The sequence below is a fragment of the Mesoplodon mirus genome, assembly GCF_964341445.2.
Source record: "Mesoplodon mirus genome assembly, chromosome: 2".
NCBI lineage: Eukaryota > Metazoa > Chordata > Mammalia > Artiodactyla > Ziphiidae > Mesoplodon > Mesoplodon mirus.
In genome coordinates this window covers 112,544,854-112,665,943 of record NC_138977.1, presented here as the reverse complement: position 1 = coordinate 112,665,943, position 121,090 = coordinate 112,544,854, and the positions used below count along the sequence as shown (strand labels likewise).

The 121,090-nt window shown below is 41.5% G+C and overlaps 2 protein-coding genes across 5 annotated transcripts; both read left to right on the top strand.

The window, feature by feature from the left end:
* The first annotated feature begins 2,020 nt into the window (after nucleotides 1-2,020).
* On the top strand, nucleotides 2,021-15,082 carry LOC309814649 (zinc finger protein 33B-like). The gene is made up of 7 exons (XM_082640665.1): nucleotides 2,021-2,053; nucleotides 4,845-4,976; nucleotides 5,838-5,896; nucleotides 6,318-6,358; nucleotides 11,171-11,297; nucleotides 11,546-11,638; nucleotides 12,767-15,082. Exons 5-7 carry the CDS (start codon nucleotides 11,192-11,194, stop codon nucleotides 13,165-13,167), a joined length of 600 nt encoding a protein of 199 aa, XP_082496791.1. The 5' UTR covers nucleotides 2,021-2,053; nucleotides 4,845-4,976; nucleotides 5,838-5,896; nucleotides 6,318-6,358; nucleotides 11,171-11,191; the 3' UTR covers nucleotides 13,168-15,082.
* A 7,430-nt stretch (nucleotides 15,083-22,512) lies between these two features.
* BMS1 (BMS1 ribosome biogenesis factor) lies at nucleotides 22,513-67,637 on the top strand. Of its 4 annotated transcripts, none has more exons than XM_082640497.1 (23): nucleotides 22,513-22,594; nucleotides 24,470-24,684; nucleotides 25,395-25,585; nucleotides 26,589-26,668; nucleotides 29,941-30,129; nucleotides 30,766-30,908; nucleotides 31,645-31,766; nucleotides 32,312-32,505; nucleotides 33,557-33,696; nucleotides 35,495-36,255; nucleotides 36,471-36,572; nucleotides 37,481-37,638; nucleotides 42,663-42,744; nucleotides 57,459-57,532; nucleotides 58,131-58,307; nucleotides 61,226-61,414; nucleotides 61,503-61,683; nucleotides 61,881-61,939; nucleotides 62,736-62,858; nucleotides 63,624-63,771; nucleotides 64,101-64,276; nucleotides 66,395-66,556; nucleotides 67,088-67,637. In XM_082640497.1, the coding sequence occupies exons 2-23, from the start codon at nucleotides 24,509-24,511 to the stop codon at nucleotides 67,316-67,318; spliced, it is 3,858 nt and encodes a 1,285-aa protein (XP_082496623.1). In that variant the 5' UTR covers nucleotides 22,513-22,594; nucleotides 24,470-24,508; the 3' UTR covers nucleotides 67,319-67,637. The 4 variants fall into 4 exon arrangements, with proteins under 4 accessions (XP_082496623.1, XP_082496625.1, XP_082496624.1 ...); XM_082640499.1 differs by having other exon boundaries at nucleotides 22,545-22,594; nucleotides 24,475-24,684; XM_082640498.1 differs by lacking the exon at nucleotides 22,513-22,594 and adding an exon at nucleotides 24,280-24,364.
* Nucleotides 67,638-121,090: the final 53,453 nt, after the last annotated feature.

Here is a 121,090-nt window from a genome sequence, read left to right as displayed (position 1 = left end):
AAGTCATTCCACATTATTTCCCCACTCTCAGGCTTTGGGAATGACACTAGACACACCTAGGCACCTAGGACATGAAAGACAAACCCATAATCAGAAAACATTTGAATCACAAATAGGACAATTCACTGCCTTTTCAGGATGGAAAGTGAAATCAACCTGCCAAAGGAATCTAGTTAATCTCAGAAAAAAAAAAAAAAGGTACTATACTGAGTGCTCTGCATTGATCTCTACTTCTGAAAGATCAGATATTTAGCAGTAGTTTGCTCAGCCTTGGTGAGAGAGAACCCATGCTGTCAGGAACATGAATAATCTCCATCCCAACCACAATGGCTGCTCCATTCTTAGGCTTGTGAGGCCAAGGCTGATATACACTGAATGAATGGTTCTGTCCACCTGAATGCCCCTTGCCTCTCCTGTGGTAGCTGCTCTTTGATGGACCCTGACAGAAGACTCAAAGATCTGTACAATTTGTGCCTGCTACCATGTGCTTCTTTCCCAGACTTCCTCAGCACCAGTCATCCAATCTTGCTCCAACCAGCCAAACTATTTGCCAGTCTTCGAGAGTATGGGTATATCCTTACCTCAGATTGCTTTTCCTGCCACAAAGATGATGAACAGGTGTACAATTTAAAGCCCTACTCACTTGGAGGATTTCTCCCTCACCACTGTCTTTCAGAGTGGAGTTGAGTTGTAGTGGCCACGGAGGACACTGGGTGAGAGATTGTGATTATTTTTCCATTACACCAGCTGAAATCAGCTCATTCATTTTTGATCTATTTTTGATTATGTAAGCTAAGTGCTTGGGGAAGTCAACTGTGAGTTGTCTTTTCACATTCTTGATATTGTCATTTGATGTACAAAAGATTTTAAGTTTGATAAAGTCCAATTTAAATATTTTTTTCCTTTGTCTGGTGGGGCTTTCAGTGTCATATCTAAGAATGCATTGCCATATCCAAAGTCATGAAGATTCACCCCTATGTTTTCTTCTAAAAGTTTTATGGTTTTATCTCATGCTTAGGCCATATATCCACTTTGAGTTAATTTTTGTAAATGTTGTGATGGAGTGGACTGGCATGGGTTTATTTTTGGACTCTCATTTCTATTCCACTGATCTATATGGTCTATCCTTATGGTAGTACCACACTGTTTTTGATTACTGCAACTTTGCAATAAGTTTTGAAATCAAGGAAATGTGAATCTCCAAACTTGTTCCTCTGTTTCAAGATTGCAATTCCATATTAATTTGAGGATTGGCTTCTCCTTTTCTGGAAAAAAAAAGCCATTGGAATTTTGACAGAAATTGCATTAAATCTGCAGATTGCTTTGGGGAAGTACTGATATCTTAACAATATTAAATCTTCCAGTCCATGAACACAGGCTGTCTTTACATTTATTTAAGTCTTCTTAAATTTCTTTCAGCAAAGTTTTCTAGTTTTCATTGTACAAGGCTTTCACTTCCTTGGTTAAATTTATTCTTAGATATTTTATTCTTAAAAGATGAGAGGGAATTCCCTGGCGGTCCAGTGGTTAAGGACTCGGTGCTTTCACTGCTGAGGGCCTGGGTTCAATCCCTGGTTGGGAAACTTAGATTCCACAAGCCACGCGGTGCAGCCAAAAAAAAAAAAAAAGAAAATGAGAAGAGGGGAAGGTAGAAATTCCTTCAACTGAGACTGAGGTGATGGATGAGAAACTGACTTGTAGCAGTCTCGTACAAGACAGGCATGAAAAACTCTCTCATGGCAACTCCTTGCCAGGCTTATCTCCTTTTAATTTAAAGGAACTGCATCCAACCAAGACTCAGGAGATGTACCAGCCCACCACTGTGTCATGGCAGAGGTATTTTCTTACAACTCTACCCCCAATCTTTTACATAAACAGTTAATTTTTTGAAGCATAGGCTATTCCATCATATACCCTAATTAATTGTACCCATCCTTTCTATTGTCTTAGACAACATTAGATGAGCATGATCACAACTATGAGCACCAGCAGGATAGTCAATCCCACTTGGAGGGAAGACTGCAACCAGGCTCCCCATCCAGAGCCACTCCAGGTAAATATGTTGCAGGTATCGTTGAGATTAAAGAGCCATTCTCTCTAAGGTGAGAGATTGACTTGTTCACTTTCCATGGTTCAGTAGTCCAACTGAAGAAAGAGGTTTTGGCAATTACATGTACTCTGCCTTATACAGCTGGCAGGAAATTCTGGGTGATGTGATTGTCCATTACCACTCATGCTATAAAGTTTATTCTTGGTTGTAGCAGTCTCTGCAGTACCTTTTGCTGTCTTGGGATCAGGATCCAATTCTTACAAGTCTAAAAGTTGGGATTATAATGTGAGGGATCTTAAGTGCCAGAAAGGACCTGTAGGAGGAACACTACCTGCTGAGTGTACAAGGAACAGCTTTTAAATTTTTATCAGCACAGACAGGATGACCAATCCAGCAATCAATTTCAGAGCTGTATCTATGGTCTAGGAAGAATGTATAAGGGAGTTTTTTTTTTCCTCAGGCAATACAGGATGGCAGGGTCATTCAATGCCTGGCAGCAAGATCTAGTCCTAGCCCTTGTGGGGTTGAACATTATAAAGCAGATTGTGCAGGATTCCTTGTCCCTGTTGTCACCCACGTGGACTCCCATAGGAAAGGACCCTTCAACAGTGAACATCAGTGGACCAACAGATGTTAGTTCAGGTTGATCAGCCTTGAGACACCCAGATAAGGAACACAGACATCTGGATATTGCATCACACAGTATGTCCATCTATATTCCAGGACTGAGAGCAAAATCTAAGCTTAGTGATTTAGCCCGTGAGGCCAGGGAAGCCTGACAAATGTGCCTAGATTGCCAGCTACACAGTTGAATGGTGTTATTAGTTTCCTAGGGCTGTCATAATAAAGCACCACAAGCTGGGTGGCTTAAAACAACAGGAGTCAGAAATATATTCTCTCACAGTCCTGGAGACTAGAGGTCTGAAATTAGGTGTCAGCATGGTTGGTTCCTGCAATAGCAGGTTCTAAGGGAGAATCTATTTCATGCTTCTCTCCTAGCTCATGGTGGCTTCTGGCAATCTTTGACATCCCTTGGCTTTAGACACATCACCATAATCTCCATATTGTGTCTGTCTCCTCTTATAAGGACACCAGTTTTCGGATTAGGGCCCACTCTAATCCAGTATGACATCATTTTAACCTAATTACATCTACCAAGACTCTTCAAGTATGGTCACCTTCTGATGTTGCGGACAGACATGAATTTGGAGGTGAGGGGGCTCTGTACTACTCAACACAAAGCACAAAATCAACCTGCTTATAACTGTGTAGTTCACATTTCCCCAATGGTCCCTAAAATTCCTTTATAGGTTATTCTTTTTTTTTTTTTTTTTTTTTTTTGCGGTACGCAGGCCTCTCACTGTTGTGGCCTCTCCCGTTGTGGAGCACAGGCTCCGGACGCGCAGGCTCAGCGGCCATGGCTCACGGGCCCAACCGCTCCGCGGCATGCGGGATCCTCCCGGACCGGGGCACGAACCCGCGTCCCCTGCATCAGCAGGCGGACTCTCAACCACTGCGCCACCAGGGAAGCCCTATAGGTTATTCTTTTAAACAGATTCATTCAACGACCCCGCATCCCACTGCGGTGTTTTGCAGTCTCTTGCAGACCTGTAGGACCAGCCTCAGGGAGCTCCAGAGCCAAGCCACGCCGGGTAGAGAAGCCTCCTCTTTCATGCATAACCCTTTAAACCCTCCGGGAGGGTGTAACACCAGGGCTTATGGGAAATGTAGTCCTAAGCCCCTCTGCTGCGGCTTGTCCTGCGCACGTGCAGTTCAGTAGCCCCGCTGTCTCGCTTTTCCGTGTCTTGCGGAGAAAATCTGGAGCGTCCAGCTCTGCGCGCGCTCAGGGAGTGGGTGCTGCCTGAGTCAGAGCTGCGGGTGAGCCCGAGTTGGGTGAGGGCTGAGGGGTGCCGGTGCGGCTTGAGGACTGGTGGGAGGTGGCAGTGGGGAGGAACCCCGCTGTGTGACCCCCGGTGAGAGAGCCTGCGAGGAAGGATGGGGGCGGCCTCGGCTGCGAGGAGGGGTGGCGGGGTCGGGGCGCCTCTGTCAGGGGAAGGGGCGGCCTCGGTCGTGGGGATGCGGACATACGGAGCCCCGAGAGGCTGCTGAGTCCACGCGACTGCGGGAGGGGGGGCGTGAGTTTTGTATCCAGGCGGAGCCAGGTGTAAATTAATTACTGCTGGCAAGATAATTGATCTACCTGAGACGAGGTTTTCTCATCTGTAAAACGAGAGTATTGATATGTACCACACGGGGTTGTTCTGAGGATTAAGTTTTTACATACGTTTTGAAAATACGGACGTAAAGTTTTTACATATAGCACAGAACTTATAGTTGATATTAGCTGATAAGGTGTTTGGAAGATACTTTGCTGTTTTCATTAGCTGTTTTGTTTAATCTTCACAACAGCCTTTATGTAACTGTTTTCTACTTTGACAAAAAAGGAAAGCTGAGGCTCAGAGGGTTCAACTGAAATACACCAGGTCACACAGCTACGTGGATAAAACACAGGTTTTATCCAGCCTAAAACCAGCATTGTATTCCTCACAGCAGCTCCCGCGGGGCACAGGGAAACAGTCCCAAAGTGTGTGGAGTGGATCTCACCTTGTGGTCAGGTATTCTGGGATTTCTTGGCATCTCAGAACCCTTGGGGCAGACTACATAATGTGTTGCTTGGACTGCTACACTGTCCAATCTTCAGCATCCTCAGTGGCCTTGGAGTTTAAACAAGTAAGTTCTGTGACATTTGGAGCCCTGAATGAAACTTCTAAATAATATGATTTTGTCCTTTAAGCCTAGGTTCCTGTTCCTTTGCAAGTAGCAATCTTTATCCTGCTCAGAATGAGCAATGCTTTGCTAATATCACTACATCCAGAAGACCTCACCATGATGGTGAAAGGTCTGGACCAAGTTTCAGGAAAGATAGGTGAGTGGGGCCCTGAGAGTGGTGGGCAAGGAAGTGTTCATTCTTTGGAGGGTTCACGTGGGCATGGTCTGCAGAGAGAGATCACTAGGCCCAGCTTTTAATAAGCATACCATGCCTTCAGCCTCCACTCACTTTCTCCAAATTCTAAGCTGCTCTCCTATGACGGCCGTCATGATGTGTGCCCTCTAGAGGGATGCTGGCTGCTCCATCTACCCTGACTTCATAGAATAGGGTCATCTGTGTCTGCTTCATTTCAAAGCTGAGAAACCCTGACTGTGAGTGTACAAGTAACCTGCCCATAGACACCCAGTTTGTTAGTGGTGGAGCCAGGAGTAGAAAAAGGCTGTCCGTGTTATAACGGGTAAGTCACCCACCAAGTTTTATTATAACTCAGTTAGAAACAAACAAATTTTTAAATAGACCTTTTCCTGAAGGAACTCCCCCATCCCTTTCTGCAGGGTGATTTCTCTGACTCGAAGGGTAGGCAACTCAGTAGGATATAAGCAAACATACCTTGAGTACTTTTCCTACAACATTGATGATGAAAATAATGGTTTGTCTTCTGATGTAATATTATTTGTTCAATTAGTCCTGAGTTGGTTCTAAAAGAAAAATGAAATTAATAAATCATTAGGAAGTAAATCCAGGGTTAAATTGCTTAGCCAAGCTCTATAACTTGGCTGTCAGAGTTGCACATGTGAATTCTTCCTCCACATAGTTCTTGCTGACTCCTCAGAGGCCAGAGAAACATTTTCCCACAGAGGGGCATTTAACCAGCTGGTAGGCAGAAGTTCTTAGGAAGCTCAAAGATTCCTAGCAGCCAGATCTCACATGACCGACTCCTGTTTTCTTTTCCCATAGCTGTACATACAGCCTTCTCTGTACTTTCCCAAAAGGAACAGAAAAAGAACAAGTCCCCGGTGAGTTGTTTGTTTATTCATTTCTCACATTGTCTTCCGTTGCAAAAATGATTAAAGATTAAAATGATAAAAATTATTAAGGAATATATAAATCTAAATCTAAAACAAGGAAAAGTCAACATTTAATTATATGGAGATAATCATAGTTGCTTTGTTAGTATGTATATTACACATATTGTATAACTCATTTTTACAATAATAATTATGTGCGGATTTATCTCTGATACTTTGTACAAAAGGAAAATGCTTTGCTTTGACTCTAAGAATAAACAAAAGTAACTCTTCATGGAACATAAAGAGTTCCTGGCCTGAAGTCTGAAAAAAATTTCTTTGTCTTAATGGAAGTGTGGTAGTTGACAACCTCACTTAACAAGCCTGAAGTGAATGCTACCTCTGTTTTTCTTCTCTGATTGTTTTTTAGTGGGCACAGGAGGCAGAGAGCCAAAGCATGACTCAGTTGATGTAAGTTGATGATTTCTTCTGTCTGCTTCTTGGTATGGTCTTCTTCCTGTTGCCTTTTAGCAAAGCTTATCCCCACGCATTCCTCGGTCCATTATAATTCATACCTTACTGTTATTCTTGACTAATTTCATACCATGTAGATTTTTAACTATATCCGAGGATGAGACAGCCACTCCAAATCTGAAATTCAAAAGCTGAATTTTGTGCCTCATTAAGTAAGTAAGACCTATCACTGGCCAGACGTATTTTCAAAGCAAACTGTTGATTTCCTATAGGGTTTTTGCAAAGAGTTAGTATATTAGTTTCCTATGGCTGCTGTAACAAGTTACTGCAAATTTGGCGGCGTAGAACAAACTGCCTCGCAGTTCTGGAGGCCAGAAGTCTGAAATCAAGCTGTTGTCAGGGCTACACTCCTGCCTAAGGTTCTAGAGAAGACTCTGTTCCCCATCCCTTTTGGCTTCTGGTGGCTGTTGGGAGAGAGGGAGAAGATGGAATGGAAAGAAATCCAAGATGAAGAAAAATATTCCTTAAACCCTGTATCAGTCAGGGTTTTCCAGAGAAACAGAACCAATAGTGTGTGTGTGTGTGTGTGTACGCATATATGCATATAACACACATGTACACACACCCATATATATTCATACATGTATATATTCATCCATTTTAAGGAATTGGCTCACGTGATTGTGGAGGCTGGCAAGTCTAAAATTTGTAGGGCAAATTGGTTGGCTGGAAATTGTCAGTTATAAATATATATGGAAGTTGATATATATGGAAGTTGAAAAATAATACAGCTAATAGTTAGTACCGAGTTCCTCTTCCCTGAGTTCCTCTGGCTGCAGGTCTAGAATGTCTCCAGTGGCAGCAATGTCAGCAGTGCCACAGCTATTTCTTCTAAAACACCATTTATATTCAATTTGAATTTCATTTCTAAAAAACCCCTTTTCATTTCTTTATTGCTCTTTCATCTTTGTTGGCCAGTTCCCCGTTGCAGTTAACTGTTTTTGCAAATGTCTTATTGCTGAGAGACAAGGAGGCAACACAACTACATGCTTTGCTGTGTGTGGTGAATGCACAGCAACCAGTCACTGGCAGACTTTGGAAAAAACGACATGATTGATCATTGTTCATGATGTGTGTCTGTTATTTTGTAGTGATTTGTGGACTGAAAAACAAGCAATGAAGTTTCTACTTTGTGCAATTACAGTTATCCTAGTAACTAAAAATCTGACCTGTGTTGTCGGGCTGGTGTTATTTAACCAAATTGTGGTGACTGAAATTCGAACCATACAAAGTTGGACTATCTGTATAGACATAAACATTCATACATACCTATCTATTAACACAGATTTGTAGATGCTTAAAAGTTTTTCCTGGCAGTGTAGGTTATCAGAGACTTAGGAGAACTCTTGTGTAAAGGAATAATCCCAAGATTACACATCATCTATTCCCTGAACAGACCAGGGCATTTTTAAAATTTATTTATTTTTTGGCCATGCCATGCGGCATGCAGGATCTTACTTCCCCAACCAGGGATCGAACCCATGCCCACTGAAGTGGAAGCGTGGTGTCTTAACCACTGGACTGCCAGGGAAGTCCCTAGACCAGGGCATTTTATATCACTGAAGCCCCAAACTCAATTCTCTCCTGATTTTATGCTATTTGTTAATCCAGTTTGCATCCATACCAGTTTCTAAGCTTTCTGAGGGTAGAAACAGTGTTTTATGTACTTTATATATCCACAGAAACTAGGACACTTTCATACACATAATGTATTTTATGCTTGTGTGGACATCTATGTATGTATATACACTGTAAGGGAGGAAAATTTGCCACACCAAAATGTGTCTCTTTGGCCTGAGGATTAATTCAGGCTGATTATTATTATTAGTTTTTTACATCTTTATTGGAGTATAATTGCTTTACAGTGTTGTGTTAGTTTCTGCTGTATAACAAAGTGAATCGACTTTGTATACATATATCCTCATATCTCCTCCCTCTTGAGTCTCCCTCCCACCCTCCCTATGCCACCCCTCTAGGTGGTCACAAAGCACCGAACTGATCTCCCCGTGCTATGCGGCTGCTTCCCACTAGCTATCTATTTTACATTTGGTAGTGTGTATATGTCCATGCCTCTCTCTCACTTCTTCCCAGCTTACCCTTCCCACTCCCCGTGTCCTCAAGTCCATTCTGTACATCTGCATCTTCATTCTTGCCCTGCCACGGGGTTCATCAGTACCGTTTTTTTTTTTTTTATTTTAGATTCCATATATATGTGTTAGTGTACGGTATTTATTTTTCTCTTTCTAACTTACTTCACTCTGTATGACAGACTCTAGGTCCATTCACCTCATGACCAACAACTCAATTTCATTCCATTCTATGGCTGAGTAATATTCCACTGTATATACGTTAGGCTGATTATTTTTAAGAAACAGAAGACTCAGGAAGTCTTTCTTTCTACGTAAAGAATTTAGATATAGGGCCTGTTCCTGGAGTAGAGCTGTCACCAGAGAAGCTGCAAAGAATGAAGGCTACGTGTGGTGGGAGAAACTCTACAGCAGCGGTCCCCAGCCTTTTTGGCACCAGGGACCAGTTTTGTGGAAGACAGTTTTTCCATGGGATGGGGGCGGTGTTCGGGGATGGTTCAGGCGGTAATGTGAGCGATGGGGAGCGGCAGATAAAGCTTCGCTTCCTTGCCCACCGCTCACCTCCTGCTGTGCCGGTCCAAGGCCCGGGGTTTGGGGACCTCTGCTCTACAGGGCCTAGAGATCAGAGTCTATTCTGTGTCCCAGTGTCTCTGCAGGCCCAGTAAACCTTTGTTCACCAAACTTTTGCTTTTCCATTTCCATGTAAATTGCCTTCCTCCCCTTTGAAGTCCCAAATCACTACCACTAACATCCTTTTTTATCTTTTGCTTAAGATGGTATTTAAAGTGAGGGTTTCAGCCATTTCGGCAAGTTACTTAGCTTTCCTGGGTCTCTCTGCTGTATACATTTTATTAAACTTTTGTTAATCTCTGTCATGTCAGTTTTTTTTTATGGAAGTATAGTTAATTTACAGTATTATATTAGTTTCAGTTATATAGCATAGTGATTCAGTATTTTTGCAGGTTATACTCCATTATAGATTATTACAAGATAATGGCTATAATTTCCTGTGCTATACAGTATATCCTTGTTACTTATCTATTTTATACATAGTAATTTGTATATGTTAATCCCATACCCCTCCTCCTTTCCCTCTCCCCTTGGTAGAAATGTAAATTGGTGCAGCCACTATGGAAAACAGTATAGAAGTTCTTCAAAAACCTTAAAATAGAATTGCCATACTATCCAAGGAATTCCACACCTGGGTGTATACCCAGAAAAAAATGAAAACACTAATTTAAAAAGGTACATGCAGGGCTTCCCTGGTGGTCCAGTGGTTAAGATTTCGCCTTCCAATGGGTTTGATCCCTGGTCGGGGAGTTGTCCCGCATGCCTCGTGGGGAAAAAACCAAAGCATGAAAAACACAAGCAATGTTGTAACAAATTCAATAAGGACTTTAAAAATGGTCCACATCATAAAAATCATTAAAAAAAAGGTACATGCACCCCAATGTTTATAGCAACTTTATATATAATAGCCAAGACATGGAGGCAACCCATGAGCCCACCAACAGATGATTGGATTAAGAAGCTGTGTGTTACTCAGCCATAAAAAAGAATGAAGTTCTGCCATTTGCAGCAATGTGGATGGACCTAGAGAATATTTGCTTAGTGAAATAAGTCAGGCAAAGAAAGACAAGTACTGTAGGATGTTGCTTATATGCAGAATCTAAAAAATAATACAAATGAATGTGTATGCAAAACTGAAACAGACTCACAGATACAGAAAACAAGCTTGACCTAGAGAATATCATCCTTCCTTTTATCCATGTGGTATATCACATTGATTGATTTGCAAATGTGGAACTATTCTTGTGACCCTGGAATAAATCCAACTTGGTCATGTTGTATGATCCTTTTTACATATTGTTGGATTCAGTTTGCTAATATTTTGTTGAGGATTTTTGCATCTGTATTCATCAAAGATATTGGCCTGTAATTTCCTTTTTTTGTAGTGTCTTTGTCTTGTTTTGGTATCAAGGTAATGGTGGCCTCATAGAATAAATTTGGCAGTGTTCCGTCCTCTTCAGTTTTTTGGAATAGTTTGAGATAGGTATCTGGTAGAATTCCCCTGTGATCCCCTGACCAGGGATCAAACCCATGCACCCTACAGTGGAAGCACTGAGTCCTAACCACTGGTCTGCCAGGGAATTTCTGAAGGGCGTTTTTAAATTACAGGTTCAATTTCACTTCTAGTGATTGTTCTGTTCAAATTGTCTGTTTCCTCTTGACTCAGTCTTGGCAGGCTCTGTGTTTCTAGAAATTTGTCCATTTCTTCTAGGTTGTCCAATTCATTGGCATATAACTGTGTCATAGTCCTCTCTTAACGATTTTTTTTGTATCTCTGTGGTATCCAAATTGGAACTGAAGAGGTAAAACTCTCATGTCAATTTAATTCTTAGAGCAGCCAGTAGAACCCAGAAGGCTGGAGGAAAATTTCTTCCTCTCTGACAACATTACACATGAATTAATAGATTAATTGAGTATTTTCACTATGTTTCTCTTTGTCCCACCACATATACACAAAACAAGGAATATGGTAAACATATAAACTTTTTCTAATAAACTTAACAGTGAACATGGTGAAGAATTAGTTCCTAAATATCTTTTCTCTGTCATACAGTGTGAATATTTCAAATTGATCAGATATATGCTCTTACAGGGATCAATTTCATTTGAGGATATGACTGTGAACTTCACCCAGGAGGAGTGGGGTCAGCTGGACCCTGATCAGAGGACCTTGTGCAAGGATGTGACGCTGGAGAACTACAGAATCCTCATCTCACTGGGTAAGCAGAGCTTCTCTAAGTAACAACATCAGACCTATCCTTTGTTACCAAAGCATATGGATCTTTTGTAGAGTTTAATGATATTTAGGTTTGGACACCAGGAGTATTGTTTGTGTTTTCACGTCCCCTTTGAAAGATTCCAGTGGGCCCCTTCATTGTGCAGTTCCTGAAGCTGGTCCTTGGTTTTTCTTCTGAGTTCCTGAAGCCAGGCTGTGTTCTCTATATCCTGTATCACTTTCCACTATCAGGGCATTGCATTACCAAACCAGAGGAGATCTTCAAGTTAGAGCAAGAAGCACCATGGATATTAGAGGAAGAATTTGCAAGCCATTGTTACCCAGGTGAGTAATCCAGGGGAAATTAGATCCCAGGTGGTTGTTTTAGATATAAGCATCTTTGGAGCATTTTGAACAAGTCTATTTAAGAGGCTCCATCTGTTTGGAATTGACTAAGGATATTTAACCTACATGCCTCAGATACCTAAATTCACCACCAGATAGAGTCTCACACATAAATGTTTTCTTTTTCACTTGGCTTTTTAAGAGTTTAATCCCTACTACCTGTACCTTGAATTTCATTCCTATCTCATAATAAATATTTTATCTTAGTTAGTCCCCTTTCCTCTAAGCATTCTCAGTTGCCCACATTCCCTTCTATCAAGGACTCCTTTTGTTTTCAGGAGTTAATTAACTTAACCAGTACTGCTTGAGCACTTGGTCCATGCCAATCATACTCTAAATGAAAGAGATACAGCAGTGGGTGAAATAAGTCCCTTGCTCTCAGGGAATTTACTTATTAGCAGGAAACAGACACAGGAACCTGACTGCCCTGTGAGAAAATGATGTGGAGGGGTGGCAAGAGTAGAAGCAAGGAGACCAGTCAGGAAAAGAGATAATGCCATTGACTAGGTTTAGGGGGACAGAGTGTATAAAGTGATGAAGTTCTGGGTGTATGTTGACAGTGGGGTTAACAAAATTGGCACATAGACTCTAATCTACCTCCTCTAAATACTTCATTCCTCTGGTAATTTCGTAGAACAACATCTTTGTCTACTTGTGCTCCCTGTCACATTTACTGCATAATTCTCTGATTGGGCATATTTTACTGTGAATTCCACTCTTTGTAATTCATCCATTCTTATTGAACCTTTAATTCTCTATTCTTGATGTTTCTTTCACCCCTTCTATCCATTTTGGAAGGTATATTCGTGAAGGGCCACATAAATATATGTACATTCATTGCCAACTTCACTCTCCCCTTTTCTACCCCAGTAGCTTTGATTAGTTTGTTCACTGTCACCCCGTCCCCTCAGCTCCTCGGAAAAGTGGAGGAAATGGAAAAATTTATTTGGAAGTTTTATCTCAAAAGAATGATTCTGAAACCAGAGTCAGATAAATAGTATTTGTGTATTAGCCCAATTTTATAAGTAGTTTAATTCATAATGTATGTTTAATTTTTCTTATTTTTAGATGAATTGAAAGTTGATGGCATGGTAAAGAGCAAAGAAAACCAAGACAGACATTTATGGCAGGCTGCATTTATCAATAACAAAAAAGTAGTTACTGTGAAAGAGAATGTATTAAGAAAACCATTTAATTTTTGCATAGACTCTATTCCTTCCAGAAAAATGCCCAGTAAATATAACCTAGATGGAATCAGTTTAGAAAATATATCAGAGTTAACCAATAATAATAGAAACTATTCAGGAAAGAAATCTGATGATACCAGTGGGTGTGAGAAATTGATTCCTGAAATTAATCACGAGAAAACTCGTATTGGAGAGAAACTTAATGATTTTAATAAAAATGAGAGCACTTGCTATCATAATGAGGACTTTATTCAGCAACAGGAGAGTCACAGTGTGGAGTAACTATTTGAATATAATGAACACATTAAAGCATTCCACAGTAATGCCCTCTTCATTACTCAAGAAGGAACTCACACGAGAGAAACTCTGTGATTATGGTGAATGTGAGAAAACCGTCAAGGATGAGTCAAACCTCATGTTACATCAGGTAATTTACTCAAGGAAGAATCACTATAAACTTAATGAATGTGGGGAAACCTGTGATAACCCAATCCTCTGGAAGAAATGTCATAGACTTCACATGGGTGAGAAATACCATGAGCATAACGTATGTGGAAAAGCCTTCTTCCAGAAGTCAAACCTCACAATACACCAGAAAACACACACAGGAGAAAAACCCTATCAATGTAATGAATGTGGGAAATATTTTTACCATGAGCCAGCCCTCATTGTATATCAAAGAATTCATACAGGAGAGAGACCCTATGAATGTACTAAGTGTGAGAAAACCTTCTATCAGAAGTCAGCTCTCTGTCATCAACATCAAAGAACACACACAGGGGAGACCTTATAAATGTAGTGAGTGTGGAAAATCTTTCTCCCAAAAGTCAGACTGGACTGTGCATCAGAGGTCTCACACAGGAGAAGAACCTTATAAATGTTATGAGTTTGAGAAATCCTTCAGTATAAAGTCAAAACTTACTATACGCTCAGGTGAGAGCACTACGAATGTAGTGAATGTGGGAAGATGTATTATATGAAGTCAACCCTCAATAAACATCAAAGACTTCACACAGGGGAGAAAATACATGAATGCAGTGAATGTAGGAAGACCTTCTGTGGGAAGTCAGTTCTCCTTAAACACCAGAGAACTCATACAGGGGAGAAACCGTAGGAATGTGTTGAATGTAGGAAAACCTTTTCTGAGAAGTCAACCCTCAGTAAACATCAGAGGATTCGTACCTGGGGAGAAACCCTTTGAATGTAACAAATGCAGGAAAGCTTTCTGCCAAAAGTCACAACTCATTCAACATCAGAGAATTCATCCAGGGGAGAGACCCTATGAATGTAACGAACGTGGGAGAACGTTTTGCCAGAAGGCCTCCTTCAACGTACATCAGAGAACACACACAGGAGAGAAGCCCTATGATTGTAACGAATGTGGAAAATCTTTCTGTAATAGTTCAGCCCTTGTTAAACATAAGAGAATTCACTCAGGGGAGAAACCCTATAATTGTAATGAGTGTGGGAAGACCTTCAGCCACAAACCCACTCTTGCCACACATCAGGGAATACACACAGAAGAGAAACAATGTAAAGACATTTGTACAAAACACTCCTCCCATAATTCAGAGCCTTTGGTATGACAGAAACTATATCTGGGGAAGAAACTCTATGCATGTAATGAATGTGAGAAGTCCTTCTGCCAGAAGTCAGCCAGAGAACTCACATGGAAGAAACCCTGGCAGTGTTTTTATCAATATACATTTCCTTTTGCTACTGAGCACATTGCTAGTCTGTATTTCTGAGTTTCTCTTGCAACCACGTGGGACAATGTGAATGAGAACTGGCCAATGGGATGTGAGTGTAATGATGTCATTCACTTCTAGGTCTGAGACATAATGGGCTCCGTGGCAGTCCTTTGTGTTCTCTGTTCTCTGTGGGGTAGGAATGTAGTTGCCTTCCATTGAGAGGTCTGTATGCACTGTATGTTGGTGAACTCACACAAGAGTGGAGACTCCTGTCAAAATCCTGAATGTTTAAGAAGCCTCATCCATAAATCAAACTCACTGTAATGGGAAAAATCAGAGTCAAGAAATCTATTGGTTACAACAAATGTAGAAAGGTTTTACTAAAAGGTGATTGATATTTCACTGAACCTCAGGTAAATCAGAGTACAGTAAAACTTTATAAATGTTTGGCTTTCTGAAAGTTTTCAGTAAAACATACTTTATTATATTTCAGAGAATTTTTACTGAGGGAAACAATTTAGAAAACATGTTTTTTTAGGAAAATGTTTTGGTAACAAAACGTTTGCTAAATATAATAAAATATTTTCTATGTATGTAGCTGCTGTAGTACATGTGTTTTTGTAAAACATCACAAATATTTTGAATGAATCATGTATACAGCGTTATGTATGTGTGAAAAGTCCTTGAGCTGTGGGAGACTTTTATATGTGAGTGTATTGTATAATATTTTCCATGTTTAACATTTTCACTGGAACCCAATAGAATCAAACTAAAACATCAAGATCCTTAATTTAATGACCATTATGACATAATTATCATTGTAAATGTCACTGCAGTCTTTTATATTTTAACACAATATATATATATATTTTAATTAGTTTATTTTTGGCTGCGTTGGGTCTTCGTTGCTGCGTGTGGGCTTTTCTCTAGGTGTGGAGAGCAGGGACTACTCTTTGTTGCGGTGCGCGCACAGGCTTCTCATTGTGGTGGCCTCTCTTGTTATGGAGCATGGGCTCTAAGCACGTAGGCTTCAGTAGTTGTGGCACATGGGCTCAGAAGTTGTGGCTCGCAGGCTCTAGAGCGCAGGCTCAGTAGTTGTGGAGCATGGGCTTAGTTGCTACACGGCATGTGGGATCTTCCCAGACCAGGGCTTGAACCCGTGTCCTCTGCGTTGGAAGATGGATTCTTAACCACTGCGCCTCCAGGGAAGTCCCTGTTAACCCATTTTTGATGAATCTTCTGAAAAATGGTCTGAGAGCTCTAGCCCATGCTGTTCTTTCCCTTACCTGAGATCTGATAGCTTTGCTATTTGTGATAGTCAATTTTATGTGTCAATTTGAGTAGGTCACAGTACCCATATAATTCATCAAACACCAGTTCTGATGTTGCTCTGCAGGGTTTTTTTTTTGTTTGTTTGTTTGTTTGAGATGAGATGAACATTTAAATAAGTAGACTTTGTTAACCAGATTACGTTCCATAATGTGGGTGGGCCTCATCCAATCAGTTGAAGGCCTTAAGAGAGGGAATTCTGTCTCTAGAGACTCAGGCTGCAACATTAATTCTTCCCTAGGTCTCAGACTGGTGGCTTACCCTGCACATTTCAGACTTGCCATTCCCACAATCATGTGTGCCAGTACCTGAAAATAGATCTCTCTCTCTCTCTCTCTCTCTACATACACACACACACCTATTTGTTCTGTTTCTCTGGAGAACTCTAACCTGTCACTTACTGTATATCCATTTTTGAGATAACCTATTAAAAGCATCTGGAAGTGCCTGTCAAATTGTAGGTACTTATAAGCATTCATGTTTTTTCTCTGCCTTCTGCTTTCTATCTGTATTGTTTAACAGGTTCATGTTTTGTTTTCCTGTATTACTTGTTTATTGCTGTGTAACAATGTACCCCAAAACTTAGTGGCTTACAGCAACACTTTTATCTCACAGTTTCTGTGGGTCAGGATCTGGGCACAGCTTAGATGGGTGCCTCTGGCCTAGGGTCTCTGACAGACCACAGTCTTGGCTGTTATCATCTCAAAGGTCGACTGGGGAAAGATAAGCTTCAAGGCTCACTCACCATGGTTGTTGGCAGGATTCAGGTCTGTGCAGGCTCTTAGCCTGAGGGCCTCAGTCCCTTACTGAGAGGAACACTTGGAGGCTATCCTCAGCTTGCTTCATGAAAGTGTGCAATCTGCGATGGCAGGAGAGAGTATACCCACAGGAAGGAAGTCACAGTCATTTATAACTTAACCACGGAAGTGACATCCCATCACTTTTGTTAGATTCCATCCATTAGAAGCGAGTCAGTAGGTCCGGCTTCAAACTCCAGGGTGAATTTAAAGGTGTGAATACCAGCGGGTGAGGGTCATTGGGATCATGTCAGAAGATGCCTACCACATTTTCATTTAAATCCATTCATTATTCAACAAACAGGTATTATATATGCCAGGCACTGTTCTAGCCACTTGTACCAGTGAATAAAACATACAAAATTCCCTGCCTTTAGCAGAGAGAGAGAATTACATGTTTGTATGTTTCAAGGTGATAAATGCTATAAAAATTAGGTAAGGATAAGAGTACTGGGGGTGTGGGTGGGAAGTCAGAAAAGGCTTCAGAGAGGGGACAGTTGAGCAAAAGCTTAAAGGAGGTGAAGGAACTGGCTACATGAATATCTGGAGGAAGAGAAACCAGTGCAGAGACTCAAAGGCAGGAACATGCCTGCATGTTCAAGGAAGAGCAAGGAGGCCAGTGGCACTGAAGTCCAGTGAGCAAAGGAGAGTGTAATAGGAAATGAGGTCTGAGAAGATGGGACTGAAGTCTGCAGAGCTGGGAGGTTATTGTAAGGATTTTGACTTTTTCCTGAAGTGAAATGGATGCCATTGAAGGGCTTTGAGCGATGAATGACATGATCTTACTTGTTTTTGTTTTATAAACTTGAAAATTAAATATAATATACACTCAGAAAGCACACAAAGCACAAGTGTACAGCCCAATAAATATTTACAAAGTAAACATACCCATCAGTTAGCACCAGATGAGGAAAGAGAACATCACTGGCGTTCAAGAAGTTGTCCCCAGGGCCCAACCTAGTCATACATCCCCTCCTCTACAAAAGTAAATTATCTTGACTTCTGTTGCCTAGTTTCAAATTTTATATAAATGGAGTCACACAACATATTCTCTTGTGTCTCGCTTCTTTTGCTAAATATCATCTATGTTGTTGCTCAAGGCAGCTTATTTTCATCGTTACGTATTATTCCATTGTATGAATATACTATAGTTTATTCATGCTTCTATTGATGGACTTTTGGGGTTTTCCTAGTTTGGATAATGCTATGAACATTCTTGTAAATGTCTTTCAGTATATATTTCTGTCGCTGGCTTGTAGAGTAGGTGTATGCTCAGTAATAATAGATATGCCAAACCATCTTCCAAGGTGTTTATACCAATTTAAATTGCGATAGATGCCTTGTTGGTTTTTTTTGTTGTTGTTTTTGTTTTTGTGGTACGCGGGCCTCTCACTGTTGTGGCCTCTCCCGTTGCAGAGCACAGGCTCCGGACGTGCAGGCTCAGCGGCCATGGCTCACGGGCCCAGCTGCTCCGTGGCATGTGGGATCTTCCCGGACCTGGGCACGAACCCATGTCCCCTGCATCGGCAAGCGGACTCTCAACCACTGCGCCACCAGGGAAGCCCGATGCCTTACATTTTTACAGGATCACTCTGGCTGCTGCATTGTGAAGTGACTGTGCAAGGGTAAGGGTGGTTGGAGGACGACTAAGAGGTCATGCAGTAACCCATGTGTGGTAAGATGGGGCTCAGCCCAGAGCAGGAGTATTGGAGATGGTGATACATGGTTGGATACTGGTTATATTTTAAAGGTAGGATCAACAGGAATTTCCTGACAGGTTGGATATGGAGGATAGAAAAAGAGAGGAGGCCAGGATGTGTCCACGGTGTTTGGCCTAATCATCTTTATGGACAGAACTGTCATCAACTGAGATAAAAGCTGGGCAACCAGTTAGAGAGAAGATCATTAGTTCCATTAGGGCCTGTTACGTTTGAGATGTCTATTTGACATCCAGCTGGATTGTCAGGGAGGTGGCTGGAGTTCAGGAGAGAGGTCTGAGTCATTGATACAAATTTGGGAGTTGTTGGCAAATTATATTATATTGATCAGGGTCCAATCGGGAAAAAGAAACCACACGGTAATTTGAACAGGCAAAGTTTATGTTAAGAATTATTACAGGATGGTATTTTACAACAACTTAACAGTTACAGGCTAGGACTTCTGTGGAAGTATCTCTTTCCCATTTCCCTTCTTCCTCAACCCTCTCCTTTCCTTTCCTCTTTGAAATTTAACCTGGTGGATGTGGACTTATTGCTGCTGAGAGCCATCTTGATACCAAATGAAGCCTAAATACAGAATCCATGATAAAGGAAAACATAACCACAAATGGAGAGATGTGCCATTATGTGTGCCCTTGAATCAAGCTTTTCTTGAAGTAATTTATACTCTTGGGCCTGTCAGCTCCATTAACCAATACATTCTCCATTTGCCCAATCCAGTTTGGATTCTATTTTCTAATACTACAGGAAGAGTTATAATACAGATGCTTAGTTTTCAGTGTGTTTGCAGTATTTTCTTGAGAAATATTAGTTTCTCATTTCTCCTGTATTAGCCTTGGTGTCAAACTACCTGGTTTAAGTCTTGATCCTGACACTGTTAAGAAATCACCAGCTACTAAAGCTCTCTTTGCCTCATTTTCCTTAGTAATAAATTGACAATAAAAATATACCTTACTGATAGTGGTTTTGTGAGGAATAAATGAGATGAAATGTAAAGTGCTTACTAAGGTGTCTTTCACATGCTAAATAAATGTTAGCTATTTTTTACTGTTTAACAATTAAATAGTGTTTGTTATTATTTTCCATTGCTGAGAGATATTTGATTTATTCTGCAGTGTGTTTTACTACAAACTGCGTATTTTTAGCCTTTAATTTCCCAATTACTGAATTTTAAGGCTTGTAGTGTGTTCCAGAATAAATCATCCATATCACTATTGCTGAAGTGTGTGTAAACATAATCTCTTCCTATAACTTATTTTGTACATGTCATTGGTGACATAGCCTATGAAATTCTCTTATTTAAGAAACTTATAACAAATGATAAAAGGAGAATATAAAATTACTGAATTAACTGTGCAAAAAAAAACCCCAAGAATTATTAACTACAACAGGGAATTGGAGCAATGAGGTATGGACTTAGTAAGAAGTAAAGAGAACTCTAAAGTGTATAAGAACAGCAGATGTGAGGAGCAGCCGCTACCCTAGGGTGGAGGTGGAGGGCCCAGGAAGAGGTCCCTCCCCCAGCCCCATACTTGCCCCCCAACAGCTGAGATCCAGACCTCATTGGAGGGGTGTGGCCACGGCCTACCAGTGTCAGGGGAGTCCCTGTGGTGCTGCACCACTGGAACTTGTTGGAAATCCCTCTTTAGGTGCTGGGGAAAGGGGCAGTGTCTTGGGAGAGTCATGCCATGACAAAACTGCTGGGAGGTTGGGATGGGGGAATGGGGGCCTGCTGGCCACCACATACCGGAGAAGCTGGCCCTGGAGAAGTTCCCACCTTCAGAAGCCCAGCAGGATGCACAGCAGAACCAGGAATAAAGACTGCTTCCTCCTGCAAGGTCTCTCCGTCACCCTCTACTGACAAAACCTAACATCATACCAGTGTCAAAGTAAATATAAAGGGCCTAACTCCATTTCTGCAGAATAGGTAATGAAGGATGAATTTGTAGCACAGTTACAGTCAATCAGTGACTGATACGATGGCATATAAAACTAAAAGACAGAATGAAATCACCAAGGGAATAAGTATAGACACAGAAGAAGACCAAAGGCTGAGTCCTGTGGGCTATCACTTTACTAGGTCAGGCAGGAGTGGGAGAACCAGCAAAGGCCACCGTGGAGGAGCGGCCAGGGTGGTAGGTGGTATTCTGGGAGCAAAGTGAATCAAAGAATAGGAGGAGAGGAACCAGAAAACATATTGACAGTTCTTTTGTGAAATTTTTCCTCAAAGGGGAGCAGGGGAAAGGTGCAGTAACAGGGGAAATGGGGTCAAGAGGAGTTCGTTTGTTTTGAAGATGAGAGAAATAACTACATGCTGCGTGATGGGAATAGTCCAATAAAGACTGATGATGCTGGGGAGAGAATAGATGGGCTGGAGTGACGCCCTGGAGTAGTAAGGGATGATGGGATCCAGCACTCAAGTACAGAATTCCTTTTAGGTGGACACAGTGGTAGTTCATCTACAGTAACAGGCAGGCAGCAGAGAGGGACACAGCTGGATGTGGTAGAAGTCTGTGGTGGCGGGAGTCTCCACTTCCATTTTCTCAGTGAAGTAGAAAGCAAGGAAGGGGGAGGTGGTGAGAAGGAGTGAAGAGGGAAGAGGAGGTGTGAAATACACACGTAGAAGAATGGCATAGACCAGGCAAAGTTAGAATTATTAAAGTAAGGGTAGTCAGCATGGTTCTAGGTTTTCCTCCAGCCATGCACTGCTGTAGTATGGAGTAGATGGGCAACTGGCTTTATCCAGGGCTCTCAATTTACCAAGCAGGTGTGATGAGGCGACAGGGAGGTGAGGGAGTTGAGGATGCAAGACACTGATGATAATGATTGACCATGGAGTTTAAGCTAGGTTACTAGGGAGGGAGAAGTCATAAGGGAATAAGGTAGTACAATGTGGGTTGGAGGTGTGTGTAGGGTTACGAAGTCTTGATTTCAGGGCATTAGAGGGAGTAACCTGTAAAGAAAGCAGGTGGTGGGTATAGTGGGATGCTTCCAGGGTTCCATTCCTTGAACGGGACAAAGTCTAGGGTGTGATCACAGGGAGAGTGAGAGTCCGAGGTAAGAAAGAGGATAACAGTGGGATTCATGGAGCCAAGAGGTTGTTAGGATTACGTACCTGTACGCTGAAATCTCCAAGAAGTGAGGGGAAGTGTTGCAGGGTGTCACAAAATTATAAGCTCTTCACAGATGAGAGAAGTGTGTGCCCTATACAGTAGCCTCCCAAGCACAGCACAGAATGTGTAGTGTAGGCAGAGTGAATACCTGTGGGATGCTGAGGGAGAGAACAGGTCCGCTGTGAAAAGGCATGAAGCATAGATGAGCCTAGTTTTGTGAGGTAGAAGACCTGAGACTCGGGTGCTTTGGTGGGATCATATTGAAAAGAAAGCCTCCAAGACAAGAGGGAGATTCAAACTCTGAAAATGTACCTAGCTTTGTAGGCACTAGGGCATTCCAGCTCACCCGAGAGGTGGGAATGGGCAGAGCCCTGGGAAGGCAAAGCTGTGCTTCAAGAAAACGGCAAGAAGTGCATCCCCAGGGAAAGCTCTTTTTCCTGCAACAGAGAACGGCCAAAGCATTTCGTGCTGGGCCAGAGTCTGTCGGTCCTAGCAAGAGAGGGTCCTAGCACTAAAGACGTCCGAGAAATCTCCAGGTCTGTCATCTTTAAGGATGAGCAAGCGGACCAACCACTGCGACTCCCAGCCGAGTGCTATTCCATTGGGCCAGTCGGAGGACGCAGTGCCTGGGGCTTTAGGAGTGGGCCGGCGCAGTGACTACGGGGTGACCAGGATAAATGTGTTATTTCTGGCTTTTGTCCAGAACCAGGGAGCGGGTACCATGCCGCACCGTCAGCACGGCCTCCGGGTGAACTCGGGCGTGCGCTGCACCCGTGGCTCGGAGACCCAGGGTATCACCACCAGCGAAGCTCGGCTGCTGCGCGGCGCGGCAGCGGAGCAGGGCGGGGCTCCAGGTGGAGAGCACCGCGCAGACTTTGCTTGCGTCCGCCCTCAGCCAATCACGAGCCTTCCTTCGGCTTTCCCCTGAAAGTCGTCCCTCAGCAGTTCTCTTTCTTTGGCTTCCTTGTTTCCCGCCGGCGTGTAGAGTCCTCGGGTACGTTGCATTTCCGTTTCCGGCGCTGTCCTTGCGGGCGTGAGGAGGAGCAGCAGTTGTGATCCCGGTACGGTCGCGGGCTGGGGGAGGGGGCGGCGGTGGGGTCTTCGGGGCTGGGGCTCCGGGAGGGTCGCGAGTCGCGCGTGTGGCAAGGTCCTCGCTCGGTTCTCCCGGGCAGTCTGCTCCCGGGCAGCGCCTCGTGGCCCGGGCAGACATATTTGGTACCTGCCGGAGAAGTGCTGAATGAATTCACGCAGAGAGCCGGGACCGGGAGGGGAGGTGACAGGGAGAGGTGAGAGGTCGTTTCCTACCGGGCTAATCCTAGCAGGTGACTTAAACCGGAGCCAGATCTGTGGACTCCAAATTGTGCTTTTCCCACCCCTATACCCCGAAAAAAGGAGGAAGGCATTAGTACAAGTTCGGAACCCAAATGTAGTGAAGAAAAATAATGTCTCTGGAATTCTACAGCAGTTTAGTGAAAGCGTTCCTAGAACCCAGCTCTCCTGACTCCCGGCTAGGGTTTTTTGACATTATGCTGGTATATGTGGACTTTCTGTTTCCTCTGGTGTGTGTCCGTGGGAAACCTCAGGCTGGCCTCCAGCGGTTGTGCAGACTTCTGATGCGGCCCTTATAGCATGGTACAGAAGACATGGGTTTGTATTTCTTCCACTAGTTCAGATCGCAGCTGAAGCCGTCTCCATGCACAATGCCTAGTGCATTATAGGCCGATGCAAATATATATCGAACTGAAGTGAATTCAGTACCTTAATTGAATGAAGTGACCCCCCCACCCCTTTTTTTTTTCAAGCAAGCGCAGCAGATTGTATGCGACTCAGTTTCCTAAAGAACTCTCTAATCCAGTGGTTTCCAGCTTATGGGCCATAAATTCCTGGGCCTCTCAGAAATCATTGTAAGGGTTTCTACAAATCCATATGGTGTCCAGGCATCATCCAGAGTCAGTCAGATCTCACGCACGGAGATACTGCTGTTTTTTAAAGGTATATAGATGAGTATTAGAACTTGAAAATTTTACATATTCAACAGTTTTAAAAATAATACTGCCATTATGTTGGAGGTTGTTAAAATGATTTAGTTTTTCAGAATAAAATATCTTAAAAATAGTGTAAGTTTGGAGGCCATTTCATTAGTCCAGTTGATATTTAGGGCTGAGTTAGTATGGTAACCACTAGTCACATATGGCTATTTAAATTTAGAGTTGAATTAATTAAAATTAAATAAATGTAAAGTTCAGTTTCTCAGTTTCACTAGGTACATTTTAAGTTCTCAGTAGCTACATGTGGCTCGTGGCTACTGTGCTGAAAAATATAGAATATTTTCATCATTGCAGAAATGGACAGTGCTGATGTAGACATTTAAGACAAATAAAAAGTAACTTAAGCAGAGGTAACTAATTTATAGCATAATAGAGATACGTGAGATTGGGGATAATTAATTAATTTATTTATCTTTGGCTGCGTTGGGTCTTCGTCGCTGCGCCTGGGCTTTCTCTAGTTGCAGTGAGCGAGGTCTGCTCTTCGTTGCAGTGCACGGGCTTCTCGTTGCGGTGGCTTCTCTTGTTGCGGAGCAGGGCTCTAGGCATGCCGGCTTCAGTAGTTGCGGCACGAGGGCTCAGTAGTGGCTCGCGAGCTCTAGAGCTCAGGCTCAGTAGTTGTGGCGCACGGGCTTAGCTGCTCCGCGGCGCGTGGGATCTTCCCAGATCAGGGTTCGAACCCGTGTTCCCTGCATTGGCAGGCGGATTCTTAACCGGATTCTTAACCACTGTGCCACCAGGGAAGTGCCAAAAGTCGGGATAATAAGCAGTTTCCACGCCTGTTGGGTAAACAAATATATTTCTCTTTGTAAAGACGTAAATGAAATTTACTGTTTTTCTCTGGGTGTTTTCTGGATTGTAAAATGCTTCCCCTGCCCCCACCCCACTCAGTGTAGGTTTGAGTTAGTTGTGGATTGGTAAAAAGCTACTATGGAGACTAAGGACCAGAAGAAACATAGAAAGAAAAACAGTGGGCCCAAAGCTGAAAAGAAGAAGAAACGTCATCTGCAGGATCTCCAACTTGGAGATGAGGAAGATGCCCGGAAGCGAAACCCCAAAGCATTTGCAGTCCAGTCTGCTGTGCGGATGGCGAGATCCTTTCACAGGTATGTTTAGCTGGAGTCTAGTGGTTCTTCCAGTTATTCTTTTTAAATAGTAGGAGCCTCTCCAGAGGTTTGGATTCACGAGTCTGTTCCAACTCTGAAGGACATGGAGATGCAAGTCATATTTCTTTTACTGAAATGTGAGAAGTCTTTGCTGTGGACGTCACTTTGCCTCCAGCATCTGCACACTGATTGGCTTCTTTTGTCCAAGAGAAAAAGAGTTTTTCTTTATAGAATTTGTTTTGTTTGTAAACTTTAAACAATCTCTATGGTCACAGGTGTGCTTGTCTTATTTTCTGGGTATGTTTCATATAATTGGAGTATGTAGTATTAAACAGCTTTATTTAATGGGTCCTTATTATATGTACTTTAAACATTATTGAATTAACTTCTCCTAGTAGAAGAGCCAAATTTAACCCAATAGCCTCTGCTTTTATTATGGTACACTGCCTCCATGTTTGCCTCTTGTTTTCTTTTTAAACTATTAAAGTCAACTAATAAGGCAATCAGATTTAAGGTGTGTATAGTTTTCAGCTCTGCTGTTGTGTTGTATATATTTACTGAAGTGGTTATTTGGATTGGCACCAGAAGTTAACAAGTTAATTGTATTCACATATTGTCTGTTCTGCTCTCTTTAAAGTTTGTGCTTCTAGGGATGATGGCTTTTATATTTTGAAAGTGAATTTACTTTTTTTTTTCTTTTAAACAAATAGGACTCAGGATTTGAAGACAAAAAAGCATCACATTCCAGTGGTTGATCGAACTCCACTAGAACCCCCACCAATAGTGGTAGTGGTGATGGGGCCTCCAAAAGTTGGAAAGAGCACTTTGATCCAGTGCCTCATTCGGAACTTTACCAGGCAGAAGCTGACAGAGATCAGAGGCCCTGTAACAATCGTGTCAGGTAGGAGGTGCTGTCACAGACTGACATGGCAGGTGTTGTCATCTGTGGGACATGCATGTCTTTGTTTAACATTTTTTTCAGTGGTAAATGGTAAAGTAATATTGTCACTCCGTGTTACTGCTCTTGTGCTTTTATTAAGGTGGCTGTAGCTTCAGACAAGGATAGATTCCCAGAGATAATAATGATGTAGATGTATACCTTATTGTAACTGTTGTATGGATTTACCAGCTGTGCTCCTCTGAAAGGCTTGGCAGGCCTGGGCAGGCTGGCTTGGTTATGGTGAGCACCTTCATTTAACAGATAGTGAGTACCTGCTATGTACCAGGTGCACCTGTTTGCCCTCCTGAAGCCACGTTCTTGTAGAAGTGAGGGAGTTTTTCCTTTCTTTTTCCTGTGAGAACTTGTCTGCTCTGGGAAATGGTGATGTTTCTAAAGTCTGAGGGAGGATGAAACAAATTCCCAGATGGCAGTGGTAGAATCTGAAATCTCTTCTCATAGTAATAATATAGTTGGATTGAGGCTTTTCTTTTTCTTTAAGGCATTCCCATCGTTTTGACTGATTTCTTTTAGCTTAATTTAGAAATAATGATTGCTCCATAAACATTCTGTTGCATTAGGTTTGAGGGTTTTTTCGCTGTAGTGAGAACAGGGGAAGCTTTGATAGAGATAGAAGCTTTGGCCCACTGCTGAACAGCAGGATCACAGCCATCATGAAGCCTACCTGTCTGCCCATTCCAGTTGGAATTTTACCTATTTGAGCACTTGATTCCTATGGGTAGGCTTTTGATATTATTTTAAAATTAGAAAACATAACAAGAAAACTAATTTACTTTATTTGATATTTACTTTATTTGATCAGTTTTCTCCTATAAAAATGAACTTCTGGCATACTCTTGTGAATGTACAAGGTGCTTTACTAGATGCAATTAAAAATAATAATTAGAGTTAACAGATTTTTTTCCAAGGCTTTTTAAAAGTAAAATTTTCATCTTTTCACTTATAGGTAAAAAGCGCAGACTCACCATTATTGAATGTGGATGTGACATTAACATGATGATTGATCTGGCTAAAGTAGCGGATTTGGTAAGTCATTGGGGGCAGCATGGGTTTCTGATGGGGATTTACAGCAATGTGATAGGTTATTTATCCCATGTTGAAGGGAAGAAAGATTTAAGATTATTTAAAAAATGATGAGTATCATCAGGGATACAAAAGATGTGTTTGAATTGATGATGATAATAATTGTTATAGTAAAAATAGATTGTGCATAATGAAATGTATTCTGAACTCTAAAAGTAGACCATAGGTCAGAGAAAACCTTTAATGAATGTAGCTAATAAAAGCTCATTAAGATATGCATACATACATACAAGTTTATAATAGTACCATTTCCTGGACCCTTACTAGGCACTGTGCTAACAGCTTTCTACAAATTTAGCTCATCTAATCCCACCAGTATGCCTTAGAGGTAAGTAGGTATTATCTCTAGTTTATGTATGATGAAATCGAGGCTCCCAGAAGTTAAGCAATTTTTCTGAGGATGAGAATTCTGCTCTTGATGGTGCCAGAAAGTCTGTTCTTAATGATTATGATAAAATATGGATCTTTTTACCATATTGGGTAAAAAATCTCATGGATTACCCTTGAGAAGTTGTCAGAATTTATAATAGAAAATCTATACTGGACTCAGCATCTGGAAATTGTGCAGCCTTGATTGCATTTACAGAAATGTTAATGTCTGTTAATTACCTTTAAAACTAGCAAAAATAGGGCTTCCCTGGTGGCGCAGTGGTTGAGAGTCCGCCTGCCAGTGCAGGGGACACGGGTTCGTGCCCCAGTCTGGGAAGATCCCACATGCCGCGGAGCGGCTAGGCCCGTGAGCCATGGCCTCTGAGCCTGAGCGTCCAGAGCCTGTGCTCTGCAACAGGAGAGGCCCCAACAGTGAGAGGACCGCGTACCGCAAAAAAAAAAAAAAAAAAAAAAAAAAACCTAGCAAAAATAAGCCAAAAAGGAAAAAATAATTTAACCGTATTGATTAGGAAGTGTGGGGTAACAGATACCTCGTTGGTTTTTTTTTTTTAATATTTAACACCTTCTGAAGAGCTGTTTGGGACAAAGAGCTACAGATTTTACCCTTTGGCTCAGGAAGTCTCCTAAAACATAAAATAAAAAGTAATTTAATATAGATGTTACAGTTGTGCCATCTTAATATCAGAAAATAAGTACCATTCAAATTTTGAATATGTAATGCTGCCATTTAATAAAAATAAGTATGTTATTGTCAACACAAAACAGTATAAACTTATTAAATCTTGTGTACTTGAAATGATTGAAATAGTTCAGCATGTCATTAGTTTCTGTTTTATGTAACATATATTGTATACTAATCTTAAAAGCATACACATATTAAGAAAGATGCCTCTCATATACGTCTTTTTAAGATTTAAAAAGGAACACATGCATTTGGTAAGATATTCAAACTGTGCTACATGGTGTGCACGATGCATGATTTTGCTTTCCTTGCTCTGACCCCTAGTCTCTCAGTCCCCCTCAGCAGTATTTTCCAGATACATGTATAAATACACATACAACCCTTTTAAAGTACACACTGTTTATCATACACAGTGTTTTGTGCTTTGCTTTTTTTCACTTAGTACGTCTTGGAGGTGTAAAATAAGCACTAAGTTCAACCTCATTATTTTTAAGTATTCTGTTGTATGTACCATTATTTATTTAGCCTAGCTTAATGTTTGTTTTTGTTTTTATTTTTGTTTTATTTATTTTTGGCTGCATGGGTCTTTGTTGCTGTGTGCGGGCTTTCTCTAGTTGTGGTGAGCGGGTGCTGCTCTTGGTTGCGGTGAGTGGGCCTCTCATTGCGGTGGCTTCTCCTGTTGCGGAGCATGGGCTCCAGGTGCGTGGGCTCTAGGCGCATGGGCTCTAGAGTGCAGGCTCAGTAGTTGTGGCGCACAGGCCCAGTTGCTCCACGGCATGTGGGGTCTTCCCGGACCAGGGCTCGAACCTGTGTCCCCTGCGTTGGCAGGCAGATTCTTAACCACTGCACCGCCAGGGAAGCCCAGCCTAGCTTAATGTTGATTGCTCTGTTCTGGGTCATAAAGCTTCCTAAGTAACAGGGAAGGCACACAGTACATGGATTCGCGCCTGTGTGTGTGTGCGTGTGCACATGTATGAACATTGGAGGAGTAATAGAGGCTTTACTTATCTTTAGTTGACAGAGATTGTCAGCTCACGGACTGTTTGCCACCCACCTGTTCTTCTGACTCTACGACTGATTGCTTGCAACTTGTCACGCCATGGTATCAAATGGGGTGTAGGAATACTCCACAGCCAGCCCACACAGCTGTGCTTCCTCACAATGCTCAGTGGTCCACCATCATGTATTTTGTGGTTTAGGATTATGAATGTTCCCTAGTTTAATCAAAGATTAAGTTTTTCTGTTTTTTTTTTTAAATTATTTTTAGTTAGCTACAGAAAGATGAGGACAGAGATGTCTTAAGTCTCTAGGAATCAACTATGAAATTGTTTGTTTTGCATGTTTGAAGAGTGTAAATTTTAAAAATTGGTCTTATGTACTTATATTTTCTTACAGATTACCATCCATGACTATCCTTTGACTCAGTTCTGAACTGGTAGACTTTTTTGGTTTCTGAGCAATTGCATGTTACCAATTAACTTCTAAGGTAGAGCTTTCTTACTACATACTTCCCAGTGGAAAACTTTTTCCTCCCTGAGGAGATTGAAACAAAAATGTTCGGCTTTCTTCATGTTTTTGATGTTTTTCATTGATTACCACGTCCTCCCATTTTTTTGGATATCAGAGATCTGTTATTTGGTTTCCTTGTTAGAGATCTGTTATTTGGCTTAAGAACACCTTACAAAAAACTTTATTTCTTGAAGTGAGGACTTTTCAGGTAAGGGCCAAATTAGATCCAGCCCTTTCTGAGTTATTTCTCATATATGCGCATTCTTGAAATGTGGTTGAGACTGTGTCAAGGTTGCCTTTTAGAGCAAGTCAAAGGATAGTGTTTTCTCTGTCATGGTGATTCCCTAAATAATCATTTGCTTTAGTCTAGAGCAGGAGTTGGTGAACTTTTTCTATAAAGGGCCAGATAGTAGATATTTTAGGCTTTGTAGGTCCTAGTTTCTATTGCGATCACTGAACTGCAGTTGTAGCACAAATGTAGGTGTAGACAACATGTAAACAAGTCACCGTGGCTGCGTTCCAATAGAACTTTAGTTATAAAACAAGTGATGGGCCAGATTTGGCTCATGAGCCATAGTTTGGTGATGGTCTATTTTGGGTAGCCTCCTTGAGAAATTGTGTCTTCTGTTTTTAGGTTCTGATGCTTATAGATGCCAGTTTTGGGTTTGAAATGGAAACATTTGAGTTCCTAAACATCTGTCAAGTACATGGCTTTCCTAAAATTATGGGCGTTCTCACTCACCTAGATTCCTTTAAGTATAATAAGCAACTGAAGAAGACAAAGAAGCGACTAAAACACAGGTTCTGGACAGAAGTCTACCCGGTAGGAAGAGAATTAATTATTGAATACTAACACTCTAATCCTTTAAAAATAGAATGAGTGGGAGAGATTAACAAACATCTTTACAGGATCACCTCCTTCGTTTCCTTAATATATCTGTTCATAGTCCCTAGAATATTTTCTTGAGATAGTCTTTATTCCGGACCTCTTGGTGTGTCTCATTTGTCTCTGCATCCCCCAGCACCAGGCAGTGTCTGGCTCTAAGTATTTTGGATTTGTGATTTAATAGAATTTGTCCAAAGCTTTTCCTTGTTACAGGACCAGGAACTACAGCGCACACATACTGCCACTCCTTCCTCTCCCCCATACTACTGTGTTGTGTCCCATCGGTCATAAAATTTTTTCTGTGCCCAGGAGCCTCACTGTTCCTTATGTATCCATACTCCAGATAGAGTCCACTGCTTGACTTGAAACTAAATATATTTGCAGTTCTGTCCGTACAAAGCCCTAAAAAGATGAGTCCTGAAAGAAGCCAGAGAAGTTCTGGAAGCATTGGCACAGTGGGTCACTAGAAGTCTCCCTTTCTTAGGATTGCTTCTTATTTAAAGGCCTTTATTTTGGTGCAGTGTTGACAAGAATTTCATTGAAATTTAATTTTTTGTTTTTCTTAATATTTAGGGTGCCAAGCTATTTTACCTTTCTGGAATGGTACACGGAGAATATCAAAACCAAGAAATTCACAATCTGGGCCGTTTTATTACAGTTATGAAGTTTAGGCCTCTTACATGGCAGACTTCTCACCCTTATATCCTGGCAGACAGGTAAAAAGTGAATGCAAACTTTTTCTTCCTGACCCATATGTTTCAAAGCTAAAAAGTTAGGAAAAGAACAATAATAGAGCTTATTTTGTCTTATTATTGAATAGTGGTAAGAGAAATGTACTTGATGGAAAATATCTACTTTTTTTGTATCATTACTTAAAGATGCTGTGGCTTCAGGAGTAAAGTATGAAACGTTTAAAAAAATGTGAGGATTCTGAAGCATTTAAGGCTACAGGATGTGGGCCCCATCCTGCTTTTTTATCCTTAATTTTCAGTGATGCTGCCTTTGGACCGTGGTGCTCCAGTCACTCAGATGTGCCCTGTGCTTTCCTTCCTTTATGCTTTTTTCATATATTTTGTCAGCCTGGAATACCCTTTCTCCACCTGCCAAAATCCAAGCCACACTAAAAAAGGTCACAGCTTAATCTTCTTCCATAAATGGTTTTTCTGGGTATGTTCTCTACTTTTCCTCAACTCCAGGGCCATGTCGTTTCCCATTTTTGGTGTCTTGCTTGTGGAATGTGTATCCTGTAGAGCCTGAGAGAGATGCAGTCATGTGTTTGCCCCTTTGCCCGTGGTAGATGGTGAAGCCTGCTCCCTTATTTCTGTATTTTCTATACTTTTCTAAACAATATGTGCAGTGGATTACTGAATGTGATGAATCACTGAAATGTGAAGAGAGGTACAAGAACTCTGACATTTATTTCTGCCATATAATTGGGTTTTATTTTTCTAGGATGGAAGATTTGACAAACCCAGAAGATATTCGAACAAATATCAAGTGTGACCGAAAGGTGTCTCTTTATGGTTATCTAAGAGGAGGACACTTGAAAAATAAAAGCCAAATTCACATACCAGGTATCCTTTTGTTGTAAAATATGCTATATTTGTAAAACTCTTGGGATGACTTCATTTCTCAGGAAAACTGAAAAATGGCCAGACAAGATAGAGCCATCTTCCTGGAGGTTTTTTTTTTTTCTTTCTTTCTTTTTTTTTTGCGGTACGCGGGCCTCTCACTGTTGTGGCCTCTCCCCGTGTTGCGGAGCACAGGCTCCAGACGCGCAGGCTCAGCGGCCATGGCTCACGGGCCCAGCCGCTCTGTGGCATGTGGGATCTTCCCGGACTGGGGCACGAACCCATGTCCCCTGCATCGGCAGGCGGACTCTCAACCACTGCGCCACCAGGGAAGCCCTTCCTGGAGGTTTTAAGAGTTAACTCAGCTCTGCATTGGCCACCCAAGGTGGAGTTGACCACATTTCCTCTGCTCTGATGGTGTTTAGCTAAAGAGATACAGTGCTAGTGTCAAACCATGCCCTTGTTGTGGTTGAAGCCTTCGGACTGTGGGCCATTTCTGCTGCCAGTCACTTGTCAGCTGAAGCCATCTTCCTGTGTCTGTCTTCCAGGTGTAGGAGATTTTGCTGTGAGTGACGTCAGTTTCCTCCCAGACCCTTGTGCGCTTCCTGAGCAACAAAAGAAGCGCTGTTTAAATGAGAAGGAGAAGTTGGTGTATGCACCTTTCTCTGGAGTTGGTGGTGTGCTGTATGACAAAGATGCGGTCTATGTCGACCTTGGGGGCAGCCATGGCTTCCAGGAATCGGTGAGAGGGAAGTCACGGGAAGTTATGTAGTCACCTTTTATTTACTGAAGCTTTTAATCTTTAGTCAATATTTATGATAAAGGCCACAGTGCATATTGTAAATGTTCAAAATACTTAAATTGCACCCAGCAGAGAGTAAAAGTCACATCCTCCATACCTCCCTGCTGACACACAGGGGATCCCGTGTCCCCAGTGTGAGCTTTGGAAGCAGTTTGGTGCCTGTACTTCCCATTTCTCATCATATAAAATCGATACGTTTTCTAGCTCTCTTTGATCATTCTCTTTTTTTTCTGTTTTTCTCTAAACATATACATATTTATTTAGATTATATATCTAAATTATTATATATTATTTGCAGATACCATATATATGGTATTTGTGTGTGTGTTAGAGAGCAATAGTATTTGTTATATGGGGTCCAACTGTAAATGCTTTTGCAACTTTTTGAGGGCACCTAAGAATATGTGAATCTGTTTTTCCCCTGTTAGTATTCATAGAACTGCTTCAGTTTTTTCATAGCTGTGTAGTATTTCATCGTATAGATAAACTTCGTTTACTGAACCAATCCTTGGAGGGCTATGGGGCTCAGTCCCCGTTTCCCCTGGTTTGAGCAGTACTATAGTGAGTGCCTTCGCACATGCAGCTTTGCCCACTGGGAGGGGTCTTTTTATGCAGTAAATTCCTTGAAGTGCAATTTTTGTATCAAAGGTGACAGATTTTAAAAAAATAGACTCCAGATTTTTATTTCTTTGACTGATCTGAAATGGGATTTTTCTGTAAATGCTTTCTGTAGCATTAGCAACACAGTATTTAGGTTATCAGACTGTATACTCCATGCACTTTGGAAAAGTTTAATGAGGACAGATAAATTTTAGGCCTTGTTGTAAGAATTCTTCTTTTTCTTCCTCTTCTTTTTTTTTTTTTTGAGGCAGTAAGAAAGGTTCTCAGAAACTGTGTTTAAGGTAATTTTGAGAAACTGATTGAAACCAGTGTGTTTTTCTTCAGAATCCTTGTGCATTCCTCACTTTCCCTTTCTTGGTCGCCTTGACAGGAGGAGGTGAGGCCCACCCATGAACTGGTCCAGAGTCTCATTTCCACCCATTCCACTATTGATGCCAAGATGGCTTCAAGTAGAGTGACACTGTTTTCTGATTCCAAACCACTGGTGTCAGAGGATATAGATAATCAAGGGTAAGTGTGCTGTTTTTGTGTTCTTAAAAAAAAATTATATTACATAAGTTTATATCATACATCATCCTGCCATCATACAACGTTTTGGTGGGATTCATTCCAGGTTGTTTGGTTTTGCTTTTTGCTTTGTACATGCTTGTGTTTCTGAGGGCTCTTTACTTATGTGACATTACATGGAAGTATTTTCTTGAAATCATATGAAGGATTCAGTTTTTCAACAGACTCAGAATATTCCTTAAATTTCACAAAACCTTTTCCATAGGTTGCTTTTGTTTCTTAGGAGTCCTGAAGCCACTTGGCTTTATTTTAATGGCCAAAATTACAAGCAGAGTCAGGGAGCTTTTTCAGGCTGCTGTCCAGAAGCCACATACCTTGTCTCTAAAATTTTTACTTAGATTGTGTTGTAATATCTCCTGTGGCTTAATTTCCACTAATATAGGGCTTATGTGAATTATTGTCAGTCTGGGTTGGGAATTTGTATATTTATACATAGTGGGTATTTTGGTTTTATTGTAGTGATTTATGACTGCCAATAAAAATTAGTCTGAAAATGACTGAGATCATCTAATTTATCATTTATTATAAGTATATACAAAAGCAGGAAAAATTTTTTGGAAAAAATCATCTGCTGCCCTCTAACTAGCAGATGGTATAGCATGGTAATTAAGTGCAGTGGGCCTACTAGTTTGAGGAAATCAATTAATTTCCTAATATCTCACAGGAGTTGTGATGATTAAACACAATAGTGCACATAAACTACTTATCATGGTGCCTGACAGATAAGAAGTATCACTAAAAGATCCCTGTTATTACAATCATTATTATTAGCTCTTTTCATTTTTGAGCATTCCTGTAATTATCCTTGTGTACATGGATACTCTAATATAATTACCATTATAATACAGGTAAAATTTTTATATTTATATTGTGAACATTTCCATTTTCTATATAGTTTCTTATATATAGTCATCATTTTGTTATTATTGATGTATTCAAACTTATCCATTCTCGTTTAGTACAATTTTTAGTATTTTTCTAATTGTTTTTTTTTTACACTTTTATATAATACTGTTACATTAAATAGCTTGATAGTTTTTTATTTCATCCCATATTTTTGGCATCTTGATGATTCTTCTTTATCAAGCATTGCATTGGTGATTTCAAAATGGGAATATTCTTAAGTTATTCCTTCTCTATTCGTTAGCTGGCATTCTTTAACAAAGAGCTTTCACCCCTTTATTTTAGTATCACTGTTGACTAATGGAGTTTTAAAAAAATATTTGTTATTATCCCATTACTATCATTAGACTTTGTGATGCTTATATTGTCCCTTCAGTCTGTCTTCTGTGTCCTTTTGGCGTGTCCCTGTTAGTGCTTGAGCACTTTTTGCTTTCTGACAGCAGGATGTTCCAGCTTATTTTGTACTTTCCCTGCCTTGGACCTGCAGTCAGCCATTTCTCTAAGGATCATCTGTTTCAAGCTTGGAACTAATGGGTCTTCTAAAAGATCTATTAAGCACTCACTTCCCTTTTGAGCAGTTTCTTTCTAAAATTAGATGTTTTTTTATAAAGGTTATCTCTTTATTTTCTCTATAAGTTCTTTTGTAGAGTGGTATTATGGAAATATGCATGAGTTTGCTTATTAACTATTCCAGTATTTATCACATCATTCCTTTATATGCTACGTCATTTAAAACCATTCCTTGACATTATTTTCTATTTCTTTGCATATTTATTGACTTGCAGATTAACTGGTTATTGTACAAACAGAATTATTTTGCATTTTCTCTTTAATATAGGCTGTGGATGCCAAAAGAGGAAAAGCAGGTGGATTTAAAAACTGGTCGAGTGCGTCGGAAAGCCATTTTTGGAGATGAAGAAGATGAATCTGGAGATAGTGATGATGAAGATGATAAAGAAATGTCTGAAGGTGACAGGTTGGAAAATAGCTCTAGTGATGATGAAACAGAAGAGGAGGAAGATGCTGAAATGACTGGTAAACAGTATATGTCTGGTAAAGGTATCAAACGGCAAAAACTTGAGATGGAAGAAGACGTTGAGGTGGATTTGCCAGCGTTTGCTGACAGCGATGATGACCTTGAGAGAAGCTCAGTAGAGGAAGCAACAGAGGAAGCTGATGAAAGCATTGAAGAAGAGGATTCCACTGCAGAGGAAGAGAGGGATATTTTAGAATCTAAAGCTGTTAGAGAAGGTGGTAAGCCAGGACTGTTACAAACTAATGATCTGAGTGATAGTTTGAATCTGGAGAAGTCTTTGACAATGAAAAAACCAACCTTCACCACTTCAGATTCAGGTCATTGCACAGCTGAAGAGGCATTTGCATCTGAAGATGAATCTGAAGAAAACTCTCTCAGTACAGAGGAGGAGGATTCAGAAAATGAAGAGGTTATTAGGAAAAAGTTTCCAAAGCCTTCTCAAGTGGTCAGTAGTCAGAAACTGGGGTCAGAGAAGTTAATTGATGAGACCAGTGATATAGAAGACTTACTCAGAGAGGAAGAAGATTATAAGGAAGAAAATAACTATTCCACAGAAACTTCAGGTATGCTTAAATTTAATTTAACTGCCGTTACAAACTTGGCACTGAAAATGTTCTACAAATAGAATCTCTACCATTTGGGGTCTACTGTTTTGGAGACTTTGTTAACTGTTTAAGTATTACACCTCATTAAAGGATTTCAGGATGGATGAGTGATGAGCTTGAAGCAGAGAGGACAGACAAACAGACTTAACTGATGTCTGTGTTCGTCCTTTTAGGTGCCCTCAAGTGGAAGGAAGACCTTTCCAGGAAGGCAGCTGAGGCCTTTCTGAGGCAGCAACAAACAACTCCAAACCTTCGAAAGCTCATTTATGGGACAGGTAAAGGAGCTCTGGTTCAGATCTAGAAACATTTTAGTTTCTTAGACTATTTTCTGAAAAGGAGATGAAGAAATTGGTTAGAGGATTTGGGAGGTACTTTAGATATCCATAAGATATTCCTGGCTGTCATAGTTTATATTTGGCAGATGTTTTTAATCATCAGCTCATGAGGACCGTAAATCAGTCGTACGAAGTAGATTTATGGGTTTGCCATAAAACTTTTGATAAGAATAGTCTTCATTATGTCATTTTGTACCCCCTGTAGAAAATCCGTCATGAATTTTTTTGTAGAATTTCGTACCAGAAAAATAATTCTGCCTGAAAAGGTGTTTTCTCCTCTCTGAGAATGGGTGCTCTGTATTACTCATTCTGTTTTTTCCTTTTGCCTTTCTCCTCTGATTTTATATTTTATTAAATTTGTCTATATGTTCTTTTTGGAAAGAGCTTGACTCAGTAATGCAAAAAATAAAGTGGTGAACCTGATATTGTGGTCCCTATTTACTGTATGGTTAGAACAAGGCCAAGGAGTATATGTGAGGTAGGAGCATGGAACCGGGGGTTGGTATTTACTGACTTCCATTCAGGTTTTGTCTAAGTACTCTTAGGGATTAGAGACTCAGCACTCTTTAAGAGAAACTCTTTATGATAATTGAAAGCTCTGTCTTTAAATGTCCCCTCCCTACCCCATCCCCCAGTATTTTCCCTCCTCAATGGACACTTTGCTGTTGCCTTGCAGGAGGGCAGATGTCCTCCAGACCTGCTCAGCAGTAGTATTCCATGACCTTTCTGTGTCTGTGGCTGATGCGCTCAGGGACACACACCATACCTACTGCAAACAGAGACCCTCAGTCCCTAGTCCTCTAGCAGGTGGATTTATTCTCACTTTTCTATCATGGTGGTCTCTTTAGTGACAGAGGATAATGAAGAAGAAGATGGTGATACCAAGGAAGAGCTCGGAGGGTTGTTTCGTGTCAGCCAGTCTGCCAGCGAGTGTAAGCACAAGGCTGACTCTTTGGACTGCTCCAGATTTCATGTGGAGGTGCCCCATGATTGGGATTTAGAGGAGGTGAGGCTGAATGTAAATAGTGTGTTTGACTTATGAGAAAATTAGGGAATTTTTTAAAAAGATTATGTGATTTCAGTATTGCCTACCTGTTATTTGCTTTTTTTTTTTTAACATCTTCATTGGAGTATAATTGCTTTAAAGTGGTGTGTTAGTTTTCAACTCTTAGTGTGAATAGTATTGTTAATCTTTATTTTGAAGCATTTCAGTAGGTTTTCATACATTTGAGATACTTTGTGTTTTATAACTAGGAGATACGTAGTGTCCCTGAGTTAACATTTATAATTTCTACTATTTGTAAGCAAACAGGAATCCATGACACTGGTAAATTTTCTTCCCCCACTCATCACTCTCTAGTCCCACTAGAGAATTCATTCAGTTCTTAAACTTGCCAGGTTTAATCCCATCTTAGACCTCTTGTTTTCTTTTCTGGAATGTTCTTCTGATCTTCCCAAGGCTGACTTCTTTTGATCATTCGGTTTAGCTGAAATGTCACTCCTCAGGGAGGCCCAATGACTATCATATTATGTATTTTAATTCACTGGGTAGCACTTGTGCACTTTACGAGATTTTTATGTAAGCATTTTTTTGGGTAAAATTTAATACAGATTATAGAAAACCACATAAAAGTAATTGTTTAGCTTAATGGATTACTGCATGAGCACCTCTGTAACCACCATGTGTCCATCCTAGTCATAGTCCTCTCCTCCCTGCAGAAGGAATCACGACTCTTACGGTAATCATTTCCTTCTTTTCTTTATAATTTCATCCTTCACGTATGTATCAGTAAACACCAAAGTTTAGTTTTACCAGGTTATTTTTGTTTATTTTTCTCTATGCCTTTTAAATCTCTCAATCTACAATATTCCCCTCCACCCATCTCTTTTTTCCTTACCTTTTCAGTTGTTTAAGAAACCAAGTATTTGATATGTAGAGTTTCTCATATTCTGGATTTCCTGGACGCATTGCATCCCTATGTACAGTCTGTCAGACTTGACTCTTCTCTGTATTTCCTATAAATTGGTACAGAGCGATACCAATAGAATTGTTTATGGTGATGGGTAAATAATTGTCTTATGTGGCTACTTGTGGCTATTGAGCACTTTAAATGTGGCTAGTGAGACAGAAGAACTAAAATTTTAATTTTATTTAAGTTTTGTTTAATTTTAATTAGAACTTAAATAACCACATGTTGTAGCTACCCTCTGGACAGTGCATCTAGAAGTTTGATTAGATTTAGGTTTGAGGTTTTCGTTTTTTGTTTTCAGATTTTTTGGCAAGACTGCTTCCTAGGTGGTGGTGTTTTTTCATTAGGAGGCACATAAAATCATCTTGTGATGTTAGCTATTGATGCTCAATGCCTAGATCCATTAATTTGTTAAGGATGTAAAATGGTGATATTTTGTTCAAATTTCTCTTGTTAGCTGGAATACTTCTGTAAAGAGAAACTTCTCATCTATTATTTGGTTACCCAGTTCCATATAAGCAGTATAAATGCTTGATTATTTTTATCAGTTTTCAGAACGATTCTCCAAAGGTGACTCTTTTTTTTTTTAAGTTTTTTTTAAACTCATGAATTTAAATATAGTTGACGTGTTTCCTTCCACTGCACTTGTTATCCTTACTGATGATCATATTTATCGCATCTGTGACCAGTGAGAGTCTCTTCAAATTGGCTCCTGAGTCCTTTTGACATGATCCTAGTAGTCCTTAGATTGCTTCATTGCTGTCTGATATGATAAGGTGTTCCAGTATCATCTTGTACATTTCTGATGCCAGACTTGGAAACAGCCATAAGAAGTCCTGATTTTTCTTAGTACAAAATGGTATTTCAACATCACAGTCTAGGTCTATGTATACTCATTGCTATGGGTCGGTCATTGTTTCTAGGCCTTTTCAGTGACCAGAGCTAGGAAAATTCATACCTACATTTTCAGTTCAGATTCAGGACTACAGGGTTCTTACTTAATCTCTTTTATCTTATGTTTATATCTCTTGTTTTTCCACTGTAGAATTAGTCCCTGTTTGAACTTGAAGATGATTAAATTAGAAAATTGTGTAATTATTTGCTTTATCCCAATTGTACATAGAAGTGTCAGAATAACATTACACATGTTTCTATTAATATGGTTACTAAAAACAGTTAAAGTTTTTTCCTTTATTTTAAAAAAATATATTTATTTATTTATTTGGCTGTGCGGGGTCTTAGTTGCGGCATGCGGGATCTTCATTGCTGTGTGCGGTATCTTTTAGTTGCAGCATGCGGGATCTAGTTCCCTGACCAGGGATCAAACCCGGGCCCCCTGCATTGGGAGCACGGAGTCTTAACTGCTGGACCACCAGGGAAGTCCCCTGAAGTTTTTTTCTTATATGTTCTCCCTTTTGTTTTTTCAAAAGTGGCTATACCATTTTGCATTCCCACCAGCAGTATATATAGCTTTTGGGTCCTCCACATTGGAATAACATCACCAACACTTGTTATTACCTGTTGTTGTTTTTCTTGTTTTTTATTGTTATAACCATTCTAGGAGGTGTGATGTAATATCTCATTGCAGTTTTGATTTGCCTTTCCTGATGGCTAATGATGTTAGACATCTTTTCATGTGCTTGTTTTCCATTTGTATATATTATTTGAAGAAATATCTATTCATACTATTTTCCCATTTAAAAAATTGGGTTATTTGTCTTTTTATCATTGAGTATGTATTCAGGATCCAAGTCCCTTATCAGATATATGATTTGCAAATATTTTCTTCTATTCTGTAGGTTATCTTTTCTGTGCTCTTTGAAGCACGAAGTTTTAAATTTTGATGAAGTCCAATTTCTCTGTATTTTTGTTATTGTTGGTATCATATCTAAGAAACCATTGCCAAATCCAAAATCATGAAGATTTACTCCTATGGTTTGTGTAAGGGTTTTATAGTTTAGCTCTTACATTTAGGTCTTTGATACACTTTGAGTTAATTTTTGTATTTGGTGTGAGATGAGTCCAACTTCATTCTTTCGCATGTGGATATCTAGTTGTCCTAGCACCTGTTGAAAAGTCTGTTCTTTCCCCTATTGCCTTGTCTTGGCACCCTGGGTGAAAATCACTTGACCGTAGTTACATGGGTTTATTTATGGACTCTTAATTATATTCCATTGATCTATACATCCGTCCTTATGTTGTACCATACTTTTTTTTTTTTTTTTTTGCGGTACGCGGGCCTCTCACCGCCGTGGCCTCTCCCGCCATGGGGCACAGGCTCCAGACGCGCAGGCCCAGCGGCCATGGCCCACGGGCCCAGCCGCTCCGTGGCATGCGGTATCCTCCCGGACCGGGGCACGAACCCGTGTCCCCCACATCGGCAGGCGGACCACCAACCACTGCGCCACCAGGGAAGCCCAGTACCATACTATTTTGATTACTATTGTTTTGTAGTAAGTTTTGAAATCACGAAGTGTGAATCCCCCAACTTTGTTCTTTTTCAAGATTGTTTTGTCTTTTCTGGATCCCTTGGGTTTTCTATATTTTAGAATCAAAGAATTCTTTGCAGAATCTTCTTCTGCAAAGAAACCAACTGGGATTCTGATAGGGATTGCACTGACTTGGGTAGTATTGAGACCTTAACAATACCAAGTCTTCTAATCTGTTAACATGGGATGCCTTTCCATTTATTTAGATCTTTCAAGAATGTTTTGTAGTTATCAGAGTATAAGCTTTGCAAGTCTTTTGTTGGATTTATTCCTAGTATTCTTTTTGATGTGATTGTAAAAGGAACTGTTTTCTGAATTTCATTTTTGGATATTCATTCCTAGTGTATAGAAATAAAGTTTACTGTTGTATATTGATCTAGTATCTTGCAATCTTGCTGAAGTCATTTATTCTGATAGTTTTTCAGTAGATTCCTTAGGGTTTTCTATACACAAGATCATACCACCTGTGAATAGAGATAGTTTTTCTTTCTAAACTGGATGCCTTTTATTTTAATTTCTTGCCTAATGGCCCTGACCTAGAACGCCTAGTACAATGTTGAATACAAGTGATGAGAGGAGACATCCTTGTCTTACTCCTGATCTTAAGGGGAAAGCTCTCAGTCTTTCACCATTAAGTGTGATGTTAACTGTGGGTTTTTTATGGATGCCTTTTATCAGATTTAAGAAGTTCCCTTCTAAGTTTGTTGAGGGTTTTTATCATGGAGGGTCTATTTTTTTAAATTTATTTGGTCCCTTGTTCCCCTAAGTCAATTGTTAAGCTTCATGAAAGCAAGGATCTTTTGGAACAGTTTGCCATTCAGTGCCTGCAGAGCTTCTTGGCACAGAGTAGATGTTCAGTAAATTATTTACTGAGTGATTGTAGGCATGAAGGAATGAATAAATGAGCAGATTTGCTTTTGCATCCATTGTAATCATGCTAGCTTCAAGGCTACTCTTTGAGAGTGAGGTTGTATCTGAAAAATGTGAATCATGATTAAAATGTGATTGAAAGCCAGGACCTATGTGAAGATTTCTTTATATGTGCTTTTGAGCCCTTGGCAGTGAGTGACATGTACTGTCTTAAGTCAGGTTCCCCAGGAAGCAGTCTGAAACAGAGAGTTGTGTACAAGTTTTAGCCTGTATTTGAGAGGTGCACCCAGCATCCACTACATGTGTGTACTGGATGATCTGGCAGATCTGAGACGGGGAGCCTCATCAATACTCTTTGTACTGTTGGGCTCATACAAGACACTTTGTCTTTGGCAGAGGAATTACGTTTTCAAACAGCCATGATAAGTCTGGATTAACGAATTAGTAAATATCTGTTTGTTTACTTATGAAGTCACTGGGCTGACGTTTTCCGTATCCACTGGTTAATGCTATAATATTTATGTTTTTATATCTGTTGTTATACTGTCTACATCAGTTATTTCATAGGCCCACTTGGAATGAAAATATCCATAGAAGTGTCTTGAAAAGTATTTAAAGGCAAATTGTCACCTACTGTTTCTCAAAGCAGTTATTTATTGAATGATTGGAGCCTGTCAACTAAGCTGACTTTTCTGTATAAGGTTATGAACAGTATCAGAGATTGCTTCGTGACTGGGAAGTGGGAAGAGGATAAAGATGCAGCCAAGATCTTAGCAGAAGATGGTAAGTAAACGGCTGTATTCTTCAGAGAAGACTGCCTTCTCTCTATATTATTTTCTTCCATATCTTTAATAGTCAAGTTGAAAATATTAGTCAATTGTGAAATGGCTTGGGGAACTCTGACAAGAGTTCTGACAGGAGTAACATTCTAGTTCCTCCTTTCATGATGGTCTTATTTTTTCCCTCTGGTTAGTTGACTTATTAGATATGGACATTGAAGAAGAGTGGGAAGCTTTCCATAAATTTTATCATGCATTGTTAAAAATAGTCATTCTTGTTTATGTGCTGTGATTAGATTCAGTTTAAGCATTTTTGGCAGGCATGCATAGGTATGTAAAGGCTTCCTAAGAAACATTTTCAGTTTCTTCTATGATCATTGGTCAAATTTGGTTTTCTTGTAGTGGTGGTTGTGGTTTTTGTGTTTATATTTTGACATTTTCATGAGATATTCTTCATAATATTTTCTGACAAGACTTTCAGTGAAGTTTTGAATTTATAATAGAATAAAGTGCTCATCTGTTACTTGCACTTTCTCATTTCTAACATTGTTCCTGTTTTTCTTTTTCTTTTTTGTTTTTTAGTTAGATTTGCACGTTCTTTATTTTGTTAGATCCATAACTTTTGGATTTATTTTTCTCATGATTAAAAAATTAACAAGGTTTGATTTTTTTCTTTTTCTTGTATTTGTTAGTTGTGGGATTAGAAAAGGAATTTTTTGGTTTTGTTTTTAAGGAAAGCACTTTTAAAAATTAAGGTATAGCTTAATGTTCAACCTAATATATTTTGACAATTATATACACTTATATCCATCACCCAAAACGAGAATAAGAACATTTCTGTCACACCCTAAATGTTTGTCTGTGTCCTTTGCAGTCAGCACTCACCCCCTACCCCAGGCAGCCACTTTTGGATTTCTGTCACCATAGATTTGTTTTGCCTGATCTTGGACTTCATACAGATGTAGTCAGACAGTATGTATTTTTTAGTGTCTGGGTTCTTTCCCTCAACACAATGTTTTACTTTTTGATAAATCAACCTTGTTGAGATGTGTTTTACATACAATTAAGTATACCTGTTTTAAGAATATTCTTGTTTGGCTAGTTTGGACAATTGTATATGTTCATGTACTACCATTACAATCAAGAAATAAAGTATTTCCATCACCACAGAAAGAACCCTCATGCCCCTTTGCAGTCAGTCCCTACTCCCACCATCACAGCAGTCCCAAGGCAACCAATGATCTGCTTTCTCTCACTATAAATTAGTTTTGCCTTTTCTAGAATTACATAATAAAAATACTCTCTTTTGTCTGTAGATTCTTTTACTTAGTGTACTGTTTTTGAGGTTCATTCATATTATAATTTGTTTCTTCTTATTGCTGAATAAGTATTCTGTTGCATGGATATGCCAATTGTTTATCCATTTTTCTCTTGGTGGCCATTTAGGTTGTTTGCAGTAGTTGACTATTACAATTAAGGCTGCTCTGAACATTCACATATAGGTCTTTTTTTGTGGAAATTGGTTTTCATTTCTCCTTGGTAATACCTAGGAGTAGAATGGCAGAGCTATGGGGTGGGTAGATGGACACCCAACTTGATAAGAAACTAATAGAGTGTGACTCCATTTTTAATGTTAGACTGATGACAGCTCTTAAGCCCCACCTGTTCTGTCCCCCTTTCTGGCCTACATCTGAGCAAGCTGATAAAAAAGGCAAGGTGCTTCTCTTTTGGCATCAGGAGGGAGTTCAAACCATATACACTCCAGCTGTCACCAAAGCCCCACCACCTCCTAACCACCAATAGCTCAAGCTATTCTCCTTTCCCGCCTGCTCTCCCAAGCTGTATTTGAACTAGCTTGGGAAGTCTGCCCTACTGTCCCCCCAAATTATCATTATGTGATTTATAAATCTTTCCATATCCTCTTGATTCATGTGTGTGTTATCTGTCTCAATATGCAAACCATATTTTGGGTGGGAGGTTCATCCTGTCTCTGTGGGTTGATCACAAAGTAAACTGCCCCACAGTTCTTCAAAGAGAACTCCAGCAGTGGATGACAATTTCAATTCACATCCTAGTGGGTGTGAAATAGTATCTCGTGGTTTTAATTTGTAATTCCCTGATGACTAAGGACGTTGCGTATCTTTTCATGTGTGTATTGGCCAATTTAATATCTTCCTTTGTGAGGTATTCACTTAGGTCTTTTGATTATTTTTTTAAGTTTATAATAGTTTAGATTTAGAGAAAAATTGTGAATATAGTACAGAGTCCCCACATACCTCACACCCAGTTTGCCCGATTATTATCATCTTACATATGGATGGTACATTTGTCACAACTAATGAACAGAGCACTAACAAAATCTTGGGTCTCTGCCAGTTTGAGCACCTTTCTGTGTGTTAGGGGGCCATTTGTATTTCCTTCCATGACTGTCTTTGAATATGCTTTGCCCATTTTCTATTGGTTATTGTTGATATTTTTTCATACTTATTTATAAGAATTTTTTATATATTAGAGAAATAAGTCTTTTGTGATATGAGGTGCCACATTTAACCCCCTTATTTTAACATTTGTATTTTAACTTTATGATTCTTTCATGTGGAATTTTTTTTTTTTTTTTTTTTTTTTTTTTTTTTTTGCTGTACGCGGGCCTCTCACTGCTGTGGCCTCTCCCGTTGCGGAGCACAGGCTCCGGACACACAGGCTCCGCGGCCATGGCCCGCGGGCCCAGCCGCTCCGCGGCATGTGGGATCTTCCGGGATCGGGGCACGAACCCGTGTCCCCTGCATCGGCAGGCGGACTCTCAACCACTGCGCCACCAGGGAAGCCCTGGAATTTTTTTTTTTAATGAAGTTAGATTTATCACTTTTGCCTTAAATGACTTTTGGGATTTGTCTTATACTTAAAAAGGTCTTTTGTAAAAAAAAAAAAAAAAAAAAAAAAAAAAAGGAGAAGAAAAATCTTCCATTGTTTTTTTCTAGTGCTTCCTGATTTCCTTTTTTTTTTTTTTAACATTTAAATCACTGACTTATCTGCTGCTTATTTTAGTGTGAGTTGAGAGGCATAGATAGACTTTTTCCCAGGTGGCCACCAGGTTCTTTCCAATACTATTTGTTCTTTTCCCAACTGATTAAAATGCTCTTTTTGTCATATTCTTAATTGATAGATATAGAAAAAAGTTTTTGGACTTCTCTAGTTTATGTCATTGATTTCTGTTGGTTCATTCATCATTGCTATGTTTAAAACCCTTATATAGCTTTATAGTATGCAATTAAAACACCAACTATTAAAAATGGTATGACTGGTTCCTATCTCTCCCTGTCTCTGCTAGGTTTTTTAGAATTCTTCTGACTATTCTCTTACTTATTTTTCCATGGAAACTTAAGAATCATCTTTTCTGTTTCCAAAAGAAAGTGTGGTGGATTTGTGTCTTTTTTAGTAGCTGTATTGAGGTTTAATGGATATACAGTAAGCTGCACATATTTAAAGTGTACAGTTTGATAAGCTTTGACATGAGTAGGCAATCACCACAATCAAGATAATGAACATATTTGTCACCCCAAAAGTTTCCTCATGCCACTTGTTAATCCCTCCCTTCTGTCCTTTCCCTATTACCAGGTAACCACTCTTCTGCTTTCTGTCACTATTTACAAGAGTTTATATCCTCTGTAATTTGATATAAATGGAATCATACGGTATGCAGTCTTTTCTAACTTATTGTACTCAGCATAATCATTTTGAGATTCATCCATGCTGTTGCATCTTCATTCCTTTTAATTGCTGCGTAGTTAATTTCTTTTTATTGGTGAGTAGTATTCCATTGTATAATGCAATACAGTTTGTTTATCTGTTCACCTTTTGATGGACGTTTATGTTATTTCCAGTTTGGGGCTATTGCAAATAAAGCTACTGTGAACATTCTTCTACAAGTCTTTGTATGAACAACTGCTTTCATTTCTCTTGGGTACATACCTCAGGGTGGACTAAATGAATCATATGGTAGATGTAGTTCTAATTTTTTTTAAGAAATAGCTAAATTGTTTTCTTTAGTGGTTGTACCATTTTGCATTGCCACTAACACTTTATGAGACTTCCAGTTGCTCCACATCCTTGCCAGTGCTTAATATGTTGGTCTTTTTAATTTTAGACACTTTTTAAGGTTTAGAGTAGTATCTCATTTTTTTTTCCTAATGATTAATGATAATGAGCCTTTTTTCACATGCGTATTTGCCATCTGTGTTTCTTCAGTGAAGTGTCTGTCAAATCTTTTGCCCATTATTTTACTTTGGTTGTGTGTTATTATTGAAGTTTAATTCTTAATTACTTTTTTTTTTTTTTGCGGTACGCGGGCCTCTCACTGTTGTGGCCTCTCCCGTTGCGGAGCACAGGCTCCGGACGTGCAGGCTTAGCACCCATGGCTCACGGACCCAGCCGCTCCGCGGCATGTGGGATCTCCCCGGACCGGGGCACGAACCCGTGTCCCCTGCATTGGCAGGCAGACTCTCAACCACTGCGCCACCAGGGAAGCCCCTTAATTACTTTTGATACAATGCTTTATCACATGGAATTTGCAATTTTTGCCCATTGTGTAGCAAAGACCATCATATATGATCTGTGAATAAAGACAGTTATACTTCTTTCTGTGCTATCTGGATGACTTATTTTTCTTGTCTTAGTACACTGGCTTAAACTTCCAGTACAATGTTGATTAGAAGTGGTCAAAATAGACTATATACATATTGTAATATTACACCAACTATTAACCAACATTTTACCACTTTGAGTAACATGTGGAAACTTTTCTTCCATTTAGGCCCTTTTATCTTCCCCACTTAAAAAGATTTTTTTTATTATTATGTAAGTTACAGATGTACAATATAGTGATCCACACTTTTTACAGATTGTACTCCATTTATAGTTATTATAAAATATTGGCTATATTCCCTGTGTTGTATGGGGAATATATCCTTGTAGCTTATTTTATACCTAATAGTTTGTACTTCTTAATTCCCTACCCCTCTATTAACCCTCCCCACTTCCCTCTTCCCACTGGTAACCACTAGTTTGTTCTCTGTATCTGTGAGTTTGCTTTTTTTTTTGTTATATTTAGTAGTTGTAGTTTCCCCACTTTTAAATATTGGCTTGAATATTAGATAGTGGTATAATTTTTTTGACTATGAAATATGATTTTACAAATTCATAAGAAGATGGATAGTCTGTTCTGTGTATCCATATTTCTGTTCTTTTTTTCTTTTCTTTTTTTTCTGATGGTCTCAGATTTCTCCTTTTATAATTTCCTTTCTGCTTAAGAACTTCCTTTAGCCATTTTTTAAGGGTAAGTATGGTAGCTACAAATTCCTGTAGCTTTCCTTCATCTGAGAATGTCTGTTTCCTTCTTCATTTCTAAAGAATAGATACATAGGCTGTCATTTTACTTGGTGTGCCCCTACAGGTAATCTGTCATTTCTTTCTGGCTGCTTTCAGATATTTTTAATTTGTTTTTAGTTTTCAGAAGTTTGATTGGTGTGAATTTTGTTGGATTTACTCTGTTTGAGATTAACTCATCTTCTTGAATCTGTAAGTTTGTGTCTTTCAACAGATTTAGGAATCTGCAGTCATTATTTCTTTCAGCTCCAGACTCCTTGTGAGACTCTGATGATACAGATGTTGGGATTTTTTTGTTTCTGTCCCACAGGTCTTTGAGGTGCTCTTCATTTGTTTTTAGGCTTTCTCTATGTTGTTCAGACTGAATGAATTCTATCATGCGGCCTCAAGGTCTCTAAGTCCATCCTCTTTCATCTCTATTCTTACTATTGAGCCCATGTAGCCAGTTTTTTAATTTCTGTTACTGTATTTTTCAGTTCTATAATTTCCATTTTGTTCTTCAATTTCTTGTTGAGGTTTTCAGTTTTTTGGTTGTTGCTGTAAGATTTATAGTTGCTTGTTGAAGTTTTTTTTTTTTTTTTTTTGCTTTTATAATTTTATTTATAATGGCTGCTTCAAGGTTCAAGTCAGATAGTTCCAACATCTGATTCATTTCAGTGTTGTTTTCAGTTGTCTTTTCACATTCAAATGATGATTTTCTTGGTTCTGGGTATGACAGGTGATTTTCTATTGTAGCCACACATTTTGTTTGGAGACCCTGGGTCCTATGTAATTTTTAAATCTTAGCAGGCGATCATCCTGTTTAGGTTTAATGTGCAGACCCTGGTCTGCACAACCCCATGGGCTGTGGTTCCAATGACAATTTAATTTCAGAGCCTTTGTGGTACTGTTTTGCTGTACTTGGTTTATCTGGTGCTACTTGTTCCTGCTGGTGCTACTGGTTCCTGCTGGTGCTACCTGGGGGGAACAGAGGAGCTTCCCTAGGCTGGGCCACCTAGTGTGACTCGGTTGGGGAAAGTTGTTTTGGCCTCTGGGGCCAGTTTGCTTGTTCTGGGGGCATCTCCTTTGCTTGGTCCTGCCTGGACACACATTGTTTTTAAAGTGGAAGAGGAGAGTCTCATGCCTGGTGGAATCCCTCCTTGCTGATAACCCTTGGGCACCTGGTACATCTTCGTGGGGGAAAGGAGATTCAAGCTCTTTGGGAAGGCTAGCACTTTCCTTCATCACTTGCTGTCAGTGGGATACCCAGTTTACCTGGAATGCTGGTGAGATCTGGTTCAATCTGAAGGAAGAATGAGCCTATCTCATTCTGCGGCTGCCTTCTGTTGCCACTTGTGGATTGGGAAATGGTGGCCCTAAGTTGCCGTTCTGTGGGTTGTGGTATAGTGAGACATAGGCCACTATGTCATTCCTCTGGTCCTGGGGACGCTCACCAGCCCATCTTTGTCTTTCCACCTTTCAGAGTTCTCCTTTGGTTGTCTCTTGTGCTCTTGCATCATTTCTGGAGTTGATGGTTATACACAGTCAGAAGGAACAGAGGAGATATGTCTACACCATCTTTTCCAGACTGGAAATCCTTGGTGGTTATTTTCATTGTAACTATGTAAAAGAGAAAATTAGAGTCTTCATGATATTGAGTCTTCCTTTCCAAACACATGGTGGTTTTACTTGTTCAGTACATAACATTAATAATACCTCCTTCATTGAGTCATGTTGAAGAATATAGTTAAGGCATGTAAAACACTTAGAGCAGTGCCCGGTATTTGAAGCACTTAAAAGCATTAGCTAAGGTTATTCCATGTGTCCTTTATTTTATTTTATTTTTTTATTGGAGTAAAATTGCTTTACAGTGTTGTGTTATCTTCTGCTGTACAGTGAAGTGAATCAGCTATATGTATACCTATATGCCCTCCCTCTTGGCCTCCCACCCTCCCCCATCCCACCCATCTAGGTTGTCACAGAACACCAAGCTGAGCTCCCTGTGTTATACAGCAGGTTCCCAGTAGCTATCTGTTGTACACATGGTAGTGTAATTATGTCAAACCTAATCTCCCAATTCGTCCCACCCTCCCCTTCTCCCAATGTGTCCACATGTCTGTTCTCTATGTCTGTGTCTCTATTCCTGCCCTACAAATAGGTCCATCTGTACCCTTTTTCTAGATTCCACATATATGTGTTAATATATGATATTTGTTTTTCTCTTTCTGGCTTACTTCACTCTGTATGACAGACTCTAGGTCCATCCACATCTCTACAAATGACCCAATTTCATTCCTTTTTATGGCTGAGTAATATTCCATTGTATATATGTACCACATCTTCTTTATTCATCTATTGTTGGACATTAGGTTGTCTCCATGTCCTGGCTATTGGAAGTAGTGCTGCAGTGAACATTGGGATACATATGTCCTTCTCAATTATGGTTTTCTCAGGCTATATGCCCAGCAGTGGGATTGCTGGGTCATATGGTAGTTCTGTTTTTAGTTTTTTAAGGAACCTCCATACTGTTCTCCATAGTGGCTGTATCAATTTACATTCCCACCAACAGTGCAAGAGGGTCCCCTTTCTCCATACCCTCTCCAGCATTTATTGTTTGTAGACTTTTTGATGATGGCCATTCTGACTGGTGTGAGGTGATATACCTCATTTTAGTTTTGATTTGCATTTCTCTAATAATTAGTGATGCTGAGCAGCTTTTCATGTGCCTCTAGGCCATCTGTATGTCTTCTTTGGTGAAATGTCTATTTAGGTCTTCTGCCCATTTTTAATTGGGTTGTTTGAGGTTTTTTTGATATTGAGCTCCATGAGCTGTTTGTATATTTTGGAGATTAATCCTTTGTTGCTTCACTTGCAAATATTTTCTCCAATTCTGAGGGTGTCTTTTCGTCTTGTTTACGGTTTCCTTTGCTGTGCAAAAGCTTTTAAGTTTCATTAGGTCCCATTTGTTTACTTTTATTTTTATTTTCATTACTTTAGGAGGTGGGTCAAAAAAGAACTTGCTGTGGTTTATGTCAAAGAGTGTTTTTCCTATGTTTTCCTGTAGGAGTTTTATAGTGTCTGGTCTTACATTTAGGTCTTTAATCCATTTGGAGTTTATTTTTGTGTATGGTGTTAGGTAGTGTTCTAAGTTCATTCTTTTACATGTAGCTGTCCACTTTTCCCAGCATCACTTATTAAAGAGGCTGTCTTTTCTCCATTGTATGTTCTTGCCTACTTTGTCATAAATTAGGTGACTATTGTTTGTGGGTTTATCTCTGTGCTTTCTATCCTGTACCATTGATCTATATTTCTCTTTTTGTGCCAGTACCATACTGTTTTGCTGGCTGTAGCTTTGTAGTATAGTTTGAAGTCAGGGAGCCTGATTCCTCCAGCTCCGTTTTTCTTTCTCAAGATTGCTGTGGCTATTTGGAGTCTTTTGTGTTTCCATACGAATTGTAAAATTTTTCTAATTCTGTGAAGAATGCCATTGGTAGTTTGGTAGGGATTGCATTGAATCTGTAGATTGCTTTGGGCAGTATAGTCATTTTCACAATGTTGATTCTTCCAATCCAAGAACATGGTATATTTCTCCATCTGTTTATGTCATCTTTGATTTCTTTCATCAGTGTTTTATAGTTTTCTGAGTACAAGTCTTTCACTTCTTTAGGTAGGTTTATTCCTAGGTATTTTATTCTTTTTGTTGCACTGGTAAATGGGAGTGTTTCCTTAATTTCTCTTTCTGATTTTTCACTGTTAGTTGTATTGGAATGCCAGAGATTTCTGTGCCTTAATTTTGTATCCTGCAACCTTACTAAATTCATTCATTAGTTCTAGTAGTTTTCTGGTGGCATTTTTAGGATTTTCTATGTATAGTATCATGTCATCTGCAAACAGTGACAGTTTTACTTCCTCTTTTCCAATGTGTATTCCTTTTATTTCTTTTTCTTCTGATTGCTGTGGCTAGGACTTCCAAAATAAGAGAGGCGAGAGTGGACATCCTTGCCTTGTTCCTGATCTTAGTGGAAGTGCTTTCAGTTTTTCACCATTGAGTATGATGTTTGCTATGGGTTTGTCATTTATGGCCTTTATTATGTTGAGGTAGGTTCCCTCTATGCCCATTTTCTGGAGAGTTTTTATCATAAATGGTGTTGAATTTTGTCAAAAGCTTTTTCTGCGTCTATTGAGATGATCATATGGTTTTTATTCCTTAATTTGTTAATATGGTGTATCACATTGATTGATTTGCGTATATTGAAGAATCCTTGCATCCCTGGGATAAATCCCACTTGATCATGGTGTATGATCCTTTTAATGTATTGTTGGATTCTGTTTGCTAGTATTTTGTTGAGGATTTTTGCATCTATCTTCATCAGTGATATTGGTCTGTAATTTTCTTTTTTTGTGATATCTTTGTCTGGTTTTGGTATCAGGGTGATGGTGGTTTTGTAAAACGAATTTGGGAGTATTCCTCCCTCTGCAATTTTTTGTAAGAGTTTGAGAAGGATGGATGTTAGCTCTTCTCTAAATGTTTGATAGAATTGGTCTGTGAAGCCATCTGGTCCTGGACTTTTTTTTTGTTAGAAGATTTTTAATTACAGTTTCAATTTCATTACTTGTGATAGGTCTGTTTATGTTTTCTAATTCTTCCTGGTTCAGTCTTGGTAAATTGTACCTTTCCAAGAATTTGTACATTTCTTTGTGGTTGTCCATTTTGTTGGGTTATAGTTGTTTGTAGTAGTCTCTTAAAATCCTTTGTATTTCTGCATTGTCAGTTGTGATTTCTTCTTTTTCATTTCTAATTTTGTTGATTTGTGTCCTCTCCCTTTTTTTCTTGATGAGTCTGGCTAAAGGTTTATCAATTTTGTTTATCTTCTCAAAGAACTAACTTTTAGTTTTATTGATCTTTGCTATTGTTTTCTCCATTTCTATTTCATTTATTTCTGCTATGATCTTTATGATTTCTTTCCTTCCTGGGTTTTCTTTGTTCTTTCTCTAATTGCTTTAGATGTAAGGTTAGATAGTTTGAGATTTTTCTTGTTTCTTGAGATAGGATTGTATTGCTATAAACTTCCATCTTAGAACTACTTTTGCTGTATCCCATAGGTTTTGGGTCATCGTGTTTTTGTTGTCATTTGTTTCTGTGTATTTTTTCTATTTCTTTGATTTCTTCAGCGATCTCTTGGTCATATAGTAGCACACTGTTTAGCTTCCGTGTATTTGTTTTTTACAGGTTTTTTCCTTTAATTGATTTCCAATCTCATAGCACTCCAGTCAGAAATGATGCTTGGTACGATTTCAATTTTCTTAAATTTTCTGAGCCTTGATTTGTGACCCAAGGTGTGATCTATCCTGGAAAATGTTCCGTGTGCACTTGAGAAAAAAGTCTATTCTGCCAATTTCGGGTGTACTGTCCTATAGATATCAATTAAATCTATCTAGTGTATTTTGTCATTTAAAGCTTGTGTTTCCTTACTTATTTTCTTTTTTGATGAACTGTCCATTAGTGTAAGTGGGGTGTTAAAGTCCCCTACTATTATTGTGTTACTGTCGATTTCCCCTTTTATGGTTGATAGCATTTGCCTTATATATTGAGGTGCTTCTGTTTTGGGTGCATAAATATTTATAATTGTTATATCTTCTTCTTGGATTGATCCCTTGATCATTATGTAGTGTCCTTCCTTATCTCTTGTAACAGTCTTTATTTTAAAGTCTATTTTATCTGATACAAGTATTGCTACTCTAGCTTTCTTTTGATTTCCACTTGCATGGAATATCTTTTTCCATCCCTTCACTTTCAGTCTGTATGTGTCCCTAGGTCTGAATTGGGTCTCTTGTAGACAGCATATATATGGGTCTTGTTTTTGTATCCATTCAGCCAGCCTGTGTCTTTTGTTTGGAGTATTTAATCCATTTACATTCAAGGTTATTATCGATATGTATGTTCCTATTACCATTTTCTTAATTGTTTTGGGTTTGTTTTTGTGGGTCTTTTTCTTCTCTTGTGTTTCCCGCCTAGAGAAGTTCCTTTAGCACTTGTTGTAAAGTTGGTTTGGTGGTGCTGAATTCTTAGCTTTTGTTTGTCTGAAAAGCTTTTGATTTCTCTGTCAAATCTGAATGAGATCCTTGCTGGGTAGAGTAATCTTGGTTGTAGGTTTTTCTCTTTCATCACTTTAAGTATATCCTGCCACTCCCTTCTGGCCTGCAGAGTTTCTGCTGAAAAATCAGCTGATAACCTTATGGGGATTCCTTTGTATGTTATTTTTTGTTTTTCCCTTGCTGCTTTTAATATTTTTTCTTTGAATTTAATTTTTGTTAGTTTGATTACTATGTGTTTTGGTGTGTTTCTCCTAGGGTTTATCCTTTATGGGACTCTCTGTGCTTCCTGGACTTGGGTGACTATTTCCTTTCCCATGTTAAGGAAGTTTTCCATTATAATCTCTTCAAATATTTTCTTAGGCCCTTTCTTTTTCTCTTCTTCTTCTGGGGCCCCTATAATTCAAGTGTTGGTGCATTTAGCGTTGTCCGAGAGGTCTCTGAGATTGTCTTCAATTCTTTTCATTCTTTTCTCTTTATTCTGCTCCTTGGCAGTTATTTCCACCATTTTGTCTTCCAGCTCACTTATTCGTTCTTCTGCCTCAGTTATTCTGTTTTTGATTCCTTCTTGTGTATGTTTCATTTCAGTTATTGTGTTGTTCATCTCTGTTTGTTCTTTAGTTCTTCTAGCTCTTTGTTAAACATTTCTTGAATTTTCTCACTCTGTGCCTCCATTCTATTTCCGAGGTTCTGGATCATCTTTACTATCATTACTCTGAATTCTTTTTCAGGTAGGTTCCCTATTTCCTCTTCATGTACTTGGTTTTGTAGGTTTTTACCTTGTTCCTTCATCTTGACACTTGACATATTTTTTTGTCGTCTCTCTTTTTTTTTAATGGGTCGGATTGTATTCCTGTTTTACTGGTTGTTTGGCCTAAGGCTTCCAGCACTGGAGTTTGTAGGCTGTTGGGTAGAGCTCGGTCTTTGTGCCGAGATGAGGACCTCTGGGAGACCTTACTCTGATGAATATTCCTTGGGGTATGAGGTTTTCTGTTACTCCAGTGGTTCGGACTCAGAGTTCCCACCACAGGAGCTCTGGCCCAACCCCCGGCTTGTGAACCAAGATCTTGCAAGCCACGTGGGGTGGCAAAAAAAAAAAAAAAAAAGAAAAAGGAAAAAGAAAAAAGGAGCAGAACAATAACAAAGAGAAAATAAAATAAGATTAGAAAACTAACAGATATGTTAGAAAGAATAAAAAAATAAAAATATAGATCAAACAACAACCAGAAGGTAAAAGAAAACCACAGTAGTAAAAAAGAGGAGTTAAAAAAAAAAAAGCCAGACAAGGCCTTGGCTATGGGGGTGGGGCTTATGCAGGGGTGGGGTTTAGCTGGTGGGTGGGGCCTATGCTTAGAACCCACAGGGCTGGAACAGGCCCTGCGGGGTGGTGGGGGTTGGGGCTTAGGCTCAACACAGCAGGAGGTGCCAGGAGTGCCTCTGTCCCTGGAGGGCGGAGTACCAGGTCCAGGACCCTGGCAGGCTCACTGGGCCTGAGTGGGCAGGGGAAATGCTAGGCGCCTTCCCTCTCCCCGATCCCAGAGGACTCCTCCCCATTGGCCTCTCTTGTCCCCCCCACCCCCACCCCTCCCCATGCCCCTAGGACCCACGCAGCAGGAGAGGGCTCCGGAAGGCAGGGGACCAGACCCCAGCAGGCTTCCTGGAGCCGAGTGGGCAGGGGAAATGCCCATGGTGCTTCCCCTGATCCCCCGGCCCCAGAGGGTCCCCCCTGTCCATCTGTCCTCCTCTTCCCCTCTTTCCCCCTCCTCCCTCCCTCCTACGCCCCTAGGACCAATGCAGCCCGGAGGGGGCCTCAGAGGTCTGGGGACCCAGCCTGGAAGCCCAGCAGGCCTCCTGGCCCGAGTGGGCTGGGGAAGTGCCAGTGGCACCTCCTCTGACCTGGTCTTAGAGGGTTCCCCCCCACTGTCTGCCTCTTTTCCTCTTACCCCCTCCTCCCTCCCTCCCACACCCCTAGGACCCATGAGGCCAGAGGGGACTCTGGAGAACGAGCACGGATGACTAGGCTGAGAGCCCAGCAGACTTCCCAGGGCCGAGTGGGTGGGGGAAACGCCCACGGCACCTCCCCTGATCCTCTGGTCTTGGAGGGCCCCAACATCCCACCTCTCCTCCCCGCACCTCCCTCCTATGCCCCTGAGATCAACATGGACTGGAGGGGGCCTTGGAGGGAGGAGGACCTGGCCCAGGAGCCCCACAGTCCTCCCGGGGCCCAATTGGACAGGGGAAATGCCTGATCCTCCGAGCCCCTGAGGGTCCCTCTAGGCATGGGAACCCCTCCCCCACCGCAGCCACCCCTCAGGGGTGCCATTTCTGTCCGACCTCCACTTCTCCTCCCCCCTCACTCCCCCATGTCCTACCCAGTCGCTTGGGGGTTCCTCCCGTCACCTTGGGTGTCGAGGGCCCCCACCAGTGTCCCACTGGCACCCTAGTTGTGTCTCCATGTGTCCTTTAAAAAGCATATTAAAACTTAAAAATTTTTTAAACTGAAGTTCTAGTACATTTCTTGTTAGGATTATTCCTAAGTACTTTATCTTTTTTTGTTTTTTATTACAAATGAAATCTTCCCATCTTTTATGTGTCCTTTGGCTCTTTCTTGTATGAAAATGTTTTGATACCTTTCTAAATGTTGCCTCCCAGAGTTTTAACTTGCCTGTTTCTTTTAAGGGTAGGATCCATAACTAAACTTAGAGCTCCAAAAACAAATAAATGAGCTCTTCTTATGGGCTTGACATTGTTTTGGATACTACTGTTACTCTAAATGCTGTATTTTATGTAATCTCAGATCTTCCCTAGGTATGTCACATGGTTGTGCTGTGTTGATCTTATTGTTGAGACTCTTTTTCATATGTGCTGTTATCATGCCATGACTTTTCAAGTCACTCCTTGAACTGTTGGTTTGTGGACTGACATGCAGGGCCACAGATGCCACCTCTGTATGCATCTCTGCTACAGAATGTTCATCACCTATCCTGGAAAAATAGCTTGTGGCTAAGTGGCATTTTGAAGTAGAATATGGAAAAGTGGATTGGGCCCATTTACTTAACCTAAACAGGTGATGAAATACTGACAAAATTTAACAAGAAAAAGAAGGCTGTGTAAGTGCGGGATTCTTTAGGGGTGTGTAGCAATAAGCACAGTAAAAATGAAGTTTGAGATGCCGGGCACATAGTCCACTTGGTGCTGGGTGGTGCTAGACTGTCACATGCAGGCCCTACTTACAGGGGAGTCATTTGGATGTTCTTTTCCCAGAGGAGCTCTACGGTGACTTTGAAGACCTGGAAACAGGGGACGTGCACAAGGGAAAATCAGGCTCGGATACTCAGGTATGACTTGGCCATGGCCAGCCATCAGCCACTGGTTCTTGATCTGTGGTCAGTATGTTCTGCAAGAGGCCCCATATGAGATGGATGGATTCCTTCCTAAAAGTGAAGAGGGTGGGAACGGACCAAAAGTTGTTGGTTTATTTGTTATTGTTAATTTTCTTGAGTGATACCTATTACCTCTTCTCCTTGTTATGATTCTTCAATCATTGAAAGTTTTAGCTTCTGGGTCACTGTCTTGCCATCATTCTCCTCCACTTAATTTTAAGTGCCGTTTTAAAAAAAAATAATTCCCTGTTCTCCCTAATATTTCTTTAGAACAGTATCTGGGAACATCTGGGTTGGGAACAGTTGCTATTATTTTTATTCATGTTTGGCATTCCCAGCCGTATTAAGGAATGGCGGCTAATTGTAATGCAGATGTCTAAGTGTCTCTTGTTGCAGTACATGTTATTTAGAGACAAAGGCTGTTTTATTTTGTTTTCATGATGATCATAACTAAGATTTTCGCAGCTCAAATAGAACTTTTAAAATCTGCCTTAATGTTTAAAGAAGAGGTCTCCACAAATTTTTACAAAATTTTCTCTTCTGGAAATTTAAGGTTGAAGATGTGGAGGAAGAAGTTAAAGAAGAAATTGACCCCAATGCAGAGGAAAGTGCCAAGAAAAAGCATTTGGATAAAAAGAGAAAATTGAAAGAGATGTTTGATGCAGAATATGATGAAGGAGAAAACACATACTTTGATGATCTTAAAGGAGAAATGCAGAAACAAGCACAGGTGAGAAAACTCAGTTCCTATCAGCCTCATTTCAGAGCTGTAATAGTGCTGTGACTAGGTAACTTTGTAGGTCTTTGCTCCCTGCCTGCTTCTGGGACTCCTGTTTGGGCTTCTAGGTCAAGATGCAAATAGGTGTGTTTATTCATGCAGTTACCTAATTGTTTCTTCAGTCAGACATTCACCAGAAAAATACCAATGTCTGTTTTGTACCAAGCATTAAATGTTGCGGAGGCAGAAATGGCTGAGACACGGCCACCATTTTTGAGGATCTTACAGAGTAGTGATTTGAGACAGTGTGTTTATTTACATGCAAGCTTTGCCTTAGTATTCTGATTACTACTCCCTGGAACCATAATTGAATAATTTGAATGTGTACGTGATTCTTGGCCTGTGTGGCTTATGCATATACCAGTGCTCTCTGGGGATGGTTTTCTGAAAACCCACCTTGGTCAGAGTTCAGAGGATACTTCGAATGTAAGGTCAGATGCAAAGATAAAGGGAGCCTGTGGAATGCTGCAAGGGAGATAGTGTGGCCCTGCTGTCCGGGGATGCTGAGCAAGCTGTTTGAGTTGATGAACTGACTCTGAAGGAGACACAAAGATGTGTACAGTGGATGGCAAGTTTTTGAGATGTGCTTTGAAAAGTGGGGCCACCAAGAATCCCTGTAAACGGGAGCATACCTTAATATGTCTTCTGCAGATTAAGTATATGATTTGTGAAAATGCAGCTGACAGGGTTTGCTCAACCTAGGTCTTCATCTAGTCAAAGAAGTATCTCCTGGTTAGTCATTAACATAGTGATTCAAAGTGTGTACTGACTAGGAAATGTAAGTCTGGTTCTGAAGTCTTTGCTTTAGGCCATTTATAATTTAAAATCACCTAGGGGCTTCTCTGGTGGCACAGTGGTTAAGAATCCACCTGCTGGTGCAGGGGACACTGGTTTGATCCCTGATCCGGGAAGATCCCACATGCTGCAGAGCAACTAAGCCCGTGCACCACAACTACTGAGCCTGTGCCCTATAGCCCACGAGCCACAACTACTGAAGCCTGCGTGCCTAGAGCCCGTGCTCTGCAACAAGAGAAGCCACTGCAATGAGAAGCCCACGCACTGTAATGAAGAGTAGCCCCCGCTCGCCACAACTAGAGAAAGCCCGTGTGTGCACAGCAACGAAGACCCAATGCAACCCAAAAATAATAATAATAAAATAAAATCACCTAAAACCTTGTGGCTCATTGTAAAGAACTTTGAATTTTTTACTCTGAATGAAATGGGGGTCCATTGGGGGTTTTGAGTAGAGGAGACATGCATGATCTGCTTACCCCTTGAAAGGATTACCCTGGCACAAGTTCAGTAAGATTAACATGACTTACACTGGGGAGGGGGTGGGGGCTTGCAGTGATGAGAGGAAAGAAAGAGGCAAATTCTGGCTGTACTTTTTTTGAAAGGTAGATCAATAGGATTTCCTGGTGGATTGAATGTGAGATGTGTGAGAGGGGAGATAAGGATGACTTACTGGAGGGATTGGGTTGTCATCAGTAGGATAGGAAAGCCTTTCATTGATGTCAGTCTGCCTGGGAAGATGAAGTTTGGATCTGTTAGGTTTGAGATACCTTTCAGACAAGAGGAGTGTCAGGTGGTCAGTTCTGGAGAGCTGGGACTTAAATGTGATGTACTCAGGATCTGGTGCTTTTTAAAACTATGAGATAGGTGGAATGACCTGGGGAGTGAGCATGGAGTCAGGAGAGGAGAGGACCAGGACTGGGTACCTCAAGAGACTGGGCACAGACAAGGAAGCAGCAGTGGATACTGCGCAGCTCTCAGGAAATAGAAGAAATGTAAGAGGACATGAAGTATGCTGGAAACCACTGTAGAAGGAAGTGATAAATTGTTTCAAATCCTGCTGATGTTAACTACAGTGAAGACAGAATTGACCACTGGGTTAAGAACATGGAGGCCTTTAGTGACTTTGGCAAGCATTTCAATGGAATATTGGTTCAAGTCCAATTTTAGGGGATTTATGAGAATATGAGCAGCGTAACTGGAACCAGACGTTAGAAAACTTCTGTGGCATTTTGCTTCAAAGATAAGCAGAGAAATGGGGCAATAGTGAGAGGAAGTGGAGTCAAAAGGTTTTAAGATGAGAGAAATAACAGGAAAGATTTGTTGGAATAAAGTCCAACAAGAGTGGATGATCTAGGGTGCAAGTAAAGGTTGGCATTAAATAGAGGCATGGATAATCTCTAACAGCTGCCTAGTAGAGCGTCCTGTGATTAAGGAAATGTATATCTTACTGTTTTATATTGTAGCGACCTAGCCACATGTTGATACTGACCACTTGAAATACAGTTAATGTGATTAAATGACAATTTAAAAATAGTATTTAATTTCAACTTAAATAGCCATGTGTGGCTAGCTACTATATTGAACAGTGCAGAGCTGTAATAAAAGGCTGAATATGGGTGTAAACCCTGGTAGAGGGGCTAACTGTGGAAGTTCTTTTAGGTTGCTTTAATTTTGAGTGAATTAAGAAACAGTCAGCAGCTGAGAGTGAGGATGAGGGAGGAGATAACTGGGTGTTTGATGAAAAGAGAAAAAGTGTGAAATAATTGGGAGAGTAAGAAAAGAAAGTGTGGATGGGGAAGTTCAGAGTGTCGACCAATATCAAGGGCTGCTTTCAGAGTTGTTTATATTTACTATAGTATAGCTTGGAGCAACAGAGAAGAAAACAGTTGGGGCATATCCTGAACAAAGATAAAGCATATTATTTTTAATTAGGATAATTAGGATAAAGCCTAAATAATTCTGTACATGGTTCCTTTATTTAGAAATTGCTCTTTTTTTTAAATGTTAATCTTACATTTATTAAAAGTAACAGGATTATGGGTTTTTAATTGTTTTATTTTTCCCCTCTCGTGTAGCTTAACCGGGCAGAATTCGAAGATCAAGATGATGAAGCCAGAGTTCAGTATGAGGGTTTTCGACCTGGGATGTATGTCCGAATTGAGATAGAAAACGTCCCCTGTGAATTCGTGCTTAATTTTGACCCACATTACCCAGTTATTTTGGGTGGTTTGGGCAATAGTGAGGGCAATGTTGGATATGTACAGGTAGGTACCCTTCACTGTATGCTTAATGATTGAGGTTCTGTGGTCATACTTATACCAGTAATCTTACTGAAATCTCTTCTCCTTTCAGATGCGTCTGAAGAAACATCGTTGGTATAAGAAAATCCTCAAGTCCCGAGATCCAGTCATTTTTTCTGTAGGGTGGAGGAGGTTTCAGACCATCCCACTTTATTATATTGAAGACCACAATGGAAGACAAAGGCTTCTGAAATACACCCCACAGCACATGCATTGTGGAGCAACCTTTTGGGGTAAAAAGGGATTAGAATAAACTTGCTTGTAGGTTAATTTAAATCTTTTAGGCTTTATCATTATAGTTTTGCTTTTTTCCTTTCATGAAATCCCAATTCATAAGATTTTCCTCTTTTTTTTGGAGGAGTATATATATAAAGCAAAATCCAGAATCTGTGGTTCACTGTATTTTTTTTTTTTTCCTGTTTCCTTTAAGGTCCTATCACTCCGCAGGGTACTGGGTTCTTGGCAATACAGTCTGTCAGTGGCATAATGGTAACTATCTTTGATGGTTTATTTTATAGATTGTGTTTGAGAAATAATGTCTTGATTATGGAATATGTACCTGAAACTTTAAGTTGAAAATTATTCATTTTAAGTATTTATAGTAAACTTCTCTTTGCTTTTAATTTTCCTGCATCTTTTTAAGTAAGGTGGGGGAGTAGAGAAGAGGGAAATAGAAGAATTGTAATGGTACTGATGACATTTTACATGTTTATGCTTTTATGCTTTTATATTTTATGCTTTTTAATATTTTTCTAAAAATATTTAAGCAGTGCTCACCATGAGCTAACCACTCAACTAGGTTCTGACATACATTGGATACCAGCTAGACATAAGACTACCCCCTAGTAATCTGGTTTAGCAAGGTATGTTCACACAGTCTTCATTTGACCAATCAGAGCAGGTTTTATTGGCCTTATTTAACAGAAAAGAAAACAGAATAATGGGCAAATGGAATCCATCCTGAATGTCCAAAATTTAATTTCTCAAACATTGTAGCCAAATTTTCATATTCCCTTTCATTCATTCATCGTTGTGAAACTGTGTTACTATGAAATCACCCTCAGGAAAATGCTCAAGATATCATCATTAATTTTGGCATACATGTATTATAGTTTCAGATATCTTTTGTTAAAATACTGTTTTGCATGTTCATATATTCTTTCTTACTTTTTCTTAGGTGATTGTAAGTGAATTGCACTTTGCTAATTTGTTGTCTTACAGAGAAATGTAGTTCTTCTCTTGCTGACATTATTCCTGTATTCACACTTTGGGGATTCCTTTTTAGGCTGATTTCCGGATAGCTGCCACAGGAGTTGTCCTTGATCTGGATAAATCTATAAAAATTGTGAAGAAATTAAAGCTAACTGGTTTTCCATATAAAATTTTCAAGAACACTTCATTCATTAAGGTATATATATATATATATCTGTATATTCATATGCTTATAAATGTGTATACTGTTAAAGGAGGAATGAAATATTCTAATATAGATTTAAGATATAGTTCTAATGTTTTCAGAAAAGTATTTGAAATCTTTTGTAAACTTGGTCTTTGATATTTTTAGTTTACTTCTTTATATTTTATATTCTTTATATTTAGTTTACTTCTTTAGATTTCTGAGCATATTTAACACGGAGCAATATAACATGGGAGGGTAGTTTGAGAAACATTTATTGAAAATTTCATCAGTAGAGGGTGTTTCCATTAAAAACACAGAGTTAAGATGATCATAAAGTGTTCTTATAATATAAGGTAATACTACCATCAGCATTTATCTTGCTGTCTCTTTATTTTCTGAGTGTGTGCAGCTAAATAATAGGATATGAACTGTAGTCAAGCCCTGTGAGATGACAGCAAAGGCCATCCATCTAGGCCAGTTCAGACCAATAAATATCTTTTTGCTCTTCTCTTCTACAAAGATAACAGTGGTGAACATGTTAATGAGCCCACAATAGAGTCTTAATTAGTGTTATTTCAGGGAAGAGAGAGTTGTATTCCTTTTGACCTAGTAATTCCACCTTTAGGGGGAAAAATATAGTTGATTTTTTTATCACCTTTCAATGAATTATTTTTTGTTTTTTAACCAACGATATGTTTATGAACTAAGAAGTAAAATATCTGACTTTGTGTGTATGTATTTTTTTAATATATATATGTGTATATATACCTGTAGGGAATGTTTAATTCTGCTTTGGAAGTGGCCAAATTTGAAGGTGCTGTGATTCGAACTGTCAGTGGAATAAGGGGACAGATCAAGAAGGCACTCCGGGCTCCAGAAGGAGCTTTCCGGGCCACCTTTGAGGATAAACTGCTGATGAGCGGTAAATATCCTTTGTGGTATGTTCTTAACAGCATGTTACGCACCATTCACTATTGATTTCTAGCCAGTGTGAACTATAGGTGGTAGTTTAGGTCTTTAGAAACAGGAGTCAGCTGTAGCTCTCCCCAGTTGGAGCATCTTGTGTAGCGCACCCAGCCACACCCAGTAAAAGCTTTGTGTTATTCAAAAGTAGTTCACTTGGTGAAGTCTCTCTTCAAATACTGTGCAACCAGCTAGAGAAGTTTGGAGTGAATATTTTGTTCTTTTGTTTACCGAGATGGATATGAATCTTCTTTTGAAAATGTTAATGTAAATTTCCTCTCTTTCCAGACATTGTCTTCATGAGAACTTGGTATCCTGTCTCTGTTCCAGCCTTCTATAACCCAGTAACATCTTTGTTGAAACCAGCTGGTGAGAAAGACACCTGGTCGGGAATGCGGACAACTGGTCAACTCCGGCTCTCCCATGGCATCAAACTAAAGGCCAGCAAGGATTCTCTGTATAAGGTACAATCACCCTTGTGCTGTGTAGATGGGTGTCACCCAGAAGCTTCATATGTAATGTGTTTTTTTGTGGTTTGAATTTTCAAGTAGAAAGTCTAACATGAAATTTGAATGAACATGTTGTATATTCATAGACTATTTTGGAAGGAACACAGGACAAGTGGTAATAGTGGTTTTCTGTGGATTGGAAAGGAGACAAACTTTTCACTGTATATACCTCTTTTGAACTTTTTTTTTTGTACTATATACATGTATTAATTTGAAAAACATTAATGTACTGATTCTTATTGAAGCAGGGGGGGGTGCTTTTTGAGAGTTTTAATAAACTTTTTATTGAAGTGTTAACATACACACAGAAAAGTACACAAATAATAAGTGTATACAGCTCATTGAATTTTAGCATATCTAAGTTGCCGTCGCCTGGATCAAGCATTGGAATTACCAGCACAATACCTCTCCCAGTCACTAACCCACCTCCATCTCAGAGATAGCCGCTATCCCAACTCCTGACATGGAAATTCCTTCTGCCTTTTTTTGAGTTTTATAAAATATACCGTGTACTGTTTTGCCTGGTTTCTTTCCTTCAGTATTATGAGATTCATCCATGTTCTTGTATATAGCAGACATTTTTTTGTTTTTATTGTTGAGTAGAATTTCATTGTATGAGAATGTTGGTTTTATTCATTGATGGACAGTGTTTCCAATTTTTGGCTATTATAAACGCTGCCCTGAACACGTATATGCAACTTGTTTGGTGTGCATATGCACACAGTTCCGTTGCATAGATCCCCATGGGTGGGATTGCCAGGTTACAGGGTACATGTGTTCAACATCAGTGTGTGAGCCCTGTAGTATACTGAAATACCAGGTTAGACTTGAACAGCTTATCAGAGTTCTAGTTATTCCACATCCTTTCCAGTAGTTGGCCTCATCAGTATTAAGTTCTCAGTGCCTGTCTGGATTCCCATTTTCATTCAAGTTTTGGTCTCTGAGAACGTCCATTATTTTGTTCACAGGTTAACAATGCATTTGAAAAGATTTGTTTGTGTGAATGCAGGATATTTAATTGTTTTGTAATAAGAGGGTAATTCAGGGTGTCAGTCTGCATTTCTGCCAGAAACAGAAGTTTTCCAGACATTAGTTTTTCTGTAAAATAGTTAATAAAATTTGAATCACATTGCCATGAATTTCTCTTAAAATATACTTCAGGACATAGTACCTGTTGTCCAGTCTGTGGTGCTTACTTGTTTTTGAGAAGGAGATTTCTCTGATTTCTTTCATTCTAAAATATTTTTGTTTCCTAAACAGAGAATATTGAATATTATTGTAGGTGATGTCTTTAACATCACCTACAATAATATTTAACATCACTTAGGTGATGTCTTTAACACCTAACATTTAACAAGTAAATTTATAAAGATACAGCAGACATATTCTCTATATAGTTGTCGACCTTGGTAAAGGTCTAGGGCAAAGCTTTCAACTTATTAACTACTGAGGCAGTTAAGAATTTTGGTCATCTCAATTTAAGCATAGAATTTGGTTAGCTTGAAAACTGAATGTAGAAGGAGTTTTGCCTTCATTTGTCATTTAAATGTCACTTTTCTCAACCAGCCTTCTATTAGAAACAGAATAAAGTTAAACTTCTTAATGAGAATCAGGGATGGGGGCATTTCAGCTGCTCATTGGGGAAGATCTATGTCCTTAAATCCAGAGAGGTTTATAGTCAAGATGAAAAGCTAGTTATTCTTGTTAGACTAGAAAAAACCATCTCAGTGCCCCAAAGATAAGGCCAGAGTTTTCCATTAACAGAAACTTTGGATCTTTCCATCTGCTCTGTTGAGATCCTATCATCCATACTGTAGATATGGGCACAGTTGATTTCTTGGAAGAATTGTAAATATGTATATTCTATATATTCCTTTGTTTTGCCTGCAGCTGTGCATGCCCATTGAGGCAATATATATTTGATGGATGATTGAGTCCTCATTTCTGATGGTCAGGAAACTGTGGTGTTACTGATCTTGTGGAAAAATCAACCCATTGAGAAGATTTTATGCAAGTTTTAAATGCACATAGATCATAATATAAATATGTCACAGTCTTTGTTTTCTTTTTCAGCCAGTTGTGAGGCAGAAGAAACATTTTAATTCACTGCACATTCCAAAAGCCTTGCAGAAGGCCCTGCCATTTAAGAGCAAGCCCAAGACCCAAGCAAAGGCAGGCAAGATTCCGAAGGACAGACTGAGACCAGCTGTCATACGGGAGCCTCATGAAAGGAAGGTACTGTTGATGGACGGCTTCCAGCATGTTGCATTTAGATGTGAAAATAATGCTTTCAGTAACACACTTGGCATTTTTACTGCATTCTCACTTTTCATTAGGAAAGGATAAGGGCCAGACTTATTCAAGGCACTAGATCTGGAAGTTAGAACAAAGGCCGGAGTCCATTTCGCTTCTTTTGTTTAGTCATGCTCTGCCTTATGCATTTTAATGGGGAATAATAGGCACACAGCTGGCAAATCACTCTTAGTTGTACAGAGTATCCACAGAGTGATTTAACAAAGGTGGTTTTGTGGTCAAGGCCATTATTTAAGTATTTTGCTAAGTAAATATGCTCCTACTTATATTTCCATGCAAATTATAATTGCCTAGTTCAGGATAAATTTTCACTAGGTTAATATTCATTTGGATCATGAATTGATTGTAACTTTGATGCCATCAGCCGTGGTGTTTAGGCCTCCTGAGACTTAGAAGGAAAGCGTGCTGTAGCTGTAAGAATATTCTGATCTCACTGGGTTTTGCCCTTGTCAGATCCTTGCGCTGCTGGATGCTCTGAGCACTGTGCACAGTGAGAAGGTGAAGAAAGCCAAGGAGCAACGGCATCTACACAACAAAGAACACTTCAAAGTGAAGCAGAAGGAGGAAGAAGAGAAACTGAAGCGACAGAAGGACCTCAGGAAGAAGCTCTACCGAATTCAGGGTCAGAAAGAAAGAAGAAATCAGAAGTCCAGCCTGAAGGGGCCTGAGGGGCAATTGAAGTGATCTCCAGACAGACAGACAGACAGACAGACAGTCATTTGAATCTGCAGTGACGAATGGTTTCATATATTGTAGTACTTTTAAATAACAAGTCAGGGGACTGGAGCCTAAGCACAACCTCTTTGTTGGATATATTGCCTAGACTGTGCCTTTGAGAGGAGAAATGGAGACTGCTGATAGGACACCTGTTCGTTCTCAACATCTGGGTTATGTCAAAATAAAGCGATATAATTTATGGTTTTCTAGATTCCCTCACATTCCTCTTACCTGTCTCAGTTTAATTTTGTGCTACAAAAATATCATTAAAATATTTTCTTGTTAATTTTGGCTTAGTAGTTTTCACTAGGGATGAATGCTTGATAATTGCTTACTCTACCACCTTCATGATGAGTCTTCCAGAAGGGAGAAAATATTAACTTGAATCCTCAGCATTAAGGTAAAATTTTAGAGAAGGATATATAGTTATTTTTATTTTTTTGTCTGTCATATGTTATATTCTTTGATTATTGACCCTAATGGACGTTTTACATATTATTTCACATGTTTTTCAAGTTAGTATAGTAGCTAGTTAACAGTAAATACTGTTTTAATGCTTTTAGACTAGGGATGACATCTGTGGAGGTAGTTAGGCATTCTCTCTGAAGTTCATGTTGATATACCCTCTGGGTCTAAAATGCATGCCTGAGAGACATCAACACCTAGCTCGGAGTGGGTAGACTCATCTAGGAATAGGAAGGGATCAAGATGAAGCAGTCAGGTCTCAGTCCAGCGTTCTCTCCATTAGTTCAGTATCTTCACATACCTCAAAGAACATCACCAAGTCCAACCCGCATATGCAGGCCAGCGCCCAAGAAGCCCAAATGATCCTGCTTAGATGTCCATTTGACTAAAAACTGAGCACGTCCAGCTTAGCAAGCCTGTGCACAGAAGCCAGACACGTAACTGACATGAACAAAGAGGGCAGCCTGTCTTTCCCAGTGTCTTAGACTACTACACGCAGACTTGACCATCCCAGTGCTAGGTGCAGGGAGGGTCTGGGTAGGGCTCCAGCCTCTGCCACTCTTCATGGTGTGACTCTGGGTAAGTTCCTGAGTATCTTGGAGTTTCAAGTTTCTTATCTGTAATATGGGGATGATAAACGAATCTTGCAGTCTGTGAGGATTTAATGAGACAAAATGCAAAGTGACTGGTACAGAACAGATTTTTAAATTTTTTGTTTCTCCTTCTGGTCCCATTTTAAAGAGTTGTATAGGTCTGTGAATTTGAACACTTATATAGGTTTTAAAACATACCTATATATTCATGTAATCAACACCACTATCAAGATACCAAACAGTCCCATCTCTCCAAAGCACTTCCTCATGCTATGCAGCCCAAGCCTTCCCCACTTCCCCACTCCTCACTACCAAAAAAACTGATGTGCTTTTCATCACTACAGCTTTGTCATTTCAAGAATATCATGTAAGTGGAACAATACGGTATGTAATCTTTTGAAATTGGCATCATATCTTTGAGATTCATCCCAATTGTCCTGTGTATCAATGGTGTGTTCCTTTTGATTACTAAATAGTTACCAGCTGTACAGACAGGCCATAGTTGGTTATCCATTCTCCAGTGGAAGAGCATTGTGGTTGTTTCTAGTTTGGGGCAGTTATGAATGTGGCTGCTGTAAATATCTGTGGAGAGGTTTCTGTGTGAACATAAGTTTTCATTACTCCAGGGTAAAAATACCCAGGAGTAGCACTTCTGGGTCATATGGTTTAAAGGAACTGTCAGACTGTCTTCTGGAGGTCTGTACCATTTTGCATTCCATCTCACTGTGGTTTTAATTTGCATTTCCCTAATCACCAATAATATTGAGCATCTTTTCATATGTATACTTGCCTTTCATATACTGTGTCCTCTTTGGTGAAGTTTATGTTCAAGTCTTTTGCCTACTTTTTATTTGGATCTTTTTTTTTTTTTTTTTTTTTTAGCGGTACGCGGGCCTCTCACTGCTGTGGCCTCTCCCATTGCGTAGCACAGGCTCCTGACGTGCAGGCTCAGCGGCCATGGGTCACGGGCCCAGCCACTCCGTGGCATGTGGGATCTTCCTGGACTGGGGCACGAACCCGTGTCCCCTGCATCAGCAGGCGGACTCTCAACCACTGTGCCACCAGGGAAGCCCTGTGTCCTTGGCTTATTTCATCAAGCATAATTTCCTTGAGTTCATCCAAGTTGTTGCTAGTATTAATAGTCTCTTCCTGTTTAATGCTAGATAGTATTCCATAATGTCTATTATGTTCTGCAGTTTGTTCAGCATTCACCATTGAAGGACATTTGAGTAGTTTCCAGTTTTTGGCTATTACAAACAAAGCTGCTATGAATGAATATACATGTATAAGATTCTGTGTAAAAATAAGTTTCCATTTCTTCTGTAAAAACGCCCAAGATTGCATTTTCTGAGTCAAATGGTAAGTCCATCTTTTAATTTAAAAGGTACTTCCAGGGACTTCCCTGGCGGTCCAGTGGTTAAGACTGCCTCTGTTGCCAGGGGCACAGGTTTGATCCCTGGTCAGGGAACTGAGATCCCTCATGTTGTGCAGTGTGGCCAAAAATTAAAAAGAAAATAAAGGAACTTCCAAACAATTTTCCAGAGTGGCTGTACCATTTTACATTCTCACTAGCAATGTATGAATGCTCCAGCTCTCTGCATCCTTGCAAACATTTAGTGTTAATTGCTTTTTTAAAGCCATTCTAATAGGTGTGTAGTCATAATTCATTGTGGTTCTAGTTTGAACTTCCTTAATGACGAATTATGTTGGCCATCCTTTCATGTGCTTATATGCCATCTGTATAGCCTCTTTGGTCAAGTATATGTTCAAATCTTTTGTACATTTTCAATTTTGTTTAATGTTGACTTCTGAGAGTTCTTTATAAATTCTAGACATAAGTTCTTTGTTAGGTATGTGATTTGCAAGTATTTTATCCCATCTGTAATTTCTCTTTTCATCATCTTAGGATCTTTTGCAGAGCAAAAACAATTTTAATTTTGATGGAGTGTGGTCCAATTTATCAACTTTTTCTTTTATGGATTATACTTTTGGTGTCAAGTCTAAGAACTCTTTGCCTAGTCTCTCCTTTCCCCTCCCCTTCTGCCAGTGCCTTGATCTTGGACTTCTCAGCCTCCAGAACTGTAAGAGAGAAACTTTGGTTGTTTAAGCCACCCAGTTGAATGGTGTTTTTGGTCTAGGAGCCCAAATGGACTAAGACAATGGGAGATAAAAAGAAAACCCAGGAGTTCAGGGCAGTGTCATCCCTCAAGTCCTCTGCTTCCCAGCCAGTCTGCTTTCCTCTTTCCACCTTATATATTTTTTATTTATTTATTAATTTTTTTTAATCTATTAATTTTTATTGGAGTATAGTTGCTTTACAAGGTTGTGTTAGTTTCTCTTTCCACCTTACAGATTCCCTTTACGATTGTCTCTTAGATTATTTCCAGCACATTTAGTCATATTTAGAGGGAAGGAGCAGGGACATGTGAGTGTACACCATCTTGTCATGGAATTCCCAGTCAATCTTTCAAGTGTATGGAACGTATTGTCACAATATCCCTTGGGAAAGGTGTAACAATTCATACTCCCCCTGGCAATGTCTGCGTGCATCCGTTTTCTTCTTCCGTGAAAAAACATCTGATGCTGTGATTTTGTTTTTAAATTTTGCTTCTTGTTTCTAATAAGATGATTAATTAATATGGGCTGCTGGCTCTAGTCTATGAATCCAAACCTTGGAGATGCCACAAGAGGGATAATTAATTGATAGAGCCCAGAATGAAGATGAAAACCCATGAGAAATCCCGTGGAGGCAGAGCCCAGTGGGGTGAGGGAGGGGAGGGGAGGCACATTCCAGTTTGGAAGCTGCTGCTCAGCTACCCAGGGCCAGGTTGGGACAGCTTCTTTCCTACCCGCACCCTGGGGTCCCTGCCTGCCCAACACTGCTCTTGTGAGGAGGAGATCCTATGCCAGACACAGGCATCCAGGCAATGCCAGAGTAGCCCGGAACCTACCTGGAGTGAGTGCCACACCACCTCGGCAGGTTAGCGGGCTGCCCCATGGCACCTCCCCATCTGAGCGGATAGTCAATTACAATGCAGATTGACAGCCCCTGGACAAAGACAGAACCCAGGCTGGAAGACAGGGAAGTTCCCTGAGGCCCAGACTAGCCCCCTGGGAATGAGCAAAAAAGGGGAGGCTGAGCCAGGTAATCTCACCCTACTCTCTGCCCTGAGGAGCAACCTGCCCGCCTTCCCTAACCATCCCTGGAAGGTGCTGCCTGGGGCTAAGGCTGCCGGCTCCTCCTCCCAAGTGACCAGCTAAGGTGGCTCACCTTCCTCAGGGAAAGTGAGCAGCTGTAGGGAAAAACGAGACACGTGAGAAGTGTAAACTCCAAGAGACAAAGACACAAACTGAACACCAGAGGGAACAGATAAACAAGACAGGAAAAGCATTTACGTGTGCATGATAAATATCCTCAGGAGGATATTGGAAATATGAGGCTAGATGATGCAGTTATGAAGAAGAACCAGCTGAGCTTAAATGGGTGTGAACAATGGAAGTGCTGAAATGGGGTAACTCAATGGGAAGGTTAAAGGGCAGAAGAACAAATGAATGAACGGGGATCAGGTTCAGGGCTCTTCTGGAAAACGAGGAGGCCAACGAGATGGAGAGTTAAGGAGGGCTGGAGGCGAGAAGGGAAAGAGTTCACATTCATCTCATATGAGTGCCAGAGGGGGAGGAAAAGATCAACAGATAAGAGGAAATATTTGTAAAGTAACTGAGAATTTTCCCATTTCTGATTCCTGCCAGTGATGCATGTGCTCAATGCTTTTAATTTTTGCCAGTCTGCTGGGTACAAGAAATATTTCATTATTGTTTAAATTTGCATTTTTATCAGATAACTAGAGGGCTTTAGCATCTCTTCAAGTGTTTATCGCCCATTCTCATATCTTCTGTAATTTGTGCATCTCCTTTGCTCATTTTTCTGTTGGGTTCTTGGCCATTAGTGACTTTGTAAAAGCTCCTTATATATTCTGGATGTAAACCCTGTGGCTGTTTACAAACCTTATAAATATTTTTTCCCTAATATGCCACTTGTCTTTTGGGGTTTTTTTTAAAGATTTTTATACACATATATATATTATTTATTTATTTTTGGTTGTGTTGGGTCTTTGTTGTGATGTGCAGGCTTCTCATTGTGGTGGCTTCTCCTGTTGCAGAGCATGGGGTCTAGGCGCACGGGCTCAGTAGTTGTGGCTCGTGGGCTCTAGAGCGCAGGCTCAGTAGTTGTGGTGCACACACTTATTTGCTCCACAGCATGTGGGATCTTCCCGGGCCAGGGCTCAAACCCGTGTCCCCTGCATTGGCAGGCGGATTCTTAACCACTGTGCCACCAGGGAAGCCCTGACACTTGTCTTTTGACAAGTCCATGATGCCTTTCTTTGTATAGAGGTTTTAAATGTCCATAACAATCAAATCTGGTATTTTCCTTTATGGCTTTGAGGTTTTGTGTCTTGTCAGGGTGAGTCATTCCTACCTATTTAATTACAAAAATGACCCTCTATTTTAAATATCCTCCTATTGTAAAAAAAAAAAATCTTTCCATTTGTTTTCTAAATTTTTAATTTTTATTTTTAGCTTAAAATATTTAACTTGTAATTATTAAAGTATTACTTTTCTCTTCAAATTAATATTATCAAGCTATTAATTATTGGTTTAATTTACTTTTATTGATTTGTTTTTCATTTAGTTTATTTTGAAGTAATATATGAACATATTTAGTTTGTAAACATTCCAACGTTACAGGAATAGTGTAAAAAGAATGCTTTTCTCTTTAACTTCCTTCCAAACTCTCTGCTTCACAGCTAGCCACAGTGATCTGACTGATGTGTATATTACAGATCTTTTTTGGACACTTATATTCATGTATATTTATTTTCCTCCATGTGTTGTCTTTAAAAAAAAACACAAATAAGATTGTCTTGTTTGGAAGCTTTCTACTTTTTTTTTTAATTGGGGTAGAGTTGTTTTACAATGTTGTGTTAGTTTCTACTGTACAGCGAAGTGGAGTTCCCTGTGCTATACAGCAGATTCTCATTAGTTATCTGTTTTATATATATTAGTGTATATATGTCAATCCCAATCTCCCAGTTCATCCCATCCCCCCTTCCCCCCTTGGTGTCCATACGTTTGTTCTCTACATCTGTGTCTCTATCTCTGCCTTGCAAACTGGTTCATCTGTACCATTTTTCTAGATTCCACATATATGCATTAATATACAATATTTGTTTTTCTCTTTCTGACTTAACTTCACTCTGTATGACAGTCTCTAGGTCCATCCACGTGTCTACAAATGACCCAATTTTATTCCTTTTGGAAGCTTTCTATTTTTAACTACTGTATGTGTCTCAGAGGATCTTTCTGTATCATTGCAGAGTGTGTGTGTGTGTGTGTGTGTGTGTGTGTGAGAGAGAGAGAGAGAGATCCTTGTTCAGTTTGTTAATCCTGTAGAGAACTGGGGGCTTCGCATTTTCTGCTGTGTTTTGGTAACATCCATAACAGCATCCCCTGTCCCTGGAGGCTGATGGAGCCCCTTTAATCCCTTTTTACCTTTTTAGTTCTATGTTTATTGTTCTTTTCAGGTTTTCTGCCTCTTGTTAAGCCTATTTTGGTGATTTATATATTGCAGGAAAATCTTCCATTTCATCCAGATACAACAAAGCCAACCAGAGTGAAGCTGTGCCTACCATCTTCTTGTGGTTTAAATCATCTCCTTTGTATCTGCAGTCGTGTCCCTTTTTTTAACCTCACATTTTCAGTTTCGTACCTTTAACCTTTTTTCTTTTGCTTGACTTTCCAGAGGTTTGCTTATTTTAATGGTCTTCTCAAAGAACTGGTTTTTGGTTTTATTTATCAAATCTACTTTTATTACTGTTATTTTCAAATTAAATTAACTTATTTCTTATTTCATCCTTTTAAAAAAAGCTTAGTTATGTCTTTCTTATATTTAAGTATACTTATGTATACTCAAGGCTATAAAATGTCCCTTTCTTTGGACATATGCCATAGGTTTTGATAGGTCATGCTCTTATTGTACATCTCTTCCTCAACTTACAATGGGGTTACATCCTGATAAACCCATTGTAAGTAAAAAATATCGTAAGTTGAAAATGTATTTAGTATACCTAATCTACCAAACATCATAGCTTAGCCTGGCCTACCTTAAACATGCTTAGAACACTAACGTTAGCCTATAGTTGGGCAAAATCACATTAACACAAAGCCTATTTTATAATAAAGTGTTGAATAACTCATGTAATTTATTGAGTACTGTACTGAAAGTAAAAAACAGAACAGTTGTCTGGGTACAGAATGGTTGAAAGTTATCAGTTGCTTATCCTTTTGATCATGTGGCTGTGGCCCAGCATCACAAGAGGGTACCATATTGCATTTCACTAGCCCAGGAAAAGACCAAAATTCAAAATCTGAAGTACAGTTCTACTGAATGCACATTGCTTTCACACTATTGTGAAGTTGAAAAATCGTTAAGTCAAAACATTTTAAGTCAGGGACCATCTGTAGTCTGTTTCTAAAGAGTTTTTCATTTCAGTTTTTATTTTCTCTTTAACATAAGTTGCCTTTCTCTTTTTTCCCCTTTTATTCTGTTTATTACAAATTCATTTGAGGATATAGATTTCCCTCTAAATGCCAGTTTTATTGAATTCCATATTTTTATATGAATACCTTACTGCTATTGAGATCCAAACATTTTATAATTCCCATTGTGGAAATTAATTTTGTTTCCAAAATGCATTTTTAACATTCTTTTTTTTTTTTTTTAAAGAAGATGTTGGGGGTAGGAGTTTTATTAATTTATTTTATATTTATTTTTGCTGTGTTGGGTCTTCGTTTCTGTGTGAGGGCCCTCTCTAGTTGTGGCAAGCGGGGGCCACTCGTCATCGCGGTGCGCGGGCCTCTCACTTTCGCGGCCGCTCTTGCTGCGGAGCACAGGCTCCAGACACACAGGCTCAATAGTTGCGGCCCACGGGCCAAGTTGCTCCGCGGCATGTGGGATCCTCCCAGACCAGGGCTCGAACCTGTGTCCCCTGCATTAGCAGGCAGACTCAACCACCGCGCCACCAGGGAAGCCCCCATTTTTAACATTCTTATTGTCCCTAATTGTATTGCAACCTGGGGACAGAATGTGATCTGTGAAAGATGCTGAGGGCTCCTTGCTCACCCAGTACAGCATCAATGTTTCCAAATGCTCTACGGGAGCCTGACAAGAACATATGTTCTCTGTTGGGTTCAAATCTTTCTGTAAAAAGCGAGTTAGAGACATTCTGATCTATTTTCCTGTTTTGTAATAGCCTCATTTGTTTTGTTTGCTGAAATCTCTGGCGCTAGTGAATCTTTGAACATATCCAGGATGTTTCTCTGCTTAGGCTGAAGGGGTAGAGTGGAGAGAGGCCAGATACCTGTTGTCCAGGACTGGCACCTTTTCTCTTGCTCTCCTTGCATCTTGCCAGGTAAGTGCTCCCCTGTCTCAGAGCGTAGTGAGCACAAGAGGCAGGAGTTGCAGGGTGGGGTGCATTTCTCCTGGGTTGGGTGTGTGTGTGCCATCTCTGCTGTTGTAGCAGAGACACTGCCCACTTCCCTGCCTTGTGACAGATATTGTTGGTCAGCTGGCTCCCACCTGGCCTGGGCTCCTGGCTGGCCCACTGTGTGGAGATGGTCCCCGCAGGGATGGAGAGGAATACAGGCTCCTGGGAGAGTACCAGGGCCTCCCAGGGCCACTGCTGCTCTGATACCAGGGTGTCTGGGAAGCCCCACATGTCTTCCCCTGCAGGCGGTCCTCCTCCTGTGGTGATTCTCAGGGTGCCCCCCTCAGCCTGCAGCTCTGTCTGCCTTGCACTCCGTCTTACCCCACTCCATCACCTCCTTATCCTCTGCTCTCCCAAACTGACTCACATCTTCCCTGAGGTTTATGAGAAGCAGCTCTAGCATGGTGCTCTAGCAGGGTGCTAAGAGTGTGGAATTTCTGAAAGCGGGGACTCAAACGGATCTTTGTACACCCATGTTCCCAGCAGCATTATTCCCAATAGCCAAAACTTAGAAGCAACCTAATTGTCCGTCAGTGGATGAATGGATAAACAAAATGTGGTGTATCCACACAATGGACTATTATTCAGCCTTAAAAAGGGAAGGAAATTCCAACATATGCTACGAGGTGGATGAACCTTGAAGATATTATGCTTAGTAAAATAAGCCAGACACAAAAGGGCAAATACTATGTGATGCCACTTATATTGGTACCCAGAAAAGACAAATTCGAAGGGATAGAAAATAGAACAGTGGTTGCCAGGGGCTGGGGGGAGGGAGAATGGGGAATTGTTTCATGGGTTTGGAGTTTCAGGTTGGGAAGGTGAAAATTTTCTGGAGATGGATGGTGGGGACGTTTGCACAACGTTGTGAATGTACTCAATACCACTGAACTGGATACTTAAAAATCGTTAAAATGTAAGTTTTATGCATATTTTATCACAATTAAAAAAAAAACGCATGGATTTTGGAGCCAGTCTGCCTGTATCAAATCCTGCCTTGGCCATTAAGTCGCTGGGCATTCAGCAGGTTACTAAACCTCCATGTTCCTCATTCCTCATCTGTAAAATGGGAATCCTAGTGTTTAAAGCATGGCTCTGGTGGGTAACACTGGCAGAGTTGTTAAAGCGGCCTGGCCCAGTGTTAGGGACAACTGCAGCCACCTTCCCTGGGGTGCCTCCATGGGGCTGGAATTGCGAGACAGGAGCTCATTTTACCATCTTGTTTATCCCCAGCCATCTTCCAGGAGGGCTTAGCCATGCTTCTCCTCCCACCCAAGCCTCAGCACTCCTGCCCATTGTGCCCTACTTGTTCATTGACCTCTAATAACATCTCGTTCATGCTCAGCTCTAGAGTGGCAGGCACCAGCCCCTGACCACTGGCGTCTCGGTTCCCCGTGGGCTCGGCGCAGGCGTCCATCTGATTTCTCCTAACACTTTATTGCATCTGTTTGTTGAGACACCTGCTTCCCCCACTGGCTGTTAACGTCCTGGACAAGGTGCTCGGCTGTGACTGACCGAGGCCGCGGGGTCCTCCAGGGTCCTCCTGGGTCCTCCGCTACTGCAGCCTGCTTGCCTGCCGGGCTCGGCAGTGCGGCCCCCTCCCGGGAACTGACCAAGATATCGCGTTCTTTGCTGCCCTAACACCCGGCCCTGCTGCCCGTCAGCAAATGCTGTGGGGCTGGACTGGTCCTCTTCTGGGGGCCTCATTTTCCCCGTCGGTGATATAAACCAACGAGGTCATCGTAGCTCTGATACCGTGTGCCTTTCTGACAGGGAGCGCTGTCAAGCCCGTTTAAGCTTAGAGGGGCCACCCAGGTGAGAGAGATTGTGCGTGCACACGTGTGCGTGCGTTGCGCGGGTGCGAGTGCGCCGCGTGTACGTGCGGGCAAATGTGCCTATTTGTGTGTTCAGACGGAGGACGGCCCCAGCTCCCAGCAGAGCGGGAGGCTTCCTTCCTCTCCAGACCGTGGAGCGTAGAGGAGGAGGGCCGTTTCCGAAGTCTTAGGTGAGTAAGCTCGCCGCTCGCTCGGCTTGGGCTCCGCTCCCCGCGCTCATCCCGGGGAGCTACACGCAGAGGCCGGGAGGGGGCGCCCCAGACAAGCAAATGCAGAGCGACGGCAGGTGGGCCTCCGCCTGATTGCCAGGGAGGGGGTAGCGCACGACTCGGATCCTTGCCTACCGCTGACAATGGGAATAATAATAATTATTAATTACGACAGTTATTGCTTATTTAGCGCTTATGCTCCCAGGAACTGGGCTGACTGCATAACGTGCATTATTTCGCCAATATATGGAACCCTGTATTTTTGTAAATCTGTTACTAAAAAGCTCCCAGAGTTGAGCTAAAAGTATAGAGACCCGAGTTCTGCCACTCAGTAGTTGTGTGGCTTTGGACACGTCTTTGAGCCTGAGATTCTTCTACATAAAATAGATTTTTTTTAGCCTAACTGTGTGTGTGTACATACACACAGGTGTGTGCAAGTGTGTGCATGCACACATGTGTTTTCATGGACGTGTCTGTGTGTGTTTGCACGTGTACATTAAAGACCCTGGAGTTGGAGTTGGAGGAGTCTAGAGGACATGCCAGGAAGGCAGTTGACACGAGGCATTTGGTGCCCAGGAGAGAAGCAGCGATCCCCATGCATCCTGCGGGTGGTGTTCTGGGGAGAGAGGCTCAGAGCCTGCTTACAGTAAGGAAAGAGGGGCACTGGGGGCTGGACCAGGGGAGTCCTGTGCTTCAGGGGAGGTGGAGAGCATGCCTGAGAAGGTGGAGAGAGTGGTCAGAGAAGGGAGTGGAAATAGGGGGCATCGAGAAATGCACAGGCTGCCGGGAGGGCATCTCAGCACCTGGGCTGACGCTGTCCCTTGGGAAGGAGGCTGCCGTAGGGACTGTGCTCGCTGGTTGGAACAGAAGCCCTAGAAGGAGGCCCATGAAGTATGGCCGAGTGGGCATAAGGCAGTGACGGTGCCACAAGCAGGAGAGAGATGGGTTATTCCACAGGCGTGGTTGGGACAACTAGTTAATCCACTGAAAAAACATAAAGTCACTCCTTACACTATGGTTAACATAAATTCCAGATAGATTAAAACTTTAAATGTAAAAAAAAGAGGAAAACTGAAGAGACTTGTGAGAAGGTGGTTAATTGGGGGATTATCCCAGGAAGCAGGAGTGAGTGAGTGGAGATGGGCAGAGGTGGGTCAGATGCTGACTGTGGGACTTTGAGGCTGACAGCTGCATCAGGGGTTCCTCCTGCCAATGCTCCCCCCAGAAGTTCCTCTGAGGTCTGGACGCCTCGCACACACACTCTCCCTGAGTCAGGTAAGAGAAACGTTAGGTGAGATGCAGCATCTGAAGTCAGGGGCCGCGGAGAATGTCCTGGGCACCTGCTGCCATAGGTTTGGGAAGGAGAGAAAAATCCCGACCCTGGAGACTGCGGCTTGAGGACCTATTTGAACTTGCTTAGACCCTTCCACACTTTTTTTAGGTCCTCATATTTTTCCATGGTTGCAATCATGGAAAGGTACACTGCTAAGTAGTCTTGACTTATCCACTTTATTTTATGAGTTTTAGTTTTTATTTTTTGGCCACGCAGCTTGTGGGATTCTAGTTCCCCAACCAGGGATTGAACCCAGGCCCCCTGAAGTGAGAGCACAGAGTCCCAACCACTGGACCGCCAGGGAAGTCCCAGTCCGCTTAATTTTAAGACTTGGATCTCTCTCTTATGATACTGCTTAGTCCGGCTCTTGCTGTTGCTGAGACCTCCCTGTGGCTGGGCACTCTGGTTGTCGTCAGCATTCTGCTCTTCCTGTTCCTCTTCCTGTAATGCTCTTCCAGCATTCTGCTCTTCTGCCATGGGGCTTCCCTGAGGCCGGCTGGCGTGGACTTTCCAGGGTGGACCACACTCTGCACTGCCTTGCTACCCCCATCCTCACCGTCACTGCCTGCACTGGTAGACAACTTTCCATGCACCAAGCCCAGTTTCAGGTGCTTTACAGGAATTTTCTCTCAGCCCTTGTACTAGAAGCAGAGGCACGGTTGTCACTCCCTTTACTGATGAGGCGCTGGAGCTTGCAGAGGTTACGTAACAAGACCAAGGACATCACTGTTTCCATCTGGTTTGCCACCAGCCCAGCCCTTCTCCCTGTGTCCATGTCCCTTCCCACCTTAACAGAGACACCATCAGGAGCCTTGCTGGGTCCAGCCAGGGGGCTCTGGGGGTTCCATCAGCCCCTCAGTCCCTGGGCTTCCCTGAGGTACATAGCTGACTGGTCTCTCCCAGATCTGGGAAGGTGCGTGTCATGCCATCAGGGTCTCCACAGGGCCTGGCATGGGGTCCTGGAGAGATCTTGTTCTATAAGCCCCCCACCCTGCACGTGTGCACACACACATGCACACACGTATGTACACACGCACCCCCATGCCCTCTTGTCTCTGAACCTTGAATTATACCCTCCCCTGCCCATTCTTACCCATCCTTCAGGACCATCCTCAAAACCCCATCTCAACCATCTCTGGTTCTCTTTTCTTCCCTTCCTCATAGAAGAAGTGATGCTCTCCTCTGTCACCAAACGTTCATTAGGTGCTTAGTGAATGCCGGGCCCTCCTGTGTCAGGTGCAGCTTCCAAGTGCAATCTGTGTGCCGAGCCCAGGCTCCTCTGGGAGTCCCACAGTGGGCTGCCCCTGTGTGCATCAGCAGGTCTGTGTCCTAGTCTCTAGGTGTGTTCATTCATGCCTGCATTTGTACATTTGTTCAACAAATTGATGTTGAGAAACTCTCATATGTACTTTCTCACCATGGTCAGGACATAGGACTATAAAGTTAGCTACTCTGGGCAGCTAACATAAAGTATTCTTAGGGAAGAAACCAGGAGGAGGCGTTATAGGACATTGGCCTTGGATGTATCCCTTAGTCTTCTGTGGTTGGGTTAATAGGAGTTGTGTCCCCAGGGTACTGAACTGCAAAAATGAAGAAGCAAACTTTGAGATCATGCCCTCACCCCCACCCCATCCCACCCCAGCCATTAACTCCAGGGGGGATGGTCCTGTCTTCTCTTTCTAATAACAATCAACTAAAGACAGCCGCTATCATCTACTGAATGCTCTCTCTGGGCCAGGCTCTGTGTTTAGTGCTTTATATATATTCTGTTATTTTGAACCTCAAAACAACCCTATACTTATCCCCATTTCACAGATGAGGATATTGAGCCCCAGTGAGGTTAAGTAGATTCCCCCAAGGTCTCTTAGCCAGTAGGTGGCACCACCACAGTTGGCTTCACCCCTGGAACTCCGGGGCTTATACCCACAAAGCCGCATCGTATTATCTCTGTGCCAGGCTCTTCACAGCAGTCTTGACAAGCAGATGTGATTGGTCCTGCCCCACTGAGGCGCAGGCAGGCTAGAGCGAGGATGGTGGAGCTGGAAAGAGAGTCCAGAGCTCATTCCCCTGAGCAGGGGGCCCTGGTGTGAGGGGGTGGACTCAGATCCACGCCTACCTGCTGCACGCAGGTTTTCTAGGCAGCCCTCCTTACCTGTAAAACTAGGAGGGCCTAGGATGTGGGCCTGCTGGGCAGGTAACTGGGCCTTCGCCCGACAGGTGTCTGCACACGTGATTGCTGTGGAGGGTGCCTGGGGCTTGGCAACCAGCGCTACTCGCTGGCCCTGTGATGGCCCTGATCCCAGGTGGGGCGGCCCCTCCAACCTCCTGCCCTGGGTCCCAAGCCCCAGCCTTTCCTCCTTCTGCTCTCTCTGGCACTGGTTGCCCTAAATCGGCCCCGTGTGAGCAGTAGCCCTTCTAGAAACCACGTCCTCCAGGGAGATTTGATTATGTCCTGGTGGTGCCACCTCGCTAATGCAATCAGGAAGTTTCCTCAAGACTTCAGCTGCTTTGCTGGCAGCCAGGCCTGGCTCCCTGGATGACCATGCTGCTCCTTGGCTCACGGCTTCTCTCCAGGCTGGACGGGCCTCAGAGACCCTCCACCATCCACGCCAGTGCCCACAGGGAGGGGCCGGCTCTGGGGCACAGCCTCGCCAGAGTGTCTTGTTGTTGCTTTCCTCTCTCCTCCCTCCCTTTGAGGTCCTTGGCTCTGGTTTTATTCAGAATCATGGAGAGTCTTTATCTGTTTAGAGAAAGCACTCAGCAATGAGGAATCAGTACTTTAGACCTTCCAGACAATGGCCATTTTCCATCAAGGTGAGGCTCTTTTTTTTTTTTTTTTTTTTTTTTTCAGTATGCTGGCCTCTCACTGTTGTGTGGCCTCTCCCGTTGCGGAGCACAGGCTCCAGACACGCAGGCTCAGCGGCCATGGCTCACAGGCCCAGCCGCTCCGCGGCATGTGGGATCTTCCCGGACTGGGGCACGAACCCATGTCCCCTGCATCGGCAGGCGGACTCCAACCACTGCGCCACCAGGGAAGCCCCAAGGTTAGGTTCTTAATTGAAGATTTTAAGAAGAGAGGAAAATTAGGGAGAGTCCAGAAATTCTCTCCAGTATAATCTGTAATCAGAACCAAAGAGATGTGTTAATTCCCGTGGGTTCTCCTCCTGGGATTGCCCAGAGTGTGGCGTCAACAGACATAGGGAGTCGGGGTGAGAGGGCACTGATGGGGTGAAACATTCCAGGAAGCAGATGCAGGGAGGGCTGGGGCACACCTTGCTCTTGGTTTCCCTGTGCCTTCACCTCCTCACTCCAGTCTGCACCCAGGACTGACCTCAGAGGCAACTCGGTGTCGTGCCATCTGGAAACGCAGGGACAGGGCCTCCAGGGATGAGTATGTGCTGCAGCTGGGCAAACGGGAGCCTTGGGGGCAGTGCAGGGTAGGTGGTGGTCAGGACCTGGGGCTTAGTTGAGGGTCTGGGTTTTCCCAGCCCGGCAGGAACTAGAGGTTGAAGGTGAGGATGATGCAGGATGAGCGGAGGTTTCCCAAGAGGGGGCCGGAAGAGCCACTTCTCCAAGTGCATCGGGCGGCCGGGGCCCGGCTCCAGGGGCACATGCTGCCTGTCCCATGTGCCCTCTCCATGTCGTCCAAGTGGAATTCCCTCTAGCCTGGCCTTCTCACTCCTTGCACCCTCTATAGCGCGCTGTGGCTTCTGAGAGTGGAGCTGTCAGGAAGGAGGTGCGATGTTAGCTGTCCCCTGGGGGTTTCTTAGCCCTGGGCTCTGGGCCCGGATCTGCACATGGGCTGAGGGTCCCCCGACAGATCCCGCTGGCTTCAGCAGAGGTCCCCACGAGCCCACTCCATAGCCCCACTTTCTGACCACGCAGAGTAGCTGCCGGTTGGACAGAGAACAGATGGGGCCTTGGACCTGGGGGCAATCATGGACAGGATGGTGATGATGACACGGCCATGTCGTCATTGATTTCCACACCAGCCTGATCCAGTCCCACTTGTGACTTCTCTCCCTTTCCTGCTTAACATTTCTGACAGCTCCAGGCCTGAAGTGAGAGCTGGGATGGTTGCTCTTTCTGTGGGTCAGGATGGAACCCAGGAAGTTAGAAAAAAGTACCGTTACCACGTGTTGAGACCCTACTACGTGCCAGGAGCTTTAAGATTCCCTAAAACAATCTTACAGGTTATGCTCCATCACCCTCCTGGTGACACAGGAGGAAATGGGGTTCCTGGAGGCTCAGTGACCCTCCCCTGACGGTCCAGGTAACCTGGCCCAGATGACAGTGCCGACGCGGAAGTGAGGCTGGGATTGGAGGCAGGTTTGTCCAGGTCCTTGGCCCTCCCTCCACAGGCAGCACTGTGAGAGGAAAGGGTGTCAGTGGACGGTGGGCTTGGCTCCCTTGGGAGAGCTGGGTCCCCACGACCTGCCAGCCACTGCATGCTGGGCTCCCCGGGAGAGCTTGGAGGGTGGGCACTCCCTCCTTCCTACTTTCTGCCTGAGTCCTCTGGGTGCCTTCGGGCCACATGGCGGCGAGCTTTTCTGTGCCCCCGAGGGGACCAGGACCCCTGAGAGGCGGACGTCCTCCCATCTCCTGGCCCAGGAGCCCGAGCACTACTTGCTGCTCTGCCATTTATTCCTCCTTTATGTTTGTACCTATCACAGAACAAAAAAAGCAAGGCTGTGTCAGGGAACCAGGGACAGTGGCCAAGACTGCCACCCATTTCTTTCTTTTTTTTCTTTTTTCTCCTCTGGAAAGCCCCATGGCTTGGCTTTCTGCCTGCCACCGGTTTCTGACAGTACTCACTTTTGGATTAATTCGGAAGGTGACCTACATTGATTACACTACTGAGTTCCCACAGAAATGTGTCCAGAACCAGAACTTAACATGGCATTCTGAGGAGGTTGGAGTGAGATCTGGTCACACGAAGAACGTCCCTGTATTAGTCAGGAAACCACTGGGGACCCTCCGATGTCTTCAGGCCTTTGTATGAGCAAACACGCAGTAACAGGTCTCCTGCAGTGGGTTGGGAAAATACTGATCTTTCCGAACAAATGACTATGGCTGCTTGTCCTGGGTAATGAGAATTATAATATATCCTGTTTTCCTTTTTACCTTGGCTTCTTGGAAGCTCAGCGCCAAGTTTTATGCTCAGCTCCAGACCTACTTTCCTTGGCCTGGTTCTCTGGTACAGCCCCTGGTCTCTCTCTATCGAATGAGGCTGTTGCTCAATTTTCGTACATTTTTCCCCATTATTGCAGATTGTGGGACATCTTTTCTGGAAGGAGGTCAGGTATAAAAAGTGAGTAAGAAATGACAGGAGGTGACTTTGTCCTTGAAGGGCTCTCTGCCCAAGATGGGTTTTGGCTTGTGGGCTGGGAAGGAGTGGGACCGAAGGCCTCAGGGGTGGTAACCCGGGAACAAGTGTCAAGGAGCACACACCTACAGGGGCATTGTGGCATGTCGTGTGACGTGGACACTAGAGATGCACAGAAGTCTTCCGAATGAGCATGACTGAACCTCACTGAGCACAAGAGGGAAAACCAGGTCACAGTGGTCATAACTTTCCTATTTCTTGACTGTCTCGGCTCGTACTTGTGGTGACATTGCATGTGTCTGTGTTGTGCTTTGCTCACTAACCTTGTGGCAGAAAGAGAAGCCTCAGGCTTTACAGCAGCTCGTGTCTGACAGTGGCCTTCTTACGTCTTGCTGAGACCCAGATTTTCCCTATTTTTTTCCCCGATGGAGATAGTGCTACAGTGAACCTGTTGGAGCCTAGAGCATTTCCCTTCTCTTCAGTCATTTCCGGGGGTAATCGCCCAAATGTGGAATCAGTGTGCCCGAGGAGGAGCATTTGAATGCAGGCAATGTGTGGGACCAGCCTGAAGGACGGGGCCAGTTCCCGGGCCACACCCCCCAGATGCTTGCTCTTGTACCCAAGACTTGTCACTGCTGGATTTGGCATTAAGACACTAATTTGGTGTAGCACTGAATCTGAACTTCTTTGACTGCTATGTGGTTGGACAGTTTGCTCTAGTTTTTTTTTTTTGTTTTTGTTTTTGTTTTTGCTGAACGCTGGCCTCTCACTGTTGAGGCCTCTCCCGTTGCGGAGCACAGGCTCCGGACGCGCAGGCTCAGCGGCCATGGCTCACGGGCCCAGCTGCTCCGCGGCATGTGGGATCTTCCCGGACCGGGGCACGAACCCGTGTCCCCTGCATCAGCAGGCGGACTCTCAACCACTGCGCCACCAGGGAAGCCCTGCTCTAGTTTTTGTTCTTGTGGAATTTTTCTTTTTCTATTTGTGTTTCATTCTCATAAACTATCTGTTCAGACCCATCACACCTTTATCAATCAAGGACTTGCTGAATTCATTAAAGTTTGAGTGAATATTTTATAAAACTAGCTATAGGTCAGTCATATTTGATAGAGACAGTTTCTAGGCTGGTTTCCTTCTAGTTTTAGTTTTTTTCTTAGAAATTCAGATTGTTTTCTACTCAAGTCAAGGCCCTGATTTTGCTGGTGAGAGGGGACCGTCCCTGTCCCGATGCAATTCCCCACCCCGAGTCTGGAGACTAACTGAGCCTGGCTGGGAGGGGTCTTGGGGGGCACATCCTGTGGCCTGGACACATCGTGCTTTATTCCTACTCAGGCCCCAGAGGCCTGGGACCTGGGACAAGGTGGACGCCTGGACAGGGATTGGGGGTACACGGTGCCTCCTGAGGGACCAGGGTGGGTGAGCTCCCCACTCAGCCCCGGGAGGGCGGTTGCAAAGGAATTCTTTTTTTTAAAATTAATTAATTACTTTATTTTTGGCTGCATTGGGTCTTCGTTTCTGTGCGTGGGCTTTCTCTAGTTGCGGCGAGTGGGGGCTACTCTTCGTTGCGGTGCACAGGCTTCTCAGCGCGGTGGCTTCTCTTGTTGCAGAGCATGGGCTCTAGGCACGCAGGCTTCAGTAGTTGTGACATGCGGGCTCAGTAGTTGTGGCTCGCAGGATCTAGAGCTCAGGCTCAGTAGTTGTGGTGCACGGGCTTAGTTGCTCTGCAGCATGTGGGATCTTCCCAGACCAGGGCTCGAACCTGTGTCCCCTGCATTGGCAGGCAGATGCTTAACCACTGCACCGCCAGGGAAGCCCCTGAAAAGGAATTCTTACCTGCACCGTGTGGCTCTCCACCCCGACCTGAGAAGGGAGGTCCCATGACCCTCAGGGGCCACATGGCCCTCCATGCTCGTCTGTGCTGGATGAGCCCTGGAGGACACCGTAGGGGTGGGGTGGGGAGCACCCCCAGTGGAGGGTTTTGTTTGGCAGAGTCAGAAACAGGGAGGGGCTGAGTCACAGGCACTGAGCAAGACCCCTCCTAGCTCTTCTCGTTCTGCAGACCCAGCACCTCCTCAGCCTCCTGCCCACCTCGCCCTCCCCGTGGGGTTCCTTGGCAGACAGTCAGTCCCGCTGATCACGTACTGTCCTCTCCCCACGACCCTTCCCTTGCCGGCTGCTGCAGTCAATCCCCAGGCCTCTGTGCAGCACTTCCTTGGTGCGGCATCCCGGAGGACTTCCTGGTAGAGGTGTCCCTGCAGGCACAGGCTGGCTGTGTACACGGCCCACAGCTAGGCACAGTAGGTGTTTGTTAGACTAATGTGTTTGTTGGATGGTAGGTTCTGGCAGGCAAGTGAGGTTCCCTTCAGTTCCCCGTGGGATCCCCTCAGCCCCTTCAGATGGGAGTGTGGAGTTCAGGGTGCTCTGGGTGGAGTGGGAGGCTGGGAGGTTCTCCTTTTCTGCCTCACTGCAGAGTCTGGGTGCAGTTCCGGAAGGCAGCCAGACATCCCCCTGTCTCTGGCCTCCTTTGTGTATGAGTCACCATCTGGAAGTCGCCCTCATTTGTTTTAATTTAACGGGACTCGGCTCATTCTGGGAGCACGGCCACTGGTTTGTCCTTCCTTCTACTATAGCTTTACGCTTCTGTGAAAAATGGGGGCAGGGTGCAGAGTGCTTTGCAATAAAGCACTTCCCCCTCATCATCTTTTAAAAATTTTTTCTTAACAGAAGCAATGGGAGAAATTTACTGGCCTGTCAGAAAAGCCATCGCTCATCAGACTGGAGAAAGGAAAAGCAGAGGTCATCAATTCATGGGCAGTGTCTCAGGAAGGGATTAAATCATTTAGCAACATGTCCTTAAGAAATCATTGCAGCCTCACACTGCCATTTTCTTTTCCTGGGCTTTCCCATCAAATACATTTTCCAAATGCAGGGCGAGTCAGCTGCTGATGGTCGGAAGGCTGTGCCTGCTCCATTTCTAGAAGAATAGGCAGACCCGCGTGCACGTGGGCTTGTGGATGATACACACACGTGTGCCTGCATGAGCCAACAAATCAGTATTTGTATGATACAGTTCCATAAACACACACACACAACCATTGTCTAGCTGTGATGTTCAATTTTTTTTCTTTTTTTGGCTGCATCGCAGCATAGGGGAATCTTAGTTCCCCAACCAGGGATTGAACCTGTGCCCCCTGCAGTGGAAGCACAGAGTTGCAGGACCCTTGATAGTCAGTGGACCAATGGTTGGGAGCTTTGGCTTTGAGGCCTGCTGGACCAGCGTTCATATTGCAGCTCTGCACTAGTGAGTTGTGTGGCCTACCCTCTCAACACTGTCCTCCCTGGGCCACGTGAGCCTGGAACACAAGGTGCTGTGACTGGCATTTACGTTGATGGATGAGGGTCCTTTTGCTTGACAGTGTCCCTGAAGTTCTGGCAGCCTCTGTCAACAGGACAAAGAGGGCACCAGGACACTCCACTAGCCATGAGGCATGAGGTATGGATAACTAAGATATTGTGGCTAATTTTATGTGTCAACTTGACTGGATGATGGGACACCCAGATTAAACATGATTCCTGGGTGTGTCTGTGAGGGTGTTTATGGATGAGATTAGACTGAGTAAAGCAGATTGCCCTCCCATGTGGGTGGGCCTCATATAATCAGTTGAAGGCCTGAATAGAACAAAAAGTGGAGGGGGGATTTGTTCCCTTCCTGCCTGTCTGATTGAGCTGGGACACCAGTCTTCTCCTGTCCTTGGACTCGGGCTAACATCATCAGCTCCCCAGTTCTCAGGCCTTTGGACTCAGGCTGGAATTACAGCACTGGCTCTCTTGAGTCTCCAGCTTGCAGATCCTGGGGCTTCTTAGCCTCCACAGCCACAGGAGCCAATTCCTCATAATAAGTCAGTCACTTATCTATCTATCTATCTATCATCTCTCTCTCTCTCTCTATCATCTATCTATCTATCTATCTATATCATCTATCTATCTCTATCTATCATCTATCTATCATCTATCTATATAATCTATCTATCTATCTATCTATCATTTCCTATTAGTTCTGTTTTTTCTGAAGAACCCTGACTAATACAGATATGAAGGTGATCAAAACAGCCCAGCCAGTCATGAAAAACAAAACAAAACAGATGAAATATCCCTGTTGGAATTAAGTAGGAAAACTTTCCAAGCACGAATTGCTCCCTTTTCTTCATCCAAAAAACACTCACTGAGTGCCTCCCTGCACTGGGCCCTGGTCTAGGGAACCAGGGATGGACAAGCTGCCTGTCTGTCCTCATGGGGCTTGGGTTCTTGGCGAATGAGTAGAGAGGTGCAGAGGGCGGGCTCTGTGCCGGCAGCGGCAGGGCCATGGCAATGGTGGGGGGGACGCGTGAGGATGGCCAACCTCTGTAGAGGACAGAGCACTGTGGGCACCACCCGCCTCATGGCAGGGGGTGGGTGCGGGTGGGAAGGTGGGAGAAGCTCAACAGGTCTGTGGAGCAGCACGGGGCTTGGGGAGCTGCCAGCCCCCACAGGAGCCGCCCCAGGCAAGGCAGCTGGCATTTGGCCAGGCTGACAGGCTGCATCTTCAGTCTTCATTACATCCTACAGGAGGCACTGAGGCAGAGACTGCCCAGGGCAGGGGAGGCGTGAGCCACAGCCCTTGCCGGCCTCTGAGGGCCTGGAGCATCCCGCTCCAGCCTCCCTCCCTGGATCATCTTCTATTTTCCTCTCCTCGTGACAGTGTCATGCTTCCTGCCCAGGCCCAGAGGGCCCGTCATGCTCCTTCACCTGGTCCTCCCACAGTGTTACCTGCAGTCTGCCTGGCCCCTAGCAGGAGTCGGGAGTATGGCACAGGGCCTGGTAAGCGATCAATGGCCTCAGCCAACGGGGAGCTGAGAGTCCCTGGTGCCGGTGTTGTACCTGGACATGAGCCCCTTCCACTACCTTGGTGGGCATCGTGTGGGAACTGGCCCACCCCTCACCCACAGTCACTCCTGGCAGGTTCGTGGGGCAGCTCTTGCTCACTGCCCCGACCCCTGTTACTACGTAAGTGGCGACAGCTGGAAGTGCCCCTTGGGCAGCTGGAAATGGGTGGGTGGGGCTATGCCAGAGATAGAAGGCCAGAGGCATCCTCATGTCAGAGGACAGTGAGATCTGGAGTTGGCCTGGCCCTCCTGTGCCACCTACACTTCCCTCCTGGAGCTCTTAGTCACCAAGGGCTCTCTGTGTGTCCGCCCCACACCCAGGGACCCAGGGCTGACCCTTAAGGCATTTGGGGCCCCTCCCTGGAGCCTCGCCCCTTTCTAGACTCTAAGGGATCGCCATCGCGTTCACAGCCCAGCCTAAGAGGTGCCTCCGGGGGCATCCCCGTTGTCCCTCCCGCCATGTCCCCCTCTCCCTGTAGGTGGATGTGAGTCATGAGAATCAGGCACTGAGCCTTACCATGTTCTCCATGGTTCTGCTTCCCCCAAGAGAGACCGAGGGCTGAGGTCAGAGACACCAAATCCATCTTTCATGCTTATTAAACAAGCTGTAAGTGAATACGTCCCCATGCTTGCAGGCACTAACTGGATGGGGGACGCAGAGTTAAACACCGTGGCCCCTTCTCTCCAGAAGCCAAAGCCTACGGGGTTAAGGCATTAAGTTCTTGGGGGACTGCAGGAGCACACAGGGTTGGGGGGCAGGGGGCGACAGGCTCCCTGAATAAGCCCTAGAGAGGGAGGAGCTGACCTCGAGGGGGAGAGGGTGATCCAGGCTGAGGTGACAGCCAGCACAAGACTGGAGGTGAGGGACACGGTAGGCAGAGTGAAAAGCTCGTCCCTCTGACCAAGACTTCCCTAGTTTTAGCAATAAAAATCCCATGGGCCAGAAAACCAAGCCCGACTGGGATGGTTGGTCCCCCTGCCGGGAGGCAGGGTGTGGGTATAAGAGGAGAGGCCAGGAAAGCAGGCCCAGCTCAGAGGGTGACAGACATGCCCAGGAGCTTCAACTGGGCCCTTGTGTGGTGTGGAGCCACCAATAGGTTTGATCCAGGGGGCCCACGGGGTCAGACTGTGCTTCTGAAAGGTCCTGAGGCTGCACTCAAGGACGACGGGCAGGGAGAGGCAGAGGTTGGCCAGGAGGCTTCTGGTGATCAAGGCCAGGTGTCAAAGTCCCTTGAGTCGGCCACAGTGGGGGAAGGGGAGGCAGGCAGGAGGCGAGATCAAGGACTCGGGGACCCAATGGGCGTTGAGGTGAGGCAAGGGCCTGCCCAGGGTGCGGCTCGGGTGTCCATGGCTCGGTCGAGGGGATCCGTTCCTCCAGGGGAGCTGGCTGGCTCTGTGTTGGACCCATGGAACAGGAGGTGTCCTTGACTGGGTGAGACAGAAGTGCGGGGGGCCCAAGCTGGAGTCACCGTGATCGCAGTGTTCCCAGTGAGCTGGTCACTGAAGGTCCAGAGGCCCCTGGGAGTGTGCAGACTGAGGGCAGCTGGCGGGCAGGCGGGGGTGGGGAGAGCAAGGGGGCCCCATGGAGGGGGGCATGGGGCATGGACAGCAGAGGGGAGAGGTGGCCATCAGGGCCAGGGAGGGGACAACAGACGGAAGGGGGTCCTTCAGGTTTGCCAGTTTACTGCTTCATGGGGAGACCAGCATGAACCAGTGGAGACAGTGGTGTGGCCACTGGTTCCCCTAGTGGGTGAACAGCTGCCTAATTACCTTCCTTGGTGGCGTGAGTGTGCAAGAATGAGAGACAAAGCCAAGGGCGCTGGAGGAGGAGGGCCGACCACGCGGACCCCGCCCAGGGGAGACCCCGGGCGTCACTGCTCCCTCAGTCTCCTTGTGTGAGTGGAGTGGCAGGTCCCCTTGTCCAAAAACTGGCAGAGCTTGTCTGAGAAGAGATTATGTCTGAAAACATTTCATGAACACAGCTGTGTGGATCTCTGAACCTGACTTCGTTGTTGTTGGTTCTGTGAGTAGATTTTAAATTCTTTTTTTTTTCATTTTTTAAAATATCTTTATTGGAGTATAATTCCTTTACAAGGGTGTGTTAGTTTCTGCTTTATAACAAAGTGAGTCAGCTATACGTATACATATATCCCCATATATCCTCCCTCTTGCGTCTCCCTCCCACCCTCCCTATCCCACCCCTCCAGGCGGTCACAAAGCACTGAGCTGATCTCCCTGTGCTATGCGGCTGCTTCCCACTAGCTATCTACCTTACGTTTGGTAGTGTATATATGTCCATGCCTCTCTTTCGCTTTGTCACAGCTTACACTTCCCCCTCCCCATATCCTCAAGTCCATTTTCAAGTAGGTCTGTGTCTTTATTCCTGTTTTACCCCTAGGTTCTTCATGACATTTTTTTCCTTAAATTCCATATGTATGTGTTAGCATACGGTATTTGTCTTTCTCTTTCTGACTTACTTCACTCTGTATGACAGACTCTAGGTCTATCCACCTCATTACAAATAGCTCAGTTTCGTTTCTTTTTATGGCTGAGTAATATTCCATTGTATATATGTGCCACATCTTCTTTATCCATTCATCTGATGATGGACACTTAGGTTGTTTCCAGCTCCGGGCTATTGTGAATAGAGCTGCAATGAACATTTTGGTACATGTCTCTTTTTGAATTATGGTTTTCTCAGAGTATATGCCCAGTAGTGGAATTGCTGGGTCATATGGTAGTTCTATTTGTAGTTTTTTAAGGAACCTCCATACTGTTCTCCATAGTGGCTGTACCAATTCACATTCCCACCAGCAGTGCAAGAGTGTTCCCTTTTCTCCACACCCTCTCCAGCATTTATTGTTTGTAGATTTCTTGATGATGGCCATTCTGACTGGTGTGAGATGATATCTCATTGTAGTTTTGATTTGCATTTCTCTAATGATTAATGATGTTGAGCATTCTCTCATGTGTTTGTTGGCAATCTGTATATCTTCTTTGGAGAAATGCCTATTCAAGTCCTCTGCCCATTTTTGGATTGGGTTGTTTGTTTTTTTGATATTGAGCTGCATGAGCTGCTTATAAATTTTGGAGATTAATCCTTTGTCAGTTGCTTCATTGGCAAATATTTTCTCCCATTCTGAGGGTTGTCTTTTGGTCTTGTTTATGGTTTCCTTTGCTGTGCAAAAGCTTTGAAGTTTCATTAGGTCCCATTTGTTTATCTTTGTTTTTATTTCCATTTCTCTAGGAGGTGGGTCCAAAAGGATCTTGCTGTGATTTATGTCATAGAGTGTTCTGCCTATGTTTTCCTCTAAGAGTTTGATAGTTTCTGGCCTTACATTTAGGTCTTTAATCCATTTTGAGCTTATTTTTGTGTATGGTGTTAGGGAATGATGTAATCTCATACTTTTACATGTCCCTGTCCAGTTTTCCCAGCACCACTTATTGAAGAGGCTGTCCTTTCTCCACTGTACATTCCTGCCTCCTTTATCAAAGATAAGTTGACCATATGTGCGTGGGTTTATCTCTGGGCTTTCTATCCTGTTCCATTGATCTATCTTTCTGTTTTTGTGCCAGTACCACACTGTCTTGATTACTGTAGCTTTGTAGTATAGTCTGAAGTCAGGGAGCCTGATTCCTCCAGCTCCGTTTTTCGTTCTCAAGATTGCTTTGGCTATTTGGGGTCTTTTTTTTTCCAAACAAATTTTGAAATTTTTTGTTCTAGTTCTGCGAAAAATGCCAGTGGTAGTTTGATAGGGATTGCATTGAATCTGTAGATTGCTTTGAGTAGTAGAGTCATTTTCACAATATTGATTCTTCCAATCCAGGAACATGGTATATCTCTCCATCTATTTGTATCATCTTTAATTTCTTTCATCAGTGTCTTATAATTTTCTGCATACAGGTCTTTTGTCTCCTTAGGTAGGTTTATTCCTAGATATTTTATTCTTTTTGTTGCAATGGTAAATGGGCGTGTTTTCTTGATTTCACTTTCAGATTTTTCATCATTAGTGTACAGGAATGCCAGAGATTTCTGTGCATTAATTTTGTATCCTGCTACTTTACCAAATTCATTGATTAGCTCTAGTAGTTTTCTGGTAGCATCTTTAGGATTCTCTATGTATAGTATCATGTCATCTGCAAACAGTGACAGCTTTACTTCTTCTTTTCCAATTTGGATTCCTTTTATTTCCTTTTCTTCTCTGATTGCTGTGGCTAAAACTTCCAAAACTAAGTTGAATAAGAGTGGTGAGAGTGGGCAGCCTTGTCTTGTTCCTGATCTTTGTGGAAATGGTTTCAGTTTTTCACCATTGAGGACAATGTTGGCTATGTGTTTGTCATATATGGCCTTTATTATGTTGAGGAAAGTTCCCTCTATGCCTACTTTTCCAGCATTTATTGTTTCTAGATGTTTTGATGATGGCCATTCTGACCAGTGTGAGGTGATACCCCATTGTACTTTTGACTTGCATTTCTCTAATGATTAGTGATGTTGAGCATCCTTTCATGTGTTTGTTGGCAATCTGTATATCTTCTTTGGACAACTGTCTATTTAGGTCTTCTGCCCATTTTTGGATTGGGTTGTTTGTTTTTTTGATATTGAGCTGCATGAGCTGCTTGTGTATTTTGGAGATTACTCCTTTCTCAGTTGCTTCGTTTGCAAATATTTTCTCCCATTCTGAGGAATGTCTTTTTGTCTTGTTTATGGTTTCCTTTGCTGTGCCAAAGCTTTTAAGTTTCATTAGGTCCCATTTGTTTATTTTTGCTTTTATTTGCATTTCTCTAGGAGGTAGGTCAAAAGGATCTTGCTGTGATTTATGTCATGGAGTGTTCTGCCTATGTTTTCTTCTAAGAGTTTTATAGTGTCTGGTCTTACATTTAGGTCTTGAATCCATTTTGAGTTTATTTTTGTGTATGGTGTCAGGGAGTGTTCTAATTTCATTCTTTTACATGTAGCTGTCCAGTTTTCCTAGCACCACTTTTTTTTTTTTTTTTTTTTTTTGCGGTATGCGGGCCTCTCACTGCTGTGGCCTCCCCCGTTGCGGAGCACAGGCTCCGGACGCGCAGGCCCAGCGGCCATGGCTCACGGGCCCAGCCGCTCCGCGGCATATGGGATCCTCCCAGACCGGGGCACGAACCCGTATCCCCTGCATCGGCAGGCGGACTCTCAACCACTGCGCCACCAGGGAGGCCCAGCACCACTTATTGAAGAGGCTGTCTTTTCTCCATTGTATATGCTTGCCTTCATTATCAAAGATAAGGTGACCATATGTGTGTGCGTTTATCTCTGGGCTTTCTATCTTGTTCCATTGATCTATATTTCTGTTTTTTGTGCCAGTACCATATTGTCTTGATGACTGTAGCTTTGTAGTATAGTCTGAAGTCCAGGAGCCTGATTCCTCCAGCTCCATTTTTCTTTCTCAAGATTGCTTTGGCTATTCAGGATCTTTTGTGTTTCCATACAACTTGTGAAATTTTTTGTTCTAGTTCTGTGAAAAATGCCAGTGGTAGCATGATAGGGATTGCATTGAATCTGTAGATTGCTTTGGGTATAGTCATTTTCACAATGTTGATTCTTCAAATCCAAGAACATGGTATATCTCTCTATTGGTTTGTATCATCTTTAATTTATTTCATCAGAGTCTTATAGTTTTCTGCATACAGGTCTTTTTTCTCCTTAGGTAGGTTTAATACTAGGTATTTTATTCTTTTTGTTACAGTGGTAAATGTGAGTGTTTCCTTAATTTCTCTTTCAGATTTTTCATCATTAGTGTATGGGCATGCAAGAGATTTCTGTGCATTAATTTTGTATCCTGCTACTTTACCAAATTCATTGATTAGCTCTAGTAGTTTTCTGGTAGCATCTTTAGGATTCTCTATGTATAGTATCATGCCATCTGCAAACAGTGACAGTTTTACTTCTTCTTTTCCAATTTGGATTCCTTTTATTTCTTTTTCTTCTCTGATTGCTGTGCAGACTACGTTGAATAATAGTGGTGAGAGTGGGCAACACTGTCTTCTTCCTGATCTTAGTGGAAATGGTTTCAGTATTTCACCATTGAGAACAATGTTGGCTGTGGGTTTGTCATATATGGCCTTTATTATGTTGAGGAAAGTTCCCTCTATGCCTACTTTCTGGAGGGTTTTTATCATAAATGGGTGTTGAATTTTGTCAAAAGCTTTTTCGGCATCTATTGAAATGATCATATGGATTTTCACCTTCAATCTGTTAATATGGTTTATCACATTGATTGATTTGTGTATATTGAGGAATCCTTGCATTCCTGGAATAAACCCCACTTGATCATGGTGTATGATCCTTTTAATGTGCTGTTGGATTCTGTTTGCTAGTATTTTGTTGAGGATTTTTGCATCTTTGTTCATCAGTGATATTGGCCTGTAGTTTTCTTTTTTTGTGGCATCTTTGTCTGGTTTTGGTATCAGGGTGATGGTGCCCTTATAGAATGAGTTTGGGAGTGTTCCTCCCTCTTCTATATTTTGGAAGGTTTGAGAAGGATTGGTGTTAGCTCTTCTCTAAATGTTTGATAGAATTTGCCTGTGAAGCCAACTGGTCCTGGGCTTTTGTTTGTTGGAAGAATTTTCATCACAGTTTCAATTTCAGTGCTTGTGATTGGTCTGTTTATATTTTCTATTTCTTCCTGGTTCAGTTTCGGAAGGTTGTGCTTTTCTAAGAATTTGTCCATTTCTTCCAGGTTGTCCATTTTATTAGCATTTGGTTGCTTATAGTAATCTCTCATGATCCTTTGTATTTCTGCAGTGTCAATTGTTACTTCTCCTTTTTCATTTCTAATTCTATTGATTTGAGTCTTCTCCCCCTTTTTCTTGATGAGTCTGTCTAATGGTTTATCAATTTTGTTTATCTTCTCAAAGAACCAAGTTTTAGTTTTATTGATCTTTGCTATCATTTCCTTCATTACTTTTTCATTTATTTCTGATCTGATCTTTATGATTTCGTTCCTTCTGCTAACTTTGCAGTTGTTTTGTTCTTCTTTCTCTAATTGCTTTAGGTGTAAAGTTAGGTTGTTTGTTTGAGATTTTTCTTGTTTCTTGAGGTTGGATTGTACTGCTATAAGCTTCCATCTTCCACTTCTTTTGCTGCATCCCATAGGTTTTGGGTCGTCGTGTTTTCATTGTCATTTGTTTCTAGGTATTTTTAATTTTCCTCTTTGATTTCTTCAGTGATCTCTTGGTTATTTAGTACTGTATTGTTTAGCCTCCATGTGTTTGTATTTTTTGCAGAGTTTTTCCTATAATTGATATCTAATCTCATATATTTGTGGTCGGAAAAGATACTTGATGCGATGTCAATTTTCTTAAATTTACCAAGGGTTGATTTGTGACCCAAGATATGATCTATACTGGAGAATGTTCCATGAGCACTTGAGAAGAAAGTGTAATCTGCTGTTTTGGAATGGAATGTCCTATAAATATCAATTAAGTCCATCTTGTTTAATGTATCATTTAAAGCTTGTGTTTCCTTATTTATTTTCATTTTGGATGATCTGTCCATTGGTGAAAGTGGGGTGTTAAAGTCCCCTACTATGATTGTGTTACTGTCAGTTTCCCCTTTTATGGCTGTTAGCATTTGCCTTATGTTTTGAGGTGCTCCTATATTGGGTTCATAAATATTTACAATTGTTATATCTTCTTCTTGGATTGATCCCTTGATCATTATGTAGTGTCCTTCTTTGTCTCTTGTAATAGTCTTTATTTTAAAGTCTATTTTGTCTCATATGAGAATTGCTACTCCAGCTTTCTTTTGATTTCCATTTGCATGGGATATCTTTTTCCATCCCCTCACTTTCAGTCTGTATGTGTCCCTAAGTCTGAAGTGGGTCTCTTGTAGACAGCATATGTACGGGTCTTGTTTTTGTAGCCATTCAGCCAGTCTGTGTCTTTTGGTTGGAGCATTTAATCCATTTACATTTAAGGTAGTTATCAATATGTATGTTCCTATTACCATTTTCTTAATTGTTTTGGGTTTGTTATTATAAGTCTTTCCCTTCTCTTGTGTTTTTTGCCTAGAGAAGTTCCTTTAGCCTTTGTTGTAGAGCTGGTTTGGTGGTGCTGAATTCTCTTAGCTTTTGCTTATCTGTTAAGGTTTTAATTTCTCTGTCGAATCTGAATGAGATCCTTGCTGTGTAGTGTAATCTTGGTTGTAGGTTTTTCCCTTTCATCACTTTAAATATGTCCTGCCTCTCCTTTCTGGCTTGTAGAGTTTCTGCTGAAAGATCAGCTGTTAACCTTATGGGGATTCCCTTGTATGTTAGTTGTTGCTTTTCCCTTGCTGCTTTTAATATTTTTTCTTTGTATTTAATTTTTGATAGTTTCATTAATATGTGTCTTTGTGTGTTTCTCCTTGGATTTATCCTGTATAGGACTCTCTGTGCTTCCTGGATTTGACTGACTATTTTCTTACCATATTAGGGAAGTTTTCAACTATAATCTCTTCAAATATTTTCTCAGTCCCTTTTTTTTTCTTTTTCTTCTGGGACCCCTATAATTCAAATGTTCTCCCAGAGGTCTCTGAGAGTGTCCTCAATTCTTTTCATTCTTTTTTCTTTATTCTGCTCTGTGGTAGTTATTTCCATTATTTTATCTTCCAGGTCACTTATCCGTTCTTCTGCCTCAGTTATTCTGCTACTGATTCCTTCTAGAGAATTTTTAATTTCATTTATTGTGTTGTTCATCACTGTTTGTTTGCTCTTTAGTTCTTCTAGGTCCTTGTTAAACGTTTTCTCCATTCTATTTCCAAGATTTTGGATCATCTTTAGTATCATTTCTCTGAATTACGTTTCAGGTAGACTGGCTATTTCCTCTTCATTTGTTTGGTCTGGTGAGCTTTTACCTTTCTCCTTCATCTGCTGTCTATTTCTCTGTCTTCTCATTTTGCTTAACTTACTGTGTTTGGGGGTCTCCTTTTCGCAGGCTGCAGGTTCGTAGTTCCCATTGTTTTTGGTGTCTGCTCCCAGTGGGTAAGTTTGGTTCAGTGGGTTGTGTAGGCTTCCTGGTGGAGGGGACTGGTGTCTGTGTTCTGGTGGATGAGGCTGGATCTTGTCTTTCTGATGGGCAGGACCACGTCTGCTGGTGTGTTTTGGGGTGTCTGTGACCTTATTATGATTTTAGGCAGCCTCTCTGCTAATGGGTGGGGTTTTGTTCCTGTCTTGCTAGTTGTTTGGCATAGGGTGTCCAGCACTGTAGCTTGCTGGTCATTGAGTGGAGATGGTTCTTAGCGTTGAGATGGAGATCTCTGGGAGAACTTTTGCTGTTTGTTATTACATGGGGCTGGGAGTTCTCTGGTGGACCAATGTCCTGAATGCAGCTCTCCCACCCCAGAGGCTCAGGCCTGACACCCAGCCAGAGTGCCAAGCTCCTGTCAGCTACATGGCTTAGAAGAAAAGGGAGAAAAGAAAGAAATAAAAGAAAAGAAAAGAAAGAAAGAAAGAAAGAATGAAAGAAAGAAAGAGAGAAAGAAAGAAAAAATAAAGTTATTAAAATAGAAAAAAATATTAAAAACTAAAAGGTAATAAAAAGAAAAGAAATAGAGAAAGAAAGAAGAGAGCAACCAAACCAAAAAACAAATCCACCAATGATAACAAGTGCTAAAAACTATACTTAAACAACACCACCACCAACAACAAAAAAGTGGACAGTCAGAACCCTAGGACAGATGGCAAAAGCAAAGCTATACAGACAAAATAACACAAAGAAGCATATACATAAACACTCACAAAAAGAGAAAAAGGAAAAATATATATATAAAAGGAAGAGAGCAACTAAATCAATAAACAAATCTACCAATGATAATAAGCTCTGAATACTAAACTAAGATAAACATAAAACCAGAAACAAATTACAGGCAGAAAGTAAACCCCAAGTCTACAGTTGCTCCCAAAGTCCACCGCCTCAATTTTGGGATGATTTGTTGTCTATTCAGGTATTCCACAGATGCGGGGCACATCAAGTTGACTGTGGAGATTTAATCTGCTGCTCCTGAGGCTGCTGGGAGAGATTTCCCTTTCTCTTCTTTGTTCGCACAGCTCCTGGGTTTCAGCTCTGGATTTGGCCCCGCCTCTGCATGTATGTCGACTGAGGGTGTCTTTTCCCTGACCAGAAATGACGGGGTTAAAGGAGCAGCTGATTAGGGGGGTCTGGCTCACTCAGGCCGGGGGGAAGGAGGGGTACGGAATGCGGGGCGAACCTGTAGTGGCAGAGGCCAGCGTGATGTTGCACCAGCCTGAGGCATGCCGTGTGTTCTCCCGGGGAAGTTGTCACTGGATCTCGGGACCCTGGCAGTGGCAGGCTGCACATGCTCCCGGAAGGGGAGTTGTGCATAGTGTCTTGTGCTTGCACACAGGCTTCCTGGTGGCTGCAGCAGCAGCCTTAGCATTTCATGCCTGTGTCTGGTGTCCACACTGATAGCCATGGCTTGCGCCCGTCCCTGGAGCTCGTTTAGGTGGTGCTCTGAATCTCCTCTCCTCGCGCACCCCAAAACAATGGTCTCTTGCCTCTTAGGCAGGTCCAGACCTTTTCCCGGACTCCCTCCCAGCTAGCTGTGGCACACTAGCCCCCTTCAGGCTGTGTTCACGCAGCCAACCCCAGTCCTCTCCCTGGGATCTGACCTCCAAAGCCCGAGCCTCAGCTCCCAGCCCCTACCCACCCCAGTGGGTGAGCAGACAAGCCTCTTGGCCTGTTGAGTGCTGGTCTGCACGGATCCTCTGTGCGGGCATCTCTCTGCTTTGCCCTCCGCACCCCTGTTGCTGAGCTCTCCTCCATGGCTCCAAAGCTTCCCCCCCCCGCCCACCCCCACGTCTCCACCAGTGAAGGGGCTTCCTAGTGTGTGGAAACTTTTCCTCCTTCACAGCTCCCTCCCACTGGTGCAGGTCCCATCCCTATTCTTTTGTCTCTGTTTTTTCTTTTTTCTTTTGCCCTACCCAGGTACGTGGGGAGTTTCTTGCCTTTTGGGAAGTCTGAGGTCTTCTGCCAGTGTTCAGTAGGTGTTCTGTAGGAGTTGTTCCACATGTAGATGTAGTTTTAATGTATTTGTGGGGAAGAAGGTGATCCCCACATCTTACTCCTCCACCATCTTGAAGGCACCCCCTGATTTTAAATTCTTAATGTTCAAGGCATATTCAGGTTTTCTCTTTCTTTGTGAGACTCTGTAAAAAGTTTTGTTTCTTCAAGTTATTGTCCATTTTCTAAATGTTTTCAAATGCATTGGCATTATAATGATCTATAGTTACCTTTAAATTTTCTGTTCTTTTAAAAATTATATCGTCTTGAGTCCTTATATTATATGCTAATATTTTTCTCTTTTCATTCTCTTCATCATTTGTTCTAGTGGTTTGTTTATTTTTATTAGTATTTTCAAAGAACTACCTTTTTGAGTTTGTTGATCCTTTCTATTTTATCTTTATTGTCTATTTCATTAATGTTTGCTCTGATCTTGATGATTTCCTTCTTTTTATCTAGAGATTTATTATTTTATTTTTATTAACTTCTTCATTTGGACTTTAAGTATTCTTTCCTAATAGATAACATCAAAAAGTCCCCTAAAAGTACCTTTCAGTGGCATCCCTCAAGTTTGGATATGTATTACTTTCACCGATGATGTGTTATAAACATTCATACAATATGAATTGTTATATGCCTCACTTTTTTTTTTTTTTTTTTTTTTTGCGGTACGCAGGCCTCTCACTGTTGTGGCCTCTCCCGTTGTGGAGCACAGGCTCCGGACACGCAGGCTCAGCGGCCATGGCTCACAGGCCCAGCCACTCCGCAGCATGTGGGATCTTCCCAGACCAGGGCACGAACCCATGTCCCCTGCATCGGCAGGCGGACTCTCAACCACTGTGCCACCAGGGAAGCCCTGTTATATGCCTCACTTTTTGCACTCAGTATTTTGTTTGTGAGATTCATCCACATTGGTGCCTGTTGCTGTAATTTATTCATTTTCTCTGTTACATAATATTTCATTGAATGATTATGTCATGATCTGTCCATCCTAATATTGGTGAATATTTGGCTTGTTTCCGATCTTTGGTTATTATGAATGATGCTGCTGTGACCATTCTTGTACATGACTCTTGAGATACATGACCAGACATTTAGATTGGGTATATATCTAAGAGTGAAATTTATGGGTCATAGGATATGCTTATATGAAACGTTAGTCAATGATGCCATCTGTTTCCAAAATATTGGTACAATATAAACTCTTGTCAGCAGTGTGTGAGTACCCACCCCGTTCTCCAGTCTTGATAACACTTGATATTTTCAGTCTTTTAAATTTTAGACATTCTGGTGGATGTGTAATTGTGTCTCAAAGAGGTGTGAATTTGCATATCCTTGACTACTAATGAGATTGAACAATTTTGCAAGTATATTACCCACTGGCATATCTTTTGTATGAATTCCGTGTTCAGTTTTCTAGGCTGTTTTTCTTTTGATTTGCCTGTCTTTTCCTTATTGATCAGTAGGCTATATAGAGAGAATTAAATAATTTGGTTTTTATATATGTATTGTAAATATATTCTTCCAGTACATGGGTTGCTTTTTCACTTTCTTAGTGGTATCTTTTGATGAACAGATATTCTTAACTTTAATTTAGTAGTCCAACTTAGCAATCTTTCTTTATAGTTAGTGCTTTTTGTATCCTGTTTAAGAGGTCTTGCCCTACCTCCCAAATCACTCTCCTATATTATCTTTAGTACCCCTAAAATTGATATTTATGCATGATGTGAAGTAGGAGTTAAGCTTTATTTTTTCCCCAAATGGATATCTGGTTGTTCTGCCACCATTTATTGAAAACTCCATCCTTTGTTCTCTGGCCTACAATGACAACTAAAATCAAGTGCCCGTGGATGCATGAGTCTGTTTCTGGCCTTTCTGTTCTGTTCCACTAATCTGTTTGTCTATTCTTGCACCAAGACCACTCTGTCAGACAGCTTAAAATAATTTTTATTGATATCTGGTAGAACAAGTCCTGTCACCTTGTTTGTCTTCTTAAAGCATGTCTTAGCTATTTGGGGGCCATTTCATTTTTATTCTAAACATTTTTAGAATTAGTTTGTCAAATCCCCCTAAAAACCCTGGTGGGATTTTGGCTGTGATTGATTGATTGCATTGAATCTATTTATCATTGTGGGGATGATTAACATCTTTACTTTGTTAAGTCCTCCAATCTAAGAACATGATAGATCCCTCTAGTTATTTAGATTTTGTGTTTCTGTGTAGTGCTCCAGCACACACTTTGTTAGATTTATTCCTGTGTATTTGATTTCTTTTTTGATGGTTTTTTATATTATATCACTTAAAAATTTAAAATTCATGTTTGTTGCAGATATATAGCAATGCAATTGTTTATTTACTTATTGAAGTATAGTTGATATACAGTGTTGTGTTAATTTCTTCTGTATAGCAAAGTGATTCAGTTATACATATATATACGTTCTTTTTAATATTCTTTTCCATTATGGTTTACCACAGGATATTGAATATCGTTCCCTGTGCTATACAGTAGGATCTTGTTGTTTATCCATTCTATATATAATAGTTTGCATCTGCTAATCCCAAACCTCCAGTCTATCCGTCCCCCACCCCCCTCCCCCTTGGCAACCGCAAGTCTGTTCTCTATGTCTGTGAGTCTGTTTCTGTTTCATAGAAATGTTCATTTGTGTCATCTTTTAGATTCCACATATAAGTGATATCATATGGTATTTGTCTTTCTCTTTCTGACTTACTTCACTTAGTATGATAATTTCTAAATCCATCTATGTTGCTGAAAATGGCACACTTTTTTATGGCTGTGTAGTGTTCCAACAGTGCAATTATTGTTTCTATATTGATCTTTTATCTAGCTAGCAAGTTTGCTAAAATTATTTATTCATTTAAAATTTTATCTGTGGATTCTTTTGGGTTTTCTGTGTATACCATTATAACATCTACAAATGAAAGCAGTTTTATTACTTTGTCTTCATATTTTAATTTGTTTGCTTGACAAAGGCCAAAGTTAATGAATATCAATAAACTCCTCTCAAGAAATACCTCAGATTACTGTCTTGTGTCCCATTTTACTCTTACTCTTCTCTAATATTTTAGTTCCCACTTGTTTTGTAGAGCAAGAGTTTTAAAATTTTGGTAAGGTCCAACTTACCAATTATGCTTTTTGTGTCAAGTCTAAGATCTCTTTGCCTGACTCTAGACTCCAGGGATTTTTCTCCTATATTTTTTTTCTAAAAATTTTATAGGTCTACCTTTTAAATTTGAGTCTACGATCCATTTTGAGTTAATTTTTGTATAAGGCATGAGGTGTTGGTGGAGATTTATTTTTTACTAAGGATATCCAATTGCTCCAGCACCATTTGTTGAAAAAGCCATCCATCCTTCTTTTTTAAAAAAATTTTTTTAATCCTTCCTTCTTGAATTACTCTTTCACGTTTGTCAAAAATAAGTTGAGAATATTTATGTCAGTCGGTTTCTGAGTTCTTGAATCTGTTCTACTGATTTATGTCTCTGTCCATCCACCAATACCACACAGCTTTGATTACTGCATATATAGTAAGCCTTAATATTGGGTAGAGTACTTTATTTTATTTAATATCAGGTGCTTTATTTTTATTTGTCAAGATTATTTTAGTTATTCTAGGCCCTGTGTTTTTCCATGTAAATTTTAGAATAAGCTTGCTTATGCCTACAAGATCCTTCCTGAGAATTTGATAGGAATTGCATTAAACCTATAAATCAATTTGAGGAGAATTGACATCTTTATAACAGTGAGTATTTCAATCCATGAATACAGTATGTCTCTACATTTATTTAGGTGTTCTTTGATTTTTTCCATCAGTATTTTGTAATTTTTAGCATACAGACCCTGTACATGTTTTGTTAAGTCTACACTTAAGTGTTTAATTTTCTTCAGAGTGATTATAGTTGGTACTGCATTTTAAATTTCAGTTTTCACTTGTTCATTGTTAGTATATAGAAATATGGTTAATTTTTATGCATTGATCTTAGTTCCTGAGACATTGTTGAACTCCCTTCTTATTTCTTTTTTATTTTTTGTGTAGGTTCCTTAGGATTTTCTACATAAACAATCATGTCATCTGCAAATAGGGACAGTTTATTTCTATTCTTTATTTCTTTCTTTATTTATTTCTTTCTTTCCAATCAGTATGATTTATTTATTTTTCTTTCCTCATTGCAACAGCTAGAACTTCCAGTGCTATGTTAAATAAGAGTGGTGAGAGTGGACATATTAAAGGAAAGAATCTTATCTTTCATCATTAAGTGTGATCTTAATTGTATGTGATAAAGATGCTCTTTATCAAGTTAAAGTATTGATAATTCCCCTCTATTCCTAACATGATGAGAGTTTCTGGGGTTTTGTTTTTATCAAAAATGGGTGTTGGGTTTTGTCAATGCTTTTCCTGCATCACCCGATATGATCACATGATTTTTCTTCTTTAGTCTGTTGGTATAATTGATGACATTGCATACTTGGAATAAATCCCACTTGCTAATGTTGTTGGAATTGGTTTGCTAACAGTTAGTTGAGGAATTTTGTGTCTAAGTTGATGAATGATATTGGTCTGCAGTTTTCTTTTTGTATACTCATTTTATCTGATTTTATGTGATAAGACCAGCCTCATAAAATGAGAAGTGTTTCTTCTTCTATTTGGGGGGAAGATAATGTATAAAATTGGTGTCATTCCTATTTGAAATATTTGGGAGAATTCTCAAGTGAGATTATCAGGGCCTGGAGATTTCTTCTTCAGAAGATTTCAAATTACAGATTTAAAGTTCAATTTTGTTAATGGTTGTAGGATTATAAAATTATGTATTTCATCTTTGTTGAGTTTTGGTAATTTTACTTTTCATTCATTTGAGAAATGAGACTTCCCCCCCATTTTAATATAAGCATTTATTGCTATAAGTTTCCCTTTAGCACTGCTTTAGGTGCATCCCACATATTTTGATATGTGGTATTTTCAATTCATACAGTTCTATGTATTTTTGTAATTTTACTTTGAGGCTTCTTTGACCTATTTCTTCTAAATTGTTGAATAAATGAGCATAAAGTTGGTCATAGTATTCTTGTAATATCCTTTTTTTTGGGGGGGAGGGTACGCGGGCCTCTCACTGTTGTGGCCTCTCCTGTTGTGGAGCACAGGCTCCAGACGCACAGGCTCAGCGGCCATGGCTCACGGGCCTAGCCACTCCGCAGCATGTGGGATCTTCCCAGACCTGGGCACAAACCTGTGTCCCCTGCGTCGGCAGGCAGACTCTCAACCACTGCACCACCAGGGAAGCCCTTGTAATATCCTGTTTTTTTTTTTTTTGGCTGATGCCACACGGCATGCAGGATAACTCCCCAACCAGGAATCGAACCCACGCCCCCTGCAGTGGAAGCACAGAGTCTTAACCACTGGACCACCAGGGAAGTCCTGTAATATCCTTTTAATGGCTGCAGGATCTTTTATGAATTCCCTGTTTCATTTCTGATATTGGTGATTTGTGTATTCTCTCTTTTTATCTGTGTAAGTCTTGCTAGAGGTTTATCAATTATATTGATGTTTTTTGAAGTATCAGATTTTCATTTTATTAATTTCTCTACTGCTTTTCTGTGTTCAATTTTATGGATTTCTGCTCTTTATTATTTCTTTGCTTTGCTTTGGGTTTATCTTGCTCTTCCTTTTCTAGTTTCTTAGATTATTGATTTTGAGACCATTTTGCTATTAGTTTCCCTTTCAGACTGCTTTAGCTGCATCTCACATTTTTGATATATTGTATTTTTACTTTCATTCACTTCTTGGTATTTTAAAAATTTTCCTTTGGGACTTCCACTTTGACCACATGTTATTTAGAATTGGGTTACTTATCTTGCATGTGTTTAGAGATTTCCTTGTTGTCTTTATGTTATTGATTTCTAGTTTGATTATATTATGGTCAGAGAAAACCATCTGTATGATACTTATTATTGTAGATTTGTTGTGGTTTGTTTTCTGGCCCTGGATATGGTATGTTTTGGTAACTACTCAATGGACACTTGAAAACAAGGTATATTCTGCTGTTGTTGGGTGGAGTGTTCTATTGCTATCTGTCGGATCTTGTTAGTTGACTGTGTTCTTCAGATCTATATCCTTGCCAATTTTCTGTCTAGTAGTTCTAACAGTTGCTGAGACGGAGGTATTGAAATCCTCAACTATAATTGTTGATTTTCTATTCTTCCTTTCAGCTCTATCAGTTTTTTTTTAACATTATCAGTTTTTGCTTCATGTATTTCGAGGCACTGTTTTCGGTGCATATACACTCAGAATTTTTATGACTTCCTGGTGGATTGATTCTTTTATCATTATGTAACGTTACTTTTTGTTTCTAGTAATTACCTTTGCTCTGAAGTTTATGTAATTGGATAATATAGCCATTCCTGCTTTTTTAAAACTAATGTTCATAGGATAAATATTTTTTTAATTATTTTATTTATTTTTCACTGCATTGGGTCTTCGTTGCTGCGTGCAAGTTTTCTCTAGTTGCAGCAAGTGGGGGCTACTCTTTGTTGCGGCACATGGCCTTTTCATTGTCGTGGCTTCTCTTGTTGCAGAGCATGGGCTCTAGGTGCGCGGGCTTCTGTAGTTGTGGCATGTGGGCTCAGTAGTTGTGGCTCACAGGCTTTAGAGCGCAGGCTCAGTAGTTGTGATGCATGGCCTTTGTTGCTCCAAGGCATGTGGGATCTTCCTGGACCAGGGCTCGAACCCATGTCCCCTGCATTGGCAGGTGGATTCGTTACCACTGTGCCACCAGGGAAGCCCTAATTTTTTTTTTTCTATCATTTTACTTTTAACCTACCTATGTCATTGAATTTGAAGTGAGGTTTCTGTTTTGTTTTGTTTCGGTAAATAGTAGGTAGTTGAACTATGGGTTTTTATGTGTTTAATCTACTCCTCCTCTCTGTCTCTGTGTTTATATATTTAGACCATTTACATTTAAAGTAATCATTGATATGTTAGAGCTTAAGCTTGCCATTTTATTATTTGTTTTCTGTTTGTTTCCTCTGGTTCTCATTCCTGTTTCTCTTTTATTGTCTTCTGTTGGTTACTTCCATAATTTTTAGTATTTCTTTTTTTTTTTTTTTAGCGGTTTGCAGGCCTCTCACTGTTGTGGCCTCTCCCGTTGCGGAGCGCAGGCTCCGGACGCACAGGCTCAGCGGCCATGGCTCACGGGCCCAGCCACTCCGTGGCATGTGGGATCTTCCCAGACCGGGGCACGAACCCGTGTCCCCTGCATCGGCAGGCGGACTCCCAAACACTGCACCACCAGGGAAGCCCTTAGTATTTCATTTTTATTTGTCTATAGTGCTTTTGAATTATTTCTTTGTATAATTTTGTATAATATAGTTTTCATTTTGGTTGTTCTACATATTACAATGTACATGTGTGACTTAGTAAAGTATCAATGTACTAAGTACTAGTACAATGTACTAGTACTAAGTACTAGTATCATTGTTTTACCACTTAAAGCGAAATGTGGAAACCTTTCTTCCATTCAGGTCCATTTACCTTCCTTATACTGTACTGTACTCTTCAGCATCAGATAATGCTATAATTTTTATTTCAATCTTTAAATATGCTTTATAAAACTCATGAGAAAAAGGATAGTCTATTTTTGTATATTTCTGATTATTCTGTTTTTCTTTCTTCCTTTCTGATGTTCCATGATTCCTTCTTTCATAATTTCTTTCCTGTTTGAAGATCATCCTTTAGCCAAGTTTTAAGGATATATCTGGATGTGACAAATTATTTGTTTTCCTTTATCTGAGAATGTCTTTCTTTCCCCTTAATTTTTTAAGTAGATCTTTATTTGAGTATAATTGCTTCACAATACTGTGTTAGCTTCTGTTGTACAAGAAAGTGAATCAGCCATATACATACATATATCCCTATATCCCCTCCCTCTTGAGCCTCCCTCCCACTCTCCCTATCCCATACCTCTAGGTCATCGCAAACACTGAGCTGATCTCCCTGTGCTATGCTGCTGCTTCCCACTAGCTATCTATTTTACATTTGGTAGTGTATATATATCCATGCTACTCTCACTTCGCCCCCCTTCCCCCTCCCCCCAGCATGTCCTGAAGGCCATTCTCTATGTCTACGTCTTTATTCCTGTCTGGCCACTAGGTTCATCAGTACCATTTTTTTTTAGATTCTATAAATATGCGTTAGCATACAGTATTTGTTTTTCTCCTTCTGACTTCCTTCACTCTGTAATGACAGACTCTTGGTCCATCTGCCTTACTACAAATAACTCAATTTCGTTTCTTTTTATGGCCAAATAATATTCCATTGTGTATATGTACCACATCTTCTTTATCCATTCATCAGTCGATGGACATTTAAGTTGCTTCCATGTCTTAGCTATTGTAAATAATGCTGCAGTGACCACTGGGGTGCGTGAATATTTTCAAATTATGGTTTTGTCCAGATGTATGCCCAGAAGTGGGATTGCTGGATCATGTGGTAGTTCTATTTTTAGTTTTTTAAGGAACCTCCATACTGTTCTCCATAGTGGTTGTACTAATTTACCTTCCCACCAACAGTGTAGGACCAACTTTTCTCCACACCCTCTCTAGCATTTGTTATTTGTAGAGTTTTTAATAACGGCCATTCTGACCAGTGTGAGGTGGTACCTTATTGTAGTTTTGATTTGCATTTCTCTAATAGTTAGCAATGTTGAGCATCTTTTCATGTGCTCTTTGGCTATCTGTGTGAAGACTCTGATTCTTATTTAAATTTTCTATTTTAGCAGACGATCACCTTGTTTAGGTTTAGTACAAGGTCCTAGCTTAGTTTTGTGGGCTGTGGTTCCAATGGCAATTTAATTTTCAGGCAATTTGTGGTGTTATTTTTATTTTCTTGGTTTTACTTATGCTGCCAGGCTCCCATTGGTCCCTGCTCTTGCTACCTGGAGGGCTGAGGGGTTTCTCTAGGCTTGTCAGCCTATTGTCACTCAGTGGGGGAAGGGAGCCTCAGGCCCACAAGGGCAAAGATGTCTTCCTGTCTGGGCCCCTGTTGTGGCAGGATCTCTCCTGCTTGTGGGGGACAGAGAGTGCCTCCCAGGTTAAGTGTTTGTTGTGGTGGGATTCCCTCTGCCAGTGCCCTCTCCCCTGCCCTGCTATATCTGGTTAGGGAGGCAAATCTCAGGCCTGCAGAGAAGGTGAGCACTTCTCCTGGCCATTTATTGATAGTGGACTCCAAATCTGCCCCCCTTGCAGGTGGTACTGAGCTTTTCATAGGGAATGTCTAGGGAGAACCCTCTTGTCTAATGGTATGAATCCCTGTGACATACGTGGAAACTCATATGGTTCTTGGTGGTGTTACACCAGCAGAAACACTGCCAGAGTGGACTGAAGAGTATAGAGAGAATGCAAAATGAAATGAATACAAAACAGAAGAAGGCTGTGGGACCCCCAAATTTCTACAGGCAAGAAATGGCAGCCCATAACACTACTCATGTGCTACCCTTTAAGGAAAAAGAAGGATGACTCTGCGGGCAGAACCACTAGCTCAAAGGGCTAAGCCTTGAGCCACAGAGGATTAGTTCCAGACCTTGAAACAAAAAGAGTCTACATGGTGGGGGACAGCCAAGAGGCCTTCTCTGTTACCTTCAGTGTGTCCTGGATGCCCTCCCTGTCTCAGAACCCCTGCAACCATCCCCTCAGAGGGCAGAGAGCATCCACCTCACAGGCTCTCTACCACCCCCCTCACAGTTCCTCTGTGTTCAGGGCCCTCTTGGCTTCCCTTCTATCTCCTAAGCCCACCTTCCCTGGCGCACAGACTCCTGCCTATGCTCCTCAGGTGTTATCTGTTCCATCAGAGCTTCTTCCTGGATGGGGGTGGGGAGGACACTGTGTCTTAGTAGGGAGGAGACTGTCCTCTGGGACCTTGCCTGAGGCCTTCTTATACCACATGTACTAATTTTTCCTTTCCATGGCAAGTTGATTGGATTAACAGTGACTACTGTTTTTGGATCCTGTTAAACAAGGTACCCCAAGGTCTTCATGACCTATTCTAGATGGGTTGTCCATTTGCCAGGCTCCTATTAGGAATCCTTTGTTGTTTGAAGTCATGCTTGCTTTTTATAGATCCATAAAACACCATGGTGAAAACTGCCCATTAGTGTCTCAAATAAGGTAAAAAGGAGGCTACAATTGGATGTTGCCTTAATAACACAATAAAGGAATACAAACATTTGTCTCCCATGGGATGCTCACTTGGCTAGTCCTATAGGGGCTCACTATAAGTTGAGAGCAAACCTGGTATTTTAGCTACTCATTTCTGTGTGACAACCACTCCATGTATAGTTTCTTATAAGTGAAGTAGAGAATCTGTTATACTGTTCACACTATGAAGATGAATCACCTCCTCGCCTGTTTCTAGCTGTTTATGCTAACAGAGGGTGTGTGTCCCTCCATGTTACAGAAGGGCTAACTTCTTTTGCCTTGACCTTGGAAAGTGTAGAGTTCCAGGAGGAATATGTGTATGTTGGAGAGGAGAGGGAATGAATGATATATTTAAATTTGTGAGGGCATTTATTTAAGATACTTTCTCCCTTTATCCCCATCACAGTCTCTACCTATTTCAGTGAAACAGAGGACTGAATTTGAAATTCATGGACCCTAAGAAGGGGACTAAGGTGTGGATCTATTTCATCTTAGTTTGGAGAGATGTAGGCATGGCAGATAGTTGATGAGTATGTTCTTAGCTAGAATAAAGAAAAAATCTGGCTTCCCTGATGGCTCAGTGGTTGAGAGTCTGCCTGCCAATGCAGGGGACACAGCTTTGAGCCCTGGTCTGGGAAGATCCCACATGCCATGGAGCAACTGGGCCCGTGAGCCGTAACTACTGAGCCTGCGCATCTGGAACCTGTGCTCCGCAACAAGAGGGGCCGCAATAGTGAGAGGCCCACGCACCGCGATGAAGAGTGGCCCCCGCTCACCGCAACTAGAGAAAGCCCTCTACAGAAACGAAGACCCAATACAGCCAAACATAAAAATAAATAAATAAATAAATAAAAAGAAATATAGTAAGCCCATTACATGTTAACACAGATAGCATATTAAAAAAAAAAAACTTTAAGAAAAAATCCCCTTGTAAGGTGTATTTCATTTGTCTCTCTTATGAGCCAGCATTTGGTAGAAGTTTAGGGTTAGGGTTCAGGACTGCTCAAAAGCAGTGATAGCTCACAGGAAAAAAAACCTGTGGGGACTTTCCTCGTGGTCCAGTGGCTAAGACTCCAAGCTCCTAATGCAGGGGGCCTGGGTTCAATCTCTGGTCAGGGAACTAGATCCCACGTGCCACAACTGAGAGTTTGCATGCCAACTGAAGATCCCGTGTGCCACAGTGAAGATCCCACACATGGCCATGAAGATCCCATGTGCCGCAACTAAGACCTGGCCCAGCCAAATGAATAAATAAATAAATATTTTTGAAAAGGGAAAAAGCTCCATGTTTCATGTGGTCTTGGCCACCTATGTTTGCCAGGGATAAAAAGTGAGAGGACATAACTGCTAGATCACCCAGCAAGAGACCCAGTGAGAGCTGGAAGCCCAGCCTGTCACAGCAGCTAGAGGGCAAGTTCCTTCAATCTTCTGCTTCCCAACACCCAAGCAACCCCCTCCCATAACTCCTTCTATAAACACATAAATCCATTTTCTCATCAGGGTGATGACTCTCCTTGAAATGGGGCTTCTCCACGAAGTGGGCGTCAGAAACGCTGGCTCAGGACCTGCGGTGCTGATTGCTCACTGCGTCTGGGGTGGAGATAACTCCTAGAACTCTTTGGGAATCAGGATCATTTATAGTTCTGGGGGCTGGGGATGCTTTTTAGGTCAAAGAAGGCATTAGTCTGTGTCTTGGATCGTTCTGTATCTTTTCTCCTTTTTTCTGTAATAAAGTGAGGAGAAACCTTTAAATGCTGACCTTGGAAAAGGAAATGAATTTCCCCTCATTTCTTGGAAAAGGAACAGAACTAGGCCTGGCAGAAGTGCAAGTTGTTACAAACAGACCCTGACCCAGGTCTGCCGCCCCGCCCCCCAATCCATCCCCGCAAAGTAAGGAGCCCTGCTTGCCTCTTTGAACTAGGAAAGTGGCTTTGGCTGAGCAGGGAGGATGTTCTTGGGCAGAGAAGAGAAGGTAGCAGAAGGTGGCAAAGTTTTTCCTTCAGCAGTGGGTGCTGGCTCAGCCACAACAGAAGGCAAAGCCAAGGTGTGTGCATCACAGTCCGAGGCCTCGGGCGCTGGGTAGGGGCTTTTTAGAGATGCCCTGGGCAGGGCAGAAAGGAGCTTGGGCCAGGGGATCTGAACCCCTGTTGTGCCCCCCCCTTCCCCTCACTGCCCTGCCATTCTGCAGGGGCCACTTCTGCTGAGCACTGAGAAGAGGGTCGCTCTGGAGCACCGGCTCCAGAGGCAGGCTGTGCTCTGTCTCCTTTGGTGACACCTTTCACGGGGACACAGGGCAAGACCCCACCTGGCTCCCTATTGTTGGCCACAGTGGCCTGGGTCCCCCTGAGCTGTGCTGTCAGGAATAAAGACACGGAGCATTGCAGCTTACAAAGGCGGTGTTCGCGGCACTCTGAAAGGAGAAGGGCTTCACCAACTCACAGAAGGTCAAGCAAAACAATACTAGAGCCCAGTAGCTACGTGAACACAAGGATCCACCTTTGAAAGCAAGACAGAGGGGATGACAGCTGGATTATGAAGACTGTTGTAATGATGGAATATGAAAGTCACAAGTTGAATAAAAAGGCACAACTAGAGGAAAGGCTTATGCATACTTTGTGCATGGTGTCTGTGTGTCTGTGTGTGTGGTAGGAAGAAAGGAGATAAGGTAGGAAGCAGGAAGATTGACAGGTTAAATTCGTGCTTCTTTTTTATTGACCTCTGTGAGTTAGCTTGGCCATATATATGTAGACTCTTATGCGTGTGTGTACATACATGTGCCTGTTTTAGGTCAGGAAGCAAGGGGTAAAAGAAAGTGAAACCAGATAGACTGGAGTTCCACCTGTCAGCTAGGTGACCTCTGGGCCTTTGCACATGATATTCTTTCTGCCTGGGAGACTCCCCCCACCGCTCCTGGCCTGGCTAACTCCTATCCACAATTCACTTCTCAGTTTGCAGTTAGGAAGCCTTCTCCCACACCTACTCCCACCTCCGGGTTAAGACAGGTACTCCCCTGCTGCCATGCATCCTGGCCTTTCCCTAGGTGTCACGTTGCACACGCTGTCCTGTGATCACTCTCTCACACACACACCTTTTGATGAAACAAAATGTGAATATACATATAGAAGAAACTTATGCGATGCAATTATATTGTTTACATAATAATAATACAGTGAACATCTGTGTACTTGCACCTGGTTTAAGAGTAGGATATTTTCAGTTGCTTGGAATATACCCTCCCCCTTCCTTTCTCACTCCCCTGCCAGAGACAACCACTCTTCTAACTTTGGTGATAAACAGCCTTGCTCTTCTTTATTAGTATATATAATGAACTTTATATTATTGCAATTTTATTGCATGCATTCTTTTGTGATGCTCACTCTCCATGAAATTTTTGGAATTTAGCTATGTTAATGCATGTAGCTATCTACAATTCATTCATTTTCACTGTTATGCAATTTTATTCCATCATATGTATATACTATAATCTATTTATTTTCTTCTGTGCTAATGTGCATATGGGTTGTTTTCACTTTTTTCCTGTTGTTCACCATGCTCCCAGGAAGTGTATGAGATGCATGGGCAAGAATTTCTCTAGGGTGTGTGTGTGTTATTTGCAGGAAATATTTATTTATATTTGTGTATATATTTACAGGAGAGAAAGTGCTGGGTTGCAGGGTGTGCACAGTTCACCTCTTCTAGGAAATGCCAAGCTGTGCCGCCAGTAGTGAGTCAGAGTTCCCGTTGATCAAGTTCCCATTGATCAACATTACAAACACTGTATTGCCAAACTTTTAAATGTTTGTCGATCTGGATGTAAAATAGTATCCAATTGTGGTTTTGATTTGCATTTCTTTCATCAGTAACATGGTGGAGCATCTTTTCATATTTTATTGTCCATTCAGGCTTTCTCTTTTATGACTTCATAAAAGTCTTCTCAAGTTTTTTGCACATTTTCCCATCGAGTTTTCTTTTCTTATTGACTTTTGTGATGGAGCCACTCATACCAGGCTCATGAGAACCGACTGTGCCCATCTCTTCCCTCTGCACTCAGAGACCTCATGTTGGTGGATTGAAATCAGCTATGTGGGAGTATTTATATCATGGAAATCAGCAAATGCTACAAATCAGAACCTTTTTTGGTTTGGAGAGTTTGTCGTTAGACATTTTCTAGCACATCACTTCTTATAGGAGTTTTTTATGTTTCCAGGCTCTAGTCATTTGTTGATTACATGTGCTACAAATATTTTATACCATATTGCAGCTTTTAAAAATGTTCCATTTAAGGTACCCTGATTAACAGAAGTTCTTCATTTCAATGTGGTTATATCTTTAAAATTTTCCCTATATGTGTAGTATGTTTTGTGTCTTATTTAAGAAATCATTCCTACTCTGACGATATTAAGAGATTCTCTCATATTTTCTTTTGAAAGTTTTGGAATTTTGCATTTTACATATGAGTCTATAATATACCTGAAATTGATTTGTGTGGGTTGTGAGATTTCTTTTTTTTTTTAAAGCTTAGTTCTCTTATATTTCTTTATAGACATAGAAGGATGTATTATAGTGATAGCTGTGCTGAATTTGGTGAGATTAGGCAAATAATCTAATAACTGGCTTAGAATCAGCTGTAGTAGTAAGACACCCATACATTTCATTATTTTATGTCTGTCATTTGGATGAATTATTCTAAGACACATATCTGCATGGTGCCCAATTGTGGTAGATTAATTGTAGAAATAGGCCCAGTTTTTCATGCATCCGTGTAGACATTCACTCAGTGAGAACCCTCCCAAACTGATGCTGGGCTTGGTGCCATGACTTGCTTTGGCCAACAGGGAAGTAGCAGAGACTTGGGAAAGAACTCTTATCTTGTGCTTCTGCTACTGCCAGGCGAATGAGTCTAACTTAGCCTACTGGAAGGAAGGAAGGAAGATGTGGAGGAGAGCTGAGTCATTCCAGCTGAAGCCATCCTAAGTCAGCCAGTCCCCAGCCAACCCATCAGCTGGTCACTGAGGAGCCTAGCTATGATCAGCCAGCTCCAGCCCAGAGCACGAAACCGTCCCACTGACCTGTGTAGTCATGAGAAATAATCAGTGGTTACTGTTTTAAGCTAATAAGTTTTGGCATCATTTGTTACACAGCAATATCTAACTGATACATCAGCTATTTAAGAGAAGTCCAGATCCTTAAAGTTTTCAGTGGCATTGTTTGATTTATTTAGGCTATAATATTTATTGGGTAACTTCTATGCATGATTCCTTAAGAATACTCCTTTAAAAGTTTTGGTCAAATTTTACCCTTTGTTTTAGTAGGTAAATCAAGTTGGTCTTATTATGATTATGTTTTTGTTATCTCCTATAAGGTGTAAAATTTCACATACTTGCCTAAGTACTCTGTCATTTCAGCATGCTAGGAGTTTTAGCAGCACTTTGGAAGAAACAAAATGTAATAGTAATGGTTAATGAAAAGTCCTTTAAAATTTTAAAGCCATTTCACACTCTGAATTTACTACTGAGAATAACTTTGGTATTCTTCCTTTGGTTCTGACATATTTTGTTTTTATCATCTGTTATTTTATTCCAGATTTACTCTTTGTTGCAAAAATTATTTATGAGGGATCCTCATTCAATCTGGCTATCTAATAGTAGTTGAAGAAAAATGGTGCCAGGTTCTGCCTCCCATTTGGGTTTCCTTGTCCTCTTTCCTATTCAGGTATAATCACTTACTTGCTCTCTCTTTTTATCTCTGTACCACTCACCTACCTGGCTTAGTTCCTCTCCAGTAAGGATGTGTAGAAGATCCTGGCAGGATTAGAACTCAGCATTTTAGAATCTTTCCAAAATTAAGGAGTACTCACTTTCTGGACTAGAACTTACCCAATTTTTAAAAATCATATAGCGTGGAAGTTTTAGGTCACTAAGCGACAGAGGCAGTTAAAGGATTCTTTTTTGATGCTCCTCTAATTAATCATAATAAGTATAATAATTACTATTCATGTGTACTTACTGTGTGCCAGGTACTCTTGTAAGCATTATAGATATACTGACTGCCTCATGTTAATCTTCAAAACAATCCTAGAAGACAGCTACTACTCTTAAACCCATTTTACAGATGAGGTAACTGCAGCCTAAAGCAGTTAATGAACTTGACCAAAATCCCACAGCACAGCTTTTGAGTCTAATTCAGTAATACAGTTCCAGAGTCTGTGTTCTTTTTTTTTTTTTTTTTTAAAGATTTTTTGATGTAGACAATCTTCAAAGTCTTCACTGAATTTGCTACAACACTGCCTCTGCTCCATGCCTTGGCTTTTCTTGGCCCCAAGGCATGTGGGATCCCAGCTCCCCAGCCAGGGATCAAACCCACACCCCCCATTGGAAGGCAAAGTCCCAACCACTGGACCACCAGGAAGTCCCAGAGAGTCTGAGTTCTTAACCAAGACAATAGTAAGCTATGTTCAGACATCACCTGCACTATTTACAGCCCAGTGATATATGTGAGAGTTGGCTTCAGACATCCAGACAGCCCAGAACCCCTGAGCTGGCATGATTCAGTTGGTTTTAGGATTAACACAGAGGAATTTATCTGCAACCCACCATCCATCTCTGTATGTCCTTCACCTAGCCTAGTGTCACCATCCAACCCTTTGTCCTACTTGCTTTATCTCTCTCTCTCCCTGTCTTTCTCTCTCTCCAGGTATATACGTTTGCTATACCATTTGAGAATAAGTTGCAGTTATCACAACCATGCCTAAGTATTTCAACCTGTCTCCTAAAACAAGGACATTCTTTTATATAACCATAATACAATTATCTAATTTAACATTGATTATTTTTCTTTTACATTTTTGAACAGTAGAATGTGTTTTATTTAAGTTTGATGTTCTTTCATGATAAATTCAGGTTATGCATATTTGGCAGAAACATTGCAGGAATGTTGTATTTTTCTTAGGGCATTCATCATGATGCTGGTTTGTCCTATTACTTGTGATATTAATCTTGAGTTAATATCAAGGTAGTATCTGACATATTTTTCCATTGTAAGGGTATCTTTTTTCACCTTTAAAACGAATATGTAATTTGCATAAATAATCTATTCATCAATTAACTTCTGTCTAATGGTTTTAGCATCCCTTGATTTTTTTTGCCTGAATCAGTTATTGCAATGGTGGCTGCAAAATGGTGGTTTCTAACTCTAGATCATTCCTTGTAAAGAAAGGTGTTCATTAATTCATTTTATAACTTAATGCTAATAGTGTGAAACCATGTATTCTATTTTTATTTGCTGTCTTATAATGTATTACTGTCATTTTTCATTTTCATGCTCAGATTATCTCAGATTTTGCCAGTGGGAGCCTCTTCACTCTTGATGCTGTGTCCTTCATCATGCCTAATGAGTTTTCAAGCACTTTCTTACTTTCTGGCACAAGAAAATGTGCCACAGTATACTTTTCCTGCCTCAGTCTTGGATTTAGCCATTTTGGCCAGGATTTGTTTGTTTGATTTTTTTGGAGAGGGGATGAGGGTAGAAGGGAGAGCTTTGACTATCAATTTAATTTTAAGTTTTCTGGGTTTACCTATTCACATTCTTCTTATGAACTTCTGGCTTTCTCTATTTTTATAGGATTTTATTCATTTCATTTAGGGTTTCAAATTTTTTCACATATAATAAAATACTCCTCTATTATTTTTAAAAAAATCCACTGTATTTGTAGTGAGGTGGATGGACCTAGAGTCTGTCATACAGAGTGAAGTAAGTCAGAAAGAGAAAAACAAATACTGTATGCCAACACATATATATGGAATCTTTAAAAAAATGGTTCGAAGAACCTCGGGGCAGGACAGAAATAAAGATGCAGATGTAGAGGATGGACTTGAAGACATGGGGAGGGGGAAGGGTAAGCTGGGATGAAGCGAAAGAGTGGCATGGACTTATATATACTACCAAATGTAAAATAGATAGCTAGTGGGAAATAGCCGCATAGCACAGGGAGATCAGCTCTGTGCTTTGTGACCACCTAGAGGGGTGGGATAGGGAGGGTGGGAGGGAGACGAAAGAGGGAGGAGATATGGGGATATATGTATATGTATAGTTGATTCACTTTGTTATAAAGCAGAAACTAACACACCACTGTAAAGCAATTATACTCCAATAAAGATGTTAAAAAATATATCCACTGTGTTTGCAGTTATTACCCTTTTTGTTCTGTATTTTCTCTCATGTTTGCTTTTATACTTGTCTTTTTTCATTGAGGAGTATTGCGAGATGTGTGTCTATCTTATTAACTTTTACAGTGACTTCAGTTTTGCTTTTGTTAATCTTCTCCATTGTTTTATTTGCTTGATCTCTGCCCTGATAGTTATCATTACCTTCTATCTTGTTTCTTTCTTTTTTGTTGTTTTTATAAATGTATTGGCTGCGTTTGATCTTCGTTGCTGTGTGTGGGCTTTCTCTAGTTGCGGCGAGCGGGGGCTACTCTTTGTTGAGCTGTGCGGGCTTCTCATTACGGTGGCTTCTCTTTGTGTGGGCACAGACTCTAGGCACGTGGGCTCAGTAGTTGTGGCACATGGGCTTACTTGCTCTGCAACATGTGGGATCTTCCCAGACCAGGGTTTGAACCCATGTCCCCTGCATTGGCAGGCGGATTCTTAACCACTGTGCCACCAGGGAAGCCCCTATCTTGTTTCTTTCTTTGACTTTACTTTGTTGCTCTTTTTCCAACTTTTTAAATTGAATGCTTGGCTTGTTTGTTCTTAATCTTACTTTCTCAAAGATGCATTTAAAGCTATAACTTTCCCTCTGAATACAGCTTTTTGACAAATTGTGTTTTTATCTTTTAGTTTTAAGTATTCCTCAATATCTTTTTTAACCCAAGGGCTATATTTATTTCCAAAAATTGTGGGATTAAAAAAAACTCTCTTATGCTGTTTTTAATTGTATTGTATTATGCTTAGGAAACATGTTCTGTGTGAAATTCATCCCTTGAAATTTATTAGGGCTTTCTTTATGTCCTAGTGCATGGTCAAGTTCTGTGCATGTTCCATGTGTGCTCTAATTCAATGTGTATCAAATATCCGTTGGGTTTAGAGTTCTTTATATATCTATTTAGTATAGTGTTCAGATTTGGTATGGGTGCTTCTTTTCTTTGTCTGCTTGATGTATCAGTTTCAGAAATGGTATGTTAAAATATTGTTTCATCTATGTAAGCTGCAATTTTGTCCACTGTGGCTTTATATATTTTGATACTATAGTGGTGGTTACACATATTTTCATGAGTGTGATATGTATGTTTTATTTTTCCTTTGAGTAGTTTACAGTATCCTCAGTTTTCCCTAACATGTTATCCTAAATTCTATTTTGTGAGATACCATGTTTCTTTGTTTCTAAGTCAAGCATTTTTCCACATTTTAACATGTCTAAATTGAGTTGCTTCTTACACTTGCTCTCAGGGAGGCAGCAGATGTGACCTAGTTGTCATTGCCTGTATTTACGTGCCTATGAGGATAGCTGTTCTTTTTGTCATTACTTCAGTTGAATTATGTGCATCATCGGTACTATATGTGTTGCATTTGGTACTGAAATGAGAAGTTATAATATACGCACAAAGACATGGAAATAGAGCATATTAGAGCTCTTAATATTAAATATATTTAATATTAAGAAAATAAATATTTTTCATTGGAAAAATGAATTCTAAATTATTATGCAAAGCAATAATCAAATGCTTCATGGAACCCAAGAATTGAAGATACAAGTAGATGGAGGTGTGTTTCTTTTATTACTAAGATTCATACAGAAGGGCTCCCTATCACACCAAGTGCTCCAATCAGAGGGAAGCTACTTTGTCAAATTCCTTGGAATGGACGAAGAAAATTAAAAACAAGTGGCTAGTGTGGCCTATTGATATGTCATGCAAGACTAGAGTCATGGTGTCAAATATCAATTTGTCAGAAACTTCCTGCTGACTTGATCTGAAGCTATTTAACTTCCAGTAACACGTGTAGCTTCAAAACATGAAGCTATGAATTACATCAAATAAGAAATGCTAATAAAACCCTGATGCTTTTATGGAGCCACTGCTAACGTTGCTTTATTATGAGCACAGGTTATAACAAGTAATGCATCACTATGTTGCTATGAATAACTACCAAAATGAAAAGTTGCCACCATATTTAATTTTAAACTACAGAGCAATAACTGAGTGAGATATTTCCCCAAATATGCTACTGTGCTTGCACTAAAAAGAAAAGTAGGACATTAGGTAAACTGACAGCAGA

Bases quoted from the DNA above. Each gene is read 5' to 3' on its own strand.
- BMS1 (XM_082640497.1), top strand. From the start codon at position 24,509: ATGGAGACTAAGGACCAGAAGAAACATAGAAAGAAAAACAGTGGGCCC. The intron at 26,669-29,940 runs GTAAGTCATTGG...TTCTGTTTTTAG, and splicing joins TGGCTAAAGTAGCGGATTTG to GTTCTGATGCTTATAGATGC. The intron at 61,415-61,502 runs GTAGGTACCCTT...TTCTCCTTTCAG, and splicing joins GCAATGTTGGATATGTACAG to ATGCGTCTGAAGAAACATCG.
- LOC309814649 (XM_082640665.1), top strand. From the start codon at position 11,192: ATGACTGTGAACTTCACCCAGGAGGAGTGGGGTCAGCTGGACCCTGAT. The intron at 11,298-11,545 runs GTAAGCAGAGCT...TTCCACTATCAG, and splicing joins CAGAATCCTCATCTCACTGG to GGCATTGCATTACCAAACCA. The intron at 11,639-12,766 runs GTGAGTAATCCA...TCTTATTTTTAG, and splicing joins TGCAAGCCATTGTTACCCAG to ATGAATTGAAAGTTGATGGC.